This window comes from Dermacentor variabilis, chromosome 1, assembly GCF_050947875.1.
Source record: "Dermacentor variabilis isolate Ectoservices chromosome 1, ASM5094787v1, whole genome shotgun sequence".
In the NCBI taxonomy this organism is placed as follows: Eukaryota; Metazoa; Arthropoda; class Arachnida; order Ixodida; family Ixodidae; genus Dermacentor; species Dermacentor variabilis.
Genome location: NC_134568.1, coordinates 225,938,783 through 226,060,527, shown reverse-complemented (window position 1 = coordinate 226,060,527; position 121,745 = coordinate 225,938,783). Strand labels below are relative to the sequence as shown.

Sequence of the window (121,745 nt, the reverse complement as noted above, 5' to 3'; positions counted from 1 at the left end):
TGCGCACTTTCTCCATCTTCTTTGCATTCAGTTTCGCTTTCACTCTTGTGTTCTGTATGTGCAACTTCAGCTTCTTCCATTTCATTCAGTTGTTTTGTGCCATCCAAGACAACAATGTTGACTACTTGCGTCTTACAACCTGGAGGCATTTCTTCTTTTGAATCATTGAGCACAACAACACTGCTCACTAAGTCCTCAAGCGTTTCCTTGCTTGCCAAAACTACATCATCTAGCTCTTGCTTGACAGGTACCATGAGTGGAGGCTCAAGGTCTTTATTATTCAAGCGTAGTTCAGGAGAGCTGGACACTGTTGAAGACGAACTTGAGGTAGAGGATGTTGGTGTTGACGAAGTGGGGCTCGATGGTGTTGCATCATCTTCACCAGCATCATCACAGTCATCAAGCTTCGGGCAATAATTATCATCTCCATCATCTCGAAACAGCAATGTCCTGGTGCCATCACTGGCCGTACTCCAAATCTCCAACGAATCACATTTCATGTACGCCTGTGGCTTGTAGTGGCGCATTGGCTGAAAATGACACCTTGCATGGTCTCTTAGAGTCGACATATGCACGGAACGGTAATCACAGAAGGTACAGCACAATCCCTCTGAAGTGCCATGGCGCTGAAGGTGATTCACAACAGTCTCATGTCGGTGGAATGCATACGGGCATCGGCTGCAGATGTAAACACGTTTCTCCTCAACAGCTACTGGTGCAGGAGCAGTTGCTGCACTGTCTGATGGAGATGCAGCAGCAGGACTGGGCTCCACCCCTTTTTCTGATGGCTGAGGTGTGCTTGTAACCACAGGTGGTGTGGGAGACTTTGCTCTTGTATTCTCGGACTCGGGCACAAGAACTTCATGAAGCTTGCGATGCTTAACAAGGTTTGCTGCAAACTTGACTGAATAGTCGCAGTGTGAGCAACGAAATCGTTCATTGCGTCCATGGAGGGTAAGGTGACTTTCAAAGCGATTGTACTTTGAAAATGATGCAGGGCACTTGTCACATCGGAACATTTTGGGAGGCTGTTTCTGCTTCAGTGCACCTCTGTAGTGAAGGTGTGTGTGTGCGCTCACATTGGCTGCACTGTTGGCAGCATAGTTGCAGAAGTGGCAGGCATACACACCTGGGCTACCATGCAGACTAATGTGGTACTCGAGTGTAGTAGCCTTCTGAAAGGCTGCAGGGCAGCGAGTGCATCGGTGCAGTTGGACTCCTAAGCCTTGAGAGCCAGCATCCACAAAGGCACGCGTCTCAGCCTTCTCCAGAAGTAACATTTGATCAGCAGCAACTGGAGCCGGAGCAGCTGAGGCCTCAGGCTGGATATGCTGACTGCGATCTTGGTTACGAATCTCAGCCAACGTAAAGCCATTCTGGCGTTCAGCGTATTCTGGTGTGTGGACAAGAAGGTGCTTGTGCAGATGAGGCTTGTGTCTGGCTCTGTAATCACATAAGTGGCATGGATAGAGATGAGCAGAGTTATGGTAAGTCTTGTGTGTGTCCAAGTCAGTGTGGCTCTTGAACATGGCAGGACACTTGTCACAAAAGTAGCTAAATATCTTTTTGCGTGGTGGCATCTTCAACCTGTCCTTAAATGCCGCAAGCTCCGACCTTTGCACTGCTGTAGCTGCTGCCTCTGGAGCAGACTTTTTGGCAACAGCTGGCCTGGGAGGCAGTGCATTAAGGTTTTCACAGAATGTCTTCATTCTGTTCAAGTCCAAGGATGGGTTGTCCGCTTTGTGTAGCTTCATATGGCTGGCAAGAACTCCAGTGTTGTTGCATCGGTAGCTGCAAAGAACACACTGAAATTTCGCTCCTTTCGACGCAGTGTGCATACGTTCATGAATCTTCACATTAGCCCTACGTTTGTTAGTCAGAGGACAGAAGCGACACTTGAACATGCGGCGTGCAGTGCCATTCACCATTGTTGTCATTGCTTGGATGCCACCGCTGTATGATGCTCCATCCAATATCGTTCCATCTGCAGATTTGTGTATCTTTTGGTGCTGGGCCATAAGGTGGCTGTGGGTTGACCAGTAATTGCAATGAGTGCATTTGTGGGGAGCATTCTTGTTGGGCCGATGAAACTGCTTGTGGTACAGGTACTGAGTTTTGTTATCGGACGTGTATGGGCAATGCTCGCATGCGTGTTTCTTCATATCCGCCTTCACAGGTGAACGAGGAAGAGCTTCTGTGGATGGCTTCTGCTCTGCAGTATGTAGTTTCATGTGACGTGACAAAGTCTTCTTCACATTGGCATAGTATGGGCAGTGCTTGCATTTGAAAACGGCCCCTTCTCTCGGCACATGCTGTTTCATATGGAACTCCATGTGGCACAACTTAGAGCATCGGTAAGGGCACATGGTGCACTTTATATTCTTTTGTTCTGAACTCTGCGGTGCAGGTGGTGCAGCAGGCTCGTCTTCTTCTTTTAAACGAAATGTGATGCCTTCCTCTACAAAAGAAACCTTGCTTTCGATGTCTTTTGGGCCTGTGTTATGCCGATGCCTCACATGCATCAGAACAATGTGGTACCACTTTGAAACGAAGCTACAAAGGCGGCAACGATAAGGTTTTACTGATGTATGGGTGCCTAAATGGGCAATAACCACTTTGCGATCAGTGTGACTAAAGCTGCAGTGGCCACAACACAAAAGCTGTTGGTGTCCACTAGTTTCAGGTAGAGGGCTAACCAAGTCATCCTGGTAATCTTGGTCACCATACAGTATGTCAGGTGTTACTACAATGTTTTCTGTTTCATCAGGGCGGATCAGTTGCACTTCCTCTGAACGAGGCTTGGGAGATGGCGTCTGAAGAACTTTATCACCCTTTGATGATTCTTCTACATCCACAAGATGAACCTTGTACTTTGCGTAATTCTTAAATCCAGTTTCATCCATGACCACCAGTTCAGCCTTTTTGTGCTTGAAGTCATTTGCAGACTTTGATTTGATGTGCTTGTTGACATCCCATTGCCAATTAGAGCGATAGTTGCAAGCTGAGCACATGAATGGTCTCTTGTTGAGGTGCTGTATCATATGCACATGAAATCGTGAGGCTGTGCGAGTCAGAAATGAACACTGGGGACACTTATACTTCTGGACAATCCTGGGCACTCCTGAAGCAGCCTGATATGAACACTGACCTTCGAGAGGTTTTCCAACAAACTTCCCAGTCATAGCTCCACTGTCCTTGCTGCCAGATGCTTCTGCACCCTTTGAGTCATAATCATGGTCAGCATTTTTAGGCTGAGACAGCAAAAATCGCAATACATGGCTGGACTTAGCTTGTTCTACATCTCCACTAGGGCTACCGTCGGCTGCTCCAGTATTCTCCTTGTGCATACGGAAAACATGGCGCGTCATGTCACCTTTCCAACGACTTGTATAAGAACAGTAGGTGCACTTGAAGGGCTTTAAGTTTCCGTGGACCAACTCATGCTTTCTCAGTTCTGAAATCCATCGCGTGGTATAGCCACAACGTTGGCAGGTGTGCATAGGCTGCTTGCTCTTTATAGAGATGTCAAGGGCTTGAGTAGAACCTGAATAGCTAGCTCGAGCTGATGAATCATCAGTCTTTCCCAATTCTATGATGATGGGTGCACTTGTTGTACCAGAATTGGTGTCAGTGCTGTTCTTTTCAGATGGCTCTTCCTGGTGGTCAAGCATTACATGCTGCTCAAGGTGGTCAAGTTGGTCAAAGCGAATGTGACAAAGAGGGCAACCATGTTTCTTATTCATTTTAAAATGAGTTGCCTCGTGTCTTTTGAGCTCAGATGGCCACAAGACTTGCTGAGGACAGTATCGACACTTCCGCATTGCCCCGTCACTTGTCTCCACAACAGCAGTCTCGCCAGATCGCTTCAGAGTCATTCTGAGTGGTGGTGGCAAAGCAGAATCTTCTCCAGCATCTTCATCAATCATGAGTCTGTCATCATCATCATCTATATTTTCATGTTCAGTATTTTCTCCTTCACTGGCTGAAGTATCTTTCAAAAGTTCATTATGATGATGCAAGCAATGGGCAGTGAGGCTTTTACGAGACATAGTCATAAAGCCACATTTGTTGCAACGAAACTCCCCATCTGAAGTGTGGTACTTGAGGTGTCTGTCCATGTTCCATTTGTAACAAGTTTGAAAGTTGCAGAACTGGCATTTGATCTTCGGCAAACTGTGAAAACGCAAATGGCGAGTATAACGACCTTTCTCATGGCACACATAGCCACACTGCTGGCAACGGTAGAACCGCCGTTTTAGATGCACCGTCTTTTCATGCTCTTCCACATGAACTTTGCTCCTGGCATGGAAGTTGCAGCTACTGCACTTGAACAGCTTCTCTTGAATGTGCACCCTGGCTTCAGTTGAGGGAGCTTGCGCTGCTGCTGGTGACACTGTCTTGACAAAACGCCTTTCACTGGTCATCTCTTCCTTATGAACAATATTGCAATGTCTCTGAAGTTTCTGCGGCTGTTTAGATGCATACTCACAAAAAGGGCAGTCATGGATGCTTATTCGATCGCCATGAACATCTCTCCTATGGCTGAGAAACTCTCGTGGCCATTTTGTAACCAAATCACATTCAGCACATGTGTAGGTTCGCCTTCCAGTACGTCCCTTTTTGCTGGATGCAGGCGGAGAACTCTCACGTGGTCTTTTCCTTGACTGTCCTACACCTTCACCCTGTTCTTCGGACACACCATTTTCTGAGCGGGCTTCATCCACATCACCAGTAACCACTTCTGGGGAAAAGTTCTTCTCAGGTACTTGTTCTACTGCTGCATGGGCATTTTCTCCATCCCCCAAGTTCACTCTGGCAGCATACTTGGCATACCGTATTCTCTTAGCTTCTAGCTTTCTCAGAAGCACATCCAGAAACTGTGGATGTTCATTTGAAGTATGCGCTACAAGCTCATCTTGGTTGTCACACAACTGGCCACACATCTCGCATACATTGGCGCTATTGAGCTTGTGAATGCTTCGCCTGTGCCTGTAAAAGTTGGCCTGGTAGCGAGTAACAAATGCACACAGGCTGCACCGATAAACACGGGTGCTATGGTTTAAGGCTACATGATTGGCCAGGTGCTTCCTGTTCTTGCCAACAAATGCACAGCTCTCACACCTGTAATTAGGCATGGCGAGAAATCCAGGCTTCATTTTGTTGGCAGTCCTATCTCCAACCACAGCAATATAGGACAATGCGGTCAACTTCACTCTCGGCGTAGCCAGGCTTGCACTTCACAACACAACAGCCACCAAGATCAAGTCCTTGTATAGTTCCTGGAATAACATTAGGCATGTCAGATACGTGCTAATTACACATAACATAGAGACTTACGTGTGATCACCTCAAGATAAGCTCCATGGTCCAGCTAGCCTTCAAGATGCACTGAAAGACAAAAAAAAAAAAAGAAGAAGAAAAGAAATGAAAGAACATTAGAAATTGTGAAGCACAACCTTAACTACTTGAAAAAAAGTCACATGACAACTGCAAGGAAAGAACACTAGCCACAGCTCGCGCTACCCTATTGCAAGCTACAAGGTAAGAAATGCAAAATTTTCGTACCACAGTGTGAACCCACTCAGTAAGCAGCACAATTCAGCGGGCAATGGGCGTAACGTGCGGTCTGCTAGGCAGCGGATGAGCCTATTGATCTCCGCGATGTGGTCATGGACGCACGCCTCTTGGACCATACAGACACGGACAGACGACAACGCGCACGCGGTAGGGTCACTCCGTACTGAGCTGTCCCTGGCGGAATGAAAGCTGAACTGCTCCGTCCCACTTCCGCACACGTTTCCCGCATCGAAGGCTTATTATTGAGGAGAAGCAAACACGCTTCTCGTGTCCAGCGCTGTCTATGCAAGCGCCTGCTACAGCGAAAAGCTACCCGGCGGATCGCCATCGCCGGGAGCGACAGGAAAAAAAGCAAAACAAAGCAAAACAAAATGCGTGCACAGTGTTGCCCACCACGGCGTTAGGCTGCTCTTGCAGATGCAGGAAGGCGGATTTCCAGCTTCAAAGTGTCCGCGCACACAAGTTCTCGCTTCCGATAACAACGAGTAATGCTTCGACTACGGATACACAAGTAACATCAACAGGTGTACAGCATCAGATGCGGCCAAACTGCATGTCGGTGTCACTCGGCGGCCCTCCCAACATGGTTCCTCTTCCAACGCGAAGATCGGACGCGATCAGACGTCCTCTGGTACGCGGAACTGGTGGGTACCACGGCTACGCGCCGATGCGGACCGACATTCGTTATGCAATAGCTTTGATTTGGCGTTCTGAACTGTGCGCTAGTAATTACGAAGACTGCTTACCTGCACGGCTGCGACGTCGATGAGAGCAGCAGCGAGTCTCTTTGTAGCGGGGCAGACAAGGCTGGGGCGCCATGTTGGCCTTTGCCAACACTGCAAGAGCCCTCGGCACCTCTCGGACGGCCAAAGCGATCTTGTGTTGTTCTTTTAGCCAGTCGCAAGGCGTATATTCTTGATGCGGAGCAGGCAAAACTGTGACACAGGCGTCGGTTTCGCTAGCCGCGGTCCGTTGAAGGATACGGTGAAGGCCCGGCCGCACTCCGCTCCGTGCGCTGCCGATCTGCTAGTCCGTCTGCAGCTCTGGCAGGATCACGTGATGCTTCTCCTGGTCAGCCCTGCTGCTGCTCCGCGTGTGGCTCTGCCAGACGTGGGCCATGTGGGGCTCTCCTCTCGTCTCACTGTCCTCGCTCTAATGTCGCTTGTTCTGACGCGCGTTCTCCCGTGTTTTCATCAGTGGTCAATATCAGCTGGCCTGTATATATCAGCGCTGACCCTGGGTGGCGTAGTCGCGCACTGCTGATGCCTCAGAGGACCGTCAAGACAGTCGGTATCATTGATGTAGTCCGTGCCACCGACTGTACGGTTGATGCATGAATGACTTCTAAAGAAGGCGAAAGCGGTTATGCAGATGTTAATAATGTTTGCATGTTTGTAAACATGCAAATTTGCGCTGCGATACGTCTGTGTGCTGCCTTTAATCTGGCCAGCCAGAGTTACTTTTGCTGCTTGGTTACTTGCATACACGACATCATTGTAAATGGTCACTTGTGGCAAGCTCATTGTAGACGATAAGTGGTGATACTATTGATTCCTTTATTCTGTGCATAGTTCGCGATCTCAATGGCGTTAATACTGCGATCATTTAATGTCAAGGTGTCTGTATTATCAATAATATCTTGTTTAAAATCTTCCACGACGGAATTTGTAAGCTATTTAATTTTACTTCCTTTTTTTTCGTTGTGATTGCCTGCAGAGACAAAATATGATGCACTGCCGCAGCCTTTCCGCCGAAAGGATTGGGTTTTCTGTTGTGGCAGTAGTACGTCATTGTAGATATCGTGACCTACATCTTGTCAGCGCACACGTCATATTTGGGAGCTTAATAAATATTGACACCGTAATATGCAATTAAACTGGTTACAGTTCATGCATCATACAGTTGAACGAACAAAGTTCAATATGCGCGGCTACAGTTGAATTAAATAATTACGGTTGTTGCAGCTGGTACATTTTGATTATACACATAATGCGAAGGGAACCACACAACAGAATATTTAACGTCACTTGCTTTAACTGCTGCCATTACGTTGCCATGGTCCCGCACGTAAATTGAGAAGTTCCTGCATAGCACATGAAGGCTGGTGGATTACAAGAAGGCGATATGCGTAAACTTTTGTTTTCTGCAGTGTGTGTCCTTGCTGTGGCGCTACTTTCTCAATCATCACAATTGACGACTACGTTGCACCTTTGCGACAGAAACTTTGCAGATTATAATGTAGCTTTTAGGCTTTTACCACTTTGTAGCAACGGCTGACTAATTCTGGATCTGTCAGTGGTAACGGGCTCCGGATTAACAGGGACCATCTGGAGCGGCACACTAGTCGCCAGAGCGTTCTCTATTTTTTTCCCGCCCCTACAGAATGCCAGGATCTGGAAGGGATAATTCCGCAGTGGGAACGTTTAGCGTCGCGCTCATGAAGCGTTGAAGTGGAATCCTTCGCTCATCGGTCAATACTTGCCCGTTGTGTCCCTCCTAGAAACCCTAGGAAGTTCTCCTCCGTCAGACGCATGCATAGCGGCATACCCAGTGCTTAGCAGCCGTTTATTTTCAGCTCTCCGGCTCTCGCTTCTCCTGCCCCTGTTGGGGGGGGGGGGGGGGACGCCAAGAAACTTGGTCGTCGTTATTTGTTCGCCGATGTATCTACCTTCTGAAGAGTCTGTGCGCTGCTGCAGCATTTGCTTCGTAGTTTCACGGCTGCTTGACAAAACCCTGTCGACCCCTTTTTTCAATTAATATTTTTGACGTTACCTGCACATCAACACGGTATTTGTTGAACGTGTGCTAATCGAGGGGTTTGCGCTTTCTGCTACATGTTCTTGTGCTGGTCGCAGATGATGACCGTGGTGGGCGCGGTTTAAAAGCTCCTCGGTCAGCGCATCTCCGGGCGGGCGGAAAATTACAGAGGGGTTTTGAGTTTCGGGAACGGTTATGGAGCGGGTGAAAGAAAAGTTACAATGGATGCGGAAGGGGTCACCTGCGCCTCTCCCGGTATTCGCCGTCGCTCTCCTGCTTGGGCACCGGCACGTTCGATAGCGGCCAGGCCTGATGGATGAAATGGGTACTGATGGCAGGGGCGCCTATCTTATCAGGCGCGAGGTGTTTCCTCCGCTTTTATGAAATCTCTGAGGCAGCGAATGGCTCGTCATGGTGATGGCAGCGGCATGCGGCGTATGAGGCAGCCGCCCTTTTTGTGCATGGACCACTGAGTGCTGTTTGTTTTCTGCGTTGGCAACGATGCGGAAGAGCCATCACTGTGGCACTGTTGTAGGTAAAGAGCAACATAAGCCAGGGGTCACAATGGGCGCATTCGCAGCCGTGCAGAGAGCCCGCCGCGCTCCCGTGGGCGTCCGCAAATGCCGCGCAGCTGTGTCCATTTCGCTGCAGTGACGCGCACTTGTCCACTTATTTTTATCGTCGCAGATAGAGAACGTATAATCGGATGCTGCAGCCCCGGAGACTCTGGTGTGTGCAGCTAGTACGGCTGCCTTAGAATCAGAATGTCCATGCTTGGGCGTATGAAAACAGCATGCGGCCTTAACTTGGCCGCGTTTAGTGCCTCATTCGCCTCTGTTCGGTGCACCTCGGGCGAAAGGCTCCGATTGTGCTGTACGTGGAGAGCATATTGCCGATTCTCACGGCCTGGCACGCGTAGCGTTCGTATTTTCTTGTCTCTCTATCGCGCGCATTCTTTATTGGTAGAAACTTTTCGCTTGCTTTTGAAAATGCCAACAAGCTGTGCAAGCTTGTTGCTGTGCACAGACAGAAGTAGAGTTCGACAGGCCCCTTCATAGAAAATGCGGCTTGCGGTCATGTGCGCCAAATGACATTTTGTGTTACCCATAACATCAATATCGGTGGTTTGCCGTCAAAACGCCATCAAAGGCCACATATCAAGACATTGCGGCACAAAACACCGTATTCATAAGGCGACAGCTTGCCTTGGGTAGGCTCCCGCGACCAAGTACAATAAGTTGCAGCTGCACGTCGCAAGTCATGCGACTATTGGGAGTGAGTGGGCTAGAATACGCTCTAGTGCTTGTTATCTGTAGCTGTAGGCATATAGTAGTAAACTATGTCTGTAGAGGTTGTACCCCCCTCTCGCCTCTCTCCCCCTCCCCCCTCCTCGTCTCCGCTGGGCGTTGTACGTGTGGATTGCAGCTTTGCTCGGTTATGGAAACCAAAATGGCAGGGTGTGTTGGGTGCTGCGGAAAGCCCGTTGCTACTATTGTTCATGAACATAGCGTTGGCGACCGGTACCGCCTTGTCAGCGTGAGCAAGCTAGCTCTGCGCCGTGTCATGACCCGCTCGCAGTACACTCGCAGCATTCCAGCCGGTCGATAGCGGTGGGCTGGCGCCGCCATCGCGCGATGTGGCAGGGCCAGACGAGGGGCAACTGGAGCTGCTGCGCCGGCGGGCAGCTTCCGTGCCGTCTGCTCGGCGCTCGAAAGAGGAAGCAAACGGCGTCCTTGAGCCAGATGATCTGCCGCACGCGCGCTGCTGCCTCCCACCTGGCTTCGGGGAGGGAGCCGCCGCCATGAGCGCCATCTTGAAATCGCGGAGGCTCTTTGCTCTTCTCTTGGCCACTGCATGGCATGGCTCCGAGCTTTGCGAGTCGCTCGCGTGTTGGCGATGTTGTGGTATTGAATTCACGCGATTTCAGTAGTGATAGCCGCAAATATGAAACTGTAAGACTCTAGTCAGGGCTTTTCTTTCTTTTTAAACACGATATTTTTATCCACCACTGCAGTGGCGTAGGCAAAAAAAAAAAGGGGGGGGGGAGCTAGGGGAACAGGCGCACCCTTCCCTTCTGCTTGTGCTGTATGCAAGAATGCATAAGGTACCCTTCTTCGGATATAAAATCCTTGCTACACCACAGGGTGCAGGACGTGAGGTTTTTTACAGCACCCAAGCGCCGTAGCCGCCGAGTGCCCGCGGCGACCTCGACGAGTCTTGAAAAGGCCACGAGGACAGAATGATGAAATCAGTGTCCCCCTCCCCGCACCCGTGTTTGCGAGGGCACTTCGCACTCCTCGGCCAGTGGCCAGCGATTGCACACACAAAGAGTTAACTTTAAAAGTGCACGTGGTTGGCCCTCGGCAGATGCCTCGTTATTCTTTCATGACCGTGTGGTCACTCATTAGTGGTGATTACCGAAATTTAACCGATTAACTTAGCGTTCTTTTTTTTTTTTTTTTTGGTCATGCGTATAAGACATTCACTGGCAGAAGACTTTCCATGGTTGGAAAGTGTGTACATTGCCAGGTCAGGATATTCGCTTGCGCAAGAGCGGGTGTTCTGAAAGGCTAAAACTGGCTTTTTGTTTTCATTACCAGCGTAGCAATCGATCTCTGGACTTTGGGACTAGGTAAGAAGTTGGCCACTGTATTATGTAGTACGTGCCTGGAAAGAATAATCTGTGTTATTTAGTTTCAAATATTTTATCACGTCATTGCATGATATAGTCACAATGCCTTGCAGGATATAGTCACCTTATCTTCGCCTTGTCGCGTCTGCTAGCTTCAGCTTTGCAAAAGTGTCTGCGGCGTAATGCTAGAGTTGCAGTGAAAATAACGCATAACGAAGTGATGCCCCACACACAGACGTGCAGCGGGAAAATACGTCACCGCGATGAAGTTTGATGGAGGGCCATCCGGTTACCGTCGTTTCTTGTTATTTCTTGTTATTCTTTTTCGCTAGTAGCCGGCAGATTTTACGTCAGTACTCGCCTATGACAGAGTCACTTCGGTTATTGCTATGCGTGAAAGTTGCAGCCGTTAGCATTCCTGAATTTGCTGGACACTGCTGGACACGTTCGAATGCTGCTATAGTCACTATTCTGCCATTACGTGACGCTGCTTCGTTGGTGTATTCGAAGTACGGAAAGCTAGGTGTTGCTCATCGGGCCAACAAATAGCCGCGTTGGAACTTTAAGATACGTACGAGACGCTACGACCTTTCAGCGTACGCGATTTCCCCCGGGTGTGGTATTTATTCATTTCCTTTAAGAGTGCCGTCTCGCGCGGTGTGGCGGGAAGTGGCTCCGGGTCTAGTAGCAGTGGCCGCAGCCCAGGCAGGAAACCAGTTTGCGTTCAACAAGGCACATGGGGCGGCGGCGCTTGGGATTCGGTGTCGCCCAAAGGCGCGGGTGGGGGGCGGGGGGGGAGCAGAGGCCCTTGGTTTCACAGCAGGCGCCATGCTGGCCCCGGAGGACACAAGAGTGCTGCGAGACGCGCTTGTGACGTCACGTTGCCATGACGACCGGTCCTGGCAGGAATCCCCGCCTGAGACGGTGATGACTCCTTCTTCGGCCACAATCGATTGGCGAGTGTGTGGCCGCGCAGCGAGGGGACCGCCGAGACAAGGAAAGCGGAGGCGCCCTTTGCTTGGCGCTGACAGCGCGAACACCAGGGACGATCTTGCCCCCCCCCCCCCCCCCCCCCCCGCTTTCGACAGCCCTCCGAGCGCGCCGCACAGGGCGCCCAATGCAGGCAGGGTTATCGCCGACTGCGATAGCTTACGGCGGGGAGATTGCACGAGACAAAAATGGACCCGCGGCCCACCAGCAGTAACAAGTCGGAACAGGCATTGCGTGGCGGTCATGGGGGTTTGGTGGCTGGCGCTGCCGACGTCGATCGCTCCGATGTGCGCTGGAGCCGTGTTCTCTTGGAGGACGGGGTCCGGATATATCAGTGCGCATCCATTGGCTAAGCTGGCGTGACAGCGAGGAGCCGCATGGGCGTTACGTGAATGTGCGACGTAATGCAACTGTGTGCACCTCGCTTGTCGTCCGAGTCGAGACGCACACAAGCAGCTAACTCTTGCAGCCTTCTCTTTGCTTCTGCATTCCCAACTCATACGTATCGATGGTAGAACTCGAAAGGGGTTCATATTAGCCGTAAGCAATCTCCTGAACATCACATTTCATATTTGCAGCGCACTCGGGCAGCGCGGGATTTATTCAATTTTACAATGCGCGCGATGGCACCACATTGGATTTCGATGTTATATTCCATAACAGGGGCCAGAGCTAGTACATTTAAAATTTCGAAGCGAATGTGGGCTTCCACCCGCCGTGGTTGCGTAGTGGCTATGGTGTTGGTCTGCTATGCACGAGGTCGCGGGATCGAATCCCGGATCGAATCGAAACACGTTTCTGAGCACGCAAATTGTTTACTGAAAACTTTCACAGTCTTCACATCATTGCAGCCCTTTGTCACGTTCGCGGCTTTCTTGCAGCGCTGCAGTAGCGTTCTTACCGTTTATCCAGCGCAAAAAGGTGTTAGTTGTCCGTGAAAGATTTGGGATTAAAATACCAACTGTTTATACATCCCGCGCTCGAAATAGCGTATATTAAGCATGACGAAGAACATAGCAACAGTTATACTATTACCGTACGTATACAGGGTGACCCAGCTAACTTTAGCCAGAGTTTAAAAATATGCGAATGCCAAGTAGCTGGACACAACCAAGGTAATGTTGTTTGCCGACGCTTGTAGATACTCAGATTACTTTCTGCATTCCACCTAATGAGATAACTAGTCTTAATTAATTAATCAGCTTCTCAAATATATTAATTAGGTGAAAAGTGTGAATGAGAAAATTGTAGAACGACATGAAAAGCTCCCGATATAGCGTTCTGTTGCTCAGTACGTACTGCATAGAAGCGTTTTTCCGAGCGCGAAACAAGCCCGCGAATACACACAAAGTGCCTCGAGTGGCCAGTCGCGCGGCAATTTTGCGTGCATTTGTGGGCTTCTTAAGATCACGCTTGGAAAAACACTTTTATGTAGCACGTATTGAGCAACAGAAGCAGAACAGATTCCGTTATCCGGGCTGCACGACGATCGAATCTGCTAAATGTAGACACCAGCGAATCTGACAGCTACAGTCCCTTGGGTACTGAATCTCCATGGGCTGCGAGGGACGCCGTGATGAAAGGCCCTCAATGAATCTGGACCAGCTTGGGTTCTTTTAAGTACACTCAATTCTAAGTATGCTAGCGTTTTTGCATTCCACGCTGATCGGAACGCGGCCGGTGTTCATACCCGCAACCTCGTGGTCAGCAGCAGAACGCCATTGCCACCGCGGTGGGTCCGTAGGCTGTTGTAGATGCCTCGAGTGTCTCGGCTTACAAAATACCCGCAATCTGCGCCACTAGCTGCGGCCATAACTATGCTTGACGTTCGATAGGCAGAGTGGTCCCGCTTTCCGACAGAATAGGAAGTATTAGGTTGGAGTTCTGTTTGGCGAGCTCTCGGCCGTGCCCAGTATGTGCACTTGGTATCGGGCTATGCCCTGACACCATAGTTTGGCGGCTGACATACAAGGTGGCTTATGCGAGACAAATTCGCCGAAAACCTGTCAAAATATCCCGCGACGGTGTCTTTTCAGTGGAAGGTGTACCGCCAACCAAAACAGGCTGCAATGATACAAGTCATGGATTGGCAACGATCGACTTCTTGCCTTGTTGGTGCGACATCATTAGAGAGTTTTAGATTAGGGGACGCAAGCCGCTTGCGTCCCCTAACCTAAACCTCTCTATTGATATATGCTTTAGCGCAAAAACTTTTTCACACGGACACAGGAAGGGACAACAACAACAACAAGCGTAAAACAGCTGACATAAGGAAGTATAATATGGATAGAATTGAACATGCTCTCAGGAACAGAGGAATCCTAAAAGCAGTGAAGAAGAAACTAGAAATTGGCAAGAATCAGATGTATGCGTTAAAAGACAAAGCCGGCAATATCATTACTAATATGGATGAGATAGTTCAAGTGGCTGAGGAGTTCTATGGAGATTTATACAGTACCACTGGCACCCACGACGATAATGGAAGAGAGAATAGTCTAGAGGAATTCGAAATCCCACAGGTAACGCCGGAAGAAGTAAAGAAAGCCTTGGGAGCTATGCAAAGGGGGAAGGCAGCTGGGGAGGATCAGGTAAAAGCAGATTTGTTGAAGGATGGTGGGCAGATTGTTCTAGATAAACTGGCCACCCTGTATACGCAATGCCTCGTGACTTCGAGCGTACCGGAATCTTGGAAAAACGCTAACATAATCCTAATCCATAAGAAAGGGGATGCCAAAGACTTGAAAAATTATAGACCGATCAGCTTACTGTCCGTTGCCTACAAAGTATTTACTAAGGTAATTGCAAATAGAATCAGGAACACCTTAGACTTCCGTCAACCAAAGGACCAGGCAGGATTCCATAAAGGCTACTCAACAATGGACCATATTCACACTATCAACCAGGTGATAGAAAAATGTGCGGAATATAACCAACCTTTATATATAGCTTTCATTGATTACCAGAAGGCGTTTGATTCTGTCGAAACCTCAGCAGTCATGGAGGCATTACGGAATCAGGGGGTAGACGAGCCGTATGTAAAAATACTGAAAGATATCTATAGTGGCTCCACAGCCACCGTAGTCCTCCATAAAGCAAGCAACAAAATCCCAATAAAGGAAGGCGTCAGGCAGGGAGATACGATCTCTCCAATGCTATTCACAGCGTGTTTACAGGAGGTATTCAGAGACCTGGATTGGGAAGAATTGGGGATAAAAGTTAATGGAGAATACCTTAGTAACTTGCGATTCGCTGATGATATTGCCTTGCTTAGTAACTCAGGGGACCAATTGCAATGCATGCTCACTGACCTGGAGAGGCAAAGCAGAAGAGTGGGTCTAAAAATTAATCTGCAGAAAACTAAAGTAATGCTTAACAGTCTCGGAAGGGAACAGCAATTTACAATAGGCAGCGAGGCACTGGAAGTCGTAAGGGAATACATCTACTTAGGGCAGGTAGTGACGGCGGATCCGGATCATGAGACGGAAATAATCAGAAGAATAAGAATGGGTTGGGGTGCGTTTGGCAGGCATTCTCAGATCATGAACAGCAGGTTGCCACTATCCCTCAAGAGAAAAGTATATAACAGCTGTGTCTTACCAGTACTCACCTACGGGGCAGAAACCTGGAGGCTTACGAAAAGAGTTCTACTCAAATTGAGGACGACGCAACGAGCTATGGAAAGAAGAATGATAGGTGTAACGTTAAGGGATAAGAAAAGAGCAGATTGGGTGAGGGAACAAACGCGAGTTAATGACATCTTAGTTGAAATCAAGAAAAATAAATGGGCATGGGCAGGACATGTAATGAGGAGGGAAGATAACCGATGGTCATTAAGGGTTACGGACTGGATCCCAAGGGAAGGGAAGCGTAGCAGGGGGCGGCAGAAAGTTAGGTGGGCGGATGAGATTAAGAAGTTTTCAGGGACGGCATGGCCACAATTAGTACATGACCGGGGTTGTTGGAGAAGTATGGGAGAGGCCTTTGCCCTGCAGTGGGCGTAACCAGGCTGATGATGATGACAGGAAGGGACAAGCACAAGCGCTCCTGCAAGTCATGGAGTCGCAGGAGTAAGTATACACATGGTCGTGGCTAATGTGCGAGTGTTCCAAAACGTACTCAACCTTCTCTATTCATTCTCGTGCAATATGGCCTGCGGACACGATGCGGCACGTGAACGCCTCACGCAGGAATGTTGGTCGTGTTCACACCTGTTGGCACCTCTTTGTAGAACACGTTAGCGAATCCACCTGCTTGGTCCTCTCGAATCATCGGCCATGTCTTGTCAAGTTGGCCGGTTCTCGTCAGACCATCGAAGCCAAGCAGCATTGGGGTCGGCCTTGTGAAGGAGACCTCCACGGAAACTCGGGATGGCATTCCTTATCTGCCGTGGAGAACAACAGTTCGCATGTCCGCCCCGTGCACAACGCTTGCGACATCCGCGACAGAAGATACCGTATAGGTCTGCCGTGCCTAAACGTGACAAAACCAGTTGGTATTAGCGGGGTTGCGGCTCGAGGTGGCGTTTGGTCCAGGAATCCACCAAGCTCACTGACGAGTACGTCCGGTGGTAGGAAACTAGGAATGAAGGGAAAATGGTTATTTTACATTATTTGCACTGGTTCCAGCTACGGAAGCCCACTCCATGCAGGAGCATATTAAACGTCTGTGTTCACATCTGGACACGTCAGCCGCACCTCACTGCACCAAAAGGTATCCGCTTTTAATGCCGTCGTCTTCCCTAGATGACTACACGAGGGAATCTGATGACTGTACCGTGGCCAATCACAATCGTCGAATCGGTCGCATTATCCCGCCCGTGATATTGCACCGTTTAGCCGAACTCCGCCTCCTATGTTGCACCTTCGCTCCCGCATTGGGCGCAAGCGCGCAGCAGTCTGGGAATCAAAGGTCGAAGCCGTTCCAACGGTAGCGTTCGACGTTGGCCCTTTTCATCATTAGTTCAGGTTGTCAAGTTCAGATAGAGGGGTCTTTTGTTGACTCGTCAACAGTCGGCGTCAACGCTGCGTCGACTTCTGGATAGGCGCTGATGAAAGGAGAGAGGAGGAGGGGGCGTTGCCAGTGGTAAACATCTAAGTAATGCCCTTGACCGTGTTGAGACGTAACAGCGGTGACATTAAATATCATATTGCTTACTTTAAGACGCCGACTATTGGCGTTGAAGATGTCTCCTGTGTATGTAAAGGTGTTAAAGAAGGATGTTAGTTCATAGGTTGTCTGTACCATCAGGAGAAACGTTTTTGGTGCAGTATGTACAACGTTTTTAGGAAGTATCTACCTCCGGGACATCTCTAGAACACAAAATTCGTAAGCTCTTCTTCTTTGTTTTTTTGACTTCGTCATCAACGCGTATTATTTAAAAGAATCTATTCTAGACACGTGGGAAGACATACGAAGCTCCGGACGTTCAGATATTTGTCATTTCACTGCTGCCTTTGTGTGCTTAACTAGGTAATTCCCATCGCACATATGCAACGCAAAACCTTTATTGTTACCACTTTATCATATGTTTGGCTGAACAATACTGCGATTCATCAGTACAGTCTCGTTTTGGGAGTGTCATCTCAAGATTGTGCATATCTCATCATGGAAACTTTTGTGACCGCGTGCGGCTTTTTTAACTGTCCGGTGTATTTGCACATTAATTCATTCTTGATTGTCGCCTTATAATACATATACTGGATGTGCGACCAACCGTATCGTACATCCGGTTAAGATACGTTTCGACAAATGAGTAAGATAATCTTGCGCCGTCAGCAGTCCAGATAGTATGCGGCATGTCTGACCTGTTTCTTCACCGGATAGGTTAGAATGGCGAAAGCAGCGAGAGAAAGACGCAGACAGAGAAAGGGCCCAGGGGTAGAATTCACAAAGCTCTTCGTTCGTAAGAGCTCTTTGCCATTGGCCTTCGCTATATGTCCAGCATTGGGATCGGCTGAAGTTTTCTCTGACGAAGAAATCTGGCGTCATACATTTTTCGTGAATACGGACCCAGATCTCCGCCCCATCTGTCTACTTGTTCGCGCTGCTCTCGCCATTGTAACCATGAACCACCTTGCCCAACTTTCGGAGGCGCGTAATGGTTGCAGTGGTGCCCCTAGCCAGCTGAGTAGGGGCGGTTATTTTCCCTCATAACGTTTATTATCCTACAACAAGCGCTTTGGAACAGTGCCATATCCATTTGTGGATGCAGGAACGTTAGAAATTTACGCGAACGCTTTCCTTCACGTTTTATCAAGTAACGTTCTCCTCGCATGGGGAAGTAGCACTAACAAAGTTCTGTATAAGCTTATTATACTGCAGAAAAATGCTCCACGAGCGATTTCCAAGCAGCCATATGATGCGTACACATCTCTGTTGTTTACTAAACTCAAAATTTAAAAATTAGACAAGTTATATGAACTTAAGCTACTGCCTGCCTTTAAATGCGAAATACGCAAGAATACACGCAATCTGAGAACACTTGCAAAACACTCAAACTTGCAATATAACGCTTCTTTACGCTCCTTGAGGCGCACAGAACTTTGGCATGTACCAAGATCTCGTATGATGCAGTTTAGCGTGCCACAGGTTTTAAATAAATTCCATCTGACGTTAGAGAACTTGCGTGTACTTTCGAGAAATGACTTGTATGCGCTTTTTGCATAATGTTTGTTATCATTTGGTGTTTTAGTTGATTTGGTTACACAATGCAGTAGTTTCTATCCTATATGTATTATTTAACAAATATTGATATTGTTAGTTTTTGTGTGCATGTTTTATGTACGTCTGCTAAAGTGTCCGCTGCTGGGTACTGGGAGGTGGGGCCAGTCAAGCTACATGTATGTAGCTTTTCCCCCACTCTCCCAACCATATTTCATGTGCAATTTTCTTTTGTACTTAGTGTGTGGTAAATAAGTCAGGCTCAAATCAATCTCAAATATCAAATCCAGTGAATCTGCAGCTGGCTGGCATGAGGTGACGTCATGAGACGGCTGAGAAGGTGCCGAAGAAAAAACGCCTATGCCGGTGTAGATTTAAAGATCCTAAATTTTACAAAATTAACCCAATTTCGTTGCTTATCAACAAGGTGTGCTCACGCAAGCGGTGATATTGGTAATATAACGACCGTTTCAACTGACGAGTAAACTCGACCGCACGTGAAGAAATAATGTAGGCGCGGGTGAAAGAAACCAGCGGAAAAAAACACGAAGACCCTTGTCTTCGCGTTTTCTTCCAGTGCTTTCTTTCACCCGCTAATATGAACCAACTCGCCCAGCAAACAACGTTGCTGTAGACGCATTCCGCGAACATTTTTTTTTTTCGCGTGTTTCTTATCACAGGGATTTTCCTTTTATTTTTATTTTATTCGATCGATCTTGGGTAATTAGCTCTCGAGGCACGAAAAAAAAATGGAAGGACGCTTAAGCTTCGCCTTTAAGAGTGAAACGCGATAGCATTCAAAGATCCCCGAGTGCTTCTCACGCCTCCCGGCAACTGCAGCTTGTTATTATTATTATTATTATTATTATTTTCATGCCCCGCGCGAGGCATGTCGACGACGATACCAGACGACGACGCCAGCGTGTGTCGTCGTCTCTTCCTGTTCGTGTCAGAACTTAATGTTCACCGTAATGCAATGTAACCGTAATGTTCACCGGGGAACGCTGGCGGCGATCGCTATGCACGAAGGCGAGCTTTGTGTTTTTTTTTTATTTTGATGGTGCGCAAAGAGCCGAGGGGGCCGCGCCGCTCCTATTCAGACAGACCTCAAACGGCAGCTGGAAAACGCTATCACGCTAAAAGGGGTTTGTGTTTGAGTTTCCGCGTAACAGAATTATGTTTTCTCGTATATTCAAATAACAATCCGACGCTGTCATCTCAGTAGGTTGTGTGTAAGTCGTACTTTACGATTTTTCTACGTATTTTACCTTGAGAAATCCAATGAGTTCGGTAATTTCCTTGCGCCACATGGGGGGGGGGGGGGGGGGGGGTGGAGGGGCCTGCGTGGTTGGGTATGCGTGGTTGGAAATTCTTTTTCGTCGAAGCGACGTCCGACGCGGCACGCCGACGTCGGATTTTCTGCGACACGGGGGCCCTTGACGTTACCAGGCACATGCGCCGCGGTAGCTCACGTTAAAGAACCCCAGGTGGTCAAAATTAATCCGCGGTCCCACACCACGACGTGCCTCACAATCAGATCTTCGTTTCGGCGGGTAAACCTCCAGGATTTAATTAAATGTCAGGAACGACGACATTTATTGGCCACATTCTCGAGATACGCACTATCTGGGCACCACCCGCGGAACTTTTGTTCTGGCCCTATAGCTATGCGGGACGTAGGGATGTCCTTTCGCATCTACTGGTTTTTCGCTTTGCTTGCACCGCGACTTCAAATTAAGCAGTTGGGAGTATAGCGTTCTGTGTCTTGTGCGCGTCTACATGCCTCGCCGAAGCTTTCAGGCGGAGTATATAACGTGTACACCACCTCGTTCAACAGCGTTAATTTGTGCGATATTTGTGGTCTGTTGCAAAATGATGTGGTACTGAAGTGAGAACTATACATTATAAGCATGCTCTGGCTCTCGATACCGCGCTACAGACTTAGCAGATGGCGCACACATTAGGAAGTACACTTCGCGCGACATAACCGCATGATCGCTCTTCCGATTGCCTGAAGCCAGCTGTATAGCTTCCACATGAATGTCATATAATCGTAAAACAAAGCGTAATCCAAGATAACGTTCTTTGTTCTCCACTTTGCTGCATTGATCTGTGACTTTTTTATTAAATGTGAGCCTTTTATCCGATGATGTTGCCCATAAGTTCAGGCTTGCGTCTGGTAGAATTCAGGAACAGAGGCTAATCAAGCTGAATACCTCAAACCTCCCCCCCCCCCCCCCCCCGTATTCCCGGCTGCTGCAGTTACGTACACGCTATCGCACCAAAAGGCCAGCATGCCCGTTGCCGATAACACGGCCGACTGGCCTTTGCTTTTTTGTGATAGGCTGTATACTTGATAAGCCGCGCGTCTGACACTCAACGCAGCAAGTATACGCTTTGTCTGTGTGGCGTGGCGCGTATATGGATACGACCTGAGATGCGTTTGTCTTCCGTGGACGTCGTGTAACACAAAGGTCTTCCCTTTGAGCTCTTTCTGCGACAGGTGGGTCCCAGCGTGGCTGACCCCGCGACATTTGCAGCCGTCGGAACGCGAGTGCTCTCGTTTACCACCTGAGAGGTGTACGGGACTGTAACCTATAAAGAGAAGGAGGCGACTATGATACGCACGAAAGTGAGCCCGCGGGTCGAACCCGTGAGCGCAAGTAACGTTTTCTCTTAAACAAGCATGCAGTTAAAAACACGATCTCATAGCTTGAATAAAGGGGAGGGAGGGGGGAGTTGGCAAGAGCCCTGCTGGTGTCTGGAAAATGCTATGTGGTCCATGCACCTAAGAAAGAGCAGTTGATTATAGTTGCTTGACCTGCATCGACTTCTAAGTTGTATGAAAAAGTAAGGAATAAAGTATCATGTTTTTGTCTTTTTTAAGCTATTTTAAGTTTGCGCACAAGCGTACATGTTTAATAAAGAGTGTTACATAAAAAAAAAACGTGTGTTCTCCTCGTTATTTTTGCTTTGGCCTGTTGCCGTCTCATGAGAGAAGCTGCGGTGTACTTGATGCATGCATTGCGGTGGGAACCTGAAGCACAGCGTTCTCAAGTGGTTTTTTATTGCCGTGGCGACGCGCCTGGATCTTGTATGTGCCTGTGAATATAAACAGGGTGAGCTTATGCAAAGCATTGTTTGTTCTCGCTCAAATGGGCCAGCCGTGGTTGGAGAGCTGCTCATGCAAACACAGCTCCTACTGCCTGGCGCATATTGTCTGCGATTTGCGCTCACCTTGCCATTCGCCCGCAAAGAAATCGATATTGGCCCTCGCAAGACACGGAGGGTCCCTCTTCAGGCTCTGCGCGTAGGCAACGGCGCCGTACTATATCCTCCGGCGGCTCCTTTTTCTGCAATCCGCTGACCATGCGCGCCATCTGCAACCGTATACCCTGGAACTTTAGCAAAGGGTAAAGCGCAACATATGCATAACGATTCGTTCTGCTTGGATATATATTGTCTTGGAAAGTAACCTGGTCCTGGTACTCCTACGATGTTTAACTGGCTGTTCTCGCTTCTCAGAAGTTTATCTCCGAAACCAGTCGGCACTCTGTCTTGAGCTGTTCACCTGCAGCATTTATAGAGAACTCAACCGCCGTCAGCGGCTGACTGCAGTTATTTGCGTGCGCAGTAAGAAGCCAAAGAGTCTTCGTTTAGTGGTACTATATCATTAACACCCGCCGAAGGAAAATACTGTCGTCAAGTGTGAATTATAACTGATGTTTTGTCAGTGATAGCTGCGGCTTCGAAGGAAATGAGTGAGCGAGATAAAGCGCAGTAACTGTAACGCCAAGGCGGACACCTCAGCCGCACTGCGGGAGAGGTGGATGATGAAAGGATAGAAATGTGTGGAAGGGATTCGGTGAAGCGCCGCCACTCAGGGGGATCAGACATACGCCTGAAATAGGGGCTGGGAGGTCAATGTCCCACGCGAAGTTAACGAGACAGAACTTTCCTGAGGGTGCCGCTATGACCGGTGACTCTACTTCCTGCTTCCGGCTTCTTGCATTCCACTTCGGATTACTTCGTCGATTCTGTTACTTCGGGATCTTTTCACTTCATGCAAAACGACAGCCACTAATTGACCCGCCTCCTAGTATATGGATGAGTAGATCGCGTTGACAAGCATATCGGCGAGAAAAAAGCCCAACATGGACGGCACCACCGTGGTACGTATACGTGCCTGTCATTTAGCGCAGGGCAGAAGGGTCGAGAATGGCGGGCGCTGCATTACTACATGCTCTGAGCCCGCACCACCTGGTCCCACTTGGTGTTGCCGACGCAAACTCGACCCCGACTGCCGCATTAACGCTCTGAAACGTCGTGGGAGTCGCGAAATGTAGTCCTTTGACAGTCGTGCAGATTACCTTTCGGTTGCACCTCTTTACATTTTCCTGAATGATTTCACCCTTGTGTCAAAAAGAAAGGAAATTATAGCATACGCATAAGAGAAAGTCCATGTCCGTCACAAAATCGATAAAAAAACGAATCTATTGTTGGACACACTAAGTCTGCGCACGAAATGGCCGACTAATGCCCGATCATGCTTTCGTTTCGCGCACAGTTCGGTTTCTTGAACAATAATTCTTACGCCACTGCTTTGAACAAATCAATTGACTATATATGTATATATATTCGTTGGTGCCGTCATTTAGCCATACAAACGACAAACAAAGGACTTTCCTGCTGCCCATAAAGGTGGCGCGATTTCACTTTCGAGTTGTATGACGGCTAAAGTTCCCTCGTTTTGAATGGCTGGCGAGGATCGAGAGCACAGAGCATCACGACCATGCCGCCGGGAGGGGGGAACTGTAGGCGCCAGCGGATCCCCGGAAAGAAAAGGGTGGAAAAAATAAAGAGGATAGAATGGCGGGGGTATAATAGAAAGTGATGCGGCCGTACGTGGGCACCTGAAAATGATTAGAGAACATTAGGTGAACGAGGGCTGCGGGATAAGATTACCAAAGATGCCAGGAAATAATATAGAAGAGATATTCTACGTGGACCTGACGCTGCTGCCGTGTGGCGACTCCGCGCATGGTCGCGCGGTCACGGATTTAAAATGTCGCGCTCATGGCCGACACTCTTCCGTTGCGCGACTGAGGAGGATCCTGGCGTTCTCAGTCAGCACAGGGCGTTCCCGGGTGGTCTCGTTGCGTGCGTGAAATAATTGCATAAAGGAGCGCTATAACGTAAAGCTATTCCAAACTTTTATATTCTAATTCTGCAATCAGACCTCCGCGATTGGTTAAAAAAAATTTTTTGGACCACCCCCACTTCGCCAGTCTGTCATGCGACGTGCACGAAAACTGCTATAGCTCCCAATATGACATGACGTGTACACACTGATTATGCATGATTCGACTGAACAAAAGAAAAATAAATCTTTTTGACGCCTTTTCGCCATTAACCCTCTGCTATTAGTCAAAAGGCTTCAGGCGGCACCCACTTCACCTGTCTGTCACGCGACGTCACAAAACCGCGAAAACTCATCGCTTCAAAGTGACGTGTACGCGTTGCCGAAGACGTCACTTTGACGAACATAACTGAATTTACTTCTGTATAGCCGCAGGCTGCCGCGGATGACTGATAGTGCACTGGCTGAATATAATCAGGAGCATTAATTCCCGTTTCTTTGTTATAAATTGAGTAAAAAAGAATTCAGCCTTATAAGTCCTAGCGCTGAGTTTTGTTTGCTACCACGTATCCAATACAACTAGCCCAATTTGCAGTCTTAATGCACACATGTGAATGTAACATTCCGAAAGCTTTTTGCACTGAAACGTGGGATCACCATGATGCGGGCACGATATGCAAACGAGGAAAAGTCAAGGCCACGGTCTTTGCAGTTCGGTTGAGTGCGGTGGAGGCGTGGGTCTTCAAGGGGTGCAGTCGCACTCTCACGTTCGCCTCACACCAGCCACACCTTCCAATCACAAGTATATCCGATGGCCCTGACTGAGAGGGGAGACCGACGTGGCGCCGTCCACCTAATGAAAGACCCCAACTACATCTAGTGAACGTGAGAAACGATGATTAAACATGGCACATACACAATGAAGGAAATCACTTCAAATTGTGGGCCGAGAAAGGGTGCGGGTAACATTCAAGAAGGCTAGTGCCCATCTTTAGGCGGGAAGTACTTCCATAATCCGTGCGCAAGGAAATTATGGCCCCTCGCAAGAGTGTGTACCCCAGCGTATCTACCTTTCTGACGCTTGTTGCACGTGTCATCGCGTGGAAGGCACTCGTCAAGGGGCACGACACGTAGGCGACCGCTTTCCATATATACTGACAATTCAATTCTAAAGGTGAAAAATAACAAAAATAAAGACAGGCAGCAAAAGAAGGTAAGTATGAATACATACTGGCCTTTCTAGCAAATTTCTACGGCAACCATGTATACGGTGGTTCGTGCTACAGCACCACCAACCTTTCCGTCGCGTCACCTACCTCACAAAAACAGTACAACCGTACAACCGCGGGAAATATATCATTGGAAAATTAGGCCCAAGGATGAACCACGAGGTACAACACTGCACCGACCCTGGCCAGCTCGAAAGGCCGGGCCGGGCTTAATGCCTTCGGGCCTGGGCCGGGCTCGGACTTGAAGTCGCAAGCCTGGATCGGGTTTTGAGGCCCGCCACGGGCTCGTTCACTAAGGTCGGGCTTTCGAATACACGCGGGCGCACTGCATAGATGAAAGGCATTCTTTGGAAAGCTCAAGTTGGAAAAACTGGCGCTTAATGACTTTAGCAAACAAATTAAAAAAAATAGTTATACGTTCTTCTTTGTTTAGTTCTTGTTCTCTAAAAAAAATTGTTTAATTCGTTTCTTTTTCTACAAAAAATAAAGATTTTCTCAAAAAAGAAAGAAAGTGCTGGAGACAGCTCTTGATACTGACGGACTGTTAACGCTTCTGCTGTTACACTATTTTATCACTCTCGATACGATTATTTTATTTTATTGCATTATTTTACCGCTTTTCATTTATTACATCACTTTGGCGTTTGGTTTATGGTTGCTGCAGTGTAAAACATATGGATTCCACCTTAAACGCATTCGCGATGTTCATCGTGAGAAGTGCTTCGTCGTGGGCTCTGGAAGGCTGGTGTGGCAGTACATTTCCCATCGTGATTATTTCTGTGTCCAAATTAGAATATGCACGTTTGAACTTTTAGCTGATTTTGTACGTAATATAATTTTAGAATTTTTCTTCTCGCTGTAAGAACTGTTTACAATATATATTTATTGCCATAGTGATTGGGACACTAGAGGCACGTTCGCGCTGCCGCCGTCATGCTGTCGCGTTATCGACGCGCAAGTACGGCCTGCGCGTTGTTGGGACGCCGGTTACTCGAACCTCGACCGGCGTTACTACGGGGTAGCGTGGCGTTGTCGGCAGGCTGCAGGCGTCCGGTAGACCATGGCGACCAGGCAGGGGGCGAGACAATTTCTAGTGCGAAACTTGCTCTGTTCATTCCATGGTTGGTGAAGGATAAAAAATAAGAGAATGAATGAATAAAAAATACATTGCGGGGCTGCTTAAGTAGGCCCGCTAAAATCGTAGGCAGGATTTTCCTCACGTCAACGTCACGGGACATGTACTGAGTTCCGTCAGTGCTTGGCGGCTGCTCCCTCTCTGCTAGGCGACGTCGCACGTGCTTGCCTCTGCTGGCGGCAACCCGTGGCTCCTGTTTGGTTCGCGGAAACGGTCTCCCCTTGAGTCGCACACATACAAAGGGGCCCGAAATCACTGCGGGGCGCCCGCCTGACCGGCAACCTCTCAAGACAACCATAGCAAATTAGGGCCAATCCTCCGTTTCGATTAGGCAGGGTCTTTCGATCATCCTTTTTGCACGGGGTGTTACACGCCAGTCGTAACAGCGTGTAGCGTTAAAAGGACACAATGCGGAGTCCGTGTATAGCTGCAAAAGCGTCGAAGCCAAGTCACGCCAAGTTACCGCCATGCAGGGTATGATACCGGGTAGCTGGATCGCGCTCTCAAGTTCCGCGTAATCGGCTCTGACGGAGTCAGGGCAGCGTTATGGCTTTCAATGCTGACATATTTGAGCGTTGTGCGCACAAACATTAGCGTTCCTGCTGAGGAGCTGTGTGCAGAAGTAGTCCATCTGATCCGGCTCAACTCGTAGCTCAACTCGTACGGTAACGCATCAAAGGGTGCGACGGTTGACGAATACATCGCAGTTGGTGACGTAACCATAACTGGCAACCGACATCTCCAATGCCAAAGGAAGCGGATGTCAAAAAAAAGGGTGAATATTCTGTAAACGAACGAATGTTGATGGCAATTGGGAGGTGATAGCGGCCATAGGCGGCGACTAAGGGGTGGGGGCTGAGCCCTCTGGAGTTTTCCGCCGGGGGCTGAACCCCCCTACCCCCCCCCCCCTAACGTGTCAAGGCCAGAGTTTTGCCACCCACATCATGTGAGGTTTCTTTTGACTCGATTGCCTTGACCTTCTCACTTAAAATTTTGTTGTGGCTAATACCTTGCTGCATCTATGTTGGCGCGGACGTGCACGGATTTTAATCCGTACTTTGCCTTATTTCTGCAAATCCTGACAATAGGAGAACAAGCGCATTAGAAGTACCAGCGGCGGCGGCGTCATGATGTGCCAGTGGTTTTTACAAAATAAATTAACAATACACACCTCAAAGACTAAATATATTGTGTTCTCTAGTCCATATAAAATTCATATAGCTTAAATGAGTTACGAATAGGCGCAAACCCCCTCGAACGAGTCGATCAACAGGTATATCTTGGTATAACTCTAGATTCAACTTTCAATTTTAATCCTCACATAATTCGAGTAAGCAGCAAATTGAGACGGGCTTGCTTTGTCCTAATAAAAGCTAGAAAGTTCTTCTCGCTTCGCACATTAAAAATTTTGTATTATTGCCTTTTTCAAAACAATATGACTTACTGTGTGGAGTCCTGGGGACTTACGTATAACACGTACTTAAATCAAATAGTAATTTTACAAAAAGAGCACTTCGATTAATAACACATAGTAAACACACAGATAGACCCGCTCCGCTCTTTCGTCACTTAGACATTACACCTTTCTTTGCTATGCGGGATTTCAAACTAGCTTGTGTGGTTATACATATACTAAACCATAACATACCACTATCATCATCTGTTTTTGTATATCCATCTCGTCCAACTAGAATTTTTTTCAGTTGTCGTTTTAACCTTCCAGCTGTTAATAATGTGTACGGTAAAAGAACTATCGCCTATGCCACTGCTAAAATTTGGAACCAACTGCCTGCTAACTTAAAAGTAGGTCAATTCTCAATCGCCGACATAAAAAAATTTTTCCGGAGCCAGCAATATTCGACTCCACTATAAGTCTGTGTTTTTCCTTCATGCATTCTTCCTTTATTTTGTCCTCCGAACTATTGTATAATTTCTTGAGCATTTCGCCTTCCGTTGTGTATAACTGTCGCATAACCGCTGTTACATGAATCCTGTGTAAAATACTGAGTTGTCTCGCTACAATTATTTTTTCGCACTTCCTGCATGGGCCCAAGTCTAGCCGAGAAGGCTAAGGGCCCAGATGATTCACATGTACTTCTTATTAGTCGTTTGAATAAACTGATTTTGAATTTGAATCCGTATTTTCTTACTTAAATATTGTTTTAAATTTCCACTGTAAACACCATGCACATATACAATATCTTTAAATATATACACACGACAAAGTTGACTATATATTTAAAGAGAAGGATGTAGCCAATTAACAGTCATTTCTAAAGGTAAGGATAGCTTATGCCTAGAGAATGAATATGTTGCTGTGCGTTCACCTCGCTTCAAAACGATTTGCGTGCTTTTTTGACCCTGAAAAAAACCTGTAGACATTAATGACCACTTTAGAAGACTCTTTTACCAATGGCGTGTGAAATCCACGTGAATTATGTGTGTCTCAGTATCGATTCTCTTTCCAGCAAGCAAAGCTAACGACTAATAAAAAACACTTCTAATAATTTGAATCATTTATTAGGGACGGAAACATCGTCACTTGCATGCACAGGTAATAAATATGTACAGGGTGTCCCAATTAACTATCATGCACCAAGATTTTTAAAAACAGCAATGCGTTACTCGAAGAAAACCCAGTGCATATTGTTTCCAGTACAGTGGAGTAGCTGCCAGTAAATTTTTCGTTACTGAGATTTGATTAAGTAATTGTAATTAATTATATAAATCGAGACGTACAATCATAATTATCAGTGTCAATGATCGAGGCATTTGTAGGCACAGCCAAGGGACATATAACTGCGGTATTTTCAGCAATGTACTAATTGCGTACTAATGTTTTCCTACTGATAAATAAACCCTGCGAAACATGGCGAATACCACGTGACTGCGCCCCCACCTGCATCATAAAGCAGCGTTCTCTTAACAGGCTCTTTCTGAGTTAGCCAGAACGAAATGAAGGAAATAAAGAAAAAATCATCGCCCAAGCACTCCGTACAGATGGTTAACCAGCGAAGCTAAAACGTGCGGCCCCGGTTTTTATTACTATACCGACGGTTCATTAAACGACGGCTTGGTTGGCTGCCGGGTCTTCGGTACGCTGTTGCTGCTTGCGCTCGGCTGCACAAGCCTGTTTTTGTGCCCGGGCTGCAACATCGGGACGGCGTAGAAGAGCTCGTTCCCGGTTCTACTCGCGGCGTTGCTGATCGAAAGCTGCCTGCTCCTCAGGAGTATGTATGACGCGTGGCCTACCCATTTCGGAGCCGCAAAGAAACTGCTACGCGCCCGCGCGGCTGCGACGGAGAGCAATGACGTCACTACTGGCGCAGCCAATCGCGCACCTCCCTCTCGCTTTTTTTTTCGTGCATTTGCATGGGGTTGCGCCTGCGGAGTTTTCGGCGTACAGACGACAGACGGACGGACGGACGGACGAACGAACGGACGAATCGGTTAGCCATATACAGCTTCACTGTAAAACATCGTGATCGAGCTATAGCCTTATCTGCCGCGCCTTGGCCGAAGTAACAAGTCGCGTTTGGTGTTAGTTGGAAACAAGCTGTGATAGCTGTTGGCGTAGATAAAATGCACGGATAATTCTTTTTTTGCCACAAAACCCATCACCACAAAAGCGAATTGACAACTTCAGTGCAAATGTTTAAAGGTGCGTTTTGTTTCGTCCCAGTCGCCATGTCTTTCTCTAATGAGCAGAAGGTAAAAATTATCCTTGCCTTGGGAGCTGCCAATGTCGAGAAGAGGAAGGCCGCAAATATATATCAGTCATGGAAGTCTGGCGATAGACCAAACGCGTCGACTATCATCAGAAATGATGAAAACTTGAGACAAACCGGCAGCTCAAAGAAACAGCGGCGTAGGACTCCATCTTTGAGTCCTAACCCACGCACGGATGTTCTAGCATTTATGGCCTCAAACCCTCATGCTAGCGTGCGGGACGTGGCCGCCCGGGTACCAATTTCCAAGTCATAAGTTTGGAGGATTCTAAACGACGGCCTTTCACTCGTACCATGCACTTTAACCAGCACCAATGCTTGGAAGATAGGGACCTGTAGAATTATCTAGATTTCTCGAATGGGGTCCTCACAAAAGCCGACGAGTCGCCGGACTTTTTGAGCAACATCATGTGCTCAGATGAAGCCAATTTTCACAAAAACGCCCAGGTAAATTTACATAATGCACACTATTGAAGTGATTACAGTGCACATTGAATAAAGCGCAATCAGCACCAATACCAGTCAGTGGTCGTTCAATGTGGGATACGGAATTTACTCCAGTGCTATAATCAGGATCCCATCTTCTTCGATCACACACTGACTGGGCACCGTTATGTGGACGAAATCATTGAGGAGTGGTGGATGAGTTTCTCAGCGAAGTCCCGATGTCACGTCTTCCACTTCTGTGGTATCAGCGACATGGGGCACCAGCACACAGCAGCAGCGGAGCACGAAACTGGCTGGATGCGACTTTTCATGCACAATAGATTGGAAGGCACGGGCCTGTAAATTGGCCGGCTAGGACACGTGACCTCTCTCCACTGGATTTCTTTCCTTGGCGTTATGTGAAAGATTGTGCTTACGTGATCGAGACGGACATCAGATTAGCTCAAGACAAGGATAACAGATGTCTGCCGTAGAATTCGAGCGTCGGTCATCAAGAAAGCCACTGAATTAAGATGTGATAAAGCGTACTCAGTTCTGCGTAGCTACAGAAGACCTATTCGAACACGTCCTCTAAGCAGCAGCTGGTGTTCAACGGCGCTTACGAATTCATAGATAGTAAGGGCACAATGAAATATGATGTATTTTTTATAGTTTTTTTGTGCAGGCGTCCCGATTGCCAATTCGGCTCATATAGAAGTGGTTATTTCTTGAACGCATCGGTTTTGTCTTTTCTCAACACGTGGGTCGCTACCCGATCTGTTTATTTCGCTTTTATTTATGCCATGAACCTGTTTTTGCAGCACGTATACACTCTCATGAAAACCAAAACAGTCACTTTAATTTGACTTTGGTCCAAAGCAAGTTTCTGGCGCGAAAATAGCTGCGCGCGCACTCTGTCGATGTGGTGCGGGCAAAGCCTGGATTTTGAAACGTTTTTCATCACTTTTCGCGTTTCTTGCGTGGTTAGAGTGGCGCTTCGGCCGCGTTATGAAGGGCCTTTTGTTATCAGTGTGATCAGCCGGCCTTGAGAGGCGGATAATAAGTGTGACGTATACTGAGAGGAACGAATAGCTGCAAAGCAGCGAAACCTAGCTGCTGTTGGTGCTCCTTCCGTACCATTATCAAGATGATGTGCTGTCTCTTCGGGTTTGCGACAGGCAATTCAGTTGCTTTCAATCAGCTTATTTGAGGGCGCTGCTTTATGATGCGGGTGGGAGCGCGGTCACGTGGTATTTTTCATATTTCACGAGGTTTGTTTTGCCAGTCGGAAAAATTTTAGATTTCATTGGGGGGTGCCTGGGGGCGCCTACAAATGTCTCATTGACACTTTGATAATTAGGACAGTACTTCTCGAATTCAATAATTAATTGCAATTGTCGAATAAAATTTAAGGAACGGAAGAATCACTGGCGGGTACTCAACTGTACTGGAAACACTATGCACTAGGTCTTCTCCGAGTAACACAACTGGTCCTTTTTTATGTCTCGATGTACTATAGTTGGGCACCCTGTATAATTCACTCAGTAACAGAAATTAGGCCAAAGCGGATTCACTCGAAGTCAGAATCAACGGCAGTCATGTGCAGGAGCGCTTATATTCGTACTCACAGAAAAAAAAAAAAAAGAAAGACAGAGAGAGAGGCTGCAGTTTCGACGGAAAGGCGAAGCAGTATTAGTGATAGCGAAGTATACGACAATTACACTAAGTAAAATTACACCATCGAGAGACGCCAGATTCTTGGTGGTGGAAGAGGATTCAAGCTGTGAAACTGAACTGTCTCCCGCTATATGAAGTCTTGTAAATTCTCATATAAGGCCCTCACTTCAGTCAACAATTCTGCGAGGTCACTCGAAGTTTCAAGTGGAAGAAATATATATATATATATATATATATATATATATATATATATATATATATATATATATATATATATATATATATATATATATATATATATATATATATATATATATATATATATATATATATATATATATATGGCTTTCACCGGAAATATACAGCCACGAAATAGCACCCCCAAATTACTCGATTATCCGTAAAGATCGACCAACTCGAGGCGGTGGCGTAGCTCTGCTTATTAAGAAGTCCTTGCCCTTTGTATTGATGCCCGACGTTCCAGATGTCGAGGCTGTGTCCTGCAGGATTATGTGCGATGATTTTGCAATGCTTACTGGTTGCTTTTACAGAAGTCCTCTTTCTGGTCACGAAAGTGTTATTGCTGTGCAGGAGTTTATGCAGAAGCATGCTAGCAACCGAGTTATTCTTATGGGAGACTTCAATTTACCTGATATTGACTGGAATATCATGCACCACACTTCGCTCTCATCAAATTCGCCCATTAATTTGATGCTAAATTTCGGGCTTCATCAAGTTGTAACCTCTCCTACGCGAACACAAGGAACAAGCGATAACATCCTAGACTTAATATTGATTAGTGGCTACTTCCCCCTTGATTTACTGAACGCGGAGATCATAAACGGTATCTCAGACCACAACACACCAAAATGACAGCTGCCCCTCGGATGCACTGCAAGAGCCAAAACTACTGAAATTATTGTCCCTAACTTTGAAAAAGCAGATGATTCCGCTGTACTAACCTATTTAGCGCATGAATACCAAGAATTTTACGAAATTGCCTACGATAGTTCTGTTCACGTCAATGATCTCTGGCTTCATTTCAAGCGTATAGTCTCGCACTACAAGCGTCATTTCATCCCCCCCCCCCCAAAATGGAAAAAATCAAATAAACAAAATCCTCGGATAACACGCGATATAATTCACGTCAAGAGCAGAATAAAACGCTTGCGGCGTAACATGAAAAAGAACGGTGAAAGTACAAAAAAAAATCGCAACTCTTCCGCGCTGCCGGCGAACTCAAGTTAAAGACTAAGCTTGCGAAGCATATATATTTCAATGAAACATTGCCTAACGATATCGATCACAACTCTAATCGCTTTTGGAACTTTTTTCGCGCATGCCCCGCAGCGACACCAGATCGTCCACGCGAGGAAAAATTGGCACTCGCTGATAAACTTAGCCAGCACTTTCGCTCAGTCTTTACTAAAGATAACGGCACAATTCCATATTTGCCACCGTCATCATTCCACAGTATTGACACATTAACAATAAACGACTCCGGAATATTTAAGCAGTTACTTGAGTTAGACGTGAAGAAAGCAAACGGTCCCGATAACATTCCCCAATGAGTTCTTGAAAAGATATGCTGAATGTAACTGTAAATATCTTGGCCTTATTTACCGCAAGTCATTGTCGACGTCAGACCTACCTGAATATTGGAAAATTGCTAAAATTGTACCGATTCATAAGTCAGGCGATACTAACCTACCATCTAACTACAGACCAATTTCACTTACCAGCACATAATGTAAAATTTTGGAACACATTATTCTCAGACACTTGACCGCATATTTCGAAGAACATATTCTAGTAGATGTTCAACACGGTTTTAGAAGAGGTTTATCGACATTCACTCAGCTAACAGAGGTGGTACACGATCTTGCTTTAAGTATTAATAATCATAATCAAACTGACCTACTTTTACTAGATTTCAGTAAAGCTTTTGATTGTGTGTGCCATACTAACTGCCAAAATTACAGCTGTGATTGGCGATGGACCCATTACTGCATGGATAAGAAACTTCTTATCTCACCGATCCCAATTTGTCGTCATCGAAAACATCCCATCTGCTCCGGTGCCTGTCACATCAGGGGTCACACAGGGCTCAGTAATAGGTCCGCTGTTATTTTTGGTTTTTATCAATGACATTACAAATAACGTTGATTGTAAAATTAAACTCTTTGCAGACGACTGCATAATATACAGAGAAATACGTAATCACGATGATCAAGTTCTGCTCAATAATGAACTATCAAAAATAACCGAATGGTGTGATAACTGGCAAATGACCATTAATACAAACAAAACGGTTTGTATGACTGTAACTAGAAAAAAGCACCCATCGCTTTTCCACTACACACTTAACGGCAGCCTCGTAACTAGAGTTCAGCAGCATAAGTATCTTGGTTTAACAATAACGTCCGACCTTAACTGGACATCACATATTAACAACATTACTTCTTGTGCATTACGAAAACTTTTTCTCAAAGGTGCCTGCGGTTGGCACCAATTAACGTCAAACTTTTAACTTCCATTATATTTGTGAGACCTGTCCTTGAGTATGCTAATGTCGTATGGTTTCCGTACACTAAAGCAAATATATCCAAATTGGAAAGCATCCAGAGAAAGGCAATTAGGTTTATCTACCGAAAATACCGGCGCAGTGATTCCCTTACTCTTCTCCTAACACAGTCAGGGCTCGCAACTTTGGCTGTTCGAGCAAAACGAGCTCGTCTAAAATTTTTGCATCAAATACTACATAGTCGACTAAAAATAAATGCCTCTGCATACGTCACCTTTTCTAAATCCGGCGATCTTCGCCATAATCATCAATATACACTAAACTAGTTCCTTTGTAATAACGATGCCTTTCAGTCTTCCTTTTTTCGCCCGTGTTGTTCGCGAGTGGTATAACATAGATGCATCTATAACTAACACAGTATCGCAATCTGATTTTGTTAAGTTATTAGAAGATGAAATAAGTAGTTAGGAAAAAATAGTTTTTATGCACATATGATCGTCAGAACTCTCATTTTCTGAACTATAGCTAAAAATTTACCTTCTTTGTTTCTTTCTTTTTATAACATTGTAATAGTCTTTACCCACATGTAACCTCATGTGTACTATTTAGGTGAGTTGCTCTTGTTAGTCATATTATTAGTGTTGTAAAATTGTGCATTGAACCTGTTTGATGTATTTCAATTTACATGTTTTGATGTTCTTACCATTCGGTATATAAAACATGCATTGTATGTATAATCATATGCCCACCTGCTATGTTCTCGATATATATATATATATATATATATATATATATATATATATATGTGTGTGTGTGTGTGTGTGTGTGTGTGTGTGTGTGTGTGTGTGTGTGTGTGTGGTCGGAAAGCTGGTCGGGTCGCAGCCCCCGGGGAAATAAAAATTTTCTGCCTATGATAGCGGCATTCGACAGCTTTATATTGCGTAGTTCCTACGCTTTACCGCTTTACCGAACCTGATCTATGCGATCAGGTTCGCCGCGGTCACACATTCTGTCAGACAACGTGTGTGCCGAAAAATTACCGGCCTATTTTACCAAATTTCTCTTGTATTCACGTAAGTAAAAAAAAAAAAAAAACTCATCGAAAAGTGAACTCATCAATCTCGCGAGTTGTAATAGTAACATATTTTTTTATCTTCAGCTCTCTCACTTAACACTAATTAGATTGAATGAATGAATTCTGGGTTTTACGTGCCGAAACCACGATTTGATTATGAGGCGCACCGTTAGGGACGCCGTAGTTGGGAACTCCAGATTAATTTTGACAACCAGGAATGCACGGGACGCAGGCGTTTTTGCATTTGGCCTCCATTGGAATGCTGCCGCCGCGGCCGGGATTCCATCCCGCACCTCGCGCTTAGCAGCGCAACACCATAGCCGCTAGGCCATCGTGGCGGGTACTAGATTGGTCCAAGCAACCGCGGATATCCTTTGGACGTCCGCCACAAGTCCGAATGTCCATATCCCGTTCGGATGTCCAGGGGACATCCGAACGGATGGACATCCGTTCAACGTGACATCCGGACATTTCTGTTTTGAACGTCCCCTCACTGTACAAAATAATCATGCCTAGGACATAAGTTAGGACATAGATCAATGTTCTAATATATATACATGGTTGGAGATTTTACAGGTTCGTAATTCATTTTACATTTTCATGTTTCTACACTCTATTGAACACATAATATGCGTTATTTTTCAAGGCAGAACTAGTAGCTTACACATTATTGCAACTTAAGACGACAGATATGCACCCGAGCAACCATGGATATTCGTGGGACGTTATGGGGACGTCCGCCACAAGTCTGAATGTCCATCCATAAGTTAGGGCATTGATCAATGTCCTAATATGAAAAATATAGTTGGAAATCCTAAAGGTTCGTAATTCATTTTACATTTTATAATCTGAGTTATTTTTGCATTGCAAAACAAGTAGCTGACGCATCCTTGCAACTTAAGACGACAGTTAAAACGTAACAAATCTCAAAAGCTAGGCCTTTTTTTTTTTTTGGCTGCATGAACAATTACGGAAGCAAAAAAAAAACTTCATAGACGCCATGTAGTGGTAGTCAATCTCTAAGGCTGTGCTGTTGTTTGAATTCAGCAGAAGCCATTTCAGTAGCCGAAAACACAGCATAGACGTTTGGTTTTCGAACACCGCTTATTGCCAAAGCAAGTAGTACCTTCACTGCCTAATTTTACATATAATAAAAATGTTTCAACAAAACTTTTTATATGCGCGTTTATGTGTCAGAAAGCCTCGGCAACACCACGGGCAACACATGCTGTTCGACGACAGTCCTGCTGCAATCCCATCCAATCCAAGCTATAGCCATCGTTGCATCGTTTTAATGGCGGCGAAACGCAAGCGGGTTCTTTTGCCGTCTTTACAGCCTACCCGAGGTCACCTGCTCAGTTATTGAAGTATGACAGCTACATCTATCTCTATTTGAGCTATTAGAGTAGCGGAACGTGTTTTGTTCACAGGTGCTATCAAGCCCTTAAGTGAGGGGCGAAAGAAAGCGTCACTGCAAACGAAGGCCATATTTGAGAACAGGATCTCGCGCCTGCAGCCAGCGGCACGAGACATCGCAAGTCCAGAACGGTGCAGTGGTGCATGTACGCCGCACACATGCGTTAACATGTATTGTCCTCTCCGCGTGAACGTTTATGTGCCTTGCGTCGTTTGCCGATTTACAGAGGCTACCTTACACAACGCGACTCGGCCTCAGAGACAAAATGATGTATCCACTCTAGCGCAGCGGGTATGAAAAACCTTTATAGCATGAAATTGAATGGATTTATGTTTAAGAGGTAAAGATAATTCGCCATTCTATGATCGCTAAATGCAAGTACTGGCTATACTGTTATTAAAATACATTTGTGGTGGACATTTCCGCATCGAATTATGAATATGTGTAATGGCTGTCACGCTATATGGTTCTTGTAGCCAAAGCTCTAGATTTTCGCAGGTTCAAGTGTCATGCACTTAATTTTTTCTTACTAAGCTTCTGAGTAAAAAAAAATGCTCCTTGTATGCATAATGATACATTTTAATTATTGTTCAACAATACATAAATTCCTCGAACTGACAAAAATGGCAGTGCTTTCTGTGTTAAATCTTTCCATCACGATGAGTTTGCCAGGTGCGTCACCTTTTGTTTTCATATCTTTCAGGATGCATTCTATTTCTGACGTGTACATAATTGTGTTTTAATGTTATCTTACATTATTCTGTGTAGACTGTTAGGTCTGTATTAACTAGTCATGTTTAATCAACGCTGAGCACGTGCTGGTGGGCGAATTGGTTATACATTTTTGTGGTTTTCGCCACACGCATAAGCATATCTACGGAGGGGGGGGGGGAGTCAAGGGGGGCATTTTTCCCCCCATACTTTCTAAAGCTGGTACTTTCGGCTGCACGCTGGAAAGTTGAGCAAAACTGCAGCAGAAACTTAATTTTCTTTCTTAATAGAGTGACCACATAAGTAAGGCTTTTCTTTACTGCGCATTCCCTGCTTGGACAGCGAGGATTGTCTTTTGTGCCTTCTTGGGACACCCGATAGAGGACGACACGCAGGGTTGGCCCCACACACTCGCGTTGCGGAGAACGCCTGGCGCTAGGCAGCTACCGCCCTAACAAATATCAGCTTGCACAACTTGAATCATGGCCAGGTTTTTGGGACCGCTATTTCCGTATTGAAAAACACAATCAGCTAGGTACATTTAACCTGTGGGCGAGAGGGAGGTCCGGATAAAGCATTACAACTGGTGTACCTTACAACGACTGGTGTGCCTTGCGGCATGAATCGTTGGTTTATAAAATGCTTGAGCTATTTAATCTCTGTCTAGAGATAGCCTACGTAGCGTTGCAGTCTCAGTATATTAACATTGTTAAGGTGTTTGTTTGCACTAGAAGCGGCGCGGCAGCGACAGTCGAGGCAGAGTACGGACTCCGAGCGCGAGCGGCATTTATGAGCAAAAGTGCTGAAGAGGACGACCCACTATACCGTTCCAATCCTTCTCTGCAATTACCCCCAGGAACGAAAAGGGAGCTCAGCGACCTAACAGCTTGTCACTATGAGGGGGTCATAGTAGGTCTCGACGTGGTCAACGTTGACAACACAAGCGGTGCACGCTGCTATGGGGTGAATACGCTGGGCACTGGCTCTACATCAACAATCTAATCAAACCGCTTACAGGTATAACTGTCTGATTTTATCATGTAATCACGATTTATCGTAGATATGCTAGTGAAAATGACTGTGGTCAAACATGCAGAGCCATTTCAATACCAATAGAACACTCACTTGAAATTTTTCTAAAGGAATTTGTCACTTCTGACTTTGACGATTTCATTTTTAGGCTACATTTAAATAAGAGCTACACTATTACTTGTTTCCCGGCAGGAGGAAAGAACGGCAGATATTCCGTCTTTTGAAAAATGAGGGCCACATTTTTGTGACATGTACTGAAAATTCGCACTGTGTAGGTTGCTTATGTGTTCTGAAAACAGTTAATGATAGTCGCCTTCTCCAAATTCTTATACATTATACACGGCATTTAGTTGTTTTCTCCCAATATCCTCGGTAAAATATGCAGGGCACGGTGTTTATATTTATTCGAAGTATGAAGCAATGTTCTGAGTGACAAGTGATATGTGTTTATTCTGTGTAGGTTCATTACAGCCTTTGTAGGAAGTTGCTCACTGTAGTGTTCCAGAGTGTCATACTGCCGCTAATCTAAATGTTTCCCAGACATCTAAAACAACAGCACAAGACGGTTGACATTCCATGAAAAAAGAGGGAATTAAGGTAATCTGTTGTGGAACTTTCACTTTCCTGCTTTAAATGGAAGTGTTGCAGATAATTACTAAATCCCCATTTTTCCATGTGTTTTCGTTCATCATACGAGATTCGTAGTTTGTTTCTCCGGTGTCCACGGTGAGCTAAACAAGGTGTCTTGTTTACATCGGGGGGAAATTATGGGCATGGTATGGCCAATGTTCTAAGTGGCTGGGTTAAATGCGCATTAATACACAATACATAATGTGCATTAATACATAATACATATACAAGTGCTACATAGCGTTATTAGTCTGTTTTACGAGCTGTGTAAAACTTAGACAGCTGCACTGACATATATTTACAACTACAACTGAGGTCAAATTTTGCGAACATAAGGGGAACACTCCGCCAACTTCATGTGCGGTGGTAAATGTGTGTTGATCAAATACAGCGTTAAAAAATTATAAGCAAGTGTTCGAAAGTATCACGCTGCTGCTATTAGCTAGGTTTGTTTCCCCATGTTCTTAGAGAACTGCATTTCACATATTTTATACTTTGAAGGAATAAGCAGCATTATGAGTGTTAACGTTTCTGGCTTATTTAGAAGCGTTAAGAATAATTATTGATGCCTCTCTCCTTTTTTTACATTTTTATGCGTAATAAATTAGTTTCGCCTGGTACCGTCACTGAAATAAAAGAGACAGATTCGTTTTGTTTGGTGACTGCAAAGACAAGTTAATGGGTACAGGTTAATACATGGGCTTTCGCAATAAATTACGTATGCAAGTACTTTAGAGTGTTATGAGCGTGTCTGACGAGCTGGAGAGAATGGAGCCCGCTGCCCTGGCAGAACTATAAAAGCCGCCAAGACCAAATTTAGCAAAAAATGGTGGTATGCAATGGAAACTGTGCAAAGTATGGCTAGATCAAACATGGCCTTCGTAAAAAAAAAAAAAATCTTATTCAAGTGTTAGAGCGTGTGATATGGCTGCTATCAGCTATGTTTCCCAGTGTCCCGACATAGCTATACTTTACAATGGGCTTATATTTTGTGGAAAGCGCATGGGGCCATGGTAACTGCAATGTGGGACAAAACTTTTGCATTCTTGGTCCAGTTAGAAGCATTGCAAATAATTACTGATCTGAAAAAATAGGAAATTTCTTTCCCTATTTTCAGGCATCATAACATGTTCCAACTGGGTTAAAGCGTATCCTCGATGAATTAAACAAGACATCTTGCTTATAATTGGCAAAAATGGTAAACATGGCAATATATAGGTAAACTTCAAAGACAGGGGACTAATTATGACATTTGCAGTAAATTACGCATGCAAGTGGTCCAGAGTTTTATGAATGTGTTTTGCGAATGGAGAAATCATCCCGCTGCCCTGGGAGAACTGTGAACTCAACCGACATCAAATCTAGCGGAAATTGAGATGGGGTGGCGGGGGGTAGGGAGGAAGGTAGGACACCATGGTGAATGTTATGGCAAAGTAACATGTGCTGATGAATTACTGGCATTTAAAAAATTGCCAGGAAGAAGTGCTCAAAGCATTACTTGTGGGCAAGGTTTCAAACGGAACAGTCATATATATATACAGGCAACTTTTTAAAGTAGGCAATATAGTCAAAAGAAACATAAACATTTATTGCAACTGTTCGAAAGAAGCAGCTTCGCTGGAAATTGGGTTGTAATTCTCCCAAGGTCGCACACATCTGCTGCCTTTTTTTTTTTTCTTGTGAATATTGTATGTAATTTATGTTGATTGTACTTCGTTGCTTATAACCTCGACAATTCTGTTATGTAAACTAGCGATACATTTATGTTGTAGACTTAAACATCAAATACAATTCTTTAATTATTAAAATTGTAGCGAATGCGCATTTTTTATGTGCGCTGCACTGCTGCTACTGGGCGGGATCCGGGACCTCTGTGAGGCACTCATTGATTTTTGTCCATGTATCATATTGAAATTACATAGTGGCAAGAAATAAATGCAAAATTAAATAATTTTTTGGGCCCCCATGGTTCACCACGTGTGATTGATAAATAGGTCTATGTCTGTTTAAAAATAAGTATAACTGACAGATGCATTTCCAGGCTCTTTCACTTGTTATAGTAATATATATATATATATATATATATATATATAGAGAGAGAGAGAGAGAGAGAGACATATCAGATCGCTTGCACCCCCCCCCCACACACACACACACTTGAGAAATAGTTGGTACTCCACTGGCCACACGTTCATTCCTGCTTGTGACTTTTGTTCTTTATTCTAAAGCATGTGCCTATAATGAATCCTTGCAAGGTTTGACAGTATGAAAAAGTAAAATAAGTATAATCACATAAGACCTCATTTAGTCGTATTGTCTTTCCCACATTTATTAGACTCCGTTTAACATGCTAAAAGGGGTTTCTATTTTTGTTCTTTGTGTCTTCATGCTGCCCTACCTTCAGTCAGGATATCTAGATCTGCAAGTTTTCTTTTTATCAGCAAGTATATTTGTTGCTATGAACAGTATTCATGTGTGCTTTGTGTACTTTATAACATAAAGCGACAATAAAAAAATTATTGTATTTTGAATGTGGTGTGGACCCATGTTTTTTGTTTATTTGCAGCAGAATGGCGGCAGTGAAATGCATTGAAGCACCCGACCAGTGGTTATATGACATTGGTTGGGTGCTTGAATGCATTCCACTATCACTGCTTGAAGATGTGTACGTGTGTACACGCACGCACACACACACACACACATACACGACACACCTACCGTCCAAAATACATCCGCGGCAGGATCCCATTTCATATGTCCGATGGATGTACAAATGTTTTTTAGATGTCCATCGGAAGGCCAATGGACGTCTGTTGGAGATTTCTGGATGTCCATTATGTCGGAAATGGATATTCATAGGACGTCCAACGGATATCAGTGGTTGCTTGGGCAGAAATGTTCGGGCAACCCCACTGTATATAGCATAGAGCATAGTAGATCTCAAAGGCGATGCTTTCACTGGCTGCTTGAACTATTAGAGAAGCAAGAAAAATACATGCGTATTGGTAAACAATCCCTAAGGTTATGCTTTTTCTATAATTTTCCTATTTGAATTTAGCCGAAGCAATTCACTTATTCCCAAAACAAGTAGGTATTTCACTGCCCAATTTCATATATAATAAAAATGTTTAACAAAACTATATTTGCGTTAATGTGTCAGAAAGCCTTGGTAATGCATGCTGTTTGACGACAGCGTCCTGCAGCGATCCAATCCAAGATATAGCCATCGTTTTAATGGTGGCGAAGCGATGGTGCAGTGTTGAGTCGTTTGCCATCGTCACGGCCTGCCCGAAGTCACCTGCTCAGCAGCTATTGAGGCATGACAGCTACATCTATGTCTATTTGAGCCATTTGAGTATTGGAATGTGTTTTGTTCACAGGTGCCGACAAGACCTAAAGTGAGGGGAAAGCCATACACGCGAAAGAAGGCATCACTACAAGCAAAGGCCATATTTGAGGTGGACCTCACGCCGGCAGCTAGCAGTAAATGGCCAGAAAAATCACAAATCCAGAATGGTGCAGCGTTGCCTATCTGTGCGAATGTTTGTGCACCTTGCGGTGTTTGCTGCTGTACAGAGGAAACATCAGAAGTTAATGCCGATGATTGTAGCACAAAGTGCACTCCGACCTCGGGCTCGGCAGCAATATGCTGTAGCCACCACTAGCGCAGTGGGTATTATAGATCCTTAGAGCATTAAATTGAATGTATTTATGTTTAAAGAGGTAAACATCATTTACTATTCCGCGATCGCTAAGTGCAAGCATTGGCTGTACTGTTACAAAAACACATTTGTGGTGGAAATTTCCACATCTTATAATGAATGTGTGTTATGGCTGTCTTAATGTATCAACCTTGTAGCCAAAGTGCTAAAGGTTCGCAGGTTCAAGTGTCATGCACTTAATTTTTTTCTTACTAAGCTTCCGACTGAAAAAATGCTTGTATGCATAATATTTTTTTTTTATTCAACAATACATAATTTCCTCGGACTGGCAGAAATGGCACTGCTTTTTGTGTTGAATTTTTCCATCACTACGAGTTTGCAGGTGCGTCACATATTGTTTTCCATATTTTTGAAGATGCAATCTATTTGACAGGTTGTACATAATTGTATTTCAGGGCTGTCTTACATTATTCTGTGTAGACTGTTGTTTATGGCTGTATTAATTTTTTTAATCAGTTCAAAATGAGACAGGACAGCAAGGAAGGTGGGATGAAGACTGTCCTCGTCCCACCTTTTTTGCTGTCCTTTGTCTAGCCTGTTGTCATACCTTACTGTATTAGGCAAGCCTTGATGCTTCTGCTTCCATTACACATTGTGCTGTCTTTCTGTGGTTTCCATCACACGTTTAGCCTTGCTTGTGAGCTTTTTTCTTTATTCTAAGGCATGTACCGATAATGAATCCTCGTAAGGTTTGACAGTACTAAAAAGTAAAATAAGTATGACAATCACGTGAGACCTCACTTGGTTGTAGTCTTTTCCATATTTGTTAGACTGTTTAACATGCTGAAAGGAATTTCTATTTTTGTTTTTTATGTCTTCATGCTGTTCTAACTTAGTCATGATATCTAGATCTACAAGTTTTCTTTTTATCAGCATGTATATTTGTTGCTATGAACAGTATTCATGTGTCCTTTGTGTACTTTATAACATAAGGTAGCAGTAAAATATTTATTGTATATTGAGGCTGGTGTGGGCTCTTTTTTTGGTTCGTTTGTTTATTTGGAGTAGAGTGGTGACAGTGAAATGCATTGAAGCACCCGACCGGTTGTTATATAACATTGGTTGGGTGCTTGAATACATTCCACTATCGCTGCTTCAAGATGTGTATGTATGTGCGCACACACACACACATGCCGTCCGAAATAAGTCTGCCACAGGATCCCATTTCGGATGTCCGATGGACATCTGTTAGAGATTTGCGGACATCCATCGGATGTCCATTATATTGGAAATGGATATCCATAGGACGTCCGATGGATATTCGTGGTTGCTTGGAATTCTTTTTAGACTTGTATAATATTTTTCTTAAATATCCCGAGTCTTGGCCAATCCCTCATAGTGGGTATGAGTCACTCTGAGAGGCAAACAAACAAAAGTACAGTTTTATGTGCAAAACACAAGAAGCAATGACCCGATTCAGGGCCGATACCCCAGAGTGAGTTGCGCCATTTCACTAAGGAACAACAACAAGCGAGTAGAGTTGAAGCGCCAACTAGCCGGCTCCCAAGCCTGGTTAAAGAAGTAGTTATACTCACAGACAACTTTCTGTGGCTGTGAAAGGAAAGCTACAGAAGCAAAGCGCACACAAGTGAGAGTGCCTCTGAAAAGGGTCCCGTGTTTTAATCCACGTTAGGTTTGCCTGGGGAAGAAAAAACATAAGCACCTTATTAGCAGCAGTTAAATAAGAAAGAACACACCACTGAGTGTAAAAATTTACTTATTTTGCTGCCTTTCCCTTCTGCGTCTAGGCAAATGTAAAACCATCGCATGTGGAAGCTGCATCGATTCAGTGTCTGTTCCGAGCAACCAAACGCACTGTTAAACGCTGCTCAACTACTTGACATAGTTACATGTGCAACAGCCACACACCCGTAGCTTTCCCTTCATAGCCACAGAAAGTTGTGTGCGAGTAATAGTGCTTGTCCTGTCCGTCTAGTCTTCAATTTGCTCCCGGATCTAGTATTTCGCTTCGCCATTGTCAAAAATGCCTTGTAAACGTTGTTCATCCTCATCCTACTTCATTATCCTACGATAGCTTACAATTGACGAATGGTAGTCTCTTCTTTGTCTACAGAAAGATAAAGAAGTTTTAAGCTGAGTAATTAATATTATAGAATATAGAAGTGGCCAAGTGTTTAAAATCTAGTGTAGCACCAGTCATGATGTACTATCTACTAGGTTTTCGTGCATCCATGTTGTGCTTCTCTTTTCCAGCATAGCTAGCGAGTTTACCACTTTTGACAAGTGTAGGCATGCCTGGTGTAAACAACTAACCTCCAATAATCAGTGGTGTACACACCTAACTTCCCTAAACAACATTTTTTTCACCATTTTCCCCAAGGGCACACACAACTCGCCGTTAAAGAGCAGCAGCATAGTGATGCTAAGCCACGACGCGATTAAATTAGTAGGTTGTCCACAAACTGCCCTTCTACACTCTCGTCTTGACAGTTGCACGTTGCTACAGCGAACTTTGGGAATATAGCACCGTTGCGTGCAAGTCCTCATTTCCTTGTGTTGCCAGGTGAAAATGACTGACCAGGTATAGTGGTTTAATTAAATTTGTTGAATTCCTGGGATAATACAGCTAGTTCTTTTCTAATACTGCTGGCTGTTCTTTAACTGAGCCACTAATTCAGTTTAAAGGTTTCACGTGCGTTCCAAAGCAGCAGAGTGAGTGAGGTATGAGGGTTGCTGCAGTGGTTAATTTTGCATTAGGGCTCTGTCACAATGCAGCCACCACGGCCGAGTGTCGAACGAGCGACTCTGTTCCATAGCCTCCTATATCCTACGTATATACTCCTATATAAGGTATATAGGAGGCTATGATAGTGCTCAGCAGAATGCCGCAACCACTTGGACATCAGCGCCACCCAGCAGGTAATGATTATTTTAACCAGCCAGGAATTTTTTTTCGGGGTGCACATGCCTGGATGTGCACCCCCCTGGTTCCAGCAGTTGTTGTTGGGCTAGTTGGTGCGACATAAACATAATGGCACACTGCAACAAGAACATAATGGTATGATGCTGAACGGCAAATGGGTAAAACTGTCCAAATAAATTACAAGTGCAAAATCTGACTGCATGGGACACTTCTATTTGGAGTCCATTCAAGCCCAATGCCGTTGCAGTCGGCACATAGTTGTGCCTAGGTCAATCGAAGCTTTGACACAGACGGCACAGCCTTTGCTTTGCAATGCACCGAATGTGTGTTACTGAAGGGACAAGGAAGTAGGCACACCGTACTTCAAATGAATGAACCTTTAGCACAGCCCATAACAGGAACAATGCCATACATGCCACCAATGACTAGTAGATGAAAAGTCTAATAAAGTGCAACAATAATCTCTGGTGCTCAAAATGGAGCGTCATGACATGTCTGACTCTGGTTTGGCGAGATTCTAAGAGAGTGATGAGAAAGCTACAGCGAATGTTGCACAGCAAACTATGTAAAAATTAAGCACCACAAAAGAACTTATTACAAAACACAGGTTGTCTGTCATCAATTTTTAAACTTGGTAACACACACACCACCACAGGTGTGTTAAAGGTCAACTCGGATTACTTGTGCTACCTGTAATGAAATATCACAGGCAAGAAATGATGGCAGCACAAACACTTTAGCTAATTGCATGAAGCATGCACAGCTGCTGTTAACTGAGCATTGCAAGACAATCTTGTATACATCCAAACTTAACAGGTCTGGAATGCAGGTGTTGTGGCCCTGCTGTACAGGTACTTGCAGTAGCTCAACTGATGTGAAACATTTATGATGGCCTAGAAGCTACATCAACAGTATGCTTCGATTTTAGCTTATCTGTCCTCCGTCCTTTCTACAACTTATGTGAACATTTCATGCGATATTTTTGCACCAAATATAGGAGAAAACTTGTCTGCAAAAAGGAATAAAATTAATGCATGCATATTTAGTTGAATTCGATAGTTGATATGTACTCCTGCAAACTACATGAGACGCAAAAAACGCAAGGAGTTTACTGCTGGCACAACTGGCTCCTTGCGTTTGCCATCATAAAGAAAAAAAGTTTCTTCTCGGTAAGAATGCCAATTTACAAAAGCAGTGCAAAAACCTTGCAAGAAAACATTTTTTTTTCTCCCATGAACTATGTCCCCATTGAACTTAAGAAACTTGCACCTTTAGAGCTCTCGTATGCGCAGCTGTGTTTATAACATTTGCTTGTAGGCTAGTTGCTTCTTGATCATGGATGCAAAGTTGCACTGCATAGTTAATTAGTGCACCATTTTGTGTGAGCAAGAGTGTTTTCTTCGAGTGTGTCCCGTTAGAAATAAGCAGCGTAATTTTGATCCATGACCACAACACTTGGAAGCCTTAAAATGACTGACATGATTAGCAACAGTGTAACCAAGTTTCTGGGCACTCCTGCACAAATCATCCATCTAGATCATTATATATATATATATATATATATATATATATATATATTATATATATATATATATATATATATATATATATATATAGAATGCCCACTGCGCGCGGTCACCGCGATGGAGTCACCCGAACCGCCTTCTTGCGTGAAAGGTCGGCAATCGCTGAGAGCTATGTGAAATATCTTATCATTGTGGGCTGTCTGTATAACCAAATGGAGCATAACAGAATGAAGCCTAGATGCAGCGATCGCACGGGTTCGCGTTGGCCGAATGCGTGTATATATGCATGTATGTCCGCGCACAACGTATCGCTACGAGCGCGTTTTCGCACGGTGCCGTCAGCTTTAGGCCGCAGCATGAACATATGATAGTACACAGGCAACCATTGTTGCGTGGACACTATCAGAGCCGTTCAAAAATAACTTCGCCGCCTATATGACGGTCGACTTGTGATGTGCCGTCGCGCCGATTTTTTTTTCTTTTCTTTTAAAGTCTTGGACATTTCACTCTCTTTTCTCAAGCTGCGTCGAATTGTATGTTTATCGGTCTTCTCAGCGAGCAATTACCCGCGGCTTATTCTTAATCCAGTACATTTCATTGTTTGGCGCACATGTAAGCGTGAGCATATGTCATGCCTTTTTTTAATGTGCGTTTTATCGTTCCCTATTCATTCCAGTGAACTTGCCAGTATCTAGCATCAGCAAGTTCATAGGCGAAAGCTTCATAGCATTAGCCGAGCAGCGCGCGCGGGCGAGCGTCTCAGTACGCGCTTCATTTAATTCTGCTACCCACCGAACATCGCATCCCCAACGTCGTATCAGAAATGTTCCTCACGAAAGTGCGAGCTGCACACCCCGACTTGTAGCCGATGGTTGCTTGCCGGTTGTAACTTTCGCAATCCAAGCTTCACGCATTTTCTTGTCCTACGGGTACGTGTGAAGACTGACACCGGGCTCCGTCAGGCACTGCGGCACTGAGCAGTAGCCTACCATGTTGGACACATCCAAAAGTAGCCACTCGCTATTATAAGGCTTTCAAGTGTTAAGCGCACACCCGAAGCGGGAAAACCTCCCCACTCAATCAGAAACGCAGCGCAAGTGGGTCTTCAACCTTTCGTTTTCAGCTCGCCATAGAATAAAGAACCAACTTTGAGCTCGCTTCCGAAGCAGCCGACGCGGCCGCTGTGTCCACGTGATCCCTCATACCACGTCACGCCGACGCCAGCTTTTCCAGTAGTGGAGCTAGCCCCCAATACTAAATTAAACAACTTGAATGTTTCATCTGACAGCACTGTACACACATATGTTATGAAACTTGCAGCAAGTTCAGCTTTCATGCTTAGTGTTTTCTGTTTAGATCCAGCCACATCTTTAAAAAGCTTAGTGACTTCACGCAGAAGCATATTGAATGGAATTGTCACACGTACTGTTGCAAGCTTATACACATCGGATTAATCATCAACATGCATTATTTTCAAATATCAATGTTATTTCCGCAAATCCACTTTGGCCATATACTGTGAAGGCATAAATACAATTAAATAGTTACATGTAGCAGCCAGCACTAGCTTCAGCAAATCTCTATAGTTATATAGTCAGTGCCAGCAGTGATGTGGCGTTTAAAAAAAAAAAATTCTAGCAACATCACCCAGATGCGTAAAGACTTGCTTTATTTCTCCAATTGCACTGCAATTATTCCTTTGGTTGCTCAAGAAATTGCATTAAAAATACACCACAGATTTGTCAATATGCACTGCATTTCTTAGTACTGCCCCTCAATAAATATAATGTATACATAGTAGACATATATAATATTAGTCTTGCCAACCATTTGACCATAAATAACATTTCTCTTCAAGGCGCTGTTATACACAGTGGACTGTATATCTCCCAAAAGTTGGAAAGAAGTGATTTCTGCCTCCATACACTTCCAAGCATTTAACCGTAAGAAAAATAGATATCCATAATATACCACAGAACAGCAACAACCTCACCTCAACGTCTTGTAATGGCTCATGACCTATCTTTCCCTCACAGTAAGAGTGAGATGCAATGACAACTGCATTCTAAGCAGAACCATGAGGAATATGCACACTTGCAGATCACCACAGAAGGATTTTTGCGGAAGGGTGATTGCATGGTGCACTACAAGGGATGCAAGTATGGAGGACAGACCACATGTTGCACGCAGCACACTATCCTCTTTGCTCACATCTTGCCTTGCAGTGCACGGCCTTACAAATAAGTCCAATATTATAGGTTTGTCAAGTCGAGCAGTCAAGCAAGGACCACTACACTTCTTTTCGAGGGCAGCAGCTGAGAACCCTGTATGCAGTTAGTCGTGCTGATCGAGGGACGGACAGCAGGGTCAGCTGGCATCGTCGCGCTTCAGCGGACCCTGGGGGCTGCCTGCAGCCAGGACCTGGAGGGAGCAGGAGATGAGGTGCATCTGGTAGAGTAGCTGCTGCTGGAAGGCCTCAGCGGCCTGTGTCTGACGCCGGCTCTCTGCCAGTAACTGTCCCAGGAGGCGCACCACCCGCTGCTGCAGGGTTCTGCGGGCGCGAGGGCCGCCGTTGCTGGACGCTGTGGCAGCCGGTCGGTCGGTGGGTTCCTCCGCTGGTAGACGTTGCTTGTCCACCCTGGGCTCGGGCACTCGCAATGCAGGCAGCGGCTGCCAATCTGCCCGGGAATTGCGCGGCGTGCTACCTAGCGATGACTGCTGCTCGGGCGCACCCAGCTCCGTCTTGACGAGCACGGCGGGGCAGCACGCTTCTAGCGAGTGCTCGGGCGAACTGTGCGCGCCGGCAACAGCGGCGACAACTACGGACCCGTTAGGAGGCGACGCCGGCGCCCCGAGCGCGGCGCGTTTGGCCAGGATCGTGCCGACGCGGTCGGTGAACTCACCGTGGCGGTTCTCTCGGAAGTCGCGCTTGAGCCGCTTGAGTCGCTCGCGCACTTGCATGGGCGTCCTGCTGTAGCCGTGTGCGCCCAGGAAGCCCGAGATGGCCTGGTGCACTTTCTGGTACTTGGGCGTATTGTGCGGCGGGTAGTCGGCGCGCTCGTCGTTGAGCCGCTCCTTCTCGTAGAGGTCGAGTAGGAGTAGGGTTTCTTCGCGCGTCCACGAGCAGCCACGGCCCAGACGGCCCTTAAAGCTGCCGTAGTCGTCGCCCGAGAAGTTGAGCGCCATGGCTAACCAGCAGCGAACGGGGTCATCGCGGCGGCAGCGGGGCAAGCCACCGCGCCACGTAGGAACACCTGCGCGACAGCATCACGGCCACTGACCTGGCTGCTCGCTCCGGGCTCGGGTCGCAGCAGCCGCCGCCGCGGTATCGTGGGCCGCCCGGCGGACCGCGGGGCAACTGTTTACAGGTGACCGCCGGACATTCACCCCCTCACGGGTTATTGTACGTAGCCGTCACGTGACGCTTGCCCTTTGCCGCCGTGCACCGGTGGTTGCGCAAGGATTGTTGTGGCTCCCCTCGCCGCCTCGCCGGTTGCGCGCCGCCATTTTTAAATCAGCCTGTCAACTTGGCGGCGGCTGGATCGCAGCAGTCACGTGGAGTCGCAGTCACGTGCCTCACGCAACCAATACAGTCAACGGTCTTGTTTCAGCTGTCGGTTGGTGAGGTCGGTGAGGCCGTGCGTGTGTTCTTCGGTACCACGTGCGCAGCTAAAAAAAGCGAGAAACCTTTTTTAAGTCGCTTAAAGTGAAGTCGAAGGGGTGACCAAATCACTTGTGGTTTTTCTTGATGTTATAGTTGGGACAGACAAGGCTGCAGCGTGACAGCGTGCTTGTTGAGACGCTTTAAGCGTGCTTGGACGTTAAGCAAGTGTCACTTACGCAGTTTCTTCTCGTCACTTAATTTTGTTAATGACCATGCGCGCGCTACATTTCTACTTCGTCTTGTTTCCTAGGAATGGGCGTGCTAAGTCCGAGGCACTCGGCAGATTACATCGTCAAAAACGCTAGAGACGTAACCATTGACCGTGGCGGCATTTGCAAGGTTGCAGATGTTGTGAGTGCATTTACAAGATATTTTGTGTGTATATAGTAGCATTACATGCATAATTAGATCAGCAAGACGTGCAGCTGCACCACACGAACCAAGTTGTGGTGGATGATGTAGCGAGGGTTCAATCTCACGTATTTTCAATTACCGGAGTCATCGGTTGTTTGTTTGGCGCTCGGTAGGCACACAGCGGTACAAACGTAGTCTTGCAATGTTTTGCTTAAACGTTCTATCGTTATGACTGCGTTTTTTGTGTTGATGCCAGCGCTCCTTGTACTGTCAAGAGCACGCTAAGGCCTTTCTGCAAGCCGATTACGATGTCTTGACATTGATAAAAACGTACGTGTCGAGCCATTCCTCGTAGTAGTAACCGATGTAAGTGGGAGATTACGTTCACTGCGTGCTGAATTTTACAAGCCATAAATGTAGAAAATGTTTTCTTTTGTACAGCGTAGTACAACTGGTTTCTTTTCTGATTGCTGTGTTCTCGTTAACTCTGTGCTGCATCTATTGTGCTACTTACGTAGTAATCTCGAATTAGGTTTTACATTTAGTTCTAGTGTCAAGATTTGTGAAGCTCAGCCATATGTACGTACAGGCGCGGCACAAGTTCATGGCATCAGGGAAAAAATTTGAATATCTTCTAATGCAAGTGTGCAACATGGAATTGTCTCAGTGCATTACATTGGTCGAACATGAGCACATAGTCTGTGCCACTTGATTTCAGCCTGCATGCCTGGGCTGCAAAGAAAAAGTTTTTTTCGTGGCATCTCTGGTCTCCAGGCATTGCTCGCACCAGTACTTGGTTCTACGACTGAGGGATTAAGTGGCGAAGTTTGTGCCTTGCCGCTATAAATAGCAATGAGATGTATTAAAAACACGTTAATGTATGCGAAGTAGATCACCTGCCAACATGCAATTTGCAAGTTATCAAGAAAGTCAGTTTTGTTTGCATGTATTACTGCTCTACCACTGAGATATTTGTAGTAATTAGAGTACGGAAGAGGAGGTGTTATTATATTTGAGTTAGAGGAAATTAAGCTACTGGTCACGAATAAAAGATGCTTTGTGGACATAGGTCGTGAAACTAACGGGCATTTCGTGGGACTTCTTTTTGGCCTTGTTGGTGCTTGTTTGCCTTGGAGATTTGGCACAAAAGTTAATGGATACAATAGATGATAACAAACAAGGGTGCTTGTACTGTTTGTATAGGTTGTGTCTATTTGTTCGTGCATGTCTATTTATTTGTGCCTAATCTCAATTTACAGGCATTGCTTGTAAGGTTTATCAGACATTATTGAAGAATGGTGGGAGTTTGTGATAGTGAGGATGGATAAGAGATTTAAGTCCTGCTTGCTGTGCCCGCTCACATGCTAGATGTAACCAACATATCTACGCTAGTGAATGAATAAAAAATTTTGTTTTTTTTTCTGATAACATTTGTGTTCTTTGTCAGTGAAGACCTGCATGTGACAAAATAGTGCTAGCTTTGGTGCCAAACCTTAGTTTTCTCTGGATTTTGATTGGCTGCATGCAAAATTGAAGCAAGCCATAATAACCGAGTTGGTAACCATAAGCGATATGTAAAATCCTGTACATATTTACTCTTTTCATAGAGATATGCAAGCAGGCAGGTCGCAGTCAGTCCTGGTCACCGGCTTTATCAATGTATTCCTCAATCATTAACACATTTTCTGTGTATGTGTGTGGGTGTCCAGATGATTATTAATTCAACGATCCGTCCAAAAGAATGTAGCAGTTGCTAAAGTGTCGTCAACGCAGGTGCTGGACTGCTACAACAGAGGCCTAGTTGGGACACATGCGTGGAGAGATCACCCATTGCATCCAAAGGTTGCGGATGATTCTGCAGCCCAATGGGTTTCTCTTGTCGATGCCCTGAACTTCAACTTCTGGTCAGAAGACAGTACACAACGGTTTGCAGTGCAATGGAATGGCACTTTGCATACTGGCTACTATTCATTATGTGCTGTTGTGGCTCGCGCTTTGGAGGTGAGGCAATTTTTCATCACACCACTCACTTTGATTTCTACCCTCAACTGATATAGCGCTGATGCTGAAAATGAGTAAAACGAATCGTCAAACTTCAGATAAAGAGGAACTGATCCACAAAATGTTTGGACTGAATTCGCTTGCTAAAGAAAAGTCAATTCACTGTAAGTAGTTCGACTTCAAGGATGTGACAGCTTCATTTCATTATGTCTTTTAAAAAATATAGCATGTAAGCACTGTCACCTGTATTGGGACATGTGCAATCAAGCTGCAGTGTAAAGTGGGTGCCCACTAATTTAAAATGCATTGCAGCCAGACACCAGTATTTCTGCACACATATTGCAGGTATCAAGTTGTGCCCTTCTACAACATCAAGAGAGTTTTAAAAATAATTGACACTTTCCACCATGCGTACTAAAGAACCCAAACTGAGTTTTGATTGTGCATATATGTGCTTCCACCATTGCAATTTTTTTGTGTACCTTGAGTGCTCTTGTGTATGCTGTTCTAGGACTCTATTAATGTTCCCATGGTAGATTTATGCTTCGTTCATGTGAGTAGTGAAGGTGATTGCAGAGTAGTGTTAACAATGACAAGTTTCTCTTATGCAGTTACTATAACGTGATTATTCTTATTACCAAAGTATGCTAGTGTGCAATGCAAACAAGATAGCAAGTGATTAATGGTTGTTTGTTTGAGGTCATGTGTACACACTCTTCTATGCTTACACACAATGCTTATTTTTCTGCCTAATCTTCCAGGAAGGTGTTCCCCTTCTCAGTGCCGAATTCTGCCGCAGCATTTCTTTGCAGCAAGTGCAGCATATATTTCGGTCTGATACAAATGTGGAGATCCCCCTGCTCAAGGAAAGACACAAAGTTTTGCAAGAATGGGGCCATGTCTTGTCCAATGTAGGTCCAATGCCAATGACCCACAGCTTAAATTTACTTCATTTCATCTAGTGCTGATAACACATGTTTTGGTGTCTTATCAGTTTCATAATTTTCTTATTACATTTACCTACAAATGAATATGAGGAGCTGAGGAACTTGATTTTTAGGGACTTGATGGTTATTACCTACAAATGGTGTTTTGTTTTCTATCTGTAATGGAAGTACAGCTGTCGGCAATTAGTATGAATTTTTACACCTGTACCAGTATAAGTTACCTTCTCAGAAAATAGTGTGCATATCTGTAAAACTTCATAAAGCTGGTGGTAGTTTGTGCTGTTGATCTCAACTACAGAGAGGGGTGATCGGGCCAAGGATTTGGTCCTGTCCACTTACTTTCTAGTACAGTCAACTTCTATTAATTTGACCTTGACAAGATCGATGAAATTGATACAAAATGCTAAAACATACCCCTGATTCATTGGCCACTATTTGCCAGATTCGAATATGCCTCCGAATCAAATGGGTTCCCACTTTCTATGTGTCCAAAGTAGAGATCTGACATGCACCAAATTTTTTAGCAAGACAAATATGTGCAATTGTAATGAAGCAGACGCGCCCCTGTGTATGTGCCGTCTGAAGAGGAAGACGAAGGGCCGGGCCGTTATCGTGAGCGAGCCCCGTGCTATGGACAGCCCTTGCAGTGCCTTGATTTACCTAGCGTTCCACAACGTTGTGAACGACAATAAACCTCATCGCATAATAAAATCTTTAATATGCTGCGAGAGGGTGGAGTTGGTTATGTCGGTAGAAACCGCGATGCTCGAGACGGAATCGGCGTGCTGAATATTCTGGCGGGTGATAAAACGTTGGTGGCGCAGCTCGTCAAAGCTCTGGCAGAGGTTAATGAGGACTGACATGCTAGTTGGGCTTTTGACCAGCAACATCTGGAATGCGCTGTCCTCGATGCCCTTGAGGATGTGTTTGATCTTGTCATTCTCTGACGTGCTGGGATTTACCCGCTTGCACAAATCGAGAACATCCTCGATGTAGCTGGGGAATGTCTCTCCAGGCTGCTGTGCACGCTGGTGTAGGTGCCGTTCAGCGCGTAGCTTATGCACAGCTGGGCGATCAATCACTTCCGCAAACAGAGTCTTAAACGCGGGCCAGCTTGTAAAGTCTGATTTGTGGTTGAAGAACCAAAGTTTGGCTGCGTCGGCTTGGTAGAAAGGCGCGGTGGGTCAGCTTAGACTGGTCATCCCATTTGTTATGTACACTTACACGTTCATACGATGACAGCCAGTCTTCCACGTCGTGTTCGGCGGTCCCATTGAAAATGGGTGGGTCGCGTTGATGAGGGACGCCGGCGCAGATGACAGTGGCAGCCGGTGGTGCAGGCAACGAGGTGGCGGGATCAGGTATAGTGCAGGGCGATCTTGTTGGCAGGGTTCGATTGCGGAGCTCCAGGACGAGGCGAAGGATCTCAGCAACCTTCACCAAATGCGACGAGGTTTATTGTCGTTCACAACGTTGTGGAACGCTAGGTAAATCAAGGCACTGCAAGGGCTGTTCGTAGCACGGGGCTCGCTCGCGATCACAGCACGGCCCTTCGTCTTCCTCTTCAGACGGCACATACACAGGGGCGCGTCTGCTTCATTACACAATACACATCCATTAATTCAATTTTTCAGTTAATTCGATCCTGACCAAAGCTGCTGGCTGGTGCACATGCATTTCTATAGGCCCAAACTTTCGTTATTTCGATCCTAAAATTGGCCTTTGCCAGATAATTCGAACCTGACCTGTTGACATGCACACGCCTGACCCATATGATGACTCCAGCAGCAACTGCTTTAGTAGCAGCATCTGTCTAACATAAAGGAGGTGTGCGTGGCTGAAATGAGGATGCCGAGCTGGATGTGTGGAGTAATAAGGAAAGGCAGTATAAAATGTGCACCTCCAAGTAACTGTCGAGGCCGTAGAGTGCGGCAGGTGTCAAAGAGGCAAGACAGATGGCTTGGTTGTGTAATAAGTACTGTATTGACAAATTCTGGATTGGCAAGAGTACATTGGCAGTGTACTACAATGGCAAGAGGAAGCAAAGTGAACATAAGAAAAGGTGGGAAGGTAGTGTCTAGAAATATTTTAACACCAAGAATATAAGGAATGAATAGGCGACTGATAAGACAGTGAAATTAATTCTTCAGAAACATTTATGAAAGGGGATACGGTCGAACCCACTTATAACAATATTCGAGTGCCATGAAAAATTCCATTGTTATAACCAATAATTACAACCGGGTTGCATGAAAAAAATCGAAATAGGGGGATGGCATCACTTTGGTGGCCCCGAAAAGGGCTTTTTAAAAATTGCGAGAAGGCTGCTACAGCAGCTTGTCAGCTTGAGAAATGCAGAAGAAACGATGAGGCGAGATTGCCACAAGCATCTTGCCACGTAACTCTCACTGGCTTGCACGAGAAAAGCCTGTCCTTCAGCCTTGCATATTTTACACGAAGCTTGCCAACATTCTTCTCCAAGGCATCCAGCTGCTCCATGTAGTGCTGCGGAAGGTTCCTCGCAAAAACAAAGCCCCGGACAAACTGAATCATGTGCTGAGCCTCCTGTGAGGACAACGTTGAGGCAGCCTGCCCTTCCATGTAATTGCTGCCATCGCTACCAGTGCTATCCGATGCAAGCACATTCACAACAATCACCTCATCGGTTAGAAGCACTTAGTTTTCAAATCTATAGCCATGCACTTTCTTTTCACCGGCAACGTCTTGCACTGCCTATGATCAGCGGTCGCATAAGCCATCTTCCATTTCGATGGTGAGTCAAACCAACTGTTGGCCAAATATGCCTGAGAAACCATGTGGCCAGGAACAATTTTGGCACACCCAACAAGGAATAACGCGAGTGATTAAGCTGTTAGCAGAACTGCGCTGAATGAGAAGAAAGCGAGCAACATGCGAGCAATCTGCGAGCTGCACAATTGGCACAGCCCATTCGTGTTCGGAGGGGTGGAACGATAATGGCAGAGAGGCGTGCAGAGATGGCTGGAAAATGAGCGCGTGGCGGCTATTGGAGCAGCAGCCCATCGTGCAGCAGCTCGAATTTCTTGATCTTTTTCTTTTTTTTTTCTTTTCAAGGATTTCACATTTCACTACCTTTTGGCACGGACGCCCAACAGCCAGACTTCATCGTGATAACAGATAGTGCCACATCGGGGCATTGTATTAAGCGAGTTATCTCACCATGGAAAACATACAAAAGTTGACGGTGCAGCAGCTTTTCATTGTTCTAACCGATGTATAGTTAAAACCGGTATCAGTACAAGTGGGTTCGACTGTATTGTAAATTAAAAGGAAAAAAAAAATGTTCCGTTTTGTTTTTTTTCATCCTGAATGCCTGCTGCAGGCAGAATTGAAGAACCAATTTGGTATTCTTATTTAGAAACCTTGTCTGACTGGGGCAGTACTTAAAGGGACACTAAAGCGAAACAATAAATGAATTTAGACTAATGAAGCATTGTTTGAGAACCCTGCAGGCAGTCATTTAAAAAAAATAGTTTAATTATTAGATGAGAAAATGAAGGTTCAAGTATCAGTATTAGAATTTCGCGCCGAAACCCCAGCGCCGGTACGTCAGCGTGATGTCAGGGATTCCAAAGTATGTTTTCGCATTTGGGCTGCGTTGGCTGAATAAAGGTTCCCAAAACTTGCCATGTTTAATATTTGGTTCCTTTAGAACACGATGTAGTCAATCTGTACCGCTATATATATTTAGTAGGCCCTAGAAGATGCAATCAAAATCCAAGATGTCACAGCCCCCAGGTGCGGGAACTTAAGTAGGCGTCGCCACCCGTATTTCGTTCTTGCGCTTTTTCTGGCTTACCAAATGTCTTATCGTTGTAAGAGTGGTGTTTTTGGTGTTGTAGAATGGTAATTTACTGATGCAGAAGAAATCATTTTTCACTTTAGTGTCCCTTTAAGGAAAATATTTTTTAGAGGGTAACAATAGGATGCTGTTTTGTATAAACAGTGGTTAGTTATTTACTTGCGGTAGAATATACTTGTCTAGTCACTATTAATGACCTCAACTGTGTTGTGAAACCTGGTCTGCTTATTTTCTTTTCCTCCAATCTTGAATACAGGCGTATGACGGATCATTTGCCAACTGCATTCTAGAATGTAAAAACAGCTGCCAGACACTGCTGGAGAAGGTTGTGAAAAACTTCACATCATTTCAAGATGAAGGAACATTTGATGGTGTTAGAGGTCCGTGAAATGTTTTAATTTTGTTTGGAAAGTGCATTGCCATTTTTACACTTGCTGCAATTTCTCTGGGGCAGTTTAGCTGTAAGTGCTGCAATTTTTTCTTTTGGTAATTTTTCTGCACTAAGAATCGACAGTATTTGCGAGGAATGCCACCTCATGTTGAACTAAATAAGTTCAAGGTTCACACAATTTTCAGAAGGCACAACTCTAGAAATTGGTTGCTTAATGTTTCTCAACTCCTTGCGAGTTTTGTATGTAACTTGTAACTTGTAACTATGTAATCTTGTAGACCTATCTGTGAGGGAGCTATTGCAGGTGAATGGCACTTCGACTTCTATGTACAGTTCGTATGTGTGTGCATTTGTGCTTGCTTGCTTGTCCCAGTGGTGCCCCTCTGCTGTACTGTCCTTTCACAAGTCATTTGATTAGAGGGAACCAATGAGACTCTAACCCTGTAACAAACTGTGGATAATAATGCTGTATTGGGTAACATATCAGAGTTACATGCATGAATATAATGGGTACCAAATGACCGTATGGCTTTCCTGCCCACTGTTGCTGCATGACACAGCTGGGCCAGATTATGTAATTCAGCTTATGTATTTTGTTTATTTCAATGGATTCTATGGAATGTAAATAGAAAGATACCATTGAGCATTCAACAACAGCAGCAGAAAGTGAATTCCACTTGGTTAATAGTTATTGGAAAAGAATGTTGAAATATGCGAGCTCAGTCACTTTCTTTTAGAATGATATGACCACGGTAGGGGGGGCATCAGTTTGTGCCACTTAGATATGTGTCCTCTTAATTCTTAATTGTCCGTGGTGAAGGATATAAAAAAGTTTCATTCACTCCTGGTATTGCCTAATTTCTAGCTTTTTGAGATTGGCGTTTTCTAAGAGAGCTGTGGGTGGTGCTTGCTAACTGTATTTGTTACAAGTGAACCTAACTGATTCTCTCTGTATTTTTTCCAATATTGAAATCTTTCTTTTTGCGTGTGGATCCCATACAGCTGCAGGGTATTCTAGTAAAGGCAAAATAAAGGTTTTATATGCCAGAAGTTTGATTTCTTGTGCAGACCTACCCAAACGCCTCCTCAAGTATCCTAGCTTTTTCATCGCCTTCCTTTGGATATAATCAATCTGGTCATTCCACCTGAGGTCGTGAGAGATAATATTTCTTAAATACTTATAGTTGGTTGCCACAGCTAGGGGTTGATTATCAAAGCAATATAGGAAGGTTATCGAGTTCTTTTTGTGAGTAATGGTCATTTGCCACTTTGAACACATGTATGAATGCTCAAAGATGTGTTTAGTAAAACCTGGCCATTAGGTGAAGTAACTTTGTGGTGTATAATACAATCATCAGCAAAGAGCCGTATCTTGGCGAGAATGCTTTGAACAATGTCATTATTAAACACAAGAAAAAAAAGGAGGACCAAGAACGGACCCTTGTGGAATGCCTGACCATGGTGCAATGTTGCATGAATTCAAGTTGTCAATGCATGCTACTTTACATCTACATGAAAGGTAGGCCTCTATCCAAGCTAGTGGCGAGGTATTTTTTAGTATTGGCTTTAGCTTCAATAATAATGTTCGATGGGAAACGTGGTTAGAAGCCTTTTCAAAAACTAAAAATATAATGTCAACCTGATTGTGTCTGTCTAGGGCAGCTCATATATCATGGATAGTTTCGATGAGTTGAGTTACTGCTGAATGACCATGGTGAAAACCATGCTGGAGGGAACCAATTATGCTTTTATTTTTAAGGAATAAAAATATTTAAAAATGATGTCCTCTAATAGCTTTGCACAAGGAAATCAGCCAGTATGACCACACATATGATGGCACGCTTGTTTTAGGAATCGAAGTGATTTTTGCGTATTTCCAGTCGCTTGGGAGTCCCACAAGGGATAACGATTTCTTAAATAATAAACAAATATTTCGAGCACCATTCTGCATAGGGTATTAAAGACTTATTGGGTATTCCATCTATGCATGGCAATTTCTTGATGTCTAAATTTAACAGCAACAGACGTATGCCTCCTTCAGAAAAACACACATCATTAATAGATGCCACGCTATCAAAATGATCAAATTCTGGTGTCCAACCAATAACAGCTGAAAATACAGAACCAAAATATGTATTCAGTGCTTCGGCATTTATTGCGCTATCTCTCACAGGGATACCATTGACAGAAAGAGTAGGGGCAGATTTCTTTTTTTGCAAAATGTATCTAAAAAATTTTTCTGCTGACAAGACAAAGTTTTTCAGACAAACGCTTTTGTAGGAATCTTTGGCTTCTTTAATGCTATTTTTTCGCAGCTCATGTAGCTCTGATTGATATCTATACCGTTGGAACATGGATGCAGTCTGAGCTGTATTTTTTATTTGTTTAGCTTGCATCATTGACGTGCGATCCCTTTCTTCATCCATGGATTATGTGTGCACTGTATTTTACGTTTGTGTACGTTTCACGTTTATGTTTAAGACTAGGCTCTTAAACAAACACCACATATAATCAACAGAAAATGCATCTGATTCATACATTGAGACAAACTTAGAAAATGAACTATCAAAAACATCCAGTATATCGACGTCTCTAGTATGCGAGAATACAGGCACAATACATTCCTTTTTTTTGACAGCCTCGATCAGAATTTTGATTTCAGATTTAAACACAGCATTTTGTGGCCCGAGATACCTTTGAATATGTCAATGTTTGGGTCGCGGTCAAGGATACTGTCGCTTAATAAGAAAAAGATCCAGAATTGATTGGCTGTCATTGTGTATTTGCATGGGTGCTTTTTCTAGCTGTGGCAAACTGTGTAACAAAACAATGTCTACAAAGGGCTCATCAAAACCACAAGGAGCTTCAGGAAAATTGGCATCCCAGATCACTGATGGAACATTGAAGTCGCCAGTCTTAGCATGAGGTTAGAAGTGCGGTTGCTGCACATGAATTCGTTAAGTGCTTCGAAAAATGAGTTATCACTGTTAGGGGGCGGGGGGGGGTAAAGCTCAGCATTTACGAAATGTAATTAATCAAAGTGAAGTTTTACCCAAACGCTCTCTATAATATCCGGTAGTCTTGTAATGCATAACGACTCTTGGTATCAAATAGCAACGCCGTCACCCCGGGTGCTTCTGTCCTTGTGGTAAATACAATAGCCATGTGGTACAACTTCTGAGTCACTTATGTTGTCATGCAGCCAGGTTTCAGTAATCACTATTGCATGGGGAGCTGTGGGCGAAAACAATACTTTCCAAGTCAGCTGTGTACTATACTTCGGGCATTTAGGTTAAGACATCAGAAAGTGTTTTTGCGGCCTTCTTTGATTCATTGTGTCCCCCTCGTATCTGTGCAGTGCTGGCTGTTCACTTGCTGTTTGGTTCTGTGGCGCTGATTGTTAGGTATCCGCTTTTTTTCAATTCTTTCTCTGTCATATAGTTCTGTGCCGATTTTTATTTATTTATAGATCTGTTTCACTTTTATTCCTTCTTTTCTGACATCAATTGTGCTATCCAAAAGACACCTTCGAATTTTTCTAGTGGTGGCCAAGAAATCTTCAGAGACCGAGATGTGCTTTCCCTTTAATTTGTAGCATATTCCCAAGATGGCAACTTTTTCACGATGCTCAAAAAAGCTTTAAGATTATAGGGCTAGGGCATGGTTTGTTAGTATGCCGCTGGCCAATTCTATGAATATGTTCTACCGAAGAGACTTGAAACCTAGCATATCTCGAAATAAGCCATCAACCACTGTCTGTGCAAGTGATTCTGGCGTTTCTCCAGTAAGCTCCAAAATGCCAAACACAAGAAGATTGTCCTGCCTGCTGCTATCCTCAAACTCATTCAATTTCTTATCCAACTGCTCCACAGTTTGTTCCAAATTTACAATTTTACCTCCAAGTTGTGTAACAATTACCATTGATTCTTTGGCATTGTTAAGCTTATTTTCTATTTTCTCTAAATCTTTTATCTATTTCTTTTTGGCCATCAAGAAGTTTGCACAGCATCATTTCTGTTTCGGGCCCTGGATTAGATTCCATGTCACCACAGAGTATTAAAAGAGACAGCACAACGTCTTTTGCATAACCAAGCAAAGCACATAAGCTATTTGGGCACATCAGCTGGGTTAGACATCGGTCGCTAGATTTAATTGTTGAATGCTTATTGCTCACCTGTGTGAAATAGAATGGGTTTGACATCCTGTTCAATGGTGGCCAGCTGACATGCCCACTGAAAGAATTCTCGAGTGATGAACCTCTTATAGCCACTGCATCCAAGGAAGTCGATGTGGGTGGCACTTCAGTCCGTTTGACAAAGCATCCTGTGAGCTCACGTGCATAGAATCCGTAGACTTGCTTAGGCCCTTCTGTATGCTCTCCACTGAAGAAAAACGTCGATGAATCAAGCCACATTGCTTCAGATATCATGTAAAGCGTCATGCCGCAGACACTTTAAATGAAAAGCTCAACCTCATTCAAGAAAAGGTTCACTTATTGTCAAACGTCCCTTATAGAAGGAAACAATGGTATGGATGAATTTTTGCCCTACAGTATCCTGTTAGATACGGGACATTTTCCTGGCATCCTTCGAGTTCACCAGACAACATCGAATCGCCGTTGCACCTAATTAAGGTGTGCAGAAGTGCATCTATCACGTTCCCGAGGCGCAGCACCTTTTCCTGGCATCCTTCGAGTTCACCAGACCACATCGAATCGCCATCGCACCTAATTAAGGTGCGCAGCAGCGCTTCTACCACGTTCCCAAGGCGCAGCACGTCCAGACAAGTTGGCGACCCCCACCCACCTCGTGAGCCGCACGTGGAGCTATTGTCCCACTGCTTGACTCTTCCTGAAAGTGCAACGGGAGCCCGGCACGGTTCCAGGTAACCAGGGTCCTGAGCAGAGCTGCCTTGCAGCTCGGAAAGGTCGCTCGAAAACATCCCGTCGCCCCCCACTGAGCGCTTGCAAACCCCGAGGGAATGCCAGCTGTAAGTCACCGTGAAGCCCTCGGAGCCGCACCATTTACCAATTGTGACAGCAGTTGCAGACCTGGAGGCAATACCGGTGGCAAGTCATCCCTGACAGTGAAGCCCATGGAGCGAACCCCTGAGCCGAATGTGACTGCACTTGCACAGGCGACTTGAATCTCACTTGAATCTCATTAACCACTGTCACTTGAATCACTGAAGTCACTTGAATCTATATTAACCACTGAATGATTAAGGAGTGAAAGCAATCTGTGCTTTACATGGAATCCTGTATACTTTAAAATGGAACTTTGGATGACAAAGCTAAGCGTAAAAGCAGTCATTTCTGTGATTTTTTTTCCGGCAATAACAAAGGATGAAAGCCCTTTCTCATGAAAATGGATTTTTAAACAAGTTGTCTTGCATTACCTGTATTAAATTGTGAACATGTTCACTCAAGCTGCTGTGTAAAAATCCACATGCTCTGAAGCGTCTTTCAATACACTGTGGCAAAATACGGAGCATCAAATGTATGTTTAGCATTATGGAAGTACCAATACTAAAGCTATGCGTTCTGGTGGGCCTAATTATACCATCATACTTATCATATAACTGTTCATAACATTGACTAAAATACAACTGGAGCCAGTGAAAGGCTGATACTTTCATTTGTGTTGTTGCTAATCTCATTAGTTTTTCAATTTTGTTTATAGTAGCACTTGTGCTGACTCCTTTCTTTGTGTCAGTCTTTCTTAGTCATGCTCTCACACCACAAAAACATGCCAGCTGTCTATCCGCTGAAGGATATTCAACATTCTGCTGACCTTGTAACCAGCTGGGAAAGATGTAACCATATGCTGATGTAGAAGACTCTAGAAGGGGAATGAAAACATTGCTCTGTTGCATTTCTTTACTGTCCTGTCCCTTGCTGTGTCCCTTGCTTCAGCTCATGGTTTTGCCAATCATGGACCAACTAGCTCATGTCCTCTCTCTGGTAACCCTTTGTGCAGTTTAACTTTGACATTTTCATTGTAACTATTGTAGTGTCATTCTACAAGCGGGCTCAAATACTTGTTGCTGACCTCTGGAGCTGCTTTCAAGGCCAAGGCCTGGGCTTCTTTGAGGATATTGCCATGCTGACAGCATTTGCTGACTACCGTGTGCCCCAAGTGCTTGCCTATTTTGGAGCTTTACGTTACTCTCCGCGCCTGTCCAGCTTGCTCGATAAAGGTGAGTGCTTGGATACATTTTTCTTCTTTCTGCAGCCATGCTTTTAAAGTGTGTCTAAATTTGAGTCATGCACTCCACTTTTTTGTTTTTGCTGTTGATGTGCCAGTGTTACATACTGTTCAGTCATTTCAAAAAACACTAGCGGCCTTCTTGCTTATGTGACAGTTTCAAGATCATCACTTTGTCACTAATGTGAGTGAAAAGTGTTTTCTGATCACATTCATCTGTTATGTGTCCACTTAGTTCTTGTTGTCAACTTCTCTGTGCCACAAGCCATTCATGCTGGAAGTTGTTCTTGTTGACAAAATTTTTAGAAATATATACAGTAAGGGGATGGTGTTGCTGTAGTTTGAGCCACATCAGTCTATCTCATGACTCAAAGCTTGTGTTATGTTACCAGAGCTCTTAGCTGCTGTCACAGTAAAATGTTTTTTTGGAATTTATATCCTATAACTTATCAAGAAATGTGTGGATCACGGCACAATGCAACACACTACTTTATAAGGGAACAGGTAGACAACACAAACCCAATTTCAAACTTCTAAAGTAAAGCATGACATATGGTATCCGTATCTTATACTCATTAAATAATGCATGGATCATGGCACACTGCACTGTAATGGAATGGACCGACGTAGAAAGTAAACCCTTCTTCAAGCTCCGAACTGCTGTTGATGTAAGAGTTGTCTTGATTCAGAAATCGGACCTTGCATTACTAACTTTCAGTGCATTCGGTCCCAACTGCTAGCCTCTGATTAGCCCAGGTAGTGGAGCAACTTTCCTGAAAAGGTGGTGATGCCATGTTCGATACCCAAACGAGGACAATCTTTTTTTTAGCTGCAAGGCTTTCTTTCCGAGGAGCCTCTGCTTTTTCTTTGTAGCTTTGTGCTAGTTTTGTGTGGTTGCCAACTGTCCCTTTTATGAATACTGTTATGTGGTGCAAAATGGTTGGCAGGACTTGTTGGTAGGATGACATAATATGGCAGACAGCCCCGACATAGGACAAAGACTAGAAATAGACCATACTGGCAGTCCACTGATGCATGTGGTATCCTTATCTTATACTGATACGAGACAGTCTTCTTACCGTGTTTGTGCTTTTTGCCATATTGCTGATACTTCAGTCCATCTGTGCCCTCCTGTTTACTAAGTATCACTCCATGTGCCTACAAAGTTATTTCTAAAGAGTTTGAGAAATCTTGTACACAAACTTTGTGCACATTAATTAATGCTTGAAATTGAATTTACTTGCTAAGAGAAAATCCCGTTATAGAAAGTATTCATATGGGCAGTGCTAGGGGCACCAGACATTGTTAGCTGCTGCTTGTTGCTACTATGAACCCATTGCAGACTTCCAAGGCAATCTCATGGTATACCACAAGACTTACCATGATGAAAACTCCTTCATCAAGAGAGTGTGATTTGTTCTTATAGAATAAATTAAGTGCAGGGCAAATGTGAGTCACTGCAGACACCTATGCAATTAAAAAAAGTTCGCTGTCTTTCCAATATGCTTACGGTGGAAGTTTAAAGATTGAAGAGTGTCTGTGGCACCTCACTGCTTGGCAGGTGTGTTGTGCATCTGTCTTGTACTAGAAAAGATCAGCACTGCTGCACCTAATTTTTGCCTCAATTCTTTTGCTACTGTGACTTCCCTGTAATGGCAAAGAAATTTTGTAGTGTTAGCTGTTAAAAACTTGTTTGTGCTATGCCACAACTATCCTCTCTCCAGTCTTCGATCCATGTTGGTGTCAATTTCAAGTAGTCTGCAGAGACAGGCAAATAGAGGTAGTGAGTTGAAACTTTGTAGATGCCGGTGAGCCTTTTAAGTAATACCTGGTAAAATCCTAAAGCTTATAAACAAGGTTGCAAAGAGCCTTGGAGGCATGAGTGGGCATAGCGGCAGCCAGAGAACTGAGGCATTTTCCCAAGAGTATTCACCGCCAGGAAAGTGTACATATTGAGGTGAAACATTAAGGGTAGTGAGTAGACCCAGTTTAGATATTAATGAACCACTTAAAAAATGCCTGGTGAAATATTTATTAAAGGCTGTTATTTACCAACAACTATCGCACTTAATTTTGGTCGAGCAGGTGGGCATCATGGCAACAGCTGATGTTTTTCTTGATGTATACCTACTGAATGTTTGCAAAATCTGCATGAAGTTTTCTCTCTTTTCTTTTTTTCTTGTAGGAAAACTAAGTGAGGGTTTTCAAAGGTCCATAGTGCACTGTTCCAGGATATGTGCCCCATGATGAATATAACATGGATATGATGATTTATTGTATAATAACAAAGTAAATCATCATGTAATGAATATATGCTTATAGCAAATATCAAATATAATGAAGGTATCTTCATGTCAGATCTGAGTTTTGTTATAATGATGGTCAACTCTATAATATAGTGAGATGAGTTTGTGTCATACATGTCACAAATTCTGTGGATGGAATATCAATCTAAATCTTTTTGTGTGCGATACAATTTCTTAGCAACATGGAACACAAGGGGCTTTTTTTTATCATCCCACTTGAGCACAGGAAGAGTTAAACGAGCTTATCTGAGGAATGGTAAAAAATTGCACTTGCATTCAATTTAAGGTAACCGGTAATGAGGTACATGCACATAATCCCTACGCATTACCCAATGGTTGAATTAATGACCTGCCAAATAATAATAATAATAAAAGAGCTGGAAGAAACAAGCCCCAGATGCTAGTGACTCTTTGATTCCTTTGACTCGGTTACTGCGAACAGCAGTTACAAGCCACTGTTGTAGAGACTCCCACATGAATCTTAAGAACACCACCTCTGTACGCCTGCGAAACTTTGGGAGAACTTCAGTGGCTACCTGGAGATGAAGCTCCTGAAAACCATAGAGGTATACCTGCTAATCTTTCAAGCACATTTTTTGGCGCTCTTTGGCCATACCTGGCCCTTTCGCCATAAAACCTTATATGTCATCATCAAGCGAATTTTTCTATGTGCTTGTCTTATCATTTGCTAAGTACATTGTCAAACTTACATTATATTTGATGTAGCTCTCACTATATATCTGAGCAGTGTTCGCTTCATCTCGTACGTGCTATTCACTTCGCACAAGTAACACACAAAATGAATTTCACAGCACCAATAATTTTGCTGATTCTGGACATTTTTCAATGAAATGTGGGGAGGATGATTTGACAATGCAAAAGTTATCTGTTTGCACTTGCATTGTACAATGCAGCTGTGGCATAGTGGCTAGACCACTGAGCTTGATACCATGTGATTACTACTATGGTCCCAGGTATGTCTTCTCAGGCATCTTTATTTATGTTGTCTTGCTATGGGGGGGGGGGGGGGGGCTGAACCAGAGCATGAGAAAAAATAGAACACTTGAACATGATCAGCCCATTTTCTAGCTCACAACTACTGTTTACAGTGAAAGATGGGGCATTGTAGCTTCACCTAACATACTAGCACTAAAAACCCAGGAACATACTAGCAATAAGAACCCTGTCTGGAGCAGGAGCTCATCTCCACTGTGGCTTAGCCATTACTGTGCTCATGGCTTATACCAACCTTCATTAAGCACATGATCACCTCACATGTTGTCTTGGCTTCTGTGCATACAACTTAGAATAACAAACTGGGCTTCTGGGGTAGCATAGAAGTTGAGCTTTGGGAGCATTGAAGCCATAGCCACAAAGTGGCATTCAATAGTGAATTATTTGAAGCTTTGAGAGAATATAGGTTTCTTTAAGCCTTTCTTCAGGGCATTTATAAAAAGATGAGAACACAGCCAGAAAATGCTTAGCTTTATTGTTCATTAAAAGTGTTCAAATGGTTTGAAATCACGTAGAGTGTGATTGAAACTGGATTGTTAAGTAAACGTAATTAGGTATAATGTGACTTCTCCCAGGGTGCATCTTGGAAAGTGGAAGCAGAGAAGAAATAGAGATTCGTGGGGCAACAATTCATGCATGTGAGGTAAGCTGGAGCTTGTAATGTACTATAATAAATCAAGAAACAACCTCAAGTGGTCGTTCAAGACTTGACAAGGATTGCCAGAAAAGATTATATTGGAAATATTAAATGCCTCCAAACATGAAAACTCAGTTTATTAGCTTGCTGACAGCTGTTTACTTGCATAACATCTTGCATTTCATGTTTTTATTTACCATATATAACTTGTGGCATCCTGTGTTTCCCGTGCCTTTACATATTGGACATCTGAGTGTTCGATTCTGGTTACTGCTTTGAAATATTATAGTGTCACCACCTTTCCTGTAATGTTTCTATACCTGTGCTTGTGTACTTCTGCATTCTACAGAGTTAGTAGAAAACTGTAGTTCTGTAGTGCTTAGTTTCCAGAAAAAAGCTTGTTAGCCTCTTTCTTATTGTGTAATTGTCATATTGTCCTCAACTTCTTGCATCACATGGGACGTGCAGCTGGATTAGAATATGTGGTGTTATGGAATCATTCAGTGTTGTGTCTTCTGTTTCGCTTGTTCATAACTATCACACGTGCATGTCTGGCAGATTACCTTCATGCACTAGTGGCAAACATAGATATAAGACAATTCTCTGGTGTAATTTATGCCTGCACTAACTGCATGAATGTGCTGGGCTTAATTTTATTGCGATTAGCATTCTTTTCCCACTTCAGGCATATTGAGCCTATCTACCTGTCCGTCCGTCCGTCCGTTGTCTTACACCAACCCAGTGGCCCAAGTTGTCTACCAGTTTGGACCACTAGGTGTGTGCTCATGGTCGTGATGCCATCATGGTTGTTTCATCGCATCCATCGATCCATCCATCCATCCTCTTACACCGACCCACTGGCCCAAGTTGTCTACCAGTTTGGGCCACTAGGTGTGTGCTCACGGTCGTGATTCCTTTGTGGTTGTTTCATCGTTGTCCTCCCAGCTTTGTGATCTGACTCGTCATACCGTCGTTGTCATGCCTTCTATGGCAGTCCAGTGGCCCTAGTTATCTAATAGCTTGGGCCACTAGGCAAGTTCTCGTAGTCGTGGTGCCATTGTTGTGACTTCAGCTTTGTCATTGAACTCTCATCATGCCATCATCGTGACACCTTTGTGGTCACAGTCATCATGCATTTCTTGTCACACCGCCATCATGATGCTGTTGTACTTGTGCCATCGTTGTCACTCCAGCTTCGTCATCGGGATCCTGTCGTGCTGTTGTCGTCATACAGGCTTCGTGATACAGTCATAATCACATCATTGTCATCATTGTGTCGGTGTCATACACTCGTCATGCATTTGTTGCCATACCATCATCGTGATTCCATCATGGTCATTCCATTATAATGATTTTAGCTTTGTAATTCACCCGACTCTTCTCATGCCATCATCATCGTACTATTACAGTCGTCATACCATTGTTGCCATGCTATTTTTTTTTTTACTACCATCGTTATCACTTCAGTAACATAATCCCATTGCTGATATGCCGTTGTCGTCATACTGCCTTCGTCATTCTATTGTAATCATGTTATTGTCATTGAAACATGGTTACTGTTTACATGATTACATGGTTACGTCACTGCATCGTACTGCTGTCGTCACTGTAGCTTTATCATCTGACTCTCTGTAGACTGTCATCATGACGCCATCATTGCCATATAGGCTTTTTGATACAGTCCTTGTCGTGCCATTGTCCTCATACTGTTGTCATATAATCATCTTCATTCTGTCGTCATTATGCATTCGTTGTACTGTCGTCGTGATGATGTCGCGGTCATTCCATGGCTGTCACTCTAACTTCATCATTAGACTGTTGTTATGGCATCGTTGTCACACACTTGTCATAATACTCTCATCATGTTGTCATCATACCGGCTTCATTGATTCATCGTCATTCCTTTTTTGTCATCCTATCGTAATGATGATGTCATTAAGTCATGATTATTCCACTGTTGCCATGCCATCGTCATCAGACTGAGTCCCTATCACGCATGCGTCATCATGCCATCGTTCTGCCGCCATGATTATATCATCATCATCCCACTGTCATCATGCCATCATCATCATATTGTCTTTGTTGTTCTGTCGACGCAATTCCTTCTTCGTCACTATATCGTTGTCACTGCATAGGTATCATACAGTCGTCGTCATTCTGCCATGTTCATGGGCAACCTTGGCAAGCAAGTGTCATAGCAAGGTTGGACTATACTGGAGTATGCCGCATATAGCCGAAGCAGCGGAAGTCTCAAAACGACCGCTAGAGATGTTAAATAAATGTGACTTCAGAAATACTGCATGTTGCTATATTGCTCAAATGCTAATCGCATTACTGTAGACGTTCATCATGAGATGAGCTCTGCTGTAATTTTTTTACAGCAAAGCTGTTTATGGCTAGGGTGCCTTGAAATTTTTATGTGCGAGCAAAAACTGTCATCATCAGCAATGACTCGTGCCACTGTTTGCGCGTTCGTTGTCGTCTTCCTCACCTGGCTCCGTTGCCGCTCATAATGCCAGCATTCATACTTCCCTTCGCACTCGTGCCGCTGCTCGTGCCTTCGTCGTCGTCGTCTTCCACAGCTGGCTCTGATGGCGCTCATCATGCCAGCGTTCCCATACTGCTCCTCCCTCTATGAAGGCGCTGACAGCATTGACCCACTGCCAGTCGGTGCGATGATTTCGGTCTCAAATTCTTTGCCTCAATATATCGTGAAATGGAAACACGGATGCATATAACAAATGGTTATAACAAATGTATAACAAGAATGAATGCGAATGCATAAAAATAAATGTGTGTGCGTACCTTTCGTCACAATGACCACCGATCAAGACAATAAATGTGTTCGTACCTTTGTTCAAAATTCTGTGTCACCTCTTTGTCGTGTGCTACACAGCTTCGCAGAGTGGAATGGCTTATGATTTTTTTTTCTTATCATTTATTTATTTGAAGGTGGGAATGTAGTATGTATAGTTTCATGTAATAGTCACACCTTTTTCTCCAAGGTTTTGCAGGAAAAGCTGGAGTGTGGCCGTTGCATAAAAGCACAATTTACCTTTCTGGGCTGAGGAACTTATCTGCAGAAGTTCACTATTTTTTTTTTTTTCAAATGAACTACTGTACAGACTTGCATACGCTGAGATGGATGACATCAGTGACTATAAAACACATAAACATGCAACTTAGTCCAATTTCTTGTTCTTTTTACCTTGTAAAGTTGGAATTGTGGCTTTTACAGTGATAAAATTTCAAAATATGTAATTTTTCATTTTTTCATTCAATATATGGGGCGCACCTGTTACACAGCTGTGGCTATTTTGCAAGTCTTTACAGTACTTGCAAAGTCAATAAAGTTTTGTTTCCACTGCCTTTTGCAGCTTGTCCGAGAACAGTTGAAAAAAATGCAGCCATCTGAGGAAATCAACTCAATACTGGTTGACTACTGTCTCTGGGACTACCGCAGGCAACATGCAAATGAAGTTGAGAATGTACCTTTTCACCGTGTTCGGTGCATCTACTATTGAACACGTTGAAGAATCATGATTATGACTGTTCTTTCTGGTTGAACACATGCCTTTTGGCAGCATGTGGTGGATTTAATAGCAAACATGGCATAAGGTGACGGGTGGGCATTTTTTTGGCATGTCAGCAATGTCCTTTATGTCAACCTCTGAGTGACTGTGCATAAATTGTCCACTGTTGCGCGGACCATGTCAAACACTAGGGCATAAAAAAGTTGAGTAGGATACACCATGTAATTTGTTTGAAGGGCTGTGGTGACATTATGAAATGACAATTTAGTGGCTTTATAGTATAAATATTGTGCAGCAGGCAAAGATTGTGTATGTGAATGTTTGCTTGCTGACCACTTGCTATTAGCTTAGTGTTAACTATAAGTTTCTTCGCAGATTATAGTTTTCCATTTTGTTTCTCTCTACTCTGCTTCATGTCATATACTTGTCTGTCTCTGCTGGATCAGACTGGCTATAAACAGGAATGCATTTACATGTGCCCACACTGCCACATTAATTTCACATCTGGGTACATACACCAAGGCCAGTCACGGACTCGCACAGGTTGTCCAAGTTCATTCCTCTCACATGCAGGAACCGCACTCGCTCTGGTGGCACTGTCCACAGCGCAGTTACTTTTATTCTTGGGGTTGGGGGGGGGGGGGGGTCTTTTGGAGATGTTTTGAGGAGCACTGTATTTTTCACATTCCATTAATGTGCCAGGTTTTTATGCCTATGTTTAAATATAATTACTGAAAATGGAATGCATACTGAGGCCATATGCCGGCGCAAGGTAAAAGCGTCTGCGAGCCTTTCTGGTTTAAGCGTTGAGTACAATACCAAGCTTCCAGATAATGGCTGTTTCATTATGCATCAATACTTGTTGCTGGGCTAGTTGGTTCATCTTATTACGCAATGTTGAGGTGCAACTGAGGGTGGGAAAAAGTTCAGGACAGAAATTAACTTTTTTCCATCCTTGGTTGCATCCTAACATTGCGTAATTCGTTAGACATGTATGTTGTGATCATGGCTTGTGACAGCTCAATGGCATGAATGCCTGAATTTAAAGCATGAAATGTAGTGCTGTTTTTTTTACACTTCTTAGATCTAGCGTTTTAGTATAAACGCTCAATCTGATTCGTGCATATGCTGTGAGGAAGTGTGTGCGCTCATCCATTGCCCTACCCCACTATGTCGATACTAATGACTCCAGTATAGCCCCCATATGTGCATAATATACGTCACGTCACATCTAGAGTTTATCTGCATTACGAGCTTCATGCACTGAGAAGATACATGCAGAGACTGAAGCTGCATGCCTTAAGGATTCACTGCACGAAAAAAGGATTAATTGCACAAAGTTTTCATGGCACTTTGAATTCAGCAACATCTGCAGGGATGTGCTTGGATCAAAAGACAAAGTGACTATATATTTTTACACTTGGCGGCGTGTATGAGATTTCCTGCGTGGCATCAAGTAAAATGATTCACCGCTTTAATTGTGGTTATGACAGTTCAGTGCACTGCACCCTATCATACTGCCAGAGCTGTCAGGGCATTGCCCTAGAGTGACTTCGTGACAACCGATCCCACAAGGGAAAACATTTGCGACCACTGACAAGGAGGCAGAAGCTGAAGAGATAACCATGGAGGAAAGAAACGCAGTGAGTGACAGCGTCAACAGTGCTTGATCAGGTGGATTATGTGAAGACTTGGCGTCACCTCCAAAAAGTCAACTTGTTTTGAGCATGTGATGCCACTTGGCAAATGGCAGCAGCTGCGCAGAGCGAGTGCCGTGCAGAGTCGCACAACTCTGGCTCACTGTGGGTGCCATATACAGCAACACAAGCTCTCTATATAATGCACCCCTCCTACTGCATATATATATATATATGGGAAAACGGCGCAGCAGTAGCTCAAGCGGTAAGTGCATCATACGCGTAATGCAAAGACGTGGGTTTGTATTCCGCCTGCTGCCAGTTGTTTTTTTATCCACTTTCATTTTAATTGATTTATTCCTTTTTAATTCAATTAAAAATTGCAGATAATTTCCCCTATGCCATTCTTGGTTTCATTGTTTGTTGGCTTATATATATATATATATATATTTTCCCTCATGCAGGTAGAAAGTTGGACGGTGTGTCCTAAGCTAGTGGTGATGAGCTGCAAGGTTAGTTCTGATGCTGTGGCACAGGTACAGGAACATGCAGCACAGTCCCTAGTGTTTATCATTTGCGTCCATGTTGAAGGTAGGATAGAGATTGTGTAGTTCTTTGGGCTTGAGCTGTTATAGTATTGAGATCTTCAAGCAGTGGGTTGGCCGCTCTCATGTGTAAATGGTTTCTTCTATATGTTCTTCCTTCAGTTCCCTTTATGATGAATTAGTGAGGTTTTGTGCCAACATCTATGATAACACACAGCTTCCACTGACTATTGAACCTGAACCAAATATCATTACATGCTATCTAGGTCCCAGTGGTTTTAGCATTGATGAATGTATGTTGCTAGGCTTGGTGTTATTCAGTCTGACAAACTTGCAAACCATAGTGATGTGCTTTAGTAGGATAACTTGGCTTGAGCAGCGTTGGATGCACTGGCACAAAGGTGCGGACCTTTCACCCCATCAACGTTTCTGCCAGAGAGGGCAGTGCGGATGTTTGTGTTGCGCTGTAATTGAGGAGGGCAGTGTTTAATCTTTCCTTGCTTCCTGAGCCTTGGACATAGTATGCTTCGTTGTCTGAATCTGGGATATTGAGGTGATGAAGTGCAATGCCAAAAGTCCCATGGGGCATATTGAAGTCTGCAAGCTCCCTGCTATCAAACTGAGGCATGTTGTTTGAGATGGCTTCATGTGGGATGCCAAACTGTATACATCTTGTTGAAGGCACCAAAAACAGAGCAAGCAGATGTTGATGTTAGTCTTTCAGCTTCTACATACTTTGAATAGTCAATTATGAGCAGACAATGAAATCTGTTAAGGTGGAAGGTGTCCATTCCCAGCTTTTATCATGGTAAGGATGGCAGTGGGATGTCAAACAGTTATTTATGATTGTTTGCAGGCATGTAATGATGATGTGTAGTGCAATGTTTTGCCATGCTTTCCACATCTTGAGTCATTCCAGGCCTGTAAACAGCCTCTCAAGGTCAGGCTTTGCATACTAGCATACGACGATGCCCAAGATGAAGCTTTGCAAGTACTGATGGGTGAACAGCAAATTGAGTGACCAAGCAGAGACCTTGACAAAGCAGTCCTTCAGCCACATGAAGTTCTCTGCAATTCCAGAGTCTCTGCACTGACCGGTGCACTTTCTACCGCTCTACCAGCTTGGATGTGCTTCATCACAAGCTGAAGTGTTGAATCAGCTGCTCTCTGCATACTGGTGTGGTTTAGCATTTCACTAGATGCCTGAGCAAGCAGACAAAGTGAGACATGATATCCACAGATAGTTTGTCCACAGAGTCTAGCTACAAGGGGGTTCTGGAGGGAGCGTCTGCTGCAACAAGCTCTTTTCCTAGGAACTACACCAGCTGAATGTTGTACGGCTGCAGGCAAAGCAGTAGGCACTGTAATCTGGTTGTGACTGCATCAAATGGCTTCTGAACAAGATCCACAAGAGGCCAGTGATCAGTCTGGACTACAAATGGTCTCCAATAGGTAGTTGCATCATCATGTGCATACTGGTCGGGTTGTCTTGTCATGGCGTCCACAAATTCTTCAAACGTTGGGCCAGGCGCTTGTCGAGTGTTACAGGAAATGAACGAGCCATGCATTGCATTGAAATACCTCTGGAAGTGCCGATCAAACACCATGATGACATTGGTGAACTTTGGCTTCTGGCCTGTGAAAGTGAACCCTTGCTATTTGGTCATAAGCTCTTGACCACCAATATGAAGTAAAAGTGCCACGCACATGACACCACACCTTCTTTGTCATACTTAATGGCCTGTTGATATAGCAGAAACTTGTCCTTCCCCTCAGCCCATGCTGGTGTCATTTTTTTTTGTAAAATCAGTGTTGACCTTTCCTATAAAAATGCAGGAATGAATGTGTTAGTGCTACTATGTTCTGACAGAAAATGTGCTTGACTGATAGTTCTCTGCATTAAGTACAGAGGAATGTTTGAACCGATTTCAAAGCATCAGACTTGCTAATATTTACATGTGCCATTGCAATTTTATCTTTTTTCTCAGCCTGCAGCAGACAGTCATTACTTCGTGTATTGTAGTCATTGACAAGTGTTATTTTAAATTGTCATTTTTAAAGATGCACTTGCAATTCCTGTTGCATCTAGAATTTTTGTTCTCTTGGAAGGGGATATGTGTGCTGTACTAAAGTTGAATAAAAGGTTTTATTGGTGTTTGTATTGGCAAAAGTGATCCTGATTAGAATACAGACAAAAATGTGAGGGACATATTAGATGCTCTGAAAAGACCAATTTATATTGAGAAATCCCTCTTTCTATTGAGCCTGACATTTACGAGTAGAATTTTCTACTAAAATTACTGGAGGGAAATCGTTCTATGGTCATTCAGTTATCCTGGATAATGGTAGTACATGGTGGTGGTAGTGGCGGTAGGTGGTGGTAGTACATGGATTTGTTTAATCTTCATACTTGTCGCTGCAGACATTCTTGTGCCTTCATTTGTTTTATGTTTGACAGTTTCCAAGCAGTAACCGTTGTCTAAACACATGAAGACAATAAGTGTCCGTACACATGAATTATTGTAAATTGTTTAATTTATAATTTTGTTTTGTTGTAAATAATTGCCAATTTGCAATGTCACAAAGTTATTTGAAGCCAGAAGGACAAAGTTTAGCAAATCCATGTATTACCTACTATATTCTCATGCTGGCTCTCCGTACTTGCAGATCCCACAGACACTAGCACCTCATTTACCACTATTTAAATTCTTTTTAAGAACCTCTAGTGTCTAGTACTGCAGCTTGAATGGCGTAAGGCCCAGTGTCTTCAAAATATTTCTGTGCGCACAATTTTGGGCTTAGTATATGCAGGTAAGCAAAGCAATGAGACAGTCCTCATGTATACAATAGTTCCATATTGTATGGCTAGCTTGTTTCAGCAGAACAACAGCCTGTGATGTTTGTTTTTCCTTTTTTCTAGTAAAGCTTCCTCACGTGATCAAGTATGCAGTTAAAAAGATGTAAAAACATGCCCCTATGCCTGGACCTAGGGATGTTTGAAAAGCAAAATTTTCCTATTCAATAGGATATTCGAAAACTAAACTTTGAATATCGAACAGAATACCAAACATTTTTTTTCGTTGTTAAAAGAAAAAGTTAAATGTATAGGTTGTGTGGAGTTTCATTTAAAAAAAAAGCTTGCTGCAATTTTGAATGTCGATGGATGAATCAAATGTACATTATTTGATTCATGTAATGGCATTCAGAATTGTACATTCAGTCACATAAGAAAAATGAGAACCAACTGAAAAGTGATCGTGCCTGCTGCACCATCGTATTGGCAGTAATGAAACAGTGAAACGGCACCTTCACCAGATGCACATAGTGTGTAGGGGTTGTTAAAGGAGCTAATAGGTGTCTTGCTATAGCACCGCACATTGCTTCAAAAGATGCAAACATTACAAGATTTGGACGTGTTTGCCCAAATAATGAACTATTTTGCCTAAATCTAGAAAGCAAATTTTAAGCTGCCTAAAGGCACTCTAACCTCATTAATTATGACTGGAAATTGGGTGAAGTTGGTTACTCCATGCATTTGCTCGGTGACTGCAGTGCCTCAGCGCAGGAGTTCTGACTCCGCTGCAGCAGATCGAATCATTCAGAACAGTTGCAACTTGAATCTATCTTTCACCCTGTAGACTACGATACGTGTTAGCCTTATAGTCCGAAATTATTAGTTGACAATTTGTATAGTGAATCGTTCAATAAAAATTAGGTCCTACCTAATTTTTGATTGAGAAATTCCTATACACTCCCACCTGAACCACAAGAAACTATGTTGTCAAAATGCACACAAACCATTTGATGTGATACTGTCTAATGTGAGAAGAGTTACTGAAGTTCTTTCTGCCTGTTATGTACTTGAAAATTTAAAAGCTATTTTTCAGCTTCAAAATTAAGGAACGAGCTGCTAACGAACTCGTTGTCGTGGAGGTCAATAGCAATGTGAAAACCTTGTAGTTGTGATTATGCACCTGATTGCACAAGTCCTTTTTTTATGATCTGCTTGTTTCTTCTATTTTAGTTTCCTCTTTCTAATCTCCCACGTACCATACGAGTTCTGGCTTACAAAAAAGAAAAGAACTGGCTCTTGGGAATGAAATCTGTATGAACAAATATGCAACCGGATGACCCAGGAACAGAAGTCTCTACTTTCCACCTTTCGAAGAACATCAACAACCATTTAATTAAATGCTGGATGACTAGGCATTGAGGTGGGAATCGTTATGTAAATTAAGAAATTCAAACAACTTAAGGGCCTCACCTCATACATTTGCCGACACCTGTTACTTGTACGCAATTCTAAGCGGGAACTACCCAAAAACGGAGGGCCACTTTGCACGTGCCGCAACGTTCCCAACTGCTTCCAGCAAACACTGCACAACGTAGTTTGTTCCTTTATTTGATCATTCAACGAGACGCAATTGCAAAATTCAGTATCGCGTAATACTGTTTGTGGTGCTCGATCTGGCTGCATCGATTGACACTTTGCGTTACGCGGTAGAAGCGGGTTGAAGTGTGAAAGGAGCGAGCTCCACAAGCAAATTGCTTCGCGCATGTAGCACCAATGACAATTTCGCAAAACTTTGTGCCTTCGCTTACTGTGCGACACTTGCACGAAGTTTTTAAAGCCTGGAAAAGTTTATCCACCGGGAAAATGATTCGGGCAATGTGGTGCAAACGGCCCCTGGATCTTTTTTTTGTCACTGCAAACGTCGTGCAGTTTCGGTTTCGATGTTTGTTCAGAGCTTTAGAGTTTAAGAAAATATAATTAAACATACCAAAAAGCTACCCGTAGCTCTAATTAAGAAATGTTAAGGTTTTATATTTTATTCTATTTGAGTGCATTTCTTGAATAAGTAAAATTGGACTTTATGACGTCATATTCACTCGTCTCGAATTTGCCGAGAAGAGACGCCATTATCGCGATATCGAGAAGGTACGTGATTTCGTTTGAGATTTTGCGGGGCGCTGACTGTTCGTTTCTGTTTGTGCCGCTCTCGTTGGAAGTGTTTGCTGCTTCAAAGGACGTTCGAAATACGTGCACTTTTCAGTTGTGTCAACAAGATCATGGCAATTCATTTTAGGCCTCGGCCTTACGTTAACACGCACACCTGGGCGCCCCTGCGGCTTGCGCTACTTATGAGAGGCGGCTCGTCTGCTGTTGCTGCTCTTCGTTTGTGTTGGCGCCCGTTGTCCTCGTCTTCATTGTGGACAGAACTGGCTCTCAATGTAGGCATCATCATGAACGCAGTGCTTGTTTTGTAGAAAAGAACTGCGAACGTGTTACTATTTAAATACAAAGCACCTGCTAGTCAACGTTGCCGTTCAGCTTATCAAACCATGCTCGCGGCCCATCGTCATGCAAGTTTTCGTGGGCGAGAGAATTGTCCCTGATAGACTATCGCGTGGCTCTGCTCCTTACCGTTCAGGCAGTTTCTTTATCTTTTAATGAACAGTGTGGCAGACAAAATAAAACTGGGTGCATTCAATCTCCGTCCAATTCTTACTGTCATTTCCGAAGTACTTTTCATCGTGTATTGTACCTCATTCTCGCCAAATGTTGTGCAGTGCGGTTTGAAATTATAATCTGTATTTCTTACTCTATATACGTTTCTCGCACTTCACTCCATAATGCTTGTCTATAAATTTCTGCAACTGTCGAACGTGAGCAGACAAAACATTTGTGCACAATGTGTCAGCGTTCGTCAAAGCATGTGTGATTATGGTTGTTGACCTGAGTGGTAGTGGCGCGTACCCATAGTGGGGATTAGCATTTAGCAGCGCAACATTCTAGAAATTCTTACGTAGCGTCACAGCGCGTGTTTTAAGTACGAGACGCCTGGAAGTGTAAGCAGATGTGGTAAATGTAATAAATTAATTGTACAACGAATTCATTAAAATTTTTTTCGGTAAACATTCATGAGGAACGATGTTTTTTCTTTCTAGGAGGATGGCGGACGACATTCCATCATCATTTCAACTGACAGTGAATGGTGATCATTACTTGCCTTTTCTAGTGTGTTTGAGGCGTGGGTGACTGACACGCATTTTTTTTTTTTAACACCAATTGAGAACAATTTAAAGTTCTTGCTGCCTTGCAAGGCCGCAAGCACTTTAATTTTTTTTTTTCAGAATGTATAAGAATAATCTTAAGCAGATAATCTAAAATGACATGACTGTTTTGAGTGCAGTGCTGGTGTTTAACCAGTGTCTTATGCAGATTGTGAAACCTCTATATTAGCTCTTGTATTTAGTTTTGGATTCAGAGTTAAAGATAACTGCGGTCAATACTTAATACAGTGTGCAATAATGAAATACTTGAATTTGCATTGAAAATATACTCATTGAGCAGTCATTAATGTGATATAGAGGAAGACGAAGAAAACTTTTTTGTTAGCACATGCATTTCTTGTTCATTATTCATGCAGTCTAGTGTTAGCAGTGCTTTCAATGAGGCTTGAAGATTTGCTTATTGATAAGTGACTGAAAATTTAGTGGTTCAACAGCCTTTCAAAAAGAGAATTTGGGATTGACAGTCGGCCTCTACAATCAGTAAAAGAGTATGTTTACCAATGCCAGTTAATCACAGGCAACCTTGATCACGAGAAAGAATTGTAATAATAAAAACGGGTGAAGTGCATATAGCAGGCATTTACCTAGTCATGATGGGCAGCTTATTGCTATCCTTGGAAAGAAAAGTGTACAATAATTGCATTCCACTGGTACATATGGGGCAGAAACTTGGAGGTTAACAAAGAAGCTTGAGATGGCATTGGAAAGAAAAATATTAGGTTTTAAGAGACAGGAAAACATTCACTTTTGGGCCTGGTAAGGTATCTTGAATAAAACTTAAAATTTTAAGATAAGACAGCAGTGTGCATTAGAGAGTTAAGAGTAGCCGGTACTTTAGTTGACATTAAGAGGAAGAAATTGAGTTTGTGCTGGCCATGTAATATGTAGAGCCAATGACCAATGGTCTATTGGAGTTACGAAATAGGCGCCTAGAGAAAGGAAGCGCAGTCTATAGGACAGCAGAGAACTAGGTGGTGTGTTGAAATCGGGAAATTTGCAGGCATAATGTGGGGCCAGCTGGGGCGAGACGGGGGTAATTGGGGATCACAGGGAAATGCCTTTGTCTTGCAGTAGGCATAAAGAGGCCAATGATAAGACAGACTGTATCGAAATGAACTTTTATAGGAGACAGTCACTTAGGTTGAAACGTAGGTGAAATGTTTCTTGATGTGAAATAAAACGCCAATGTCAATTGTTACTTCAGAGAAAATAAATGTAACAGGAATTTGGAAACATTACTGCTCTGTCACTTTTTGTTTTTTCAGATATCTAAAAAAGTAAAAATGTTCAGAAAAGGTTAAAAGAACAGGCCTGTGTATATTGTCTCAGAGCCATATTATTAGAAAGTGTAATTGCATTGACAAGTGAAAAACAACATATAATTGACATCTAATAGATTGGTACCTATATACCAAGCACGCAGGTACCAGTAAGCTGTCATAATTGGTTTTGGACACAGCCTTATTGTCCTTGTTCTTGGACCTTTGCTGCTTATTTAATGTGTTTAGGGAAATGAGTGCCACGCCAACAAAACATGAATAAAGAAGACACTATGGTTCCTTCTCACAGCGTTCTGGTTTTTCAGTGATGACATACCAACTAGCCTAACCATCCAGTCATCATGTTTACGATTCAGTCAACCTGCAATCTAGTAAACACAGTCTGCTTAGAAGCAGGTGCTCATGTTCATGGGCACCTGCTTCTAAGCTCAACTTGCCTCACGGAACTCTATGGACTACCTGCATAGTTTGACTCAAAGGTTTAAACTTTTGTGGAAATATTGTTTATTGCACAGTTTGAAGACAAGTAACTCTTACGGCATGTGTCATAGTGGCTGTATTTGTTTTAAGCTAGCCTTAAGAAGTACTCTCTGTTTTTCGGGTTTTGGTTCCTGATGGTAACGTCTCTTTGTTGTCCTGCAGAATTTTGAGTTTTCTGTAAGCTCCACTGCGGGCAGCTGTCCATATGTCCCTAGGTCCTGTCAACCTTTCTGTGGCAGCTTTTTGCCTTTGGGGCACCCAACCTTTGTGTTGAAAACAAAGCCGATTCTTCTTATATGCTGGTTTTCTTGCGCATGGTATGGACAAAATGTGCAGCATAATAAATAATTGGGACATTATTTGTTGCCATCAGATCTGGCATTGATTGTTCAGAAGAATGGAGCCTAAACATGCTATCTCATGCAGCAGCCTTGCTGGTGCTGCCATCTGGGCATTGTGTATTTGCATAAACCACAACACTTGACTTTGTTACCTGTGTCCATGGTGGATGTCAAAGGCCTGTGTAATATCACATTTTCTTGTGTGCTACTGTTATGTCAATATGGAGACATTGAAAGTTGGCTGGCTGCACTGTCTTTAAAGTAAAATTATGTATGCCCAGGGCAGTAGTCAATGTTAAAAATGTCTGAAGGCGTCAGGATGTATTGGTGGGCTTATGGGTTGGCTATTATTATTCTAAAGGCAGCGCACTTGTTGAGACATCGACAAACACTGAATCATCGCACAAACACATAGCGGCAATCTATGAGTGAACAGTTATTCATGAGGGCACTTTGGGCTTAAATTTTCATGTTGGGACTGCTTTGACAGCAGGGGACAGCCTGCCAGGGCTGGTTCTGGTGGACCAGATGACGGAACAGGCTGATAGCCCACCACTGCGGTTGGTGCCTGTTGGAGGTGGCCAGTTCCTGCTGGCCAAAATGGCTGGCCTGCCCCCTGATGAGGAGAACAGCCTGGCTGGCGGCACCACCACGCAAGATGACTTGGCAGTAGGTCTTTTTGACTGCTTCAATAGCACAACTGCCCAAAGGCGTTTTGGGCACTTTATGCTAAGAGGTGCAGTTCATATGGTACTGCTCCGGAATCCAGTCTGGTTTTGAAAAAAGCACAAGTCCAGCTTTGTTAAAGGAGTATTGACAGAGCATTTTCAACTTTTTTTCCTCTTTAAATTAGGGGTTTGGACCTCAATACCCTAGGAAAAATGGAAAAAAGTTAAAAGAAAATTGTCAATACTCCTTTAAGCTGAATTGAAAATGTTTAGTTTCTTATAGGTTCAGTGCACTTTAGTTAAGCCAAATTTGAAATTATATAACAAAGGAGCAGTGGTCTTCATTTAGCCTAAAGCAGATCAGAGAATGTTCTAAAAATAAATAAATCACAAAGTCCTGCTAGTTGGAACATCAATGTGTTGATCTATGCCGTTGCAATCTTATGTAACTGGTTCAACAAAATCTGGTCTTTTTATGTGATCTAATGAAGCTAGTAACAGTAACTTGTCAATCGTAGAGTTGGATGCATCCGAGAATCTGCTAAATATAAACATTGCATTTCACAGTGTCATTTGAGAAGGCTATTCTATGCAATAACAGCAGAAGACCTAAGCAGTCAAGAAGGTACAAAGAAAAAAATGTGAGGACACCTAAGCACTTCTGATGAGTTGTGAATGCAAAAGCATTAATGTCCAATTGAACGCCACTGAGCGGTCTTTCGAGTTATGAACTTCTCGCAGGCAAGCAAGCGCATTGAGACACTCGGCTAACGCCTCCTTAATAGCAAAGACCGGTGCACTTCGATCCGTGACATCATGCTATCGTGCCCGACTGCCATAGAATCTAATGGGGACGCTTCTGAGTAAGTCACAGTAATTTAGGCATCACAGCTTTTGTGTCACGCTGGGCTTGGCAATGAAAATTTCGGTCCAAGTAGCATGATGTCATATAAAGTAGAGTGCACAGGCCTGCTATCTAGGAGGCGCTCCTTTAGCCCAGTGGGTAAGACACTCGGCTTCTGAGCGTGGGGTTGTAGGTTCGAAACTCACCGCCAACTTATTTCCTTTTGAAGGTATTCAGTTTTTTTATACATTATTACTTTATAGCGATTACCGAGGCAAAGTTAGAACGCAGGTGCAAGCTTGCGCGGACAAGGAACGCATGGATAACACAAGCTTCTGACAGTGAGGGTGACGTGGTGTCACGGCGATGCCCTCTCCCCTCATGTAACACCTGGCATGCCAGCGTGGCAGCAGGTGTCCCCCTTCGCCCGCTCTGCTCCGTCGAGGCGCGCATGTGACGTGGTATTGCAGCCATTAGGAATTTAGGTGCCGTTTTTCGGCTACAGATGCCAGCTTTTCTGCTCAATGGGCATTTCGATGCTTTCGCATGAAAAAAAAAAAGAGGACTAGTAAACTATGTGCGTGGACACTGGCACATTGGTTTGAAGAATGGTCAATGCCACTTATTATTTGTCAGCAGTATTGCCAACTGTAAGATTATTATCCTGCCTGTAGGGGTTCTTCTGCATTTTCTTTGCTTGGTAGAACTGTCCTACAATTTTTAGATAGATGTAGTTCTTTTTTTCTGGCCTGGCATTTTTTTAGAGACCTCGAAAGTAAACCCTGGCAAACCTCTAAAAAAATCAAGAAGCAGGAAATTTGGCAGGCTGTGCCTACTTAAACTTATCATGTGACATGCCTAAAACTAATACGTGTTTTTGGTTTACGTATTCAGGAATTTGGAGCATAATAGGGGCAGATGGTCTTTGTGCGCAACTTTGTCCAAGCCAGCACCGTAGATATGAGTGATGCAGATCCCTATGGACATGCAAGTTTTGCAGTCATTGAAGGAAGGTTATCTCTGGGCAAAGACTGCAAGCGATGTGTAGCCACATGCATTGAAGCTAGGAAGCAAGCTGGAGTGCAGAACCTCCATATTCTCTGCTAGTTGCTTTATGAGACTGCCGGTGTTAAGCTTTAAAAACTGCCATCTTCTGGACTTTTTTTTTTAATGAAATTCATAGCACCAGCAACTGCTCCTTTTAGTTTGGAGGTCAGACTAAAGCTGTTCACACTTCTTAAGCATCATGTTTGCTTTTTGCCTAATCCTAATCCTTTTTGCCTAATTGAACTAGAGTCGAGACCGTAACCTTCTTACTTTACTAGCGCTAACAAAGTAATCCTTAAAACAAAATCGACCACATCATTCTTGGCAAAACTCTGAGAGTTAATGACATATAATAAACACACAAGAGTTGGGAAATATCTCCACATTAACCCAATGCACTTCAAGTTGCCATGCTCTAACGGAGCGACCGAAAGAACCCTCTCCAGCATGGGTGATGTCGAAACAAAAAAAGAAGTAAGATAGGCAAGCTGGAAATCTGAACAATGCAGTTCTTGTAAATCAGCTTTTACTGCAACTGACTGAGAGTGTGTTAATACGAGTGTCGAGGGGGACAAAGAAACGGCATATTAAACTGTATTGAAAGAACATGTACTGAACAAGGACTCCCGCCAGAGTTTGTGCGTAAGGTCAAACGTAGATCTAAGGAAAAAGGCTGCATAAGGTCATGCAGGGTTTTTTCGACCACTGCATAGGGTCTTTTGGAAAAAATGGGCTGGCATCAATGTTTGTTACTCCATTTGGTGCCATTTTGGTGTTGCACAGAAGGTGCGAAGGCACTGATTATAGAGAGCACATGCAAAGTCATGCATGGTTATTGCTTCTAACATTTCATTTGCAAGATATGGCAATCAACCCCATAATTTTTTAAAATCCTGGTACTATTCCAACTGCCTAATGTTTTAAAATTTCTAGAACACTCAAGTGCGCACAGTTTTATGGATGAATGTGGTCCGCAGCAAAACTGTTCTTCCTACCATGTGCTCCACAGAGACAACTGGCAGAGCTGCAGGCTGAGGTTCTGCAGAGGCTAGAGGGGATTTCCAGCAAGCTGAGTGCAGTAGAGACCCGCTACACCACTCTTGGTGACAAGATCCACAGTCTGACAGCAATGTTACGCGCACCAACACCTGCTGCAAGCTCCGCCAGCACACCCTCAAGTGACACGAGGTGAGACAGCAGTTATTTGCTGTCCTGTGGTTGAGTGACAGTAGCCTTGTTCACCAGCACAACACACCCTGTATATGAGCATTGGGTAGCTCTATATCCCACTGGGGCCGCCACATGTGATGGATATAGAATACAAAATTATTGTATGCTAAGGTTTCACAGTTGCACATAAAAGGACCTCAGGGTGTTGACATTTCATGAGCCTTCCACCACCATCATCATCATCAGCCTATTCCTGTCCACTGCAGGACGAAGGCCTCTACCTGCGATCTCTAATTACCCCTGTCCTGCGCCAACCAATTTCAACTAGCACCCGCAAATTTCCTCATTTCATCGCCCCATCTAGTCTTCTGCCGTCCTCTATTGTACTTCCCTTCTCTTGGTACCTATTCTGTCACCCTAATGGTACAACAGTTATCTAGTCTGCGCATTACGTGACCTGCCCAGTGCCATTTTTTTCTCTTAATGTCTATTAGAATATCGTCTATACCCGTTTGCTCTCTGATCCAAACCGCTCTCTTGCTGTCTCCTAAAGTTATGCCTAGCATTCTTTGTTCCACCAGCCTTCCACCACTGCAATCTTAATATCCCAGGTGTGAAACTCCATTAGGACCCAATCACTTATTATTGCCATTTTCTGCTGAGCGCAATAGTGGTGGGATGATCAGAAGAAATAACTTCCAAGGTACTGAAAATTGGCTGGTTGCTGCAGATTGCCATGTGTTCATGGCATTGAGTACAAGAATGGCCACATGCTGGTATTTTAATGAATTAGGAACCTCGCATGTTTTACATGAATTTCAAGTACTGTGCTGTAGTGTCCTGTCACCCTATGACTGTGGCTTCTCGTACTACTCAGATATTAAGTTTGCTTGCAACAGATGCAAGGTGAACTAGGTAAGTGCTATTTTCACTTCTGAACAACCTTCCAGTTTTCAGAGTGCAGCTCTTAGCTGTCCGTTCATGTGGCGAGCGTCGGCGTTGTACCTCGCGAGTAACCGAGTAAACGGGCACAGTGAAAGAAGAGAGCAAAGGTAGCACGAGGAGGAAAGCGGAGGAGGAGGGTGCAATGAAACAATGAGGCAGAAAGCGGAGGAGGAGGATATGGCGAGAGCGTGAGAAGAGAAGTGTAGTGCCGCACAAGATGGCCAATGGCTACGAGATGGTGGCAGAGTAGTGCGTGTCGTTAGGGTGCCTCGATGCGCTCACTCACCTCCGCTCCGTTCGCAGCAGTGCGTGCATCGAGGCAGTCTACGCATTGTCTGTTCACCAAGTGTCGTTAGGGTGCCTCGATGCGCTCACTCACCTCTGCTCCGTTCGCAGCAGTGCGTGCATCGAGGCAGTCTACGCATTGTCTGTTCACCCAAGTGCTGCATGAGCGAAGGTCTGTATGCAGCGGCTGCCATGAATTGCGGCCATGCGTCAGCCACATGCTGCCTGTTGTGATCTCCCGATTAGCTAGGCAGTCGCACCACACTTCACTCCATTTGGAATGTGCCGGATGAGACAGATTGTCCACGCCAGCCAGTATATCACGAAATGAAATGAAAGTTATCGCTCAGCGCAAGACACACCCGCATATAATTGAAACTTGCTGGAATGTTATTGATGGTTTTATCTGTTGTCTCTTGACACCGAAGCTTGCGTAGTCTGATTGCACATGCGATGCAAATTGTGTAGTGCTTTCTGGAAGAGACGCGGACACCAGCGATTACTCTGGAACCTTCAATGACTCATGTATAAAAGCTGACGTGTTTGACTGGCACATCAGGTTTCGATGATCACCGACTGTATTTGCCGCTGTCGTTGTGCTTTGAGTATAACTTGCTTTTGTGGACACAGGTTCACCCAATAAAAAGTTAATTTATTCACAGTTTTGCTGCTGTGTTTTTCACTGTCGCTACTATGTGACACCATGCCGCTGCCATCTTGGAGGTCACGTGCAGCAGATGCAGCCATGCGCAAAGGTTGTGCATAGACTGGCAGTGCAAAGATGGAATGACTTTTCTGCCTTTTTGAGATTGCAGACGTATATATATATATATATATATATATATATATATATATATATATATATATATATGTTTCATGTATTTAACTAAAAGTTGGCATTTATGTATTACTGTGAATGTTCTCGTAATCATAAAATCGGCCAATAGCTGTTGGTGGGTCCAGCTGCTTACTATGATGCTGCATAAGTTGAGCAAGTTGTGGAAGCGAGCAAGTAATTTTTCGTGGTTTCAACAGAAGATTGTGAATTCCCTGCTGCATACAGTGCAATAATATTTGGCTCGTGTTCACAGGGCCCTGTTGTACAGGTCGGCAACATTTTCTTACTATGTTCAAAAGGTGTTTCAGGGCCTCTTTAAGAAGTTTATGGGTACAGTAACAAAACTCCAGCATTTACTGGCTGCAAATGCCTGGCGCCTGGCTTACATTTTGTTGTTTGCATACTTATGTCACTTAGCCCCATAAATGCTTTATTATTCTCACTAAAATTGACCTTATTTGATTTTTTTTTTATGGCATATGTTTCAAACTTCTCCTTTTCCTCAAAACTTCTAAAGCATATTCAACCAATTTACTTCATACTTTACGCACGCAAACATAATTTTCCTCTTCACTAAGTAATATATATCTATTTGTCATTGCCACAAACTGTACAGTCGGAAACGCAGAAGATGCTTTATTTTACAGCGCTTAAAAATAAACTATTCTGCGAAGCAAAGTTCGGCACCAAAGAAAGTTTTTCACCCATTCTTCCATTGCTAAGGCAGGTCACGAAGTGTGTGAAAGTGCATAAACCACGGAACGGCACACGGAGCTTTGCTATAGGGCTCGCGCCAGGTCCTGGGTTCCTTTCACAGCATCCTGCTAAAAGGTGTCTAAAGAGCACGATTTTAAAAATGCGATCATTTAGTGCTGACAAAGTGCTGCCATCTAAGCACTAGAAAAAAACTATGTGGACGCGTTCCGTTCATCCAGATCACTTTGAAAACGAGAGTATTGAACGGACGAGCAGAGCTCATCCAATGCAAAGTTCATCACTATCACGACAAACTGGGCCCATCCAAAGTGCTTAAGGGGTTAAATTATCATTTCTAAATGTAGCAAGCTTTGGCTGGGAACACTCACTACATTGCTGCCCTTTCTAATTTGCACTGTTTTATGTCAAGGGAAACCAGAAGAGAGTGCATCTTGAGATATGCTTATTAATGCCATAATGCATGTAAGTTGTGTAATCTTGAGGATAGAAGCTGGGAGTGCTTCTGGAGTGCCCGTACAGAAACTGCTTGAAGAAGTAGAAAATGTACTTAAACCCCTTGAGCATGTCAGTTTGTCAAATTAAGCAGAATTTTGCTTATTCATCTGAATATTCTGGCAATTTCACGCCATTTGTACACTTTGTATCATACCTCATTGGCATTGACACCGCCATATTAAACAAGCTCAATCACTTAAATGTTTCTAATATTCTTTGCTTTTTAATGGTGCCTGTGGATATCTTCACATGCATAAAAACTGGTTAGCAGCTTTAAAAATTTTTTCTCTGGTTCTCTTAATAATGTGCATCAGTAAGGGAAGGGTAAATTTAGATTAAACTTTCAGCATTTGTACTGCAGAAGAAATGTCGGGAACTAGGCACAGTAGATTAATCGGTGGCACACCGCACTCATCATCATAATCATTTATTGACCCTTAAAGGCCCCTGTTGGGGTATTACATATGGGGGGAGCATACATAAGAAAAAGAAAGGTTCAAACAGTCATGACTGAAGTAAGAAACAATAACAATAACATTCATAAGGGGTAAAGAAGGTGTAATCAAATGAATGTCAAACACAAAAAGTAATAACCAATGCACTAAAAAATGTGTGATGTAGTAAAAATAAGTCAAATCCATTAAGCATCAATACTCAGAAAGTTCGTTAGTATGTTTCGAAACTTGGTAGGGTTGCATTCAATTACTACGCGGTCCGGTAAACTATTCCATTCTGCAATAGCTACCGGCAAGAAAGAGCTGTTGAAGGATTTAGTAGAGCCATGAAGACGTTGAATACTGAGGTTGTTTGAGAGACGGCGTGAAGTACGGTTGGTTGGCAAAAGAAGTGTGTCGCGTAAATGTGGGAAATTGTAATAGAGCTTTTGAAAGAGGCATAAGCATGAGATTTTTCGACGATGTGCTAATGATTGGATGTGGAGGGATGATTTGATGTTTCTAACACTTAGCCGATAGTTGTACTGGGATGTAATAAACTGGGCTGCGCGATTTTGGACGGCTTCCAGTAGCTCAACAAGGTACGCTTGATGGGGATTCCATATTGCCGACGCGAATTCCAGTTTAGTACGGATAAATGTTTCATATGCTAGTTGACGGATCACAGAGGGTGATGATGATAGTGACCGTCTTATGAATCCCAGGGATCGATTAGTGGCAGTAAGCAGATTTTGGATATGTTCTGACCACGTAAGCTTGCTAGTGAAGGGGATACCAAGGTACCTGTATGATTGAACCAGCTCAATAGGAAGGGAATGCAAAGAGTAAGAGTATGACATGAAAGAGTGTTTCCGCGATATGCGCATGAACTTACATTTTTTGACGTTTAGCTGCATGAGCCACTCTGTGCACCATTTTTCAAATGTAGTGAGGTCACGCTGTAAAAGTAACTGATCATTGTATGAGTTTATGCGGCGGTACAGCACGCAGTCATTGACAAAGTGCCGGATGGATGACGAAATACCAGAGGGGATATCATTAATGAAAATTAAAAACAAAAGGGGTCTAAGGACTGAACCTTGCGGTACTCCAGATAATACTTCGGTGACTGTAGAGGAACGGTGTCCAATCACTGTAAACTGTGATCGGCCAATTAGGAAGCACCGGATCCAGGACGTGATTAAAGGATGGATGGAGACACAAGCTGTTCACTTTGATCATTAGTCGTTCGTGAGGTACACGGTCAAAGGCTTTCGAAAAGTCTAGATAAATTACGTCTGTTTGGAAGAGAGAATCAAGGTTTAAATGGAGGTCAGTAGTGAATTCAAAGAGTTGAGTTTCACATGAGTGACCTGGTCGGAAGCCATGCTGGTTACAGAAAAGGAAAGAGTTAGCTTCAAGATGAGAGGCAACATGAGAATAGATTATGTGTTCAAGAAGTTTGCAGGCAATACAGGTGAGTGATATCGGGCGATAATTCGATGGATCAGTTCTGTCGCCACTTTTGAAAACCGGGACAACCTTGCTTAACTTCCAGTCGTTAGGAATGGTACTGGTAGTTATGGACTGCGTAAAGATGATTTGTAGAATTTTACTAGTAAGCACCTTAGTGCTTTTGACAACTTTAGCGGGAATGTTATCCGGGCCGGGAGCACTGGAGACCTTGATATTATAGATCAGGGCCAAAATGCCCTCTGATGTGACGTCAATTGAAGGCATGCAGGAAAAGTTGCAGTCAGGAAGGGTACTGTTACCTAAGGTGGGTTCTTGGGTGAAAACGGAAGAGAAATAAGAATTCATGACATTGGATCGATGATCAGTAGAGACAGGTGATCCATCAGGATATGACAAAGTTATATTATGAGAAGCACTGCAGTTTGTGGGTAGGAGTTTCCAAAATTTCTGTGGGTTTTCACGAAGGATACTAAGAAGGTCGATACGAAAAAATTTCTTTTTTGATTGCCTTAACAAATTATTGTATTGGCGGAGGCATGCGAAATACTTTTCCCATTTGGAATCGCAGTCCGAGTGTATAGCTACCCAAAAAAGGCGCTTCTTTTTGTTTACGAGCTTCCTAAGGGAGTTGGTGAACCATGGTTTATCAACATCGCCCCGAATGCGGACAAGTGGCACATATTTCTTGACAAGAGACAATATCTTCTGTTTATAAAGTAGCCAATTGCTCTCTACATTTCGCGAGGAAGCGGACTGCTCAAAAGACACAAAAAAAAGCATCTAATTCCTGGTTTATTTTTGAGAAGTCTGCTTTGTTGTAATCACGGATATATTTTGTTGAAGGTTGACTGCTTGGTACCTGAAAGGTCAGGTCAAATAACACCATCTTGTGATCACTAAGGCCATCAATGCACGTTAATGATTGAACAGCATCGGGGTTGGAAACCAAAACCAAATCAAGAATATTGGCACCGTGAGTCGGCGTAGACACCATTTGTGTGAAGTTAAATGTTAGAACAAGATCAAGAAATTCTTTCGATAGCTGAGAAGATGCTTTCATTTTATCCCAGTTAATGTCAGGAAGGTTAAAATCATCGCAGAGGCTGAAGTTACTTTTGGGAAATGTAGCAAATAAATGCAAAAGCAAGTTGTGCAAGTCTTTCATAAAAGATTTATCGCAGCCGGGCGCACGGTATCACGCGATAATAATATTTGTGCGAAAACGAAAAGACACTTTAACGCAAAGAATTTCTTGTTCGTTGTTGATTGGTATTGCGGAGGAAGACAGATCAGATTTAATCAGTAAGAGAACACCACCACCCCTGCGACCAACCCTGTCAATTCTGAAGGCTTTGAACACGTCATTGGACAGCCATCTATATCAGTAGTAAGCCATAACGCTGTAAATATTTCAATGTCGGCAGAACTGTCATCAATAACGGCGTCTATTAGGTCTTTTTTAGGAAGATAGCTTCGTACGTTTCCCAGAAGAATGAAATACTGTCGTATACTGGGACTTTAGGCTGGTGTGAATGTGGCCATGTAGTGTGGCAGGATAACAGCGAGCGAGTTTGCAGTGAATGCCACGACTTTAGTTCACATACACAGATGGGTCACATACACTCACAGATGGGTCACATACACTCACAGATGGGTCACATACACTCGGTTGAGTGTATGTGACCCATCTTTTCCCAGTTTATTTTTTAGCCAAAAGAGGCACCACAGCATAATCTTCAGATATTTGTAGATCTTAGGAAAAAAGAACTGCACAAAAAAACACAAGTGCAAGATGGTCTCCACACGAACAATTGCAAACTTTCAACTAAATAGGAGAGGCTCATCTGTGGCTTGTTGCGGTAACATAATAATTTTGCACATATTGCGCAGGTGTTTGTTTTAAGCACCTAAGTATGTGCTGCCGCATTGCACATGTGTGGTAATATCCTTATATTGACGACTCTGACTGAAATAAAATTTAGTTGAAAGTTGGTGCTTGTCCGTGTTGCTACCCTCACATGCTTGTTTTTTCTGCGGAGTATCTTTTTCAACTAAGCATTATGGACCAACTAGCCCAACAAGTTTTATTTGTAAATCCTTTCATTGAATATGCTTGACTATCAATTTGCACACAGCATTTTACCACAGTGTTATATGTGACACTCACATTCTCATAATTGTCAGAAACTTGAACTAAGAAATAAAGCAATATTGCAGTGTCATCATTGTGGAAAAGAGTAACATGCAAATTTATTTTGTGCATCGCATCTCTCTAAAGGTAGAAAAATGCATTCGCAGGATTGAATTTACTTTTCTCTTGCTATACAATTGGGAAGTAGATAATGAAGCTCAAGTAAGTGCCGGTGTAGTGATGCCAGTCCACAGTGTGTGCTGATAATGAATAATTAGAGTATGTGCGAAGTTATTTGCACCATTGGAGAAATGCCAGCACTTGTGTAAAAAAAAAATTTTTCCCCATTTTAGGACCAGTGGGCCAGTTTGTGTCTCATCGCCAGCTGGTGGAACTGGTGAGCTTTGCTTTGTTTCTAGAAATGCCTACTTTGTATTGCAATAAAGGAATCCTTACAAAAATATTAGTTGAATTTGTTTGTTTTATTAGATAGCTGCTGATTCTGTAGTGGTTATATGAGGCTCGAATACACAACAAGTTATGAATTATATAATCTTCTAATGCGACAAATTCAAAACGTGTGCCAAATGTAGCACAGCAGCAAGTTGTTGTGTAGAGGTCCTCAGCATGTCACGAAAATCCGTGGTTGTGGTCACGCGATATTGCTGACAATGTCATCTGTAAACCAAAGATTGTTGAGATTTTCTTCATTGATCCTCACTCCTTAGCCTTCCCAGTCTAATAGCTTGAATACTTCTTCTAAGCATGCATGCAGTGAATAGCATTGGAGAGATTGTGTCTCTGCCTCACCCCTTTCTTGATAGGTAATTTTGTACTTTTCTTGTGGAGAACCAAGGTAGCTCTGGAATCTTCGCAGATATTTCCGAAGGTATTCACGTATGCCTCCTGTACTCCTTTATTACACAATGCCTGCATGACAGTTGGTATCTATAATGAATCAAATGCTTTTTTCTAATCTTTAAAAGCCATATAGAGAGGCTGATTGTACTCTGCAGATTTCTCAATTACCTGATTAATGTGACAAGGATGTGATCCATTGTAGAATATCTCTTCATGAATCAAGTGCTGCTCTGATTCTATTGGAAATTGTCTTGGCGAATATATTTTCCCAAAATAATTTTCAATAGAATTGGAGGTTAACGTTGAAGCTCAAGAACAAGTTAACGACCGCTCAAAGAGCAATGGAACAAAAAATGTTAGGTGTAACATTAAAAGACGGGAAGAGAGCGGTGTGGATCAGAGAACAGATGGCGATAGCTGATATTCTAGTTGACATTAAGAGAAAAAAAAAATGGAGCTGGGCAGGCCATGTAATATGTAGGGCAGATAACTGGTGGACCGTTAGAGTTACAGAATGGGTGCTAAGGGAAGGGAAGCGCAGGTCAGGATGGCAGAAAATTGGGTGGGGCGATGAAATTAGGAAATTGCAGGCTCAAGTTGGAATCAGCTTGTGCAAGGCAGGGGTAATTGGAGATCGCTGGGAGAGGCGTTCGTCCTGCAGTTGACATAAATATAGGACGATTATGATGATGATATTGCTGATGTATGATTTCTTGCAGTCATTTCCGACACACTGTGATCGTACTGTTGAAAGATGGGATAATAGAGATGAGATAGGTGAAGCAAATTCTAAGATAAGCAATAGCAGAGGACCAAGCTTATTCCGTATTGAATCTGAAGTGCAGAGTGAAAGAGGAAAGAATGGCCAATGCTGTGCAAGCCCAGCTTTTGACAGCATGGCCATTGTGTGGCTTGTGACCACCACTGCAGGAGGAATTGCCACTGCACCAGGCTGACTGAGATGTGTGCCAGTGGTTTGTGATACTATGTGGCCACTAATTTTCATGATACAGTGAAAGGCCCGTGTCAACATACTCTATGTGATGAAGCTGTCCTGGTTTTGGGTGCATTTTGAACTGGTCACGTTAAAAGATGATACAGTCAAATCTTGGTCATTCGAACTCGAAGGGGCCGGAAAATTTCTTCGAATTAAAAGCAGTTCGAATTAAAAGGAGGACTTGTTCTAGAAGTACTCGTGCACCATAGCACGATGCACAAACGGTGCGAGTCAAGAAATATGGCGTGCAAGCACACAGTGAGTGAGGACCACGAAACTGCCCCTGCCAGCCAACGCTCGCTTCCCGATAACAGCAGAAAATGAAACTTCAGGGACCGGGCTAAGCTGGTGCCGAGCTGGCACAGAGGTGGGCCAGCGCAGAGACCTTCAAAGATGAGGGAAGTTCCGTAAAACATCCAAGGGCTAAAACACTGTCACCGCGTGCCCTACGCTGTATGTGTGAGTGAAAGCGTGCGAAGGGGTTATGAGGGAGTTAAGAAGCAGGGCGAGGGGGATTGCAGTTGCAAGGAGGGGCGGGAGGGAAGTGGATTTGCCTTCCTGCCAGCTTGATGGATAGCACTAATTACCTCTGCCACCTAAGACTGCCACGGCGGAGTTGCCAAGGCCGGACTGGGCCTGTGCTGCTGCTTCACTCTGCATGCTCGCGTGCTTTTTCCTTCGTCTGCCGACAGATCGGCGCTGCATTTACATTCTTCGTCCTGCATTCGTAACGCTTCATGTCTTACCAAGATGACGGAGTCGTTGCCACTGATCATAATCATGTTGGTGTGTTCCCTTCTGTTGCAGTGTTGCCGCATGCAAAAGATAAGGAGAATGAGGTACAGTCAAATCTCATTACTGCCAACCCCACATTAACGAATTTCTCAAATTTACGGATATTTAGAAAGCCCTGCCAAATTGCCTATATATTCAATGTAAAAATATCAGAATACAAATTTCTATACAGCGCATATTTCAGACTAACGCATATAGTTTATTTTCCCCTTTATAACCGAGGAACATCAGTATTGCGAATTTGGCTAAAAGTAACAGCACCGCAACTCACGCGTGAAACAGAAACTGCGAGTGCAGTAGCTATCATCATCACCATGTCAGTGCCAACTGCTTCATCACAAACTTAACCAAGAACCTCAGGACAAAGGTTTGGCGATGTTTGCGCTAGATCCAACGATGAATGCAGCTAGCGATGGCGCCAAGAAGAAGCGAAAGCAGTTCTTGCTGCAGGAAATTGACAAAGGGAAAAAGCAAATCGATGTGTGCAGACAGCGTGGCATTGCCCCATCGACTATCGTGACCATTTTGAAAGACCGAGACAAGATTGTCAAACTTCACAGGGAATCGCAACTTGCTCCTACGAGGAAACGGCTGCGACTGGGAAACTTTCGAAATGGGGACCAAGCTGTTCTCATGTGGTTCAAAGATGTTCGACGCCAGTGCGGGTTCACTTTTTCGTTTCTGACAAAGGAACAGAATAACTTGGCATTAAGTCCGGCGAGGAAAAGGCTGCTGACAGAAAAGGTGTGGATTCCTAGCACAATGATTGTTTTCTAGAGGTGGCTGAATCGTACTCTGAAGACGATATTTTCAATGCGGATGAGACCACATGTTTTTATCAGCTCCTGCCAGACCGGACAATGCAACTCAAAGGGCAGCAGTGCAAAGGAGGGAAGAAGTTGCATCTTCGTGTTACAGTCCTGCTCTACTGTAATGCAACAGGCATGAAGAAAATTAAACTGTTCGTCTTTGGCAAGTACACGAAGCCTCGCTGCTTGAAAAACGTCATGTCGTTACTGTACTACTGCCGCGCCAACAAATGAGCCTGGACGACCAGAGAACTCTTTTCGGAGTGGCTCATCAAACTTGACGACCAAATGAGCAGGTATGACCGAAGGATTCTACTGGTTGTCGACAACTGCTCTGCTCACGTTGTGAACGTTCGCTTGGAGTTTCTGCCGCCAAACAACACGTCCTTGCTGCAACCCCTAGACCAAGGCATTATAAAAACTATGAAAGCAGAATTTCGTAAGTGCCTTGTGCAGCAGTTGATTATCAACCTCCACCTAAAGCAGCCGACTGCAATCAGTATTCGTAAGGCAGCGGAAATGCTCGCAGGAGCTTGGTGGAACTTGAAGCATCCACCATTAGCAACTGCTAATGGAAAGCAGGGCTTGTCATAGCGCCTGTGCAGCTTGAAGATGACCCGGAGGTGACCGACAACAACCCAGGAGACCTGTTAACCGAGGTTGCGGAACTGCTGCCTGCTGTCTCTTTCTTCGACAACTACGTGGAGAGCGACAGCGCAGCACTAAACGGTGGCGGACATGACAACCGAAGAGATTGTTAACTGCGTTCGCGACATCTCCAGTGACAATCCAAAGTAAAACGACTGTGGGTCACCGAACACAGAAGAAGAGATTGTGTCGAACATTGATGTTTTAGTGCACGTGAACAAGTCCGCACTTCCATCGCTCGGTGCAATGACGTACCCGATGAGGTATTGCGCAAAGTGGAAGATGTAGACGCATTCCTAATCGGTCGTGTGTGCTGCATGCGCCAGAAGAAAATAACTGATTTCTTCAAATAAAGCAGCTTTGAAGTGAGTGAAACATTTTTATTTGTGAGCATTTTGTCTGCACACGCGTCTACTGCCAGGGTACGTCATTTTCATTCCTCGGTTGGTCCACTGGCTTATAACCGCAAGTTTTTCATTACAACGATATTTCAAAATAACAAACGATTTTCGATGGTCCCGTGTGATTCGTTATATCGAGATTTGACTGCACTGGGTGTCACCTTTGCGTCCTTGTATTCAGAGTCTGTCTTGTACAGAATCGGATGTGGCACACTGTCTCTGACAACCTTTCCATTGGGATGTCTTGGTTTAGACTCGTCATTGTAAAATCAAGTCGCAGTTTCGCTTGAAAGGCGAAGCATCGATTGCGATAGCAAATTAGTGGACACCTGTACGAAGCAAGGATAGTAGCTTTATCGGCTGTATGAACTTGTAAACATAGTCATACTAATTTAACAAGCATGGTGTCACGCACGCACAAGCAAACATAAACACATCTTGCTCGATGACCACGGAAACTCGCTGTCAAAATGCTGGTGTGAGGAAACGTGGCAGAAGCAGCAGCGAGCGAAGTGACATTCGTGCTCTCTATCGCTTCAATGAAAAGTGAGTGTCAAGAAGACACAGAATGCTCAAAGCTATGAGCCGCTGACACAGCTAGACTCTGCCTCCAATGCAGATCGCTTTCAAGATACAGCCATGTGCAGCCGCCACATGCGCAGTTGCAGCCGGAGTAGAACGCCGCCCCCCCTCTCTGCCCCCCCCTCCCTGGTGCCTCGCGCATGACGGAAGACTGCGTGCTTCCTCCCAGCTCCCTCTCCTTCAAGCGGGCGAGATTGAGCTGTGATCGTCGGCTCCCTTCGCACGCTTTCACTCGCACATACAGTATAGGGAGCGCGGCGACGGTGTTTTAGCCCTTGGACATTTTACGGAACTTCACACACGGTGTTGCGGAGTCTCTCCTAAGCTTTTCCTGTATGGTGGGGTCAGATCAATGCTGGTCAGGGGCACTGACGCATGATTTGGCGCGCTGCTGAGAGCATTGTCAGAGCACGGTATGTTTGAATTAACCATAAAAAATGCTTGTGCGTTCGAATTACCTGGCGTTTTCCCCCATTGGAATACACATAACTTTGGTGGGACCACAGCGTCAGTTCAAATGAACCGGAAGTTCGAATTAAGAGTGTTCGAATTAACGAGATTCAACTTTATTATAAATGATTTGTTATGTGTTCAGGGAATTCTGGAACCATACCATTGTTACAGAGTCGGCAGCCATACATTTAAGTGTAACAAGTGAGATGCAAAATTTTTGTGTTAGTACTCCTTGAACAAGTTGAACGTTCTTTTTTACTATTAAGGCAAGCTTTTTGCTTGATGTAATTATATAAAGAATGTTGAATTCCTACTGCTGGAAAATATTAGCACACTCTTAATGACTTCAATTTGTAGATAGGCTTCGTAAAATAATTTTAAAAAGAACACATGAATTTAGAGCATGTGTGAATTTTTTCTCTGGCAAGTATATAGCCGCCCGGTTTTCCAGCAGATGACTAGTGGTTGGTAGCACTGGTATCTTTCTACATTCCTGTGTAGTGCATTGACATTGCTTTAGCTGGCACTTGCAGCTAGAGTGACATTGGGGTGTTCCCTTTAAGCCTTTAACTGCAGTTTTTTTTTTTTTTTGTCCAGATGTTCCTCTGTCGCTGCCAAGCTTTTCTCGCGTGTTGGTTCAGTGGAAATTTCATGCTACATAAAAGCTGGTTCTTTGCCATTGCATTCTATAAACAGTGCATATATTTCTTGATCTGTCATATTCTGGATGGACAAACCTGCCACACTGGGCATAGCTATGCTGCCCCTGTGGATCCTCAGAATTAGCTTTTTTTTTCCAGTGTGTTGCTTCAGTGGACATTTCATGCTACTCATAAACTGTTTCTTTGTCATTGCTTTATTCCAATCGAGAATTGATCAACAGCTCATAAATTCCTTCATCTGGCCGGTCCATTTGTGCAGACATTCTTTGACAGGGTACTAAGACATTTGCTCTACCTGCTGTCAGAAATGTAACTCTGAAGTTTTGTGTGTTTAGATGGCTTCTCCATAGATAACACAAACGAGTTGCTTCTGTTTTCTCTCCCTCTCCTCCCTCCCTTTCTTTTTTTCGGAGGGGGGAGGGGAGTTACATGTCAAAACTATGATCTGATTATGAGGCACGCCGTAGTGGGGGACTCCAGAAATTTGGACCACCTTGGGTTCTTTAACGTGCACCAAAACCTAAGTACACGGGTGTTTTCGCATTTCGCCCCCATCGAAATACGGCTGCCGTGGCTGGGAGTCGACCCAGTGACCTCGTGCTTATGAGTTGCTTCTGGAGAGGCAGGGAGTACTCTAAAAACATAAAACGAGTATGTATTGGGAGTGGCTGGGATTGTGCGTGGGTGGCTACCTGAGTTATCTCCTGAGTGGCAGTGTAAGGTTTAACAGTGGACCACACTCTACATAAGGAAATTACTTACGCTTGGAAGGCACCTTTCGAGCAAGTTCCTTGCAAAAATTTTATACAGTGCACATCATCCGTAGAGGCTCGTGTGATTAACCCTTGGAGGGTCAATTTTTTTCACCGCATGCGACCGCGCAGGGTCGAATTTTTTTATTGTAAATTCCAATTCTTCATATGGGCTTATTTAGAAAAAAAAATTCACCGTAATTTTCCTAGGGTGACCGTAAAGTGAGAAAAAAATATTTTGCATTGGTATGTATGTACTCTTCATGAATAACAACAATAAAAAAGGAAATAAACTTATAAGAATTAAAAAATTTGATGCATTGTTATACACACAGTTCAAGACTTTGAAGATGTTCACATGAGAATATTTTGCAAGACTCAAATTTTCCTGCTCTTACACTAATATTACATCCATAGCATAATCGAACTGCATAGTTGCGCTCACTCAAGAAAACTGTGTGGTTGTGTGCCCGTCAAAAAAGCAATACGTGTGACAAACTTCCGCTAATCTTCATCTTGTCGCCAACCAGAGCTCATTCGTTTTCGCGAGTCTCCAAAAAGAAAAAAGCAACGGAAAGCATGCACGGTGGCATCCTTCCTATGCGCACCCCTGTGAGCACTAAACAAGCGAGAAACAAGCGGTCGCCCTTTGAGTGATTGGTAATGAGATATCCATCAGTTTTGCAAGTGCAAGAAGCCGAAACCATCCGTGGAACAAAACACAAACTGCCGTCCACCCGCGCGCACGCCAGTGCGCGAGTGTTAGTACATAGACGCGCGGTAGCAAACTAGCTCTAAAACAAACCGTGCAACGAAAACCGCTAGAGGGAGGCGCGGAAAAAAGATTTTCTGTATTCCCACATAATGGCAGCACATGACAGAAAAGAAAAAGTTAGGAAATTGGGGCGCCTTTTAAACGGACAGACGGTGCCGTAAATATACGGCATCGATCATCCTGAACTTGTTCACGGCGCCGTATATTTACGTCATTGACCCCGAAAGGGTTAAAAAGTACCTTCCTTGTAAGCCTTATCCTTTAACTCCTATTCAATGCAGTTATAGCTATTCTTGTCATGGGCACTAGGTTGTCCAGTAACGCAATTTTCTTCTACTTCTGGCCAGTTTGAACAAGTGTGTTGCCACATCTCCAACTATGCCTGGCTTAGTTAAATGTGTTCCATTCTTGCACACATCTGCTGTGTGGACATGTGCACTGCTTCACTAGCATCCTTGAGGTAGAGGTAGAGTACAGTGTCAGCCACCCACAAAGTGGCAGGTGCAAGTTAGGAAGGCTTGTCATTCAGTGCTGCATTGAATGCTACGAACTCATGGTAAACTTTTTCTTTTTTCTTAAAACCTTTTAGTGGAAGACTACCCAAATGGTTCCTGGCTTGGGAATCCAGGAGACCCAGATATGCGAGTTCGTGTACCAGTCTCACCGCAGTAAGTTTTTTTGCTCATTCCTGTCATAGCTCAGTAAGGGCCAATTGATGTCCTCTCTATTTCATATTTTAACCATTTGTTACACATTTGTGTTTCAGAACTCTAAGCAAGAGTGGTGCCAGGGGGGACTGCCTCCCCCCCCCCCCCCCATTTGAAATGTTAACCTACTTCCCTGTTGCCTCCCTGGAGTGCCAAACAGCTGACCCTACATATAGGTCATTCAGGAGCACCCCTGCCCACCTGAAGGACCTCGCTTATTGGGCCTGACCTCCCCCCCCCCCCCCCCCCCCCCCCGACGATAAATCGTGGCACTGCCCATGACCCTAAGGTTGCCATGGTGGCTGCAGGTACTATTGGAGTAAAACTTTTACAAGGCGCAGGATATCTGCGAAGAGGCTGAATTTCCACGAAGCATAAGCATGTTGCCTGGAATTGAGGGTTGTAGCCTGCACTAGTATGTAAGACCAGCATAGGGTTGCATTAGAGGCTGGGTGCACTAAGCGGAAATGGAGCTTTTTCACCCAATTTGTGCTCCCTAAACTTTCGACTTTGACTGTACATTACATGTAAGAAGACTGGGAGAAATGAAAGACTCTGTGAATAAACTACTGTATAAGCCGAAATATAGGTCAATTGGGAGTATAGGTTGACCCCTTACCTTAAAAAAAATTGCCATAACACTTATTTTCACAATGAAGCAAGCAGCTCCACAGCTTTGCAGTGAATTGACTGCACTGTCAGAGGTAGCAAGCATGCATGAAGCTCCTGCACAAAGTCTGCAAGTGCATTCTCAATCCGTGGATGCATTGCACGACGCCCACGAAGTGACATTTTCCGTGGGTCGTTAGTTTTCCTTTTTGTGCTCGCCAATATCACGCGCTTTTTTTTCAGAAATGCCGAACTGGCGCCGAGTGTCCATGTTCCAAATCACAAAGGCAGTCTATCAGAAGAGTGCACACAAGAAGACACAAGGACAAGAAAAGAAATGCCAGCAATCACATTTGGATGTGGATACAGCTTTGACTAGGCGTTAGCCACCATGCACGCTGTAGGTTCCCAGACAACAACCTCACATTCTGAAAAGACCACTACAAAGACGAGAGGCGACGTAAGCCGGCTTTTTCAGGAAAATATCTCCAGTTTACACAATATCAATCATTGAAACTAGGAAGAGCACATGGGGATCGAAGTGTATGTAATTGTAGGGGTACATTAATTTGTATCCTTGTTTACACCAGGGTGGCCAGTTACACTGATTATAAACAGAGTTGTGCTTGTTGTTTTTGCCAACTTGCTTCTGGAATTCTCTTGTTGCAGTGTTTTGCAGTTGTCCTTTTATATATATAAGTGGAACCTCGTTAATACTTACCTGGCGGGAACATGACATAACCACGCACTAAACGGTAGTGTGAACTAAGTGGCAAATACTAACCTGTGACTGTTTGCATTCACTGCTGCCAGAAACAAGAAAGAAATGTGATGCTGCAGAATACCATACATAAAAGAGTCTATTTCTTAGTATTCTTTTCTGAAGCAGTGACACATAATTACGAGGAAGCTGTGCGGTAGAGCACAAATTATACCAAGCAGCATTTTCATATAGGCATCACTGCACCTGCGCTGAAGCTGAAATCATTGTTGAACCAGTGTCTCTACACTTTCCAGAAACGAGGAAGATCTTTTGCAGCATGATGCAGCATTACCCACATTGCTTCTTGAGGTGGCACGGTTAGCCTATGTGCAAGAAAAAGAGATCATAGTACAGTCGAATCTCAATAAACTAAAATCGCTTAAACGGAGCACCGTCCTCATGGTTGGTTCGTTTTGTGTTCGTGTGTGGCAAACTTTTCTTCTTCTTGTGGAGCGTCGCTGGTTTTAAACATGAGTGAGTTGTGAGGTATGGCTTAAGAGATCAGGAAGTGGAGTTAGAAACGATGGAGTAGATCAAGTGAAAGAACGTACAAATAAAACCCCTCTGCTCTTAACTGTGCTTGGTAGTTCCACAGTTACTGGTAACCCGGACTATGAACGCGACCTTCCATGGATCAAACCCAGACTCCATACGACCTCAACTCCACTCCTCTGCAACCTCTGCAACCGGTCAGGTACCTTCTACGGGTGTTATAGGAGCTACAGCTACCGTTATGCTTCCACAGCTCTGACTCTGTTAGGGTTTATACAAGCTGAGAATGAGTTCCGCAGTCATCGTGTCATGTCGAAGTTCTGCGAATATGAACTCCTGCTTGAAGCTTTGCCGCTACAGACCATCTCGCCCTGTAGAGGCCATGGCCATCTCGGCCATGACCTGTAGAGACCATGGCCGAAATACACAACATCCTCGTCCAGCCACATCAGGAAATGCCATATAGGACAATCAAAGAGGCTCTTCTTCGCTGTCTTGTCCCGTCTGAGCATCGGCATATTCAGCAGCTCCCGAACAACGAAGAGCTCGGTGACCGATGTCCAACTCAGTTCCTACGTCACCTGCAGCACCTCATTGGTGACCAACTAGACTCCTTCTACACGGCCGTATTACGTGAATTGTTTCTACGTCTTCCAGCCAATGTACACATGGCTCTCGTCATAGCTAAGCATAAGCCCTTGTTGGAACTCGCCGAACTGGCTGATGATATGATGGATGTTGCTCCAGCAGTCATACATGCTGTCCGTAGCTCTCCACTTCCTGAAGTGAATTTCCTTTGGGAAACAGTAAAAGAACTCACATCTCAAGTCGCCTAATTGCGTCAGGAATTGTGCAACACTCGCAACTTCAATGACCAACCCTATCCAACTCATCAGCCTCTCACACCGCCTGGTATGCAAGGGCCGTTTCAACAACCTGAGCGCAGTCTTTCATCACAGGGCCTGCTCTACTACCACCGACATGTTCGCATCTCTGCTTTTCGATGTGTGTCACCAGGTTCAGGCTATCATTGACTACCTGCCACCAAAGTCCACACGTAGCTTGTGACGTTTTCTCGAACTCAATTTTTATCGCTGTTTCATCCCTGCTTGCTCTAAGTTGGTGCAGCCTCCTGAAGTACTCCTTTCTATTTCGAAAACTGAGTCTACCGCACTTCCTTGGGACACGGTTGTTAATCAAGCTTTCGCCGCCGTTAAGACTGAACTTGCACAAGCCGCCCTCCTGCATCACCTTTCACAGACCGCTCCCACTAGCCTTATGGTGGACGCTCCTTCAGGAGCCATGGGAGCCGCTCTTCATCAGTGAATTAATGGTGCATGGGCCCCCATCTCCTTCTTTTCCCACAAGTTACGCAACACTGAACGCCGATACAGTAATTTCGGATGGGAGCTCCTCGCAGCCTACCTCGCAGTGAAGCATTTCAATTAGTACTTGGTTGAAGGGCGACAATTTTTAATTCCTACTCACCACAAACCACTTGTTTCGACTTAACATTCCTGCAGTGCCAACCATACTCCTAGCGAGCTCCGACATCTTGCTTTTATTTTCGAATTGGTGACAGGCATACGCTACGTCAAAGGTAGCCTTAACAGGGCAGCGTAACAGGGCTCTCTGTCGTATTACCAGCAACACCACAACAAGTTCTGTCCACCTTTACTTGTTTTCACTCGTGGCGCCTCAAGCATCTGACGATGAACTTCCATGACTCCGATCTTCTACATGCCTCCACTTGGAGCAAGTCAACTTTCCCAAGCACAATGTCACTCTGGTGCGACGTTTCACCTAACAGTACCCACGTTTATGTTCCTGCTTTTCTTCGTTGTGCTGCTTTTGATACACTGCACTCAATCTGCCATCCAGGCGTACATGCCATGCAACACCTTATCACCGAATGTTACGTTTGGCTACACATACGGGCTGATATACGAGACTGGATTCGCACTTGTACCGCATGCCAACGTATCAAGGTGCAACGACACACCAAGCCTTCATTGGGCAAATTCCCTCTCCCCAATGCACGTTTCATTTGGACATCGTTGGACCTTTGCCACCATGCCATGGTTATACGTATTTGATTACGTGTATTGATAAGTACACACGGTAACCTGAAGCAGCTCGAATGCCTGACGTAGCGGCGGGGACAGTTGTTCATACATTTCTGTCTATGCCGATGAACCGTTTTGGTGTGCCATCAACGTGGACGACAGACAGTTTGAGTCAGCACTTTTCACATCTGTAACATCCCTTCTGGGTTGTGCACGCATTCGCACAATTGCTTACCATCCTGAATCCAACAGCATCGTCGAGAGGCTACATCGACACTTGAAACCTGCACTCGTCTCTCAGTCTCATGCAGAGGATTGGGTATCGCATTTTCCAGTCGTGCTGCTCGCCCTTCAGTCAACACTCCGACCAGAACTCGTCTGCTCTGTAGCTGAGATGGTTTATGGTTGCACCCTCCGTTTGCCCGGTGGCATCGTCAACCCTGTATCTATGCTGAATGTTCCGGATCCATCTTCTTTCGTCTAGCGTCTATGCATTTTAATGCATATCTTGCATCCATCGCCAGTCTCTGCTCACACGAACACATGCACATTTTTCTACCCTCAAACCTGCAAATAACCTCATTCGTTTTTGTTTGTGTCAACACGCCTTGTCGTTCTCTTCAGCCCCACTATGACGGTCCTTTTCCCGTCATCAAAGGTTCTGAACACCATTTCACGATGCTGCGCAATGGGCGTTAAGACACAGTCCTATTTCAATCCTATCGCAAGGATCAAATTGGCTCCCACTCTCAACACCTCCATCTGACCCCCTTCTTCAAGTGACTACGGTCACTTGTTTGGGGGGGGGGGGGGCATTTGTGGCAAACTTTTCTTCTTCTGGCGCGTTGCTGGTTTTAGACATGAGCGAATAGATGGGTATGGCTTAAGAGATGAGGAAGAGGAGTTAGAAATGATGAAGTAGATCAATGGAAGGGACATACAAATAAAACCCCTGTGCTGTTGTTAACTGTGCTTGGTGATTCCACACATGCAATGCTCTCTGCAATATGTCATAGTAAATGGAACTCCTGATAAACGGAACCAATTTCCCTGGTCTCTTGAGATTCCGTTTAAAGAGACTCCACTGAATATACTAAACAACAGACATATTACGAGCCACTATGGCTGAAGTGTTTGACCAATGTACATTACTCTCGTAGGGTCGGGGTTTCGCCGTGACTGCATTTTAACCATTAGTATGTTTTAAATAGGTGCGTATAGTGAGGTCTTACTCTCCTTCTCTCTCTCTCTGTTTTGCATTGATGTTACATATAAAAAGAATACAGAAGGAGGAATGCATAAACACGTTTGATAAATTAAAAAATACAACAGCAAATACAACATTGTAAATGCAGACAAGAACAGAGGCATTCAAGTGCAGAAAATGGGAACTGAAAGAGAAAATTTTAAAGAGACATGGGCATAAGTGATCATTTTCTACCTGTTATAAACTAGAAATGAGGACACTTACACAAAAATATTTTAAGAATCCAATACGATCAACGACTGATTATTGTGACACCGGTAATTCGAACATGCTTGTTTATTCGGACAGCTCCATGGAACTACCACTAGCCCCATAGACTTAATGAAACGGAAATTTCGGACACCTTACAGTGTGTCGTGCAATAATTCAGTCTCCGACTACATGACCGTGCGCATATATAATATGGCCCTGAGTCGAACAGAAGTAGGAATATTTTCGTTTTCAGACGTCGCCGCCATGGTTGTTGGTCATGTTGCCGGCGCTCCGTGAAACTGCAACTATCAAAGCCTAGTCAATCTAGTAGTCGCCGACGAGAATCACGTGCACACATTGACTGTACTTTTGTCTATCTGTAGCAACAGCCTGACGATGGTCGAGATATGGGCCGCTACTTTGTAGTGATGCCTTCCACTCGATTCTGTGCCACTCTTAAAGGGACACTAAAGGTTACTAAGAAGTCAAGTTAAAGTGATAAAGCAATGCTCTAGAACGTCTAAGGCATCAATATAATTGCGAACAGAGCTTAGTAACTGAGAAATTGAGGTAAATGCATGACACGATTTGAAACCTCCCAGCGACATTCCGGTACTAGCCCGATGACGAAGGCACTCCTTATCATAATTTATGTCATTAGTACTCAACTACTCGTATTAAAAAGATAATTTCATTAGGTTAAAAGGCGGAAGAAAATGCTACTTGTCTACTTCTGTTCGATTCTAAGAAAAAAAAACATTTTGACGTTACCCTCCAGTAGTATGGGTAGTCTAAAGGTTTCGTTTTCGCTCGACTCTGCACCGTGCATGCTTTGGAGTTTCAGTTGTTTCGTTATCGCGTCGTGCTGTGCTGGTTCTGCTGGCTCGCGAAACTTGCATTTGGAACAAGCAGCGAGAATGCCACGTCCATGTGATGTCGTGGGATGCACGAACGGTCTGCAGAACTTGGCCAAGGGCAGTTGCAGCGGCGAATCCAACGTTACTTATCACTCTGTGCCAACAAGTGAACCTCTCCGTTCGAAGTGGTTAAGTGCTGTACCTCTGCCACAGCGCGTTGGCAAAGAGCTGAAAAATCGCATAGTGTGCTCGCTGCACTTTTGTCCAGATGATTACGAGTTCAACGCCGACTAACTGAAGTCGTGTGGAGTGCCTTTCAAAGCAATGCTTTCCCGTAGCGCTGTTCCATCGGTCTTGCCTGCATTCTCCGAAGCGCAATAACAACTGCAGGTCGAAGACGGGGCGGTGAGTGCGGCATTTGGTTTTCACGAAGGAAAAGCTACAAATGTGCGAATATGTACAGCCATGACATACAGTTGCCGTCATAGTTGTACGCGACGGCAACTGTTGTAGTACGTGACGGCAATTGTTGTAGTAGCGCGAGCCCTCAGCAGTAGGTCATGTTCATCAGTGCTTAAATCCCTGAAGTTGAGCCCAGCATCGCGAGTCAATGTGTCGTTGTCAGGGTCGTCCATTGCAACGAGCGTCAAAGTTGGCGTCATAAAATAAAGAAGCAGCTTATCGTCGCGCGCTTTCCCTTCCGCTTTCGAGCTGCCATTGGCTCTGTCTTGGCTGTTTCTGGACGCGCGTTTGCATTTTGCGCAGAAAAGCCGTAGCGCCATCTGCGGGCGCCGTTTTACTCACCGACGGCGCAACGTCACTATGAGACCATGACGTCAGCACTCCTCGATTGGAGGGTGGGCGATTTGAACTGCGCTAGAGGTACGCGGATGCTTCAGAACGCATTTTCTCTTAAAATAAGTCTCTTCTTCGCATGAATCAAGCGTTTCGAGGTTTCTGAGATGGTATTTCAACAGTCCGCGTTGACTTAATATTAACCTTTAGTGTCCCTTTAACATCCACTGTACAGGGCCGGCAGATCCCATTAATAACGCGTACGAAGCATTGCTCTGACCACTGACAAAACGCGAAATGTGTGAAAAGGCACGCTAGAAAATCATGGCCATTGAATACCCGCCATGGTTGCTTAGTGGCTATAGTGTTGGGCTGCTAAGCACTAGGTCGTGGGATCGAATCCTGGCCACGGCAGCCGCATTTCGATGGGGGTGAAATGCGAAAGCATCCGTGTACTTAGATTTAGGTGCATGTTAAAGTGGTCGTAATTTCCGGAGCCCCCCCCCCCCCCCCCCCCACTACAGCGTGCCTCATAATCATGTCGTGGTTTTGGCACGTAAAACTCCATAATTTAATTTAATTTTAATGGCCATGGAATGTCTAGGCCAAGAGCAGTGTATGTGTGCGCAGCAACATGGGTTGACAGACTTGGGCCATATTCATTTTCGTGACATTGCGCGACTAGCACCGGAAGCGTCGACTGGCGGCAGCGTTTCCACAAAGTGAATAGCGTGCTTGGCACTGTGCCAAGAACAACATTGTTCGTTCTTGGCATAAATGTTACAGGCATTATAGTCATGTTAAATATGGTACATAAGTAGTTAGAATATTAGTGACGGAGTTGTATGAAGGATGGCAAGATTAAATTTAAAGAAAAGAGTGCTAATTTGCAATTATGTAATACCCTGAATGAGGCCTTTTAAGGGTTAATTGATGATGATGATGAATACTTTTTCTTTGACTTAATGGAAAAGTGCTGGCTTGGTTCCCTACCACTTATATTATCATTACAAACAAAATAATGCAACATGTTTTTTAATGTTCTTTTTCCAGAGTCTGAACAGCTGTTTATGAGATTTTGAGAAAAATTAGCAATGGATGTTTTTTATTTTCATTTTCAAATAGTGTTCATTTTCGTGAAAGCTTCACATTTGAGGTGAATTGTAGAAATGATAATTTGTGATACAGCAACGATCTTTAACAAAATATTGAACACGTTAAGGTCTCACAGCCCACCAAATTTCAAAAGTCCCCATGCATTGGTTTAGTGGGTAAAAATTTGTAAAGATCGCAACTTTTGAAAAGTGTATCAAATTAAGGAATTTTTCTATAATGCCTCCGTTTTGCACAGAAACATCAAACAATGCTAGATGGCTTTTCTTTACATATACGTTTCACACAAAAAAATGTCTTCTTTGTAGCCATAATATTTTCTATTTCACATTGTTGCAAATTTGCAACAATCTCCGGTGCATGTGCCTCCACACTGAAGAATCCCGGTATTTTTTTCCTCCTAAAGTATCCATTTGGCAAAGAAGCCAAGTTCACTTTCGTGCTACCGAGTGATATGCGCTTAAAATATAAAATATTCAGTGGAATATAAAATGTGAATTTTTGGACCCGTGTTGATCTCTCGTGAAATCACCCTGTCGTCATCCCATTGTCCTCATGCTGTCATCGTCACGCTGTCATGGTTGTACCATTGTTATTTCAGAATCGTCATTTCATTGTTGTCATGTCATTATCGTCACACCACCTTCGTCCTTCTATTGACATTATTACTTTTTCGCCATTTCATCGACATCATACAGTTGTCGTCACACCATCATAGTCATGGCCGACCTTGACAAATGAGTGCCATTGCAAAGTGGGCCAATCCCAAAGACAGTGTATGTTGCATATAGCTGAACCAATGGGAATCTCAAAATGGCCACTACAGATTCTAAGTAAAGGTGTCTTCAGCAATATAGTGTGTTGCTACATCACTTGAATGCAAATCACATCAATGTCGACAGTCATTGTGGGACAGATTCAGCTGGAATATTTTCCTCTCTCCCACTGCTCATTTGGTCTGGTTACTTTTGCCCTCAGATGTACATGTTCACCGTTTGTTATAGTGTGTGGCATGTTTCTCAACATAAAAGTGCTTAGCAGTATCCAAGGCATTGCCATTATCTGTTTTTTCTTGGGGAAGTGCTTCTGTCAAAACTGTTGCACTTATGCTATTTCTAATCTGCATTACGAACACTATCAGAGTAACAGGTGATATATAATATCAGTATGTGCTCGTTCTTATTAGCATGCTTACAGTGCCTGCATGCCATGTGCCTCTTACCCTTCCAGTTTGTCTTTGTTTGTCAGAAAACCTGGCTTGTATCAGTTGGTGGGTGGTCAACAAAGCAGAATGTAATAGTAGCATGTACCCTGTTTCCTGAGGACCACAGAATAAGTTTCTGCTCATATTCACTTGCTCACTTGGTAGCTATCCTCTGATTCAAGTCGTTACATATAGTTATCTATCACTGTTACTGATCACCTTGCTTTGTCAAAACACTATATATATATTTGTGCAGTGAACTCAAAATCCATTTTTGTTCTCCATAATTTCCAATGCAGCCTCAGCTGACTGAGATAATTCAAGGGTAATAACATTGCTTGGAAAAAGAGGCATTTGTGCTGAAGTTTCAGTGTTTGGTTTCCTCCAACTAGGTTGGTTAGTCATAAAACTAGACAGAGTGTGCCTGATATTTTCGTGTAGGCAAGGCACATTCTGGTATTAATGTCAGTAGCATTAAAAATTATGTTGCTTGCATTCTTTTGAGCACACTTTGTGCGCGCCTCTTTTTTCAGTGAGTCTGTTTGTGCATTGTGGTCTCACTTAACCATATTCACATTGCAGCATTTCCAGTGCAAATTTTTTTTTGTGTGCAGGGATTTGGAGATGCTCAACCGCACCTGCACCACCCCAGAAAAGATGGCCTTAACACTACTTGACTTTCTTTTTGACCGGGAGGTGCAGGCTAGCTCAAACATTTCTGGCACTGGGCGTCATGGAAAACGACAACTGGACCCACTTCGCATCTTCGCAATAAAATGTAGGTGTTTGCTATCTGGATTCTTCCTTGATAGAATTTTATGTGCATTCTGTGCCCACCTATGACTAGTGGCAGCTACTTTCAAGCTATCTTAAGAGTGGGTCAGCTCAGAATCATATATTAAAATGATGTACTGAAGTGAAACTCGATTTTGTAGACATAAATGCTTAGTTTGTGTGTTGATGTTTACATACAGTGACCTTGTTAGTTTGTTCATGTGAGGTTTGTCAAAATCTAAACATTAAGAGGAAACTTTATCTCAGGAGCTTCTGAATGTATCTAAATACATGGAAAGAGAAAAATTGTTTTCCTTAGCTCCCAGTGCACCATATTTGAAAAGGTTTGTTGCTCTTAAACAAAAAGTTAGTCTGCTAACTTGGAGAGTAAACTTTTTATTTAGGCCACCAAATTAAAAAAAACCAAAGTTATACAGCAATATTTAACAAAACTGAAGTATGAAGTCTACAACTCTAATTCAGCAATAAAACACAATATCACAATTCTGTACACCGCATATCTCTCTCTCTCTTGAGCGAGAGAGAAACACTTCTAAAGTGGACAAAATTGATGTGTTATACATTGCTCTGAAATATACCACTAATTTGTGAATAGGACTTTTACAAAACTCGTAAATATAGAAACCATTGCACATAAGCTGTGAATTCGTTTACATATCACATTTGTCTGCTTCAGGTACTCCAACAGATGCAGTTTACAAAACTTGGATATCTGTCTTTAATGCAGAGTTGCAGATTTGTAAACTTCGTGCTTCAATTTTTTTTAACTTGACCGATGTTCAGCAATTTTTGTTTTTAAAAATTGAAGCTCTAAATTCAGCTTTCTCTCTTAAATGCAACAAGTTTTATTCAAATAAGTTCAGCATTTGTTTACTGGGAGCATTTCTGCGTTGCGCATGTATTTGAATAGGGAAATCGGAATTGGCTTTGTGGTGAAGCTTTCTTTTATTGATGCAAAGCTGTAGAATACTGACATGACCCATAAGTGGTCTGATTTACTGCATGGAAAAGGAAGGAAGGGGGTAATAAAATGAAGTACTTTGCACACCTTTATTATACATGTTCTCTTCTTGGTGCATTTGCTAATGCATTCCTAGCTTGCCAGTATCTGTAGGTCGGTTAAAGGGCAATGTGTTGTCGTTTAACTTTCAATTTTTCCAGTTTGTCTTATGGCATTGTGAAGAGTTACTCTGGGCTGGGATATTGTAACGATAATATTCCAATGCCATTCTTTGTTGCACTTCGTCTGTGGTCAGAGCTGTGCTCAATCTGCATTATAAAATGTGAAAACACCCGTGTACTTAGATTTAGGTGCACGTTAAAGAACCCCAGGTTGTCGAAATTTCCGGAGTTCTCCACTACGGCGTGCCTCATAATCAGAAAGTGGTTTTGGCACGTAAAACCCCATAATTTAATTTTTTTTAAAATCTGCATTATAACAAAGATCAGACTGCCCTGAATGATGGATGATAAGAGTGGCAAAGAATTAAGTGAATAGAACCGCTACATTATACCAGCCCTGTCTTTACTTTTGGGTGAAGACCTTCTTTTTCTTGATTTAAATGCCCTTATAGTGAAAGAATTGCCTAATGGCTCTTGCAGGTCATCTAGTACACCACTTCTCCATCAGTGACCATGACTGGCATCGTATCAAACAAAATATGGACTCCAAATGCCGCACAGCTTTCAGGCGCAAAAATAGAGGAATGTCGCTTTCAGTCAAGGCATTTCGTGACAGGTAGTACCTCTACATTTATGGAAATGTCCTGATGGAAATCTTGCTTATCACAAGTTTACTTTGTTGACATGGCTCAGAGCATGGTCATTTATGTATATTTTGCTGCCACCGTATACAAATGCCACGAACTCCTAAACCTTTATGGTTCAATACATTCACATTAATGACTGAGTAAGATAGTTTGTCTACTTTACCCTAAACTATGCATGCTTCATTTACTTGACAAATCTGTGTGGAGATCACTTTTGGCTTTCGCAAATAGCATAGTTTGGTGACTGCATGCGCTGCTAAATACAATTATCTACCCACACCCGCCATGGTGGCGTAGTGGCTTTGGTGTGGTGCTGCTAAGCCCAAGGTCATTGGATCAAATTTTGGCCACAATGCCCGCATTTTGATGAGGGTGAAATGCAAGAACACCCTTGTACCATGCATTAGGTGCACGCTAAAGAACTCCAGGTAGTCAAAATTAATCCGGAGTCCTTCACTGCGGCATGCTTCGTAATCATATTGCGGTTTTGGCACATGCTCCGGCAGCAACTGCTTATTTTACGACCAGGCACAAGGGGAACTGACAATCTTGTGCACGATAGGGAGGAAAGCGGGGAGGCAGCCGAGAGTGAGGGGGATGGTGGTTGGCTTAAACTCTACCAACAAGTGCATACTTTGCACGGTCGCGCACGCCGTATCTTGAAAGGGATCTGAAGGCAGCTTGTATCTTTGTGCGCATGTATTCTCGCTGCTCTTGCGTTGAAGCAATAGACAGCACGAAGGCCACTTCTCTCGCTGCTGCAGCCGCATTTGCTCACACCAGCATTCTGACAGCGAGTGTCCGCGCCCATCGAGTGTGGTGGGCTCATGTTTGCTTCTGCGCTGACACTATGCTTCTTAATTTAGTTAGTAAGCGCATGTTTCCAAGTTTATATGACTGATAAAACTACTATCCTTGCTTCGTATAGCTGTCTACTAATTTGCTATCACAATCAATGCTTTGCCTTTCAGGTGAAACTGCGACTTTTATTTTTTCACATAATTCAGTGCCATAAAACATTACCTTGAAATGCTTAAAGGGACACTGAAACGAATTTAAATTTTAAATGTATATCTTAGACCATGCTATATAGGTCACTAATGCACAATTCTGCTGGGGTCCAGAGTTGTTGTTTGTGTTAAAATAGAGAAAGAGATGAGGTGGCTAGCAACTTCACCGGCACTGGCATGAACTGCTGTGAGCCATAAGACAGTGTTAACATGTGTGTGGTTTGTTAATACCCTCATACTTATGTTGATTGTGCTGAAATTCACCACAATCAGACACCCTTCGATCTTTGTGGTACAAATACTTATGTCATATTTGTATCTGCGAGTCTTTGTATAAGGAAGAAGGAATAAGTAGATTCTGACACCAGTCCTGTCAAATAGCAGGCTGAACAAAGCCTTCATGCAAAGCTCTGCCTGGGCTCCTCTCAGTACAGTCTCCCATGGTGCATGATCCATACACTGAATGACGCATCAATCCTGAGCCCGCAAGTAAATTTGAAACTGTGTAATGAGCCCTACTGTGGAAAGATGCGCATGGAAATTGCATTCGTACGCACTAAACCAAACTAGTTTTTGACCTGCTGTCTTCCTGGACATGCAGAAACAACACTCCATAACCAACAGTGGCCTGCTGTCTACTCGGGAGAGGCTTTTCTCAAAGAAAGAGCCACGAGTCAAGTGCTTTGCTTGCAGGTGTTTCCTCGTCTACCTTCATCCTGGGTTACATTATGTAGCTAAGCCAATGTTATGGTGCTGAGCCAAGCTGATGGCATCAAGTGGACTGTAGTGGCACATATAATAAATGGCACCAGCACTTCATTCACAATTGCCTTGTATTGTTACATTATCCGAAATATGGGAGGTACAAACAGGATTTTTTCTTTCCAAGCTGCATTTTTCAAGAAACATGCACTTATAGGTAATAGCCTGCAAGTGCGCTTCTCCACACACCTTCATTGATGCAACCAATTTGGCAGACCTTGGGCTAGAATCCTAATTGAAGTGTCAACATGCAGGTCAGTGACATTATTCCTGGCCCTATCCATTCAAGGTTTCAAAACATGCGTCTCAGCTTGAACCGCACTACTAGCAGGAACACACAAGCCTGCTTACGGGCTTTTGCATATCGTCTATTGAGTGCAAAACCTGCTAAATAATGCATAGGTAGTCTAGTTCCAAATTTTTAAACACTAATAAACAAAGTATGATGTTGTCTCTTGCATTCCTTTAAATCCTTTTCCATAGCAAATTATCGACCTAGCAATATGAGTACAAACAGTTTGTATGTAAAAATATTGCATTTATGAATTAATGGAGATCATTATAACCAATTATAGGCACCCACTGGTCTTCTAATGATTCCCCAGGAAGAAATTTCTAAACATGCCTTAATTCTGGGCGTTGTCTCCAATGCTCAGGGTCTGTGATATGGAAGAAAATGGTGGTGGTTAAATTAACATTGACATTTCATTCTATTAAAGCCACTTTATGTAGTGGTATTGTCAGTGTATTGGATATGAAGCCTTCAACCTTGAATAAATGAGAAGAATGCATGCTAGTGCTTCTGTGATGAACTTCTTCATAGCAGGAAAACTTATCACTCGTTGCAGTAAATATGGTATACCTGGTTTTCCTTACAGCACTGCATCACTTGCATTCACAAGCCTACTTGTCTGAAAACAAGGGATGTAAAAATTTTGTAGCGTATAGCCTACCTAATCTTTGTAAAGAGTCTCACCAGTAGCATTGTTCTGCTGGAGGTGACCCACATTAGAGTATGGAGTAGTTATAATTTTTTAAAGACAGTTTGAAGACTGGCAATGGGGCTCTACTAACTTCTGCATTTGAGAACTTTGGCTCTATACACTTGTTTATTAAAGGGGGCTGCACGTCTCGTGCAAGTTGTACAGTGCTCACGGAATGAAATGTCAATTTAGGGGTCAGTTATGTGCATGCTTTCGTTTCCACTGGCTGCAGTTTGTGTCACATCAACGTAATTTTGGTGCGTACACTTAAATCGGAGTCTGTGTAACCTCTGGTGACCAGATTCCTAGCAACATGACATGGTCATCTCGAGTACTTTACACATATGCAGGGCTCTACTAAATGCTCCCTGTCGCCTTTCATTCAGTGAGTGCTGCAGATATGTGGAAGAAAGTTTCAGTGAAATTCAGCCCTGTCTTTTTATCTCTTGAACCATTTTAGTCTGATAGGTTTATGTGGAGCTTAAGAGTTTCCGTATTTGCATGAGACTCACTTAAAGATCAAGATATGCACGTTTTCCATTTCAGTGCTGTTGATTTACTGGTTCCTTTCCGGTATAAGGGTGGCGTAAAATTACTTGTCAAGGATGTGAGAAGAGCTTAGTGGGTAATTGGACAAGAGAACTACAGTTACCAGCCCTTCAATGTACGGTCCTCCTAAAGGCACATTCACACCGAAAGCGGAGCGTCTAAGCGGACAAGTGGATTTTCAAAGCGGCGAGGCGGCGAGCGCCAGCGCCTGTTCAGACCAGCCGCGTTGTCTGGCTATCCGTACCGCCGGGAAGGCGGGACATCTCGCAATTTCTTTAGCAATTTCAGGGACGTGCCGCCATCTCGCGGAACTTTGGGTTTGTGTGCGCACTTCCGATATTTTTTTCTTCATGGGTCGGTGCGCTTCCGTCCGCTATCTACTTCTGCAAAATGATGAGTTCAGACGAAGAAGACGAGATCGTTGGATATTTTACTCGCCACATGTCTAGTCGATTTTCAAGATTTGTTACAGCGCAACACAAGACAAGGACAAAAGAAGGTATAAAGCGACGACACGGCGCCGTGTCGTCGTTTTAACCTTCTTTTGTCCTTGTCTTGTGTTGCGCTGTAACAAACCTTACTATGAATCCCAACTAACTAGCCCAACTTGCCGTTTTGACGCTTTTGAATAACAGAAGCGAAAAGCCCAGAGAAAGACATTCGTTTACATTCCTTGACTAGCGCTTCCCCAGTGTCGGGTTCTGATTGGCTGCGGCCAAAGTGGCCAACTTATCCGCGCGGAAAAAATCGGTCCGGGCGCGATCCGGCCAAGCCGCGGATTTTCCGCAAAGCGGAAAATCCGCGGCCGCTTGGCCAGATCCCCTTGTCCGCTTGTCCGCTCCGCCTTCGGTGTGAACGTGCCTTAACAGAGTTAAAAAAAAAAAAAACTGGAGTTTTATGTGCCAAAACCACTTATCTGAATGTGAAGCATGCTGTATTTGTGGATTCCAAATTAACTTTGATCTCCTGGGTTTCTTTAAGATGCACCTAAATCTAAGTGCACAAGCATTTTTGCATCTCACCCCTATCGAAATGTGGCTACTGCAGACGAGGTCAAACCCACAACCTCGAGCTCAGCAGCGTAATTCCATGGCCACTGGCACTCTGTGGCAGGTTCCTAATGGAACGTCTACTCATGATGCCACTGCTGCTAATACCAAATGCTGTGTCGGTGAGAGAGCCCAATTAAAATGGATATTTTGACTGTACTGCTTACTTGTTCCTGATAAAATTTCTAACTGAAGTGGCATTTCACAGTGCATTTTGTTTACTAATACTAATAATTTTGCTTAGCTACAGTACTTGTCTCATGTTTGGTACAAATCACTTGTGCGAGCTGTCTACGGCTGTGCTGGACCAAAAAAGTAATTTCTTCACTGAGAGGAATGGTAGCAACATCTGCGTAGGAGTACAAAGTGCCTGCTGCAGAGATGACACAATGCGAATAGCGGATTCGCCCTGCTGGCGAGAGATGATGTCATCATTCCTTCTGTTGTGAAAGTGCATTTTCCATCTGGTAAGGCTTCAAACAACTGACATTTCTGATCTAGATTGAATGAAGCAGACAAATACTGTGACTACGCATGGTTGTAAGCAAAATAATAGAGCACAAAATACGACCCTTTCCTCCTTTGTGTGAAATTGGAGTGTGAATAAATGAGCAGTTTAGCTGAAAGAGCCATCAAATGCTTGGGCTCCCTTATTTATGTAACATTTGGTACATTCTGACCTATTTTTAATGTGGTTTGTTTGGAGGCAGAAATGCTCATTATACTATGCAGCCCTTTTTAACTACTGTTGTCAGTATAAGTTAATAGTTGGTATAAGTGGAAAGCCAAAACTACTTTCCTTCATTTGCTTTGCAAGTATGTATTTCCATTGTTCTCATTTTTGTGTGTAGCTTCTGGCCCATTGTTGTTGAGCATAATACAAGAGCTGAACCAGAATGTTGTGTTTCACTGCCAAATTGCACTTTCTTTTTGTATTGCAGGGGAGTATACCCCACCACAGGTTCAAATTCTTCACAGTCAGCGGAGGACCCTGCTGAGCAGCTAGCACTTCTCTCTGAAGATGCTCTGCGTGATATCGCCAGCTTACAGCCACAGGTGAGGATCGGTATCATTTTCTGCCACTTGTATTCGCAGGGCTGAGCAGCATAGACATCATGAATTTAGCACCTTCATTTCCAATTTGCATGATGAAGACAGGGAGAAAGGGCTGAAGGACCATGCCAACTTGCTCCCGCATCCCCAGTGTATGCAGTAAAATGTTGTCTCTTGAGAACTGCACGGTGAAGCCGAAGTTCCAAAACACGCCTGTAGCTACACTCGCCAAGAGCTGTTGCTTTTAAGCATAACTTACAGGTTCCACGGAAGTTCATTATGCTTTGTGTAAATACAGTTTAGCATTCTTTAAGCCGGCAAAAAAAAAAGGGGGGGTATGTTATTTTCCAGAAACTCGGTTTTAATAGAAAAAAGCTAGTGAAAGTCAATTTACCAGGCAGCTAAAACACAGATTTCCACACAACTGCAAGGTCAAGGTCACACTTCAGCCTGCCACTGCAACGCCGAAAACGGAGAGTGGAGAGAGGCTGAATAGAGGTTCCGGGGAGCCTTGGCCCAGGTCTTGGCAGTCTTTGCACTGCAGTCGCTGCAGCAGGTGAACTTGGCAAGTTTAGTGATGGTAACATGGGGTCATACCTGCCATTTCTTTTTCTTTTGTATTATTTGTAGGTTCTTTTTACCTGCATAATGTTATTAATAAAGTGTAATTCTACTTGTATTTGACAATCAAATTCATTCATTGCCTTAATTCCTGCACTGTACAGCACTCTAGCAAGGGCACATTGATATATGGCACTGTGTCCTTGCTGTATAGACCGTTTCTCTAAAGCTTTGTTATTCTGTGTGTCGGATTCAACTACAGCGTTGACGAGCATGATGTGCAGTCATACAGTGTGTTTCAACGTCAACAAAATTAGTGAGCAAGATAAAAATAAAGACTAAGCTCAGTGTAAAATATTACCAACTGAAAAAAGACAGTGAAAGGTCATCTAGAAAAATATATTCACAAAATAAATTCTTTTACGAGTGGAAATAAAAATCTGGAAAAGTAGGCCGAATTTCAGGAAAATAGGAAAACCAACTGCAATGAACTCTGTGTAAATAATTTTGGGTCTGTCGAGTTAATGATTTGTTGCCCATAAGTTGTTTTACAAATGGGAGCACTCATTAATTTGTTCTTATGTGTTTAGTAGGTTTCCTTTCTTTAATCTCAACGGGATATGATTGATGAATTGTGGCAGAAATGCCAAAACCAGTGAAATATGACATGTTAGCGTGGGAACATTTCAGCTGTACCTGCATTGCAAACAGCATTGCTTGCTACTAATCTCCCACACAGATCATCCGCACCGAGCATGGGGACATCCAGGTTGTGCAGGCTACTGCTGAACAGCTTGCACAAATGGAACGAGATCCACAGATCCACATTCTCGCCAGTACAGAAGTACTTAGTGCTGCAGATATTGAACAAAATGAAACTGAAGAGGATTTGGAGCCCTGACAGTGTTGAATGAACTGAGATTCGAAAACTGCTTCATCAACCTTGGTCCCAGGGTGGAATGAGGTGTGCCACGGAAGGTTGCTTGCTACTGCTAAGCTGCAAGTTCCAGGTGTCTGGCAGTCCACCTCATGGCTCCACTCGTCCTGCTTGAGCAGACTTGGGTGTTGGAATATTCAAACCAAATAGCATGTATCCTCAGGAACACCAAATGACATTAGCTGTTCAAAATGATGAGCAAAACGTGATCAAGGTGAATGCAGGAGGCAACATTTCGACAAGTGGACTTGTCTTCTTCAAGGAGACGTATGCTTTCCTCGCCACAGTATATATAGGTGGGGTTCTTCTAAAGGGGAGAGGGTTTGAGGCAAGAGGATGTGGAAACGAGGGAAAATGCGTTAGCGTGTCAAATTGAGAGTAAAGGAACGCTGTGTACAAAGTCAAAGCCAGGGCACTCCCTCCCCCCCCCCCCCACCGCGGTCTGTCAACATGCGCGCGTTAGCCGGCGTGTCAAGGGCGTCTGACTCGCTGGCTGACAAAAAAAAAAGAAAGGAAAGGAAAAAAAAAGGGGGGGGGATACGCCAAGAAATCGAACTAAGTGTTGTTGCCTATAGCTTGAAGTTTAGCATAGTGAATAGATTCTAAAGATCCCTTTGAAACGTTTATGCCTATTGGTTGCAATGTCTTGAACTTATGGATAAGGTATGATTCTCTGTATTTTCTTTCTCGTTCAGAACGGAAA

The 121,745-nt window shown here is 43.9% G+C and overlaps 4 protein-coding genes and 1 long non-coding RNA gene across 13 annotated transcripts in view; 3 read left to right on the top strand and 2 right to left on the bottom strand.

Moving 5' to 3' along the window:
• Positions 1 to 6,994, bottom strand: part of LOC142557818 (uncharacterized) — a 9,647-nt gene extending 2,653 nt beyond the window's left edge. Inside the window, exons 1-3 of one of the 2 annotated variants that reach the window (XM_075669972.1) lie at positions 6,324 to 6,994; positions 5,338 to 5,388; positions 1 to 5,279 (exon numbers count right to left, since the gene is read on the bottom strand). The exon at positions 1 to 5,279 is cut by the window's left edge and continues 2,653 nt beyond it. In XM_075669972.1, coding sequence (XP_075526087.1) covers positions 1 to 5,156 — 5,156 coding nt within the window. In that variant the 5' untranslated portion in view covers positions 5,157 to 5,279; positions 5,338 to 5,388; positions 6,324 to 6,994. Of the gene's footprint in view, positions 5,280 to 5,337; positions 5,389 to 5,565; positions 5,906 to 6,323 lie in introns of those variants that run through there. The other variant, XM_075669979.1, reaches the window with a different exon arrangement.
• Positions 6,995 to 36,791: 29,797 nt separating this feature from the next.
• Positions 36,792 to 44,018, top strand: LOC142557860 (uncharacterized). Its single transcript, XR_012822886.1, has 3 exons — positions 36,792 to 36,917; positions 36,981 to 37,112; positions 42,721 to 44,018. It is a non-coding gene; the product is annotated as an uncharacterized LOC142557860 (long non-coding RNA).
• A 5,106-nt stretch (positions 44,019 to 49,124) lies between these two features.
• LOC142557854 (uncharacterized) lies at positions 49,125 to 50,976 on the bottom strand. The gene has a single exon (XM_075670057.1). The coding sequence runs from the start codon at positions 50,656 to 50,658 to the stop codon at positions 49,840 to 49,842; it is 819 nt and encodes a 272-aa protein (XP_075526172.1). The 5' UTR covers positions 50,659 to 50,976; the 3' UTR covers positions 49,125 to 49,839.
• A 273-nt stretch (positions 50,977 to 51,249) lies between these two features.
• On the top strand, positions 51,250 to 64,673 carry LOC142557856 (queuosine 5'-phosphate N-glycosylase/hydrolase). The gene is made up of 6 exons (XM_075670066.1): positions 51,250 to 51,297; positions 51,387 to 51,487; positions 53,264 to 53,491; positions 54,253 to 54,402; positions 58,536 to 58,659; positions 62,029 to 64,673. Exons 2-6 carry the CDS (start codon positions 51,389 to 51,391, stop codon positions 62,109 to 62,111), a joined length of 684 nt encoding a protein of 227 aa, XP_075526181.1. The 5' UTR covers positions 51,250 to 51,297; positions 51,387 to 51,388; the 3' UTR covers positions 62,112 to 64,673.
• A 157-nt stretch (positions 64,674 to 64,830) lies between these two features.
• LOC142557825 (protein BANP-like) lies at positions 64,831 to 121,383 on the top strand. Of its 8 annotated transcripts, none has more exons than XM_075670019.1 (11): positions 64,831 to 64,868; positions 68,772 to 68,839; positions 80,498 to 80,544; positions 83,218 to 83,393; positions 86,293 to 86,471; positions 94,128 to 94,171; positions 102,099 to 102,177; positions 112,189 to 112,352; positions 113,972 to 114,107; positions 119,433 to 119,547; positions 120,845 to 121,382. In XM_075670019.1, exons 2-11 carry the CDS (start codon positions 68,829 to 68,831, stop codon positions 121,004 to 121,006), a joined length of 1,113 nt encoding a protein of 370 aa, XP_075526134.1. In that variant the 5' UTR covers positions 64,831 to 64,868; positions 68,772 to 68,828; the 3' UTR covers positions 121,007 to 121,382. The 8 variants fall into 8 exon arrangements, with proteins under 8 accessions (XP_075526134.1, XP_075526126.1, XP_075526163.1 ...); XM_075670011.1 differs by having other exon boundaries at positions 83,215 to 83,393; XM_075670048.1 differs by lacking the exons at positions 64,831 to 64,868; positions 68,772 to 68,839 and adding an exon at positions 78,624 to 78,762.
• Positions 121,384 to 121,745: the final 362 nt, after the last annotated feature.

What these genes read in the sequence shown, in the direction of transcription:
- LOC142557854 (XM_075670057.1), bottom strand. Translation starts at nt 50,658, where the DNA reads ATGGCGCTCAACTTCTCGGGCGACGACTACGGCAGCTTTAAGGGCCGT.
- LOC142557856 (XM_075670066.1), top strand. Translation starts at nt 51,389, where the DNA reads ATGGGCGTGCTAAGTCCGAGGCACTCGGCAGATTACATCGTCAAAAAC. An exon ending in TTGTGGCTCGCGCTTTGGAG is followed by an intron (nt 53,492 to 54,252) that starts GTGAGGCAATTT and finishes CTAATCTTCCAG; the next exon opens with GAAGGTGTTCCCCTTCTCAG. An exon ending in GGGGCCATGTCTTGTCCAAT is followed by an intron (nt 54,403 to 58,535) that starts GTAGGTCCAATG and finishes TCTTGAATACAG; the next exon opens with GCGTATGACGGATCATTTGC.
- LOC142557825 (XM_075669993.1), top strand. Translation starts at nt 79,423, where the DNA reads ATGACGTCATATTCACTCGTCTCGAATTTGCCGAGAAGAGACGCCATT. An exon ending in ATTATCGCGATATCGAGAAG is followed by an intron (nt 79,488 to 80,497) that starts GTACGTGATTTC and finishes TTTTCTTTCTAG; the next exon opens with GAGGATGGCGGACGACATTC. An exon ending in TCGCATCTTCGCAATAAAAT is followed by an intron (nt 112,353 to 113,971) that starts GTAGGTGTTTGC and finishes TGGCTCTTGCAG; the next exon opens with GTCATCTAGTACACCACTTC.